Source organism: Aquila chrysaetos, chromosome 2 (assembly GCF_900496995.4).
Source record: "Aquila chrysaetos chrysaetos chromosome 2, bAquChr1.4, whole genome shotgun sequence".
Lineage (NCBI taxonomy): Eukaryota > Metazoa > Chordata > Aves > Accipitriformes > Accipitridae > Aquila > Aquila chrysaetos.
The window spans coordinates 59642244-59786422 of record NC_044005.1 but is presented as its reverse complement, the minus strand read 5'-3'; positions in this window follow the sequence as shown (position 1 = coordinate 59786422).

Genomic DNA, 144179 nt, shown 5'->3' with positions numbered 1-144179 from the left:
GCTGGTAGCTGGAGGAGGACACGGTTGCCCCGTCAGTGGCTGCTACGAGGGGGTTTCCAGCCTGACCCCCCACCCCAGCGCCTCTCCCGCCCCTTTCTCATGCCCTGTGGTTCAGCTTAAAGAAGGGATACTCCAGCAGTCCCGCAGCCTTTGCAGGTTATATCAATCTTTTTTTCTTCTTTTTGGGGGTGGGTGGGGGGAGGCGTGTGGTTTTTGTATGTGTGCTTTTGCTTTGCTTTATTTTGTTTTGGTTTTAAATTTGCTTCAGCAAAGGCATAAATGGTTTAAGTTACAGAACAGCTTGGGAGGCAATGTAAGACCCTGGGGGGAGACCCCTGCATGGTCAAACTCCCTCTTTACCCCATATTTCACTATCACATCATTCACATATCACATCATTGACAAGCAGGTGTTTGCTCAACCTGATTTTACCTACTGTGATCCTTGTAGCTGTTACTGGCGAGCCCTGCTAATCTTGAACTTGAATTCAACCTTTAACATTCCTGAGGGAAGAATTTCCCTTCCCATCTGAGGGGGACGATGGAGGACAAATGCTGAATGTAGAGGCAGATACTTGCTAGCGTTTGCTTATTTGATTTGTCCTCCCTCTCCTTCATGGAAGCTTACTGAAGTCCAGGAAAAAAGTAGAGCAGAAACACACTGGTATAAATTATTCAAGGATGCAGCTGTTTCTAAGAAGAAGCCAGGAGGATTCTGCCTATAAAACATTAACATGACATTTTTGAATTGTGATGGGTGGGTTGGGAGAAGAAAGCTTAAAAATGAGCAGAACACTGTTCTAAGGAAAGAGAGACATTTTTTTAAACTACAAACAAGCCTGCTTTATCACCAAGTTGCATGCGGGCTTCCAGTGATTGTGAATTTGGGAAAAAGGGAGATGGGGTGGAGGAGGAGATATTAAAATCTGAGAGAGTCTTGTCAATAGGCTGCAAAAGATCTGTTCAGTGCTGCTATGGGAAATCAGAAAAGTCCAGCTGGGTTTCCTTGCTATTCCACTCCTTTGGTTAAAATTGGGGAGCGATCCACTCGCCCTGCTTAAAATGTTGAAAACCCCTTTTCCTTCCGATTGACAGTTTGGAATCTTAACTCAGTTGTGATCTGCCTGATTTCCCTGGAGACTCCGAAGTACAAAAGGTGCAATGAAGGTATAATTTTTTATTTAACTTCAGTAGATAGTAACAATAGAAAGATGCCAAATTCCCTCATCTGATAGAGCATTTTTTCAATTGGGAAACCCTACGGCAATGTCAGATGCCCTCTATTTAATGACATCCCTGTATCTTAGAACAAAAATACTATTTCGGACAGACTGAAGACAGGTTTCTAGGTGAATAAAATATCTCCCCGGACTAGAGATGGTGAACAATGTCTTATGTTGAATGGAACAACTATGTAGAATTTATGAATTTGTCACTGTATTTTTTGGTTTTGTACCTTTAGTTCAATGTTTCAAATCTTTGACTCTTATGATTTAGCCCTATGGCCTTTTTCTTTTTCCCCATAGGTGATTCAAGTTTTCTTTTCCTAATGCACAGTTCTCTGCAAAAGCAAGGTCTGCTACCTGTATAGAAACTAGGGATAAAAGTGATGCTTACAAAAGGCTAGCCTACAGAAGTAGATTTCCTTCTTCTCTTTTTCTTTCTATATATAATTTGTATATAGTACTATTTCATTTCCCAGCTGAATTTCTTTCTTTACTGTTTTTTTCCCTCTTGGGATGATTTTTTTGCTCCTCTCTGTCCCGCAGTGTATGATTTTCTTTTTGTCTGCTCACTGTTCCTTTTTCCCCAGATATACAATGCCAATAATATTTGAGTCAAATTTTTAACAGATAAATACATTTGAAATTACGCAAACTGATCCTGTGACTTTTGCCCAGGCGGCACAGGACACCGCTGCATAGTTAGCCAAAGGTAAGAATCAGAACTATGTCTTTGAGTTTTCATCAAATAGAGGCCCCTAAAATGGAAATACCGTGTGTGGTGTAATCTGTTTCATCTCCCTCTCGTTATCGAATGCGTGGCAGAAAGGCCTGGGTTAATGCTTTAAAAAAAATCCCCCAAAAGGAGACTTTTGACTTCCAGGCCTGCTCACAGTACGAAGGGGCAGACCTGGGGCACTGAATGTCATTCCTGAGAACGGCGGTCAGGCGTTCCTCTGCAGACAGGTCCCTGTGCCCGCTTAGGCAGGGCCATGAGCTGCTGTAAAAGCCAACGTCCTTCTTCGGGGGCGGGGGGGTCATTAGTTCAAAGGAAACCAAGGGCTATATCTGCCAGCCTACGTAATTCTGAGCGGAGGAGTATTCTCTGGTGTTTACTGCTTGTGCTTGTAACAGATTAGAAGATGCTACTCAGGCTATGTGTTTGTTTTCCACGCAGTTTTGTTTCTTTCATATCCTCCGAAGGTATCGGCTTCTGCAGCCGTCCACACGTGCAGGTGACGGCTGAGAGCACCGCTCAGCAGGTCGCACTGGCACGACGTAGCATTTGCTGTGCAGCTTCGTGCCAAAACTCTGCTGCCAGAGTGCTCCAACTGTTCGCTCTCCATTTTTGTCTTGGCTCAAGGAACAGCCACCTCCTGCCACGTCTGCTACTACAGAGCTACTACAGAGCAGAAACTGGATTCTCACTGTTGTCACAGTTCACCAGCCAACTCCTACTACTTCCACCAACTGCAGAACGGGCATGAGCAATCACATTTATTCAGTGTCCTTGCTTCCCACATGTTAACCCAGACGTGCCTTTGGCTTGCCAATCACTTGCTCCTGTGCCATTAGAATAATACGTGTAACGCTCCTCTGTCTTTTGGATGGAGGCGAGACTGACTACATCTCACCTGTAAACCACATGCTTGGCTTGACAAGCCAGAAAGCTTCGTTCCCTGAGTTAAAAACACCGAGTCAAAGCGCTAAGACAAAATCCCCTTCGTAGACTAAGTTTGGCATGACGCTGGGAGGTGGCCGGCTGAGTAGCCAGGTGGGAAATCCGTGAGAGGCTTCAGGCTTTTCCTTCCCCAAGGACTGGATGAGAAGGCAAGCGCAGCCCTAATGTGCTGAGTCTTTGGCACGAGCGAGCCAGGCATAGCAGCGAATGATTCTTCACTCCCAGCTGCTGGTTGATTGATGGGAACTGAATTGGTGATAACTCTGGAGGGAGATGTTTGCCCTGTCTTCCATCTGGAGCTGCTGTGTTGTGACTCACGGAGATGGCTAGTGAACAGGCTGGGCTGGCAGACCTTCTCCGGCAAGTGAGACTGGAGGCTGGGGAAATAAGCAAGTAATCCAGGGGTGCTTGGAGTGAATGGAGTTTGATGTATCGAATGCTGATAGCTTTCATAAAAACACAAAGTGCTGGGAAATTGTGGAGAGTAAAGGGAAAACAGAGTGTCTCTCTGTCTTTAAGACAAGGAAACAATTGCAGATGGCATCTTCCATCTCTCAAAACTGTTGCTTCCTCAGGGCCACATTCTGCCCTTGGATCTGCTGCTTGATGCATCACTGTAAAGTGCTTTAATTTAGCATGTAAGGGGGGGCCAGCTGCCAGACTTTAAATTACAGCCAGAGACTATCTTGCCTTTACTTGAGCCCAGTGTCCTGTGCCTGAGACTAATGTTCTGAACCAAATGGGTCACTGCAACACAACGTGTAAGACAAATGGAGATGTGCTGCTATCTAAACATGAAATTCTTTAAACAGCATTTGTTAATGGGTATAAAGTAGTGTTTCTTCATCTGCAGCAGGTGTAATATTAATAACTTCATTTTTTGTAGCTCAGGAAAAACATAAAGCTCACAAGAGAATTCAGGAGAAAAGAAAGTATAGACATAAATCGTGCTATATGGTACAATAAAAAGGGATACCACATGCCAAGAATCACAACTGAGGGGTGATATCTGGGGCAAATACGCATGTTGCAAAGTATTTGGAAAACACCATTCAGTTTCTATGGCTTTCTAACTATACTGAGAAAAAAGGTGTTTCCAAATCATAATATTGAAGAAAATACTAGGAGAGTTGCCCAGAGCATGGCACCTTCATGCTTAAAATATACTGAAACTGGTCTATGTACAGAATTTCTACTGCAGTCCTGGGTAGAAAAGTGGAGAAAAATAATCTTTTAACTCTATTCACAGAGACATATCCCCACAGGCAGACCGCTGGGGATGCGAGGTCAGACGATGATAGCTGTTCAGTTGCTTCAGTTCTGAGCAAATTATTCATCCATATAATACTAAAAGAGAAAAATAATTCAATGCCTGGTTTTGATTATTTTAGCCAAAGGTGGGGTTTGTTGGTTTGTTTGTGGGGGTTTGTTTTGATGGGGGGGGGGGGGGGGGGGATGTTTAGGTTTTTTTACTTCGTAACCTACAAACAAATGGCTGAAAGAATAACAATTTTCACAAGGTTTTCTATGTGCTAAAGAAATTTCGCTTTCTGTAATGATTGCTTTTACTGTTCAATAGGTTCAATAGGTACCTTTTTAAACTTTCTATAAACCTTTAATTATTTCTTCTTTTTTACTCAATCTTTAATTTAAACCTCTCATTTTACTGCCTGTGATTTTTTTCTTTTTTTTTTTACCTATAATTTAGAATATGGTTTAAATATGTAACTGTATGTAGTCATTCAGACCAGAAAAATAAGGTGCGAGTTCACTCTTTTTGTATCTAATTTTCTTTGTAACATTTTGTATGAGTTGTTACCTTTTTGTGAAGAAAAGATATCTTCCTGAAAAAACACTTGCACTGTAACTAATTTTCATTTCATAGAATAGAATGGCCCTTAAAAATAAAAATAAAGGATAGGCCACATATTGGAGGCAACGGAAGTGCTTAACTGAAAGCTCCTCTAATTGAAAGGTTTATAACCTTTGGTATCTATCCAGAAGTCCCACCTCTAAGCTCTTTTGCATTCAGAGCTAAGTGCCTAGCATACAGAGAAGAAACATGCTGAGGGAAATGATTGCTGCTCATTTCTCGTCTCTTTAATGTTGTTGGAATTCCTCAACTGGCTGTGCAGTATTCTGTCCTTCATGGTGCCCTTGAATAAGCATAAATGGCATTTTCTCATCTCTGGTAGGCACCAGTTTGCTGAGCAGGTTGTAGATAAACCTGAAGAGTTTAGTAGGCTTCTCAAGTTGACAATCTTTCAAGTGGCTTCTTCCTTCCTCCAGTTGTAGCTACTGGGCTGGCAAACCTGTAACACCAATAGGATTTTAAATATTTTAATTACCCCGTGTTAAACTTTGAAGACATTTTCTGTACAATCTGAAGAAGAGAGCTGTGCAATTTTTTAACAGATATATTAGGGTAAAGAGGAATTCTAAATATCCTTCTGCTCCAAATGGTTAAGGTAGAAGAGCTATCACCACTGAAAAGGCTATCTATGCAAAGCAGTGGTTGCCCTTGTCCAGTGTAAAAAGATGATGTTAGATGCTCTTTGTACCTAATACTTAGGTAACAAAGCTAGTCAAAATTTGTTCACACACGCACACGCACACACATACACACATAAATTGGAAATATATGTTACTGTGAAAAAAGACACAAGAAAATGTCAGTTCTGATATTTTTCCAATTTTTTATTAGTCTAATCAGAGGAATTTTAAAAATGTGCATCCAAATAAAATATTTTGTCTTAAAATGTCAATATGATTTGTTAACGATATAGTGAAATACTGAGTCTAAATTCTCTTCAGATGTTATAAAGCTTTCTTTCACTAGAAATAGAAACATCTTTCACTTCTTTTTATGCTAACAATTTTGGAATTTGCTCTGAACAAAGAGAGCACTTCTGCTTTTCATTTTAATTATAGGCCAACTAGAAAATCTTAAAATCTCTATAGAAAGAGAATACCATTTTCCTTTAAACAACTTGATTCACACAGCTGGTCTCTAAGAGATTTTCTGACTCCCCTAAAGAAACTAGAACAGTGAAGAGCATGTTTAGACACCTAAAAATTACATTTTTATATTATTGGGATCCCAACCCTGTTTGATATTGCGGTCAAATGAATTAACTCTAACCTATACAAACCCTGAACTACCAAATATTATATTATTTTAGGTCCATGAATAATCTCTGGGTTTATGGAACCTAAGATGGCATTCCAATTAAGTCTCTTTTTAAAAAATAATGCTATTGGAACTACAAGTAAAGATTTAGGAATTGCTCTACGAAACTGGATAGTTAACATGAAAATACAGCAACGATAACAGATAAATTCCACATTAACTTGCAGTGAAAACCCATTGAAGCTTTCATTTAAGTAAAACAAAAAAGAAACTGAGTGTTGTGTCTCACTTATCCCAAAACAAGATATGTCTTATTTGTCAACTTTTAAAGACTGTAAAAGAAATATACTGAAATCAATGTTGAAACGAAGCGTTGTGCAACATAAAAAAGAAGAATACGATTTTTGACAGAAAGTGTGAAATGTATTGACTTTTTACCATAATTTGTTTTCTATTTAAAAAAAAAACAAATCAAGCAATTAACTGAAATGGGCACACATTTAGAAAATATGTTGCTGAACACGTATTTATAATTCGCTCCTTACTTCTCAGCCAGGAATACTTACGAACAAGTCGAGATATCACTTGGATTTAACCACATCTTTAGTTAGTCATCTAGTTTGGAAGGAGAATTCACTGTTTATAAGTTGTTTGTAGTCATACTTTCAATGTATCATGTTTGGAAAATAAAATTATTTTGTCCAGCCTCTGTGGGTATTTTGGCAGCAATGCACCCAAAGTAGTGAATTTGGTACCTCCTTAACTGTTTGGCTTTGAAATACTGTGGGAACCTTTTCAAGCAGTTTTACAAGGATATAAAGATGCACCTACAGTTTGGTTTAGGGTTTTGTTATTAGATGTAGCTCAAAGTGCATATGCAAAGTGGGATAAAATCTGTGGATGCAGACAATGCTTTTTATTATGCCAGCTAAAATACTGTGAAAAGTTAGACAGAGTTTGGATTTAGAGACCTTGTAATGGCTTGAGAGAGGGCTTCGGTGCTTGGTTTATTTTTCTACAGCTGTAGTAATTCTAATTACTCCATCGATAAACCTTTATTTGCGTATGTCTAGACACTGTTTGTTCCAAAGTGGTCAAAACCCACCACAGCTGGACTAGCACTAAACAACCCCAAATCTTATGATACACAACATTATAGCCGCATTTACATTGCATGTCACCTCCAGACTCAAACCCTGGGTTTAAACGTTAGATAACTTCTCACTTACTTGTTTCAGAGCTATCCTAGGCTTTCGCATCTCTTGGTCCCTTTTGGACGAGTAGAAAGGAGCTCAGGTTTGGCCATCTATTGCTAATCAGTTGACCCCAGAGCCGGGAGCGGAGATGAACCCTTCTGTCAGCTCCAAACCGCAGCTGGGCATTGAGCCACCCTTCCCCAGCTGGGCTGCGTGCCTGTCCTCGTTAAACCACGACGGTGCCTAACTATGCTTGCAATCCACCAGGCCAAAGCATGGAGTTCAGATCCCGGCTGAACACACAGTGTTTTGCCAATTCAAGTTTTCTTACCAAGGAAAAAGTATGCAAAAGAAAGTGGTGAAGAGGCAAGCGATGAAAGGGCTTGTCTCCCCCATTCCCTTTCCAAAGGACCAGGCTGTCCAGGCTGAAGTCAGTGGCAATCTTTCTACTGTCTGTAAATTGAAAACTGTCCAATTTGCCTCAAAAACTGCAGGAAGAATGTCGTTGCCTTCTTTGGGGACTGGCTCATCCCTTAATACATCTTTGACAATGAGGCACAGAGCTGCTCTTTATGGAAGAAATGTGAATTCCTGCAGATTGTTGTATAGTCACTGCCCAGCTCTCATTACCAGGTGAAATAATTTGGCCTGGACTTACTATTTAAAAGTCACAAAATTCATGAGAGGCAGAAAAATAAATGCTGAGCTCCCAATGCATGTACTTAGGCCATGCTCACCATTTCATTTCTGTGATACACAAGCTGTGATATTTGTGTTCTGCAACTGCCTGGTTAGCCCCTTATTGCTCTTAATGCTTTAATGGCCTTTTATGTATGGATGTTAAGTGCTGCGCATCTCCTGAAACATCTAATAGAAACCAGTCTATGTAAGCACAGACATGATGAAGGGCTCTCAGAGGAGCATATTGTGAAAATGGAATGTGGTTTACTGTTTGCATGCCTGGATAAAATGTGGCTGTTTTCCTGCTTCATTCTTCTGTATTTTTCCCTTGGTGGGGGAGTTCTAATTTTATTTCTATTGTGAGTGCAGATAAAATCTATTCAGCAATAATAATAATAATGATAATAAACCACAGATTTGCATAAGTCTCCCTATTATTTAGCCACTCTTCAAAACACATTTAAAAAGCTAACTGTGGAAACAAAGGAACCTGGGACAGACTTACTGTTTACTCTAATGAAGTGAGGCTGATACACCCCCAAAAAGATTTGCCCATTAGGACACATAAAGAAGGAAGTCTGGTTTTCATCTGTTACACTTGTCAGACAGGTTTTTTTTCTTAAAAAGTTTCACTAATTGCTCAATATGTAATTTTAGTTCTATGCAGAAAGGAAGAATTGCACCCAATCACTAAAGGCAAGAAATAAATCACAGTGAGGTCTGTTAATCAAACTGAATTAAGAGGATTAAACACAATTTTTTGTCAAGATGCAACACAATATAATTAATATCCTTCCAAATTATATTAATTACAAGATGAGAAGGTGAAAGTGTCCATATAAAAGTTGAGAACTTGTGAGGTTGGGGATCCCATAGGATGCAAAAAGGTGGCAGTTCTTTAACTGTTCCTTACCTCTGGGGAAAGGGTGGAAATTACCCTGGGACTAAGCAATCTATGATAGAAAATAATACTAATGGGATGATCTGATTCTGAAAGAGACACACATACACGTTCCTCACCTCAATGCAATGCCTCCATGTCCCAGGATCTATCAGGATTAATATTTTTTAGCCCAAATAAGTGAGTGTGCTGGTAGTTCTGACAGGGGAAAGAGCAGAGGTTTTGACTTCTATATGAAAGTTTGTGCATGCAGTGGACTCAGTGAAGACTTGATCTTGCTGTCTTGTCATGGTAGGATTATTGTTGCTTGGTGAAACAAGAGTCAGAAATGCTTTTCCTACAGATTACTGAGACTGTCCCTATTTTTCACAGCTACCTTCCGCTCAGTCAAAAACCCTGTAAAACTCAAGCGGTCAGGTCATCTAACTGGATTGAAGAAGATTTGTTTTTCTTCAAAAAGAGTAGAATGGGAGACTTGAGTCTTGCATATTTAAAGGGAGTGCCTTAGTTCACCAGTGACTATTTTTCTGCTAGATTCTCTTCCTCCTTCCCTCCCTCTGGTTTTGACCAGAATTACATCATGCAAAAACCTGTTCTATCAAGAACTAAAGTAAAAGTGATATATTTCTATTGGAAGTTTTTATTTCCAAAGTAGATGTTTTCCAATTAAAAAAACAAAATTGGAAATTTCCTATCCTCTGCAGTCTGGACTTTTCTACTCAGTGTAGGTTCCATCTGGATCAGCTCTCAGCTCAGTGTGATTTTTTTTTTCTTCCTTGCACACTAATCCATCTCCTCAAGCCATTGCAACTTTTTTTTTTCTTCTTTCCTCCTCTGATGTTCCTTCCACAGGCTCATTGATTAGATGAAACCCAGTTAATCTTCTCTTGAAGTTTGGGAGTGATAACTGGCTGCTCCCGTGTTATGTAATTTATTAGCAACCAAACCTTTGTGTTGTCTTAAGAATGATGCTGTTGCTCTTCAGTGCAATGTTTGTATAATGTGTCTTCTGAGACAGTCCTGTTGCCAAAACAGAGAATATTCTAGAGTCTCCCCCCTCTCAGATACAGCCAGTCCTAGATTTTTGGTGGTAGCTTATACCATCTGAAATGAGTAATGCTGTTTACTGTGAGCAGCCATAGAAACTGTATTGTCAGAAGCAGGAATACATGTTACTGGGATCGTAATGGATTATAATAGAGTTATAAAAAAATCTCTATAAAATAAAAAAAATCTATAATACCTATTTAAGTATTCTCTTGTACTTATGTTAAGCAGTGACAAACTAATTACTGACATTCAAATCACATAGTGCTCCGATTACTACATATTCTAAAGTTCATGCTTTGATTTCCACACTCAGATCACAGGATACCTGTAGGCCTGGCTCAAGGCCAGGTAGGAAGCTCTACCTCCCCTTCTCCCATTCTTGCTGTACTTTATTGTGTTACTCAGTGAATATATAATTAGGAGGTTTTGATGGAAGGGGATAAAAATGGATAAAACCCTCCATTAACATTTATGGACTGCCTTCAGATCCAGCCTTTTATTCGTTATGCCTGTGTTATGCTGAAAGGAGGCATGCTATGGAAAAGCAATACCTACCTGGTACAGAAATACAGTGGTGCCAAACCAAAATAAGTAATTTTGATGATTAATACCACATTATGTGGGTAATGATTTTTAATATTTTCAAAGGAAGTGTAATTGGTATGATTGGACTGGAAATGTTCAGTGAAGAAAGTTAAACTGATAAGAAGTGAGTGCAGTGAGTATTTCATCTTTGGCACCTGGCTGAGACCAAACCAGACATTTTCAGAGGAGAAATGAAAATGGCACTCCCCTTGGCGAGTCACCTGCAATACTAATAATAACATTATTACTTGAGATTAAATATTTCCCCTCACTTGAGTACTGCAAAGGCCTTCATAATGAACAAATCTCATGATCACCTTCATGCAAAATGTGGAAATGGGAGCACAACAGAGTGAGTGAATTATTAAAGTTCACCTGATACTTTCCCAGTAAAACTGTGAATTAAGTTTCTATGTGTATATACTCCAATGTATGGAGATTGCAGTTCACCTGTCTTTAGATAACTACAGTCTCAATGTCTGCACTTTGACTAGTCATTGCAGCTCCTTTTGTAGTTATTGGAGAGAAATGGGAAGGAAGTTTTAGACTGTACTTTGTGTGATACAGTTTGGTTGGTTGTCTCAAAATAGGATGGACTGCTCCCTAAAGAGGCTTTCTTTCCCATGACTACAAACAGAGCCTGGGAGGACTAACCCGGATGTATACACCTACATTTGTTGACATCTGCATTTATTCAGATGAATCCCACACTTAATTAGTTGCATCCGCACATTAATTACTAAATGTGCTGCCTGTAGGATGCTACATTAACCATGTTATGCCAAGCAGAAATGACAGCTAATGTACCTTCTGAACAACATTTTCCAAGTACCATAATTGCCTCCTGTACTTTCATCAAAGTACATAGTGCTGAAGGATGTCTCACAAAAAGAATCAGTGATTCTACTTCTCTTGCATAAAAACCTGCAAGAAATATTAATTAATGTTTAATTGAGTACATGATATTTTAATGATACTCTCTATTTATTATTGACATTATTCAGAGGTTTTATTGGGGAGCATTGTGACAAGACATGTAGTGATTTCCTTCCAAAGCTTCCAAATCTCTATTACGACCTGCATGAATATACCTTCAGACTTGATTCTCATGTAACAAAGTGCTAACAGCAGATAAACTGAGGCAGAAAATTATGTGACTTGCACAAAACCATAGCAAGCTAATGAAAAAGAACCAGAGTCAGGCTTGATGCTGAATCTAGCAGCCACGTTTCAATTTGTTAACTACAATCATCATTATTCTAAAACACTGGCAAGTTAAAAAAATTCTAGTTCAGATTTGACAGCATAAAACAAAACAAAAGATAGTCTGTTTACTCTGGTTGATTTTCTTATCATAAAGAACAGGTGTGCCTTTTCATTCACAGCCAGGCAGTGCAGGTGTATTCATTAGAGGCATTACACAGTCTTTTGTAACTCAAAGTGTTTGTTTTAAAACAGACGTGTGTTCATTTCTAAGCTTAGAAACGTGAAAAATCCGAGGAGCGTTTTCCCCCTTGCAGTGTTCTCTGGAGGACACATGATGGAGCCAGCAAGTTCACAAATATTAGTTTCTTTCTGCAGAGGATCTGCAGTGCAAACCGGATAACGGATGCTGGCTTCTCTGAAATGTGTCCAGGGACAGAGGTGTCAAAGTGCTTCGTCACCAGTGGCCATTAATGAATCTCAACAAGCTCACACAGCAAACACAAGCAACTCGCACCTGAAGAGTATCAGATGGAGTCTAATGTTTCAGTGCATATCTTTGGCAGAAGTACCTACACTTGCAAGATCCTAGCCCTTCCCTGGTTCCTCCATTATTCTCACTTTGGGGACACCCAGCTTCAACGAAGGTGGATTTGAGCCTATGTCCTCAAAGCATAGGCTTCTGTTAGATATATGTTTTGAAGCTTTGAAATACCTTCTTCATGAGGTTTTCATGGGGAGAATTTGAAGAAGATGTAAAGATGCCGGGTAAATTCAGGGTTGTCAAGGAAGGAGACAAAAGCTGGGATTGTTTCTCTATGAGTCTGTAATAGTAAGAATGTCCTGGAGAAGTTAAGAAACTTTTCTTCTCTCCTTCTCAGCCCTTGGGCTTCTTCATGCTTACAGCAACTTGTATGGCAGATGCAGAAGCAAAGCAGCTGGGGACTGAAACAGACCTTTAACCGTTGCCTCTACTCCCCTCAAGCTATTGACTTACACAATCAGTACAAGTGGTTAAGCACTGCTGCATTTGCCTGGGTCAGTTCTCACTTTTTCACAAACTTGGGTGTAACTTTCCCTTTCAAGTTTACACTGCAGTGAATCTATAATAGCATTCTGTATTTGCCATGAAATGACCAAAAAAAGTTTGAAATATGTTTACACAAAAAATGCCCTTGAGCTATAGAATAAAACTTCCACTCTCCCTTTCTTCTTCACGTCCAATCCACAAAGTGTGGAAATTCAAGCAACTGGTCTGGAAAGTAGATGGGACACTGCAGCCAGCAATGCTTTGCAGAGAAGACTTCTGAGTTGGTAGAAATTGTAACAAGTTGTCTTAACATCCTTTTTTTCACCTATAATTTTTGGAATTGCGTGATCCTTCTGAGGAGGTTTCAGTTTTTAACTTGAATCTTGATCTGACAAGTTAAATATCACTGCATCTTAAAAGTGGCTCCTGAAATACCTGCCTGTGTTCAAGGTCCGTCTGGGTATATTCAGAGTCAGTTCTGAACTTCCACACTAAAAAAAAAAAAAAAATCTTCATTTTTTTTCCCCAGAAGGTCTTTGCAGGTGCAAGATTTTCAGAGAAAGTGAACTGGTTCCTTTTATTTCTATTGCCCCATTAGCCAAATTGTTTCACAGGGGCAGATTCTACTCTAACCAGTAAGATAATTCCAGTCCTGCAGCCCTCACCTGCAGTGGATGATCTAAACCACTCAGAATTGGAAGGTTCAAAACCCTTTTGAATGATTTAAGAAGATAATGGCTCGCTCTCATTTGTAATCTTCAAGTTAAGAACATATATTTGGAACAAAACGCTAAAGCTTAAATAAAGCTATGTGTTGGATGCCAAGGTTATCCAACCAGTGGAACCCCGTATGGGCAGCAGGTCAGACAACGCTATTGCTACGGTTCCTTCTTCCTCAAAAGCTGTGAAAAGAAGGGAAAAAGCAGGAAAAAAAGACAAATGCAGAAGCCTAGGAGCCTGGGCAATAGGAGGTTTTTTTTCTTTTCTTTTTTTTTTTTGGTGTGTGTGTGTGTGTCTGCAATAGCTATTCTTGATAAGATGAATATACAAAGAGTGTTTCAAGCAAAGATAGCAAAAGAATGCACTGGCATATGCAGATAGTGCTCAGGTGTTTGCAGTGAGGGACATTCTTAATTAAGAGTCATGTGGAATGTGCAAATATCCAAAAGAACATAGGAATAAATTATGCTTATGAGATAATTTCTCTCGCAGTCCTAGTACTTCGCTGTTCCGCCTGGAAAACCTAAAAGCATGTACTGGTTGACTTCTAACCTGGGCACTTTCTTTCCCAGCAGGAACCCCTCCCAGTTTTCTTTCCCAAGGGAATCAGGGCATGAACATAGAAAGGATTGTGTTGGGACCCTGTTCCATCAGAATCTGTGAGCTGCAAAAAGACAATTTAGATGTGTAGTGGTACATTAACAGAATCTGGAGCTGGGGGATACTCCTCTGGCTAAAGAGAAATAAACCAGAGCGTATCTGCATCTCTTCATGATGCTTGATACAGAGCTGGTACTGCACAGGCTCACTCTGAACTGTGAACTGAATAAGCACAGCGCTGAACCTGGGTAAACGTTCACCGTTTTCAGGATCTGAGCTAATATTGCTGTGAGCATGGCACTCTGCTGTGCTCTGTTGAAAGATCAACACAGTCAGAGCTAGCTGAGGGACCAGGAGAAAAATGTTGCTTTTGAAGTATTCACCCTGGCTTTAGCTGCTGGAGGTTAGGATGATGTTGTAAGTTACTTGAGTCAATACAGGGAGATTGATGGGAGTTAGTAAAGGTATCTGAAGATATGTACAGCTGTGTGATAACTGAGGTGGAAAGTTAGCAATAAAATGAACAATAGCAAGAAGTTAGAACAAAATGATCAGGCCTAACATACTTTGCCAAAAAATAGTGTTTGTGAAGAAGAGATTTCAGGGGAGCCACTGCTAGACCAGTGTGGTGGTTTTGCCTGGGACAGAGTTAATTTTTTCCACAGTAGCTGGTATGGGCTATGTTTTGGATTTGTGCTGAAAACAGTGTTGATAACACAGGGATGTTTTAGTTGCTGCTGAGCAGTGCTTACACAGAGCCAAGGGCTTTGTTGCTTCTCACCCCACCCCACCAGTGAGCAGGCTGGGGAGGCACAAGGAGCTGGGAGGGGACACAGCCGGGACAGCTGACCCCGACTGACCCAAGGGATATCCCAGACCGTAGGACGTCATGCTCTGTAATATAGAGCTGGGGGAAGAAGAAGGAAGGGGGGGTGTTTGGAGTGATGGTGTTTGTCTTCCCAAGTCCCCGTTAGGTGTGATGGAGCCCTGCTGTCCTGGGGACGGCTGAACACCTGCCTGCCCAGGGGAAGCGGTGAACGAATTCCTTGTTTTGCTTTGCTTGTGTGTGCAGCTTTTGCTTTACCTATTAAACTGTCTTTGTCTCCACCCATGAGTTTTCTCATTTTTACTCTTCTGATTCTCTCCCCCATCCCACTGGAGGGGAGTGAGTGAGAGGCTGTGTGGGCCTAAGTTGCTGGCTGGGGTTAAGCCACAAAAACCATTCAATCCCCCCCCCCCCCCCCAAAAAAAAAAAAAATACTCCACATGGGCCTGGTTAACAAAGCAGGACTTTACTATCAAGGTATATTTCTGAGATCAATGATGTGAACAGAGTAGTCCTCTTGATCACTTTGTTTAAAGCAGCAAGGAATTACTTCATCAGTTGGAAGTGCAGCAAAATTAAAACCAAAAACAAACAGAGAAAAATTAGTTACGTCTAGCAACATGATAATTCAGTTGCTCAATTAATAAATACAGTTTTTGAGGGAAAAGAGTGATTGAGGTGATACTGCAGTGATACTGCGAAGGCAAAGGTTTAACACTGCCCTATTGAATAAGTATAATTACAAGTTCTGTTAATTTCCTTGCTCCTGCACTATGACAAACTGAGATTATGAGAGAATATACATTCCTATCGCATAGCAAGGGTCAGAATTCAAATGTGTGTTTTTCCAAGATGAAATTCACCCTGGTGAAATTAATCATCAGGGTCAGCAGGCGATAACGTGTTATCTGAAAGAATTTTAAAGTCTATAATAAGGAAACTAACCCTTCCAGAAGAAGCAGAGTATCAAAGCAGATCAGAATATAGTATGAACATAATAGCACTTCTATCCTATTTGGGGCAAAAATAGAATGATGTCCTTTTATGCACATTCCTGTGTTTAAACTCCCACTCACAGTGAGACTGAGTCGGCATTCTTGGATGAATTTCAATCTTCAAACACAGCAGGATTAGATCCAACGATACTTGCTATCAGAAGATGCTGAAGTCCAGATACTCATATTAATTTATTCACTAATTTCTGATCAAAATGTATGAGAACCTTCTGAGTCAAAGAGCTTGATCTAGCAAATCAAAGACCTATACCTTTATAGAGCTCAGACTTAGCTCTGCAGAGGTTTCTGTGTATTCTGTAATTGTAATTCTTCTCTGTGATTAAGAATTCAGTGAGAGAGATTGGAGGACAGAGCAAAAAGAGTAGATAAACCATGGCTGATGCAGAAAGACAGGAATATCTGGGATGGTTTAGTCAAGAGACGAAAAACCAGAAGGATATGTAAAAGATGGCTATGACATAGAAGGCAATAGTTTCTTCCTTGACTCATGCTTGTAGGACAAGGAGGGTTTCATTACAGCAGGGAAGACTTAGATTAACTATTGAGAAAAAAAAATCTAACGGTTAAGAATAGGAGCAGGCTGCTGAGAAATTGAGCAGTTCACATTCCTGGATGTTTTTGAAAACAGACAGGACAAGCTTTTGTGAGGAATGACATCAGTACAGCTGATCCCACCTTTGGGCAGGGGGTAAATGAAACAACCTTTGGATGTTGCTTTCTAGTCTTGCTGTCTATAATTGCAATGATTTATGAGGCATAGAGCAGACCAGGTCCTACATTCGTGCCAATTTGCATAACTGAGAAGCTGGCTTATTGTGTGCCTAATTCTTTACTGGCCATTAATTTGTAGTTAATTATCCTACTGTTCTAACATGTTAGATTGATTTGCTATATAGCATGGTCTGCATATCCATTCTGAACAGCATTAGTGGTGTGCTTGCAATCTCCTTCTTACTTATTTTCCTTGTACTTCAACATGATGTAGAATTTGTCAGACTAGGCTTAACTTTAGTCTTTGTGTGTATATGTGTCTGCTAAAATGAATTTGATTTATGTAAGTTCAGCGGTTTTTCTGTTACACTGTTTAAGAAGGGAAGAACATAATTGCTGGTTTGCATTTCTTTACCTTAATTAACTTCTCTAACAAAAGATTATATTAAAAAGAATGGATTTTTTTTTTTCAAGCTCTTAATAACCAGATTAACCCTTTTGGTGTAATGACAAAAATATTGTTAAAATTGCAGAATTTTTAATGTCCAAAGTGTGCTTTTTTGACACACACTATAGCTCTGTCATTTTCTGTAATGCTTTTGAATGTGGGCTGCATTCCATAATTTACATTGTTGAGGAACATTTGTCTGGAGATTTATATTAGAATTGGTTCTTTGAGGCTGCTATCACATCACTATTTCGCAAGGATGTAAGGAAGATTACCACATAATTTGTGGTATCCTTAAACCATACGTCTCAGTGGATACAGCACTGTCAATGAGTGATAAAATCCCAGCAGAGGTTGGTGTGAATGGAAGAAATGGGACAATTCAGATCAGGCCCCAGAAGGAATGAAAGTTAATAGTTCAGTTCAAATTGAGGTGGGTTTGAAGGATCCCTTGTCCTTTCATTTGACTGCAGGTTTTATTCTAGTTTTGGTACACCAATGCAATGCTCCAGAGTACTCTGTGTAATATTAAAGTAGTACAATTCTCTAGACCTCTGTTTCAGCTAGTAAGGCTTTTGTCAGAAAATTTTGAACTGAGCATTGAGGGCTTCCTTCATCCTTAACTTTTGGTACCTAAAAGTTAGAGACTATTCCAAGTTAGGTGCCAGAGGTCAATAGCCTGGAGGAAGGGCTTATTTCGCTGAACGCTGATTACTGAGGCAGCCTGGACACCTAAGTTAGGTTTGGCTTGTAATGTGAAGTTACCTAAAGTTGAATGGGATAAATCTAGGGGTCAGGATACTAATAGATAACTTCAGCTGGATGTCACCATCCCCACCTCCCATAGTACAATGTTTAAGAGGGAACTTGTAGCTGTGCTTCAGCTGTGCAAAATAATCTGGTACTGGAGAACACAAAGCTTTTCTTCCATATTATTATTGCTATGGATACAGTTTTGGGTTTTTAATGTATTTTGCTTTTTGGTTGTTTCTTTTTTCTTTCTTTTTTCTTAACATAGGCACACCTTGCATCTATAGGGCTGCACTGGAAGATCAGCAAGATTACCTTTGGATCTAGGAGCGAAGTTGAAAGAAGGTGAAAAAGACTGAAAAACACTTTCAGCTACTCAATGGGAGAAACTTCCACTTGGGAAGTATGTAAATGGCAAAGTGAAACCTCTGCGTATCAGTAGGCCTTTCATTCACTGAGATCTCCAGTTCCCTGGACTCTTTATCAGTTATAAACAGTTTGCTAGTCTAGCCAGGATAGTCAGAAAGGAGACCCCAGACCACCTATCACTAAGTGCACCTACATTATAGTCAGCCATCACCTACAGGTAAGCCTCCGTCCCCATCCACATGTCATAGAGCAGCCAGGTTTCCTTCCTTCATGGTGGCCCCTTGCAGGCTGCCAGTCCCTCTCGTGAGCCAGCAAGCTCCCACTGAGATACTTTCCGAAGTAGCCTGTATTGACTTACAGGCCCATCTCCTAAAAGAGTGGAACTGGCAGAATATTTGCCACCGCTCAGCCTGCAAGACAACACTACCTACCACTGCTGGAGACAGGTCAGTACCTCCTGAGAAGCATGGCTGTCTTATCCTGCAGATGGTGAAAAGAAAGCCTGGAAGGGCCCACAACGCACCGCAGCTCTTGAGCACTGCCTAGATGAGGGGAGGCAGAAATGTGACACACTCCTAGGGCCATGCCGCATCCTCAAATCCATACTAATATCCTCTCTATCTTCCCTGGGACTTGAATTTAAGAAGACATTTCAGGGACAAGGCATAGATGACTTAACATACCTTGAACATGAAGATGGCAGAAGTGGTTCGCCAACATAAAAAAGAGATTATAATGATGGCAGATTCTTCTTTACAATACTGGTATAATTGCAACTCTCTGCTATTTTGAGGGCTAAGGGAGGGTAATCCCTGTTTTTATGTTTCTTGCCTTCCTCTTCCAGAGAAGCCACAAGAAAGCCTGTATGTATATGATTTTAGATGGTTATGGGAATGGAGGCCCATCTCGTGCCTTTGAAAGGACTGTGGCTAAATTGAGTTTGCCCTATTAAAATAAGGTGGCCTTATTACATGAATGTATTCTCCAGATGTAGGGTCCAATTAATCTCAGTAGGCATGAAGGACGTATGGCCTTTTTCATTCTCAAGAGAAAAAAAAGTCTTGTAAGAAATAGGCTGCAAACAGGACTTCAATGCCTATTCCTTCCTAAAAGCCTTTTAATGTGAGGACACCATTTCTGCTTTCTCTTGATAACAGGAAAGTGTTTTCTTAGTAATGAAAAATAATACTTTTCTTTTACAGTGGATAATATGTATCTATTAGCTTAAATCGATACCTGTGAAAACCTGCAGAAATTATGTTCTCCCAACAGCACCATTAGATGGACCCAGCTGCAGCTTCTTGTGCGAGTAGAAGGTAGGGTTCACATGCTGGGAGAGAATGGAAGAAGGAGGTAAGACAGGGCAGGAATGCTTGACTCAGCAGGGGAGCAGGAAGGGAAGTGATACATGAAAATCTCTAGGCAGGCATTGGTCATGGCACAATTATTTTGTGTGCTATGAGATGATAGCAGAGTGGCAAACAGATGGCAGAAGAAGTATTATTAAGACCTTGGAGAGGTCCTTCCCCCTTCCCATTATGAAGAGATTCAGCTTCCATCAGGGTGAGGCAGAACTGTGTCTCGGGTAGAAATTGCTGGAAGGTGGAGGTAGAATGTGAAGAGAAAATACCTTTTTCTGGTACAGTTGTTAGATCCTCAAGTCTTTTGGACACATTAGAGTGCTCTGTGTTTTGTGGTAACAAGTTTTCTCTGTGTGGGTGCCAGCAGAAAGCAATTATCTTCCAGGGTCAAGCAAGCCTTTCCTCTAGTCAACAAGATGAAGCATGGGGTCTTCCTCACATTATCGGTATCCGTGCAGTGTAATGCAAGTGTAGTGCAGGGAAAGATATACCAGAACTCTGAAATATGAGGGTGTTCTGCCCTTGCCCCTGGGCTCTAAAGCTGGTCTAACCACGCATAAAAGACTTGTAATGTGATTTTTTAAGGTCAGAATACAATTGAAGAATACTTTCAAACTTCCCCAGCAGATACTGGATCAGAATAGCTTAACAGTACTCTGGTGCAATTGACTTTCCTGCTTGAGAGCTGTGCTGGTGTTTAGGATTTCACAGATGACAAACAGAAGTAGACCAAGCAGCAAATGGTTTTGTACACTCCACAGCAATGGACTTGCTGATACAACTGTTGCTCCACAGGTTCTGTTCATATCTGGTATAGCTGTCTTCCAAAAGCTAGTGCCTGATCATTTCTGAACTGTTTATATCTAGAAATATAACTGCCACGATAAATCCCCCTTTGTTTCAGAAGGCAGTGAAAGTGGCTTTTTGTCTCTGGACATTTGTAGCCTGCTGCAGCTGTGAGTCTGGATTTGTCAAGATACAATATCCCTAGATGTTGTGATTTCCTACAAGGGTGCTGTTGTGCAGGAATACAGATTAGTGTGCCTAGGACATGGCGCAAGGCTGGTGCTTGCACTGAAGAGATGAAGTGATCAGATAACTACATGGTTATCTGCACAGTGCCACGTGGTTGTGCGGGAACTAGCTTCTTGCTTATTTCTCCTACTCCATCTCATATCTTTCCCCTGTGTTGCTAATATTGCTAGGCTAGACGGGCTGATGCATCAGTGTCAGGGTGGACGACGGGGTGCAGTGGGCTCCTTAGACAATGAAGGATGTTGCAAAGTACAGCACGACATAGATGAGGTCAGATGTACATAATTATTGGAAGGGCTTAAATGTTAGATGTCTGTCATGTACCTGAGCTTGGGAGACTAGTGTTATACCTGAAATCTCTCATCTGTGTATGCAAATCCCACGATGGGGTTATGCATGGAGTATCCTAGAGCTACATTGTGAATGCAGACAACTGCTCCAAACTGAGTCTCCATCACACTGCTGTCTCAGGAGTGCTCTAAAAGATCAACAGGAATATGTCCATACAGGCTCTAACTTGTTAAAGTGCATGTGTGTGCCTGTTTCGCCTTAGAGAAGCACATGTTCAACTCCCATTGGCGTCAAAGGAATTAGACAGGTGCTTAAGCACTTAGTATAATCAGAACCTTAAGCTCTTTCTTACAGCTTATAAAATGTAAGTTCAAAAGTGAATTTACTAAGATTACCCTTAGCTCAGTGTTTAATATCCTTCCTTCTCATCTCTTTTCATTGCACCATTGGATTTTTTTTTTTTGAGCATCAGTGAGGACATTTCAGTTATGCCTTTCTTGTGCTTAACCACAATTTATTTAGGTCGTGAGCACCTGTTTAAAAGTGTTTTATTAAAAATAAAAAGTACTTACTCTAGTTTTGACATGCTTTTATGTATATCATACATATTTACATTATAGAGTTAATATAATTTATTGGAAATATTGCTAAACTATTCCCTTGGAAAAATAAAGATCAGATAATAGTATAAGGCTTATGTGGTTTTTTTTCATAATTCTTATTTTTGCACATATGGATCACTTAACATTCCCTCTACCAATACCTTCATTTTCTATATTGAATGCATCACATCCTAATTTAATACTGGTACTGGCCAAAAGAAGGATGCAGTACTTTTTATCTAAATATCAAGTTTTACTTGGGAAGGAGAATGTGTTGTTATTTACTTGAATTATCTGTGGAAAACCTATTGTTGTAGCAATGCAAGCAATTAAAATGGTTAATATTCATATCCTAACATGAGATCATCAGTCATTCTTTGCTTGTATGTAAGAGTGATAAATGACATATGTTGCTGTCGATAAAACCAATACGAATGAACCTGTGTTGTTATTAAAAATGATCAATTTTTATTCACTTTTTGGTTGATGATAAAATAAAGATTGATTTTATTTAAATTATTTGCTTTTTCCTCTGGAGAAAATATTGGTAGTATTATATTCTCTTAATTATAAACAGAAGAAAAGAGTTGCTATTAACATAATCCTTACTTAAACTTGAAATTTTTAATTACTGTGGCTGCTTTTGTCTTTGGGATATGCAATATGAGCTGCAATTCATGACACTGAGACATTCCAATTTCTTAGGCATCTCTGAAAATGTAAATAAATGCCTTTAATGAAAGCTTCATCAATACCATCTAATAAACTTTGTTGTAAGGAAAAAGGAAATCCATTTGTGGTGTTGGATTTTAAGCACCAGGACTGCTAGCCTTGAAAAGTATGGTAAGAAATCTAGATCCCTTTCTTGGTAAAGCTACTGATTATACTTAAGCTTTTTAAAGGCAGCTATACTCAGCTGTCCTTGGGCTGGAAAAATGATAAAGACTACTTCAAACCTGGGTGGAATACATTCTCAGCCTAGTCACTGGTGACCGACTGCTGAAGTAACCTCTGCTTTTGTGTCCACTGACACAGATGACTCACTGCACACACGACTTTCAGCATTTGTACATACAGTTGTCCTCCCTGAAGTGACTGGGCTCCATTGTTTATGGATGGTCAATCCCAGTGGGTGTTTCATTCCTTGCTGATGGTATCCCAAGTGAATGAGAATACTCACCTCCTACAGTTCTTTTTCTTCTTTGCATTCCTGATAAAGAACCAAATCCAGCATATGTTTTATATAGTTGGGTAAGATGTTACCCATTCAAAGAACATAAGCATGATTTTAGAGATGTCAGAGCAAAAGTCCTGCATCCTTTTCTGATAGAGACCAAAAGTGGTTGTTCACAGTATCACAGAAAGGTTGAGGTTGGGAGGGACCTCTGGAGTTTATCTGGTCCAACCCACTTGCTCAAGTATGGCCACTTAGAGCTAGTTGCCCAGGTTCAGCTTTTGAACATCTCCAAGGAGGGCCACAAATTCTGTGGGCAACTTGTGCCAGTGCTCAGTCACCCTCACAGTAAAAAAGTGTTTCCTGATGTTCAGACGGAACCTCTTGTGTTTCAGTTTGTGCCCATTGCCTCTGGTCCTGTCACTGGGCACCACTGAGAAGAGCCTGGCTCTGTCCTCTTTGCACCCTCCCTTCAGGTATTTGTATACATTGATAAGGTCCTGTCCGAGCCTCCTCTTCTCCAGGCTGAATGGTTCCAGCTCTTTCAGCCTGTCCTCATATGTGAGATGCTCCAGACCTTTCATCATCTTCTTGGCCCTTTGCTGGACTCTCTCCAGTAGCTCCATATCTCTTTTGTACTGGGCAGCCCAGAACTGGACCCAGCACTCTAGGTGTGGCCTCACCAGCACTGAATAGAGGGGAAGGGTCACCTCCCTCGAACTGTTGGTAATACTTTGTCTAATGCAAGCCAGGATATCATTATCTCTTTTTGCAGCAAGGACACTTTGCTGGCTCATGGTCAGCTTGGTGTCTGCCAGGATCCCCAGGTCATTTTCTGCCAAGCTGCTTTCCAGCAGGGTGATGCCCAGCATATACTGGTGCCTGGGGCTCTTTGTCCCCAGCTGCAGGATTTTACGCTTCTCCTTGTTGAACTGTATGAGGTTCCTGTCAGCCCATTTCTTCAAACAGTTGAGCTTCTTCTGGATGGCAGCAAGACACTCTGGCATGTCAGCCACTCTTCCCAGTTTTGTATCATCATCAGACTTGCTGAGCATACACTCTGCCATCATCCAGATCATGAATAAAGATGTTGAATGGTACTGAACCCAGTATTGGCAGCTGGGGTGCACGGCTTGTCACTGGCCTCCAATTGGAGGTGAGGCTGACCAGCTTGTACTTCCCTGGGTTCTCTTTCTTGCCCTTCTTGAAGATAGGAGTGACATTTGCTTTCGTCCAGTCCTCAGGCACCTCTCCCAATTGCCACGATCGATTTGATCAAAGATTATTGAGAGTGGTGTCACAGTGACATCAGACAGCTGCCTCAGCACTCATTGGTGCATCCTATCAGGGCCCATGGTATTGCATAGCATCCAGGGTTCTTAAAAGAAGTTACAAATATTATTTACCCATCTGTCTGTCTATCATGTCCTTTTAGTTTTAAAATGAAATGTTAAATTAATCGTCTTGTATCACTGTTTTATTTTGAACACCTATGTTATTGTCTCTATCCCAAAACCATAAAAGCTTCCTGGAACTATATTGTATGTTCACACACACCAAAGCTCACCATGAGTTGAGAAACGTAGTGAGAGCAGTGTAAACTGTAAAGTTCTGCTGCTTTATCAGCATTGGAAGCTACTACCAATTTCAAGTGCAACTTCAAAAAAAGACATATAAAGCAGTCTGCTTTGGTTGTCATGCTTTAAAATATCCTCCTTCCCCTTCCCCCATCTACTAAGAGTTTAGTATTTCATCTTAATGTCCCCATTGCTTACCATAAGTATGGATAATGCAGTTGACCTTACTAGAAGGTAATGTTGTGATTCATCAGCCTGTTTTAGTGATTAAATATATTTTTAATTATTACTATACAAAAATCTTTCATGGTAAAGGCCACTTTCCCTCTAGCTCTGAACTCTGCCTCTTTTAGCATTTTTCATATGTGGGCAAAAATTACAGGTACAGAAATATAGCTGTTTTCCACTTTAGATTCACTATACCATTATAAAAATGTCTGAGTTCAACCACAATCTCTTAATGTTATCAAATGATTTATAGTTTTTCTATTGCTGTGGCTCAACACGCTGTTCTTATTACCCAATACAGTAAACAGTGTAGGCTGGCAATCACAAAAGCTGAAAGATCAGAGAGAAAAATGTCAATTATTAAAAAGACAGAATCTACAGCTCTAATAGGTGACTCCCTTGCGTAACATCAGGAGAGCAAAGCAGCTGTGTGATGAACTCACTTAGATCCCTGTCCTCAAACAGTGAGATGGATGAATATTGGCTGTGAACTCATCAGCTCTCTCTCCTGCAGACATTTGGGTCCAATGGAGGTAGAGCCACCAGAAACATACTCTCCATGCTAATCAGTCCAGTAGCCACAGCTTCCAGAGGACTCTACACTCATGCACAAATGCATGACCAAACTGTCTGAGGCACCCAGTGTTAAGGCTATAGCTCTAGACAGAATCACAGAGTGGTTGAAGTTGGAAGGGGCCTCTGCAGGTCATCTTGTCCAAACCCCCAGCTCAAGCAGGGTAGACCCTGTGGATCCCTGCCTTAAATTGTCCATGAGCATTGTACACTTGAATGGGTGCGTGCTTCAGCATACAGGCAGTGCCTTCACAAAGGCTCAGCCATGGAAACAATACTCACAGTCAGAGGCACAGGATAACAGCTCATTCGAATCACCATACCAGCAAAGACAGAATTTCATAGGTACTAAGGTAATTGCTAAACAAAATCAAGAACTAAAAGCATGTGTCTATTTTCAGCTGTTTTCTCTTGACTATGTGTATTTGTGCTCTGTCACCTAACTTGCTACAGTACCCATAATATTGTTGTTATATTAACAATCATAAATTAATTGAGCTAAAAGTAAGCATGCAGTACTGATTTACTCATTATTAATAACGCACTGTCCCTGGAGAGCAATATTGCTTGTCTTCTACTTCTTTCTGTCTCTGCACTTCACAGCTGATTGTCATTCATGGGTCTAATTTAGACTGTAATTTCCCTGTAGCTAGTATCTTGCCTTTTTGTTTACCTGGAAAGTGTTGTAGCAATGATACTACACATGTGATAAATAATGATGCAACACTAAGGATAAGATGACGCAGCTCCTTTCATAACAAGACAAAGGTGCTTTATTTATGATCCTACATTGCTGTGCTCTTACTAGTGTGATTTTTCTTTTCTCTTTCTTCACATGAATCCAATGCGATTTGTCGATGACCAGTTGTACCAGAATCTTTGTGAAGCAAAGTCATAGGAACGTCTCAGAGTTACCTACAGGCTAGATTTCAGATGTAAAAGCATGGGTAGAGCCAACCGTAGCATTTTACTTTGTGTAGATTCTCAGGCATATCAGAAATTGATTTACCACTTATCCTGAAAGCTTAATGATGCAGTAAGATTCTGCTTATTTCTGGAAATAAAATAAAAAAAAATATCCTCCTTAAACTAGACTTTTTAAAAAATGAAATTTCAAAATACAAGGCCTTGGTCTTTGATTCTGTGGAAGAGAAACTTCTTTAAAAAGAGACCATTCTTCAGAAAACTACTCTTTCTCTTGCAACATTAATTACCGTTGTTTTTTTAATTATTTACCAAACTAACCCATTCATCAAAAAATAGTGAATAGGATGCGACAAAGGATGATCTTCACTTTTGTGTGTTTGTTCTCTATAGCAGTAAGTTCCTCAGGGAAGGAACTGGCTCTACTACATAGAGTTTAGCTCAGTATAAGGTATTGTGGCAAAAGTTAATAAAATGCTAGCACTTAGTAATTTCTCTGTCTTTGATATCACATGATATTTACCTTGTAGCCCAATGTATGCCCTGTACTGTGCTATACTATAAGTTAGGGATCAGACAGACACCACCCCCCCCCCCCCCCAAACCTGTATTTTTGCATTTTTTAAAGATTTGTCACTCCTGTTGCTGAGAAATGTCAATCTTTCCACTCTCCTCTAGGTCAGATGTATGTTTTGTCTATACTGACCTACAGATTTACCACCTGCACGACTATTAGTCAGAGCAGCAGTGAAGAACAACATCCACCACATCCCCTTTGCTGAGGGAGACCATTCATGTATGGGAGCATGTCTGCCTCCACACTCTCTCTTTGTAGGAGAACTTGCAATGGTGGCTCTCTGTACCTGTGAAAATAGATGGACCAGCATGACAGTAGTTCCCTGCTTCATCAGTGTGCTTCAAGGGAGGTGGGAGAACCTGGTAACTTCTCTAGTTAGTACGGAGGCAGGGAAATGCAATTCAAGGCTGGATGCTGACCAGTTCTTACTGGGCAAAGGGTTTGGGTGGTCCATATGATTGGGAGGATGGGTGCCATGCTAAGTGGTGCTGGTGAGGAAACCATTGCACTACAACCCATTGAGCCTTTGGGGTAAATTCATAGCTGTGCACAATGTCCTTGTGACAGTGGGGCACGTGCCCTGACTGTTACTGCAATGGTTACTAGGTAACTTGGCTACACTGCATAAAAACAGACTTTATGCTGTGCTGTTGCCACACAGGAATTATTTACGGTAGTTAGAAGGTCACCTGCAAATGTTTAATGTGCTTTTGAGTGTTTTTCTTAAAAAAAACCCAAAACGTAACCCAAAACACAACTAGCCAATCAACCAAAACAAACACTACGCCGCCTCAACCCTCCCCGCGGCCATGTTTCTCGTCGTTAAATTTAGTTCATGGATTTCTGGCTCTCAGGGGTAATCTCTAACAGCTGGGCATCTAGGCAGAATGAAAAAAAAAAGAGAAGAACAAGAAAGGGTGAGAGTAATGTTACTTGCAGATAGTTTTTCTTCAATAATTGATTATTTTCTGTAGTTTCTGCAGATGTGTTGGTTATTTGACCAGCATGGTGAGTCTGTTGCCATAATTGAGCGTTTGGATGGCAATGGCCCACGGCTATGCATAGTGTGGCAAGTTTCACCACCTGGTCTGCCTGCAGTTTTCATGATGCTCACATGGGAATTTTGAGGCTGCTCAAACTCCTTTCATCCGTGACCCTCCTTATAGATTTTCAGCGTGTGTGATACTTGCCCCAGGAGAGACAGTTCGCTTCAGAAACTTGTCCTGTAGGTAAAAGCAATAGGCCATCCATTACCCTCTTCCTTCCACTCTCAGGTTAATGACTACATTAAGTATTAAACGGGGTTCCATCTCCAGAGTGCCTGTATAAGTGATTTTACATTATCTCATTCAGCCCTTCTCTGATTTCTTATAAAGTGTGTTGCTTCTTTCTAGCATAACTCAATGAAAACCATGATTGATTTGACAACCATTAACATAATGTTTAATATTAACCTTCCTCATCTGTGAGTGAAGATTGTGAAAATGGAAGGAAGAAAACAGGGATATGATGTGATGTTGATTTCCCTTATTTAAAAATTTATTTCATATACAGCTTCTGCAAGTTATTATCTAGTAGACATGGGCTGCAGGCTTGCTGGAGGGATGACTGAGAAATAAATGGAACCTTTTGTACAGATTGGGATTAAATTCATAAACAAAGGATCAAGGTTAACAAGTGACATAGTTCCCATTACCACACATGCTGTTCCTCTAAACCACCAATGCATTTATTTGTTATTGCATGTTTTGCTGTGTGCTACACATCACGTTTGAACCAAGACAATTCTGGGCTGTGATGTCCACAGAATGTCCTCTGTTGCGTTTGTGAAGGTGAAATATAAAATGAGGTTGTAACAAAGAGAGCCAAGTCCACTAAGACATAGGGTTATCCTGGAAATACACTGTACAGCTTAAGAAAGCATTATACTAAGAAAGATATAAAATTATGTGAGGAGAAGAAGCAGTTACACGGTGGCAGAAAACACATAGCTTTATTCAGTACAGAATTGTTTGTGATGGTGCAAGGCACAAAGAAGAAAAAATAATCCTGAGAATTTGTGTTATATCCCTCATGTCCTGCAAATGGAAGCCCAGCTGGAGAAAGCAAGACAGGAGCAAGACAGACATGCAAATACAGGCAGAAAGACTACAATCTAATAAATACACATAGCAGTATTTATACCTTTATGACTATGATTTTGAGGGAGCATTGAAGTCCTTGGTTTAGGACTGGCTAAATTATCTTTCCTTTCTTATATAAAAGCCCAAAGAAATGGAATACAGAGACACATTGCTAGCATGAAGAAACATGAAAAGCCTGAAAAGAAGAAAATACAGACCTTGATCAGGAGATTTTTCTAGGCTGTTCTGTAAGGTATTTTGATGTCCTAGGGCAGTATATCAGTTTGTACCATGCTCTTACCCCTTATTTCCACTGGTGAGCAGTCTCACTCCAAGCTGAAGTCAGTTTTAGGGCATTGAAGACAGTAAGTAACAATCACACTCTGAAGTCTTCGGAAGGTTCCCACTTTTTCCATTTGACATATTCCTTGTACCTCACCATTGCTACAACTTTGTCTCTGCTTATATGACATGAGAAGTGGTGTGGGATGTTTATTCTAACTAGGGTTTCCTCATTCACATACTCATTACTATCTAGTTTGGACCAGACTGTAAATGGGAACAGTCTCAAATGCTATATCTGTTGTGCTGCTAATCTAGGATTTGACCAAATACTGGGAAAAGCTTCAGTATGGTATAGCCCTACCCCTGAGGAAGAGCCTTACAAACTCCCACCACAGAAACCAGGATTCATTTTGACCTAGGTTGGGAATTACTACATAACTAGTGGCAGTATAGAGGTATTATTATAAATGGGGATCCTGGTTTGGATATTAACAACCTTTTTATTTTGACATCCAGTCTGTGAAGAAGGGATCTCAGGTTCTGCTTTAAAAGATATCCTCTAAATCCTTCTTAAAGGATTCATTAAAGATAACAAAAAAAAAAAGCAAGCCTGCTATCAGTAGCTGTAAGGACACTGTAGAAGACCTCCACTTCCACTAGAAATATTTTACAGGGCTAACCAATCTGAAAATGATGACTTCAGTGGGGTTATTCTTGATTTATCATAATGTTAGGAAAGGCAAATCAAGAGGGCTGCATTAGAAGTGCACTAAAACTACGAGTTGGAGCAAATGCTCTGCTTACCAGAAACCAGTCACAACAATATAACCAGCCATATAGTTGTTAAATGAGACTTTTTCATCTTAGTCCCTGACGGAAACCAGAGAGTTCTGCTCTTCCTTCTGTGAGCAGAAGAATTTAATGAATCTTTTTGCTGTCTCCATCTTCTGTTCTGGTTTAAACAGGTGCAGTGAGCACAGCTCTAATGCATAGACCCAGCTTGCACAGCTGCAACCCCGATGAACGACTAGAAGTTGAAAAAACCCCTGACCTAAGACGCTAAAAAAAAGACAAGACTTCAGTCAGATAGCTGTGAGGGATCCAGTGTGAAACAAGCTCCTTTGATTTCATCACTGCACTCTGCTGCTGCCCACCAATTCCCGGTGTTGCCCTCAGCAGCAGGTTACCTCCGAGCTGGCTGAATCTGCAATCAGTGCAGGGCTTCTGGCATGCTTTGCTGTAGGCTGAGCTCCACAGGTCAGGAGTGAGGTGCACTGATGGGACTGCTGAACACAAAAAACTCTGTGATGGAGCTTCACTGCTTTAAACCTAATAAAACAATCACCACAGAGGAAACTTCGTTTTCAGTTTCCTTCCAGCTTTCACCATTTAATCGTAGTTAAGTCTTAATGTGTCACATGCAGTTTTTATTTGTAATCCAGCATTTAATCTCTGTGAATTTAATGTAATAATGTTTTTTTTTCCTACTGTTTATTCCTTTCATTTCACCTCTGGTTTGGTCTACCCACTATTACATCTGTAGTCAATCATCCTTACCAAACCAGCTTGCTAAATTATGCTCCAAATGTCAGAAGAAAGCAATCTGAAATGATGATTTAAAAGAAGGATGCTTACTTGGGTCAAGTAAAACACATAAAACCCAAGGAGGTATTTTCATATTTTCTTCAGGTCCACTTGAATTACATTGCTCTTTGTCACCTCCTTTGTCATCACTGTCACCCTTCACCGACAAATCACTGGCAATTAACACCGAGGTAAAATGGTGAGATAATATTTACCATGTCATTGTCGTTATTCTGTGGTTGATACATAGAAAATCACAAGCGAGTGACCAAATGGACTAGATGATTAGAATTTCATGGCCAATAAATAAATAAATAAATAAAGGATAATAAAATACCAGGTATTTGGTAACACCTTGTTACTAGGGCTGTTTGTTCTCTAGAAGGCCCAAACAGATTTTGCTCGGTATTTATCTTCATTTGTTGTTAACTGGAACAGGCTGTGAAAATCACAAAGGACACACACTGTCTATATAAATTTAAAAAGCCATTTTTCCCCTTAAAATCTAAACACCAGTTAAAAAGAGTAAATCGGAACAGATTTAATTGGTATTTACACACACCAACATCAGCAATTAGTAAAGCATCAGCAGCGGGAGAAGAACAATTACTGCACCCAGTCTAATTGGTCTTTTTGGATGAATTAAAAAAAAAAAGTCAAATTTAACCAGCTGTTTGCAGAAGGAATTTTTCTTTATTTTCATAAACATGTCTATTTGAATGAAATTAATCCCAATTGGCAATAGGGCAGGATTAGAGTTGTTTTCCTCCTATTAGTCTGTGTATATTGTTGGGGAATATCAGATATTGTAAACATTAACAGCTTGCCTGCTTGGCTTAATGATCATCCAAGTATGATAAAGGATGACAGATTAATAGTATTTTTACTAATGTGAAATAGCAATTGTCTACGGGTTTTCTCAGTATAGATTTCCACCTAGTTACTCAGAGACGTTAGGAGAAAGAGCTGATTTGCTGCCTCCCTCCTTTCCCTTTAAGACATTATTAGCAAAAGAGTAAAGGATATTTGAATATGGAGATCCCTTTGATCCTTACTTCTGAAAGTCAATACAACATACAGAGAGCTTATCTTGCAAACATGCAAATCTCTCCTAGTTGAGAAGGTGAAAAGTAGGAAACTTTGAACTAATTTTATTGCCTCTGCATCTCAACTGCTTTAACCAGGCAGTTGTTGTTGCATTTGTCCTTCAAAGTCTGTGACTGATGAGAGATGCTGGACGTATTTTGTGAGAATTTGACAAGCTGATGCCCATTCCTGAGTTTACAACTCTGGGTGCTGTAGTGATGGATAGCAGACCTGCTGCTGTAAGAGCCAATGCCATGCAATGTGATTTGGGCTTCATTCTGAGAAGTCTTTATGGAAAGAGCTGACACTGACTATTAGAGACAGAATTTAGAAGAGAAGCTTCATCTCTACCTCATTTTTGTACCTTGCATATTTTATTTGATTTTAATTAGGACATTTAGTTCAGGTTTTTTTTGCTGTAATATTTTTGTGTGTGAGAAGTTTCAATAAGGAAAGCTTAAATGTACACAGAACTAAGGAAACACTTATTCACACCAAAACATTACGTTATCTTCACAGAAAAGGTTGATTCATAGGAGTGATCTAAATGTAGACTTCATAGGCAGGCAGGGAGATAAGACATCCCTGAAATTAATGTTATGGCCTGTAATTTGGAAACAAAAGGATATGTTCAGCATCATTCTTTGAGCAAACTCTGATGGGTAACTCATAGGATAATTTTAATATCACTGGAGACTTTCTGCATTTTTTATCTTAGCAAATTTTAGAAAAGGGATGTGAAGCGTGTCTATGATATTATTTATTTTAGAAATAAAGCAATCACATGCCCAACCCATCATGTGCCAGAAACTCAGCCAACCAGGAGAGCACATGGGGCATCTGCTCAAGCATACTTAAGAACAGACAGCAGCCGCAAAGGGAGGAAGCATATGAGGAGGTAGATGAAGAGATACATTGGGAGAAATGTGAAGAGACACTCTTGGATACTCACAGAGAGGGGGGACTGCTGAGGAAACATGCAGCCAGGGGTGCACTCTTGGAAGGAGGCACATGTCCTGGTTTCAGGTGGGATAGAGTTAATTTTCTTTCTTTTAGCTGGTATAGTGTTATGTTTTGGATCCAGTATCAGAAGAATGTTGATAACACACTGATGTTTTCAGTTGTTGCTAAGTAGTGTTTAGACCAAGTCAAGGACTTTTCAGCTTCTGATGCCCAGCCAGCAAGAAGGCTGGAGGGGCACAAGAAGTTGGGAGGGGACACAGCCAGGGCAGCTGACCCAAACTGGCCAAAGGGGTATTCCATACCATGTGATGTCATGCCCAGTACATAAATTGGGGGGATTTGGCCTGGGGGGCGGATTGCTGCTCAGGAGCTAACTGGGCATCGGTCGGCGAGTAGTGAGCAATTGCATTTTACATCACTTGTTTTGTATATTCCAATCCTTTTATTATTATTATTGCCTTTTTATTATTGTTATTATTATCATTATTATTTTCTCCCTTTCTGTCTTATTAAACTGTTCTTATTTCAGCCCAGGAGTTTTACTTTTTTTCTTTCCTGATTCTCTCCCCCATCCCACTTTGGGGTGTGGGGGGGGAGTGAGTGAGCGGCTGCGTGGTGCTTAGTTGCTGGCTGGGATTAAAACATGACAGCACTCCAGCCTGAAGGGGTTTGGCCTGCTGGTGGACGACTGGTGCACCCAAACCAGGACAGGTACACCCCCAAAGGACTGCTGCCCATGGAGTGATACTAAAAAGCACAGAGGAGTGGCGGAAACCCAGGAAGAAGCATGGAGGAGCAGAGGAAATCCACTAGAAAATGAAAGGCAGCAGAAAGAAACCATTACACTCCACTCCAACCTCCTGTGCTGCCTGTCGCCTTACTGAAGCAATTGGGCAGGACTGACTGTAAAGTGTGGCCAAAACAATGGCTGTCGAGACTAGGAAGGTGCAAGAAGAGGTGATTGGCTTAAATTAAGCCTTGAGAAGGTGTTTGCCTAAGTGTTTATTTTTTTTATGCTTTCTTTTTCTTAATACTGAATCAGTGATTACAAGTCTGTGTTTATTGGAAATAAATTAAATTAAGTAAAAATTCTCTGAGTTGAGACTGTTTTGCCTGCTACTGTTTACAGGACTTGTGAAAAGGTGTGTGTGATAGTTGCCTTCTTGGCTCATGGCATGGGCCTGAACCAGAATATGCTCTAAGAATATGCCAGTTATAGTGACTTATACTTTTGCATTAGTTTTACCCATTTGTGGGCATCCTCCTGGAAAAGTTCCTCAGGTTCAGAATGGAACATGCAGTCAAAATGTTACAGAAATTTTCTGGAGAAAGTAAGAGAATACTACAAGAAGATATAAACCTCTTTGGAAGAGTACTGAACCATATATGCTATAGTGATACTCTTGCTTTGCAACTCAGGTTGATAACTGTTGAATTCATGCCTTGGGCAAGAGACCATTGGCTGCTCTGGAGTATGGTGCTATCTTTCACTTGGGTCTACAGAATGGCCTTCTGAACTAAAAGTACAAGCTGTTAACTAATCACTAAGGCTTTGTAGCAGGACCAGCAAATCACACCCTCCACAGTGCAGCGCAAACTTGGAGCTGTAGCACATACTCCAGAGTGCATCATACTTGCAACAGGTGACTTTGTCCTACTGTGGATGAATGACAGCAGATCAAAAGTGGTTATGTTCAGCCTGAATGGAATGGAAAGGACTATGGTGAGAGATGTTGAAAGAATGATAAAAACATCAGTATTTCTTTATTGAATACACCAAAAGAAAAGGCTGTGTTAAATGGATAGAGTGTATGTAAACAGAGTAAACAGCAAGGAATAAGGAAAAAAAAAGCAAAACAAAAAACAAATAGGAAGGAATAGATGTGATGTAGAGAAACAGGGAGAATGAGCATCTTGCAGAACTGTGGCAGGACCTGAAATATAATAAATGCCATGATATTCAGAGATGGTGAAGTGTGAGTATTTAGCATCTCTGAAAACCAAGTCAAAGGCTCCTGCTCAAGGGAGCTTTCTATTGTGTGTTTCTATTCTACAACAAAGCTAGCCAGAGAAACTGAAGGGAAGTGAAATACATGAAAGGAGATTTTCCAACATTAACACATTGAACATGTGTTTGATTCAAAATAGAGCAAAGTATGACAATAAAAGAGAAGAAATGAGGGTCATTGTGTAAAAGAAACATAAATAAGTAGCTAGGAAGAACTATTGCTGCTAGGTTCAAGTGAAGAAAAGATGAAAAGATGCTTTGAGCTTCATGGAATGTATTTTTCTTCCAGAAACCTGTTTCTCCTCTGTGGTCCTACCAGGAAGAATTGGGTCTCCTGTGCAGAATTATTCTGTTTGGAAAGCAGCTAGAACTCTGCTTTTTTTGGACTTTTCATTCCTTTTAATAAAATCCAGACCTTTCAGTGTGGTCATTCTTAATTTGCTTCTTTTTCTAAACATTTCTTTTCCATTCTGTTCAGCACCTCAAGCAGCTGTGTCACTTGGGTGAGATCTGAGGACTGCTGCCAGAATTGATTCATGGAGGCAGGGAACAAGGTGATGGTGTCAGCGTGTATTCAAGGAGAACTACAAACAGAGATGAGGGACTTCCGATGATTGATTATTAATACAATCAGTATCTCTGAGTTGATGTAGGACTGCTTCCTTTTCCAAACAGTTCAGTACAGTCTTCTCTTTATTATGAAGGCATAGGAGAGGAGAGATTTGCAGCCTGTGCTTCCCCTGTCCCTTGCCTCCGTTTTTGGAGACTGTCCTCTTTTTTACCACTCTCTGACTCTAGAATTTCATTTATTCAACAAGTTATTTCAGAACAGATCCCAGGCAGCCCTGGCTAGTAAGTTACATTAAACATGCCATGTCTGTACCAATGTGGACAGAAAGGAAATCTATATGATAAATGGTTAAGCCAGGTAAATTCTTTTGCTCTTGAGAAAGAAATCCAGTTCTCAGCAAGTCTGTAGTCTTTCTCTATCCCTTCCCACCCCTATTTTCTGGAATAGCAGACATAAGCCAAGACTGGGAGAGAAGTCCAATGTTTTTGAATTTCATGGTGGGAACCATGATGGCTTGGTTTGAAGTAAAAGGGACAGAGATTGATGTTTGTTTCTTGGCATGAAGATGACATTTTTAAGGCTGGGAGAAGCCATTAGGATTCTCAAAAAAGAACTTGTTTTATTTTCTTTAAGACTTTTTTTGCACCTTTCTGCAGATTCCAACTTTCGTACCATTTGTGAGTTAATATCAAAGCCAAACAATCCATTGAAAGAATTGATGTATTAGAGGAACAATGTAAAGCTTGCTCTTCCCTCCAATTATTATATTCAGTGTGAAGAATCTGCACTACCTCATTTAAATCTTTCCTGAAGTGGGTCACACAGGGAAGCTGATTGATAAGGTGTTGGAGAGTTGAACTTCACGGCTGAGCAGCAGACCTCTATCAACTGTGGGAAAGGAGGTGTGCCACAAATAGACCTGTCACTGCTGCAACCCCACTATTAAATCTTTAAAACTGGCAAATTTACAGCCTGGAAGAAGGGGCACGGGCTGATCCACTCATAGAGATTGAATATGGAAGGAGAATAATTTGAAACTGCAGTGAGTTGTTGGCAGGAGACTTGAACTCTAGTGAACAAACCTATCTGAGCTCAGTTGGGAAAAGCGTGTAGTTGTGCTGCCTTTCATCAGTTCAGTGACAAGCTGAAAAGCATGCTAAATCTTCTAGTACAGAAGCATTAAATTCAGTCTTTTTCTTTTTTTTTTTTTTGTTGAGAGCATGAAACCATGAGAACAAAAAGAACAGATGTAAGCTGCTTCTTTTGTGCCTAAAAAAGGAAAAAAGTAAAAAGAAGAAAAAAAATAAGAAAGGAAAAAACTGCACAGAGAAGAAAGACACATGCACATGCAAAGGAATAAAGAGGGCTGCCTTCATTCACATCTCATGGCCTCATATGCTGGCAAGTGGAGCAGGAACCTTCTGACATTTTGTCAAGGAAAACTGGAGAGGGTTGAGGTGTTGTGAAACTGTGGCCTACTGTGAAGAAACTGCTTAAATCTGCTGTACAGCAGAAGGATGAGGCAATTGTACAGGTATGACTAAGAGGTGTTGTGATTATCAACAGATATCATCAGTCCAGAATGAGTTTGAAGACATTAGTTTTTTGGGACAAAGCTATAGCATGATCTCTGCTGCCAATGCAGTTCAACTGAGCTGGCATAAATATAAAAGCCTACATCTAATCAAGGAAAAATTAGGTTACTATAAATTCTGGTAGTAAACAGTCTAATAGCATATAATATGCAAGCTAACACTTTAATAATAACACTTTGTAATATAACCTGTCTTGTGCATTTTACCTTTTTCAGCACTGTTTACTATATCATAAATATAGGAAAATTAGCTACGTTGTAGTACAAATCATTGTACAACCTTACTGAATCATATGCATCATTTCAACTGTGCTATCTATTTTTGCATCTGCTCAGTGATATAATATTGGCTACACCTGAACTGCTGAAGTCATCCTGTTCCCTGGCTCCCAAGACAACTGAAACTGTGTCTTTTTGAAGCAGAGTATCCATGTCCATACCTCAAAGATTTTACCAATGACCTCCCATAAAGTCCTTGTGTAACTCCTGTGATCAGAATCACACCCTTTTTTGTGCATCTTTTCTAAGCTAAAATATATTGATTGATGTCCTTAAGAAACTGGATATAGTTTACGTTTGCTTTAGGTGGTTTTTTTTCCTTTTTTTTTAGTATACCATTCTTGTCAATCACTTCTGATTATGAGCTATACTTAGATCCCATTGCAGGATCAGATAAAAGATCAAAATTATGTGCTTAACCCTCAAGTATTTATAAAAGAACATACAGATGGTTTGAGTTGATGTCAAATAAAAGAATGGGCAAAGATGGAGATATAATTTGTGGTTAGAACCTTGTGGGAAATAGTTAAAAAATCCTTTCCCCATGGATTGAAATCTAAACTTTACCAGGTAAAAAATAGAGAATGAAAAAATAACTGTACTTCGTCTCAGAGTAGCTATTAGTTCAAAATAGTTGTGTAGGCTGAATAAGAAGACAACACAAGTCTTTGTTCTAGCTGATTCAAAACAGGGACTTGAACTTCATTATCTCACATGCCAGGTAAATATCCTATCAGCTGTTGACCTTTCTGGTTGCTAATGTCATTCTTGTCTCTAACTTTGATTAGCTATTCCGTCTTTGCTGAAACTGATATGATCATTCCTGCAAAAGGTCTCAGTTTTAATGAACCAGAGCTTTCTAAAGAAAAAAATAAATTATTTTACTGGAAATTCCTGAAAAATTCTATTTATTAAGAGGTGTGTACTACTGGTGCAATTCTGTAGTAACATTTACATTCAGAAAAAAAAATCAAATGAGCCAGAGATTGTTCTCTGGCCCAGAGGCTGCCTGCCATGGCAGAGTTAACATTTATTCATTTATTCATTTACATGGCTAAACTCTCCTGCCCCTTTCCACAGTGGACAGGTTTGTTAGCAATGGTTCCCAGTCTGATCAACTCTAGAAATACCCTGGGAATTGCTAGGGAGAGTACTGATTGACTCAGGCCAAAACTGCACTAATCATTTAACAGTGTGGAAAACTACAGGATGGAACTCATCCTTGTGTTTTCAATTCACTAGCATAGATGTAGCCTGTATATAAAAACTGGGTCTTGTTCTGTGCTTAGTACTGCCAGTATTAGTTACTGGATTGTATTTTTACATCAGTGTGTGGGAGAGCAGGTGTGCGTCAAATTAAAAATTCATAGGCTCATTGAATCTCTTTGCTAAAATTGATTTTTTTGTTGTTGTTGTTGTTGAAAAAATCTGTCAAAATCACTGTGGGTCAGGACAACTATTCACTGTTCCTATCTGCCTAACCTGTAGACTGATGCAGTCTGAAATTTGAGCAAAAATTTCAGTGTTGGTGGCTTAAATTTTTGGAAAAGCAGTGAAGTATCAAGAAGAACAAGAAAAAAATCCTTCACAATATTGTAGAGTTTGACTAATGAGTAAGACAAACACATCTGAATTTCTACAGCATTTGGTGTATGCCACTGGTACAAACAGTTAGAACTGTAGGTCACATTTCTGATATACTAGAGGAGGTTTATGTAGTAACACTAATCTCTGAATTAAAGCTGCTTCACAGGAAGGTGCCAGTTAAAAAGGTAAGAAAGAGGGTGATTTGTATACAGATTGTCAGATAGTTAGGAAGGAAGCTGAGGGAGACATGTCCAGTTGGTTCTGTTAAAAAGACAACTAGAAAGACTGATTACAAGTGTTCTTCAATGTTATCTTACATAATATTTCTATTAAAGGCTTTGGCACACAAGTAGGTGTGTACTAATGAAATTTGATAATGACACATGGGTAGGTGGCTGGCATTTATTCTTTTAGTACTGAAGCTAGAATCCATGATTTTCATTTTATCCCTCTGGGCTACATGGGGGAGTATATGTGGGCCCCAGAGAAGGTTTTTCTTGTTCTTTTTATTTTTTTCTCTTTTTTATACAATTAAATTGGGAGACAGAACGATTGAGCTTGGCTGTTGCTCTTGTGAACCAAAGCTACCTAAAGAATATATTATTACCATAATGCAACATTTCTTAATTTATAGCGCTAATTCAGCTTCTCTGAGGGCTCATTATTTAAAGTAGCATAAAGGCTTTTTTTTTTTGGTTAGATTTTTATTGTGGTGGTACATTTAACTAATGGTGCGTTATGAGGGAACTCTTATTGGAGGCAGAAAGGAGCGTTACTTGAATACAAAATTAATTCATCATCCTCTGTGATAATAAAAAAACCTAGTAAATGAATTCATAATGGGACCACTTAATGTGCAACTTTTTCCTCCTTAATTGTCTTTAGAAGGTGAGAGAAGTGTTGCAAATCAAAGTAATATTGGAAATAGTCTGCTGTTAGTGCAGGAGAGCAGGCTTTACAGAGTGTGTAATGCCTGTGTGTATATCTTGTATCTCATCTGTATATATCTGTATATATCTGCACATATTTATAAACCTACACAAACGCGTGTCGTATTATGAAGATCTACAGAAATAGATATGCATATACCTAAACACAGTCATGTATATGGCTATGGGCCTGATTCTAGGCTAGTGTAAGCCAGCAACAACACTATTAACTTCTGCTCTGTGCTGAGGATCTATCTCTGAGGAAATTTTAGAAATCCATCAGAGCTGTACGAAGGGCACACCGCTCAGAGTGCGGTCTCATGGTCTGACACATACTGATCTAAGGCTATGTTCATATGGAAAGGGGAATCCTGCCTCATGTGATCCTGACCACATGTTTCCACGATTGAGTCTTCTCTTCATGGTGCTTGTCACAGTGTGATTCATACTCCTTGCTGATCTGAAAACAACCACCAAAAAATCCTTTTAAATTAGAGCAGACAATTTGCTGAATGCATCCCAAAGGTACACTGTCCAGAGGCAGCCCAAAAGGAGGAGTGGGAACCCACACCTGAGAATGGACAAATAAGCCAGACCATTTCTCCACTCCACAACTCACAGTTAGATCAGCTAAAGCTGTCTGTAAAATCTTAAAGTCTAAAGCACAGGTAGCATCTTTGTATATACCACAGCACTTAAGTGTGGGAGTTCTCTTTTAGGACTTTGTACTCCCATTGCCAACTCATTTTGTTTTTTTCTCCTGTCCCTTATTGCATCATTTACACCTTAATGAACTAAATCACAGTTATCTCCTTTCCTTAAAACTCACATTTTGCATGCTGCTTGCTCAAAATTGTAAGAATAGGGAACTGAATTAGTTGACTTTTAAATGAAATCATTAGCTAAGTCTCACTGAAAATGTGTCTGATCTCAAGCCAGTATAAGTGTAAATACACTCAGGTAACTAGGCATGATATAAGGGATGTCAGAATCTTTTCCGTTGTTGCTCAGTTTTTAGGTTTAAGTTTGGCTATAAGGGAAAAAGGAGACGTGAGAAAGATACTTTCAACTGGTTTTAATTTATATAGTGTATTTTTTAATTTACCATCTACCAGAAGGTCAATTTGTGATCAAAATTTTTATTTTCCAAAAATGAACAGGACTTGAGATGTTGGGCTATTTTGACATTTGTACACCAAACACTTCTCACCCAATGCAAAGAGGGAGGAACATGATCCTTACAGCATACTTTTCTCTGCTCAGCCACAGGGCTTTCATGCAAATCTCCACTTGACTATGGACCAGAATCAAGTCTGCTTTGACTCCATGCACCAAGTGAATCAGGAGCTTGGAAGAGCACCTCTTTTGTTTATCTCCTTACCTTTACTTGGTATTAAACTAACATTGGAAAGTAAATACAAATGAGATTAAATATTTGTCTCCTGCGATTATTTCTGTTTAGTAAAAAGCCCAGCTAAGTGTGTGGGAGTCTGAGTACATAGACTGTTCTTCTAGATAACTGTAATTCATGTTGAGACAGGTAGTAGGTATAAACAAGCTAGTATTCATCCTTTTTTCTGGTATGTGACCACCAACATGTCTGTTTCTGATGGACTCCCGCGGTGCATTACCCAAAGCGTTCTGACATGTGTCAGTTCTGCTGACGGGCCGCTGTCACGCAGGCTCTTGTCAGGCGAGGACCATGAGCTGGAGTACCGTAAAATGGCTGCAACTTTAAGGAGTCATTTCTCAGGATAATTGCAAGTGCTGAATGTTGCATCCAGTAAAAAAGTTCAAAACGTTTAATTCTGGTACCGTTTTTTCTTAAAGAAATCTCTCTGGGATCCAAGATCTTTCTGCCTTCTACTATAGGCTTTGCGGAGGAAAGGAGTAAGGGCTGCTGTGGCCTGTTTTCCTATCTTTTTTGTTCACAGAAGGGCCAGTCTTAGTTTCTTTCTCTGATGGAGACGAAGCATGGAGCAAACCTGGAACAGCTGGGGAGCAGCAGCAAAGTGCTTGTCCGACCTAGGAAACGGCCGTCTGACAAGGACAATTTTCATGGTTAAGCCCCGGTGTCAAAACACCAGAGTCCGAAAAGACCGGGGCTGGTAGCTCCTTAGGGGATAGGGTCAGTCCCTAAGGGACGGGGTCAGTCCGGTAACGTGGCTGTCAGGGGCCTCGCCAGCCCTGGCTGAGGCTGGGCCGGGGCCTTGGCCCCCGGCTGGGCCTGGCTCGGGGGGCTCACGGCGGGGCCAGGCAGGGCCGGGGGGAGCCGGAGACCGGCCCTGCCGCGGTGTTGCTGGGGCAGGGGCTGACGGCCCCGGCGGCTGACGTGGGGTCCTGGGCTGTGGGCAGGCCCAGGGATGCCCTCAGGGCCTGCGCACCTCAGGCTCTTTTTTTGTCGTGACTACGGACTCTATCTGGCATGGCTGTGTATTGAGCTCCGGGCTCTTTGCCTGCCCCCGTGCGAAGGATGAGTAACTAGTAAATTTACTAGCAGCTAACCAGTGCTACTACCATAGTAGAAATAGGATGATTTCTAATGGAGGGATGGTGGCCACCTAAGAGTGCCTGAAAATTCATTAAGAGGCTCAGGATGCAGCGCAAAATCCACAATAAGGATATGTTTTGCAAAGTGGTTAGTGATGCCTCAATTTTGGTGTGGGTTTTTCTTTTTCTTTTTTTTTTTTTTCAGATGACTTGATTTCAATCAGAGTGGAGTTAGGTTAAAGTTGCCTTTGGAAAATTCAATCCTAAGAGATTTGAGAGGGTTGGGGTCCTCAGTTTTTCCCCTTATACTGATGCTGTTTCTGTTCCGAAGTCCAGAATTTTCCAAAAGAAACTGGCTCTATGGCTCCTCAGTCTGCAGTCAGTCATCCCTGAAATTTTCTGTAGTTGTAGTAGTAGGTGAGTAGAAGTTTGGAAAGTTGCCTCACTGACTTTCTTTTTCAAACAGATGTTAAGGTAGTCTTTATTTTTGCTCTGGAAGCACAATGGGGCTTTATTTTGATTAGTTTTGTAGTTCTGAAGGGTTAGTTCTGAGGAGCTGTGGAGATCTGTGATACACCTTTTCTTGAGCCCTCTTGGAAGACAAGTCCAAGACTTTTGTCAGAATATTTATTTGAGAAAATGATATATACTACATATGAAGTTTATGGCTTCTAGAACTGATAGTTAAAACTTTTTAAAATGAAATTAAGAGAATCTGTATGTTAGCAAGCTCTGAAATCCAGCCTATGGAAAATACAAAAGTTAGGCTTTGAGAGGGCTTTAATTAATTAAATAATTAATGCACTTTTTTTGTGTATCGCCTGCATTCCACAATGTGCCTTATTTTCATTTTGTTTGTGTATCTTCAGCTAGCCATTTCTTCAGGACTCCTGTTGTCATTAATGGGATCTGGACCCAATGCCAGTTTACAATGTGTCCTGGACAGACGCCAGTGCAGACAGGGGGATGCAGTGTGTCCACAGGAGGAAGCTTTCAGCAGTGAGGAAAGGTGTTGCAGAGCTGAAGAGACCGACACTCTGCCTCTGAAGATTGCCTGAGCCTTGGCACGAAGGGTACTTCTGTGCTAGGATGCTATTTGCGAATGTCAAACTCAGAGCACTAGTGTCTACTGCAACACCAGAAAATGTTGACCAGCATTTTTAGTAGCATTTTATCCTTGTAGTTGTACCTCTAGATTTTTAAGCCATGTAATAATACTGCCAAATGATCATTAGTATTGAGTAAGCCTAATCACCATTTAAATGGAAACAAGTAGTGTGAGTAAACGAGGGATATGAAGTTCATTATTTCACTTTGCAAATCAGTAACTCTGGGGAAATTTCCATTTTAATATGCTGTTTGTTTTAACGTAATGACTAAAAGGTTAAGATCACATATATCCTGTGAATAATGTGAACAAGCATTTCTTTCAATCTCTTTTATTATCTGAACAGGGGCTCATATGCTGTAAGGTTTATTTATTTATTTACTTACTTACACACTTACTTTACCAAGCACTTTGATATTTGTCATCCTATTGCCCTTACTTCTACTGTCTGTATTCTTAATTCCTGCTGAAAATATTTGGTAATGATGGTGGTGTGTGTTAATAAGTTGTTTTAATGCAGAGAAAAGAGGTGGTAGAATATGACCTTACCCTTTAGCCCTGTATTTTATAGAAAACTATATTTTCTCTGGACATATGTTATTTATTACATTATTAGGTTTACATCAAAAGATCAGTGATCATGCTCAGGTATTAGGAAATAAATCATGCCCTGAATTTCAGAGGTGCTTTGTATGACATGCAAGAGTCCATTTTACCTTAACATCTTACCCTGCTATTTTGCCAATGGCTATTGCAGTGATGTTAAAGTCTTTAGAGAAAGCATATACTGGATCTTTTACAATTTGAAAACAGAATCTGTTCTTTATATTTTCCTACCTTTTTTCCCTTGTATTTTACTGCTCCCTGGTAGAATTACAGTAACTTAACAATGTTGGGGGGAATGGAGCTTGTACCAGTCCAGAAAACATCTTCCATGCTTATAAATAAATAAATAAACAAACAAACAAATAAATAAATAAATAAAGATAGTCAAAAGGTTATCTGGAGCCGTGGCAGACTGATTTAGCAGAGACACTGGGGTCAAAGATTTTTACTTGTCTTGATGGTCTTCATTAGGGAATTAGAGCATCCTGCTGAGAAAGACTGGCATGCTTTGGCTCTGCCAGCATCAGGCTGTACTATAACCATGCTAGTGCCTGAATTGTGAGTTGCTTACTACACAGATGAATGTTTGTCACAGTCTCTGGGAGACAGATGTCACAGCCTAGTGAAGGCCTGCTTATCATTCATGTGGTCACTTCTATTACCTCTGCATGGACTGTGCTGACCTGCTATTAGTGACTCTAATTTAATTTCCCCCACCAGTGTCATGGGTTATTTCTTCCATTACTTTAGAGATTTAATTTACAGGGTAAACTCCATCACATGAAAGAAAGAATTTTTCATGACATGAAGAACAAGTTCTTTTTGAAGATTAACATGGTGCTGGCTATTTATCTTGGTCGTCTCTAAGGCATGAGGCTTAAACGCCAGTGAATGACAATATATTCATATGTTGGTGCTATTTCTAAAAGACATGAAATATTGTATGTTTTCTCATTTCAGCTACACCACAATGTCTAAAAATGATTCTGTGTACAGTGTTATAAAAGACCAGTTACACTTTTGTTACAGATATGAAAAAGTTGTGCGGAGTTGAGCCTGGGCTCACATTGAAAAGACTGACGCATTGATATGACAGTGACTGTAACAGGCAAATATGTTAGCACTGTATCCTAGTTTTCCCACATATTATTCATTCCAAATATTGAAAAATGGGAGGAAACAATCCTAAATATCTGAATATTAATTTCATGTCATTAATATAATGATATGCATTTTCTAGAATAAAAAACCTTGTAGTCACTAATTGATTTCTCATTTAAATGTATGCACCTCCTAGAAAAGAGCAAATCTTGACTGCTTATTAAAAAAAAAAAATTTCCTTACATAACCATAAGTGTAACTACCAGACCTTAATATAATTTTATGTGTTAGTGAAATAGTTTTAACTGTTTGCCAGAGGCTTATTTTCCTGTGTGGCTAAGAACGTTCTCCAGGAAAATATTTGCCAGCCTTAGTGTTGCTTTTTCAGAAATGCTACCTGAATTAATTTCTGCTGCTACCTGAATTAATTTCTTCTGCCTTGGGGAATTTCTACCGCTTTATAGCCTCTAGTCTGAAGGTGCAACGAAGGCCCATGAAAACATGGCTTGGTCACTAAAAAGCAGTGGGCAGGGCTTTCCTGGTCCAAACCTAACAGAAGAAGGAAAGAATGAAGGGGAGAAAACTGCCGGCTAAGTTCTTCAAGGGCTACATGACTCTGTGGTCAACAGAGGAGGCAGCAAAGGGAAAAGACACCTGTGAATAACTTGGCTTCCAAGAAGAAGAGACAGCACAGGTAGGTATATGTGTGGTTGGAATGAAATTTATGCCAGATCATTTGGAAACTGGTCACAGTTTCAGCTGAATCAGCTCAAACTTTCCTGGCATAGTGGAACTGTCTGTAAGGAGTGAATTAAATCATCTTGTACTTGAATGCCTTCACCCACTCTTTGCCAGTCCATCTCACATTAGTTTTCATAAAACAGAGAAGCAGAAGCTGCAGTCTAGGTTTTCCCATTACTAAATTATAATTCAGTAAGACATTCATATATACTTTATATGCACACATATTCAAGTATATATGTAATGTATGTGTGTGTAAGTGTGTATGTGTTGTATTTGCTTTAAAGAAAGGCAAATCATTATTAATTTTTCAGATACTGACTGGCAATAGACTTATACATAGAGTATATGACACCCATGAAGAGTTCACTGGGAGTATTTGTTATTCAGACTGTTTAGACTAGCAAAGTAGGTCATCTTGCTATTTCCATTCACATGAAACTCAGAAAGAATCAGTTTTTCTCTGTGAAGACTTGTGATTATTAATTTATAATTTACTTTCTGCAACTGCTCTGCATTATTCAGTTAGAATTAAAGTTGTCTTACAAAGATCTTACTTGGAAGCTTTAAAAAGAATTTCAGAGTTTAACTGCCTCCTACATTTCTCATTTTGTTAGTGCCACCTCTTGAAATTTGGTCCTATTCAGTCAACAAGGGTGCAGACATTGATTAGAACAGTAGAAAACGCAACACAGAATCTTATTGCCGAATAATTTTTCTGTCAATGATCCTTGCTTACCTCTCAATAAGATGGTCTTCTGCTTGTGTCATCATACACTTGTCATATTTGAAGAGGAACATTTCAACAAGGAACATGCAATAGGACGATATCAAATTATAAAGAAAGAAAAGTTCCAAATTTTATGCAAATGAATTTGTTTACATAAAAGTGCAAGAAACAAAAGAGTAAGTATCTGGAGACAGACTCTGTTCAGTGTCATAGATCTACACACAGAAATACAAGTGAATTTTTCAGGAAGCTATTTTTATTTAGGATCAGGTTCTGCTGCTGCTTGCTTTAAGGCATATAAACCACTGGAGAGCAGGCAGAAAGGAAAGGAATAAATTCTCCATGTTCTGGGACTCCTCCCTTACCTCGACATGGGCAATGCAGCTTCTTTGGTTTCAGAAATGAAGGACCTGGTCTGGAAGGGTCTTCTGACTACTGAGTGGTATAAAGGATACAACTCCAATTACAGAATCTGGTCCATGACATATACTATGTTTAACTATTTAAAAAGTAGTTTTCAAACTCTTCAAGCAGTTCCTGCATCTATTCAATTGCCAAAATCTCTACTAGCCATACATTCACTTTAAAACAAACGTGTAATCCCTGTATTGAAATGTCCAGTGAAATGCTGCAGTGAACAGTTCTATTTTGAAGTCAATCTGCAAGTAATTTAGCACAACAAAATAGGTATTACTCTTTTTGGTTTTTTTACTGCAACAGTTCTGGGAGTGACATATTTCTTGGTAATAGTTCTCTTCCTTTCAAGTGCCTCTGAGAAGAGGTGTTACAGCAAAAGTGACATGTGTAAGGTAAAAGACAAACTAGCAAAACTAATATTTTCTTTTTTGAGTGCGCAGCATCTGAGCATCAAGTTGGTGTTTCCAGGTAGTCAGTGCCCCAGATTCAAAACATAAGTGAGAGCTTTTCTTTCAGTTTCCGCTGACAGAGCAGTCCAAAGGAAAGCTGACTGCAACAAGCCTCTGAGCCTTAGGCATGACTGAAGCTTATTTGACAAGATTCACTTACTAAACCCAATGTGCATGATGAGACCCTGTCACAGTGGAGTGTGGCAATAATACAGAGTGGTGGAGAAATAGGAAAGATGGCTGAGTCACTATATTTACAAGTCACTAATCCACTCTGGCTATAAGCACTTAAAAAGCCTATGGATTTGGACAAAATATTTGTGAGTGTTTTTTTTTTTTTTTTTTTTAAGTGTAGCTTTTTGGACTAATCTTCCTGACTTAATAGTGTCTGTAAAACAGAAATTGAGTTTTATAATCAAAAATGCCAGAGGAGGAAGGGAAGAGGTTTATTTTATGGTGTGGAAAAAATTTACACCGCTAACTGGGTTAGCTGTTATTGACAAAGATCTCAGAGGAATTTATAGCCGCATAGATGTATCCAGTAGTATTGCTCATACATGTGTCTTCTAGTACTGGCACAAAATACCTCAAAGAAACAGCAACTAAATCTAAGGTTTTGCTAAAAAAATAAAGACCATTTTCAAAGAAATATATTTTAAAGTACATGATTATATGAGTTTTTAATGTAAGATGAGATACAGTTACGTCTGGAGACCTTTAAGATGTTCCAAATTTGCATGAGTTTAAAATTACTATAGATCAGTTTGTGGTTTTTTTTGGACACATCATCTCTTTCAAATCCTGGAGTCCTGGCTGTGTGGGTTACTTGTAAGAAGTGTCTACTTGATATTCCTGCCAGAAACATTTGGTTTCTGCAAGAAGGGCTATGGACGAGCGTAGGCTTGGCTTCAGCTGTCACTAGGAGCTTGACATCAAACGCCAAGATCCTGGAGAATGTGGTGAGCGGGAGGTTAGAAGTGAATTGCTGGGGAGCAGAACCTAAACAAAGTAACAGTAGGAAGGAGGAAGTTCACCATACATATATGGGGGGAGTTATATAATTTTTTTAATAAAATATATAATTACCTCCCCATATTTTACTATTGTGAGTCGTAAGCTTTAGGTTACTTAGAAGGTTTTAAAGTAAAGGTATGAATAAGGGGCTTAATACAGTTGAGATGCGAGGAATCTGGGGAGGTGATGCGAAAAAAAAGACAGTTTACAGAGTGAAATGAGCGGGAGTTTTATGGTAGGCCAATGGTGGCTGCTCTGACTAGGCAAAATGGCAGATCTGAGGAAAGAGAAATGAGAATCTGGAGCTCTCCGTTTCAGATTAGGGATGTCAAGAACGGCCCTGCCCCAGCTTGTGTCCTCTTTGCTGTTAGAAATGCAGTAGCCCAACATGGACTGAAGATTAGAGGCTACATGAAGTTCAGTAATGACAACAGTTGAATGGAGAAGTCAGAATTGATAGAAGAGTGAGTTGCTGATAACCCAGTGGGCTGTGGTCAGAAAAAAAACCCCAAACAAACAAGGAAAAATATTCCCTTGAGTTCTGAAACAGAAACTAGAAACCATAACACAAATATTAATTCAAGAAAAATCCATAAGACTGATTCAGCCTCTAAAGAACATCTTGTTCCTAACTGGGATCATACTTGTTGACAGTGTGAGCTGCTAGACATAAAGCAGTCCCTGAGAACAGAGAAGGGCCAATCATATTTGTTTTAGTTTTAGCTCACCATTGTATTCCATAATAAATACATGCTTAAGGAAGATGTACATAGTTGAAACACAGCCTTACACAAAGAGGGAAACAATCTAGATATAAACATGTAGACGATAATTGCAAAATCAGCATTTTTTCTTTTAAATTACTATTAAAAGCAACTTAGTTTACATGTTTAATACTATCCTTCCTACTGGCATTGAATTCAGAGGACACTATTATAGGGAGAGCAAACAGAAAATTAAATTATAATGAGATAAGAAACCAAGGTACAATATTTGGAGACAGATCATAGCAGCTACACTGTTAACTTGGAAAATGCTATTTTCCAGGTGCAGGGCAGAGTTACACATTTACTTAGCCAAGGCTGAATAGACAGAGAAGAAAAGACCAACCCTTGCTTCAGGAAGTTCCCAATAGAAGGGAAGACACCATGGAGTGACTAGCAGGGGCATCTAGCGGGGAGTGTTTGGAAAAAGTAGTAAAGCAGTCTGCTTCTTCCAGCCAAAAGTTGGATGTAAGTGGGCTGAATGGGAATTACTGAGCATCCAAGGAAATAGTGGGCTTTAGCAGAAGGAAACTATACAGATAGCCTACATTTTACTTGATTCTCTGTGGATGCTACACACTTTTGGGTAAATTGCTACAAAGCACTTTGCTCTGAAGTGGTTGCTTTTGGTCACTTTCAATCAACCACTGTTCACAGTGGCAAGGGAGAAAAAGGGTCAGTTAGATTTATGGGCACGGGGGAGCTGCGACCTGGGGATCTAGTCCTTGTGCACCTGGTCTGTGACATTCAACTTTAAAAGAAGTGCTGAACATCAGGGCTTTCACTTCTCTGGACTGAAAGGGATTAAACTGCCTTCTTGACCCATAAATCTGAGAGAAGGTGTCTGGCATGCTGTGAGGCAAAGGCACAGGAACTGCCTGTGTGCCATAACTGATAAAGATTTTCTCTACCCCTCCTGGCAGGAGAGAAGTGGGAATGCAATGGCAATAGCACTGGGTATGTTTGTCATTGCCTCACTACAGAGAGGTAGGAATCTCCCTTCCGAACTTCCCCCCGGTATCAGATTCAAATAGAACACGTAGTTTGATCTTAAATATTGATAGAGAACTGTCCGACTGCGATGGTTTGTGCAATGGTTATCATTTCTGAACTCTGTCCTCTCAGGTTTTAGATCTACTCATGGAACAGAAACCCCATTGTTCGCACAGTGATCACTGGTCTTCTCTTTGGGGTAAACTGCCTACATTTATTTATTTCAGTCTATTTTTACTCATGCATTCTGCCAGGTGCATATAGACTTTTAAATGCATGGATATTTCTTTAACAAGGAGATTTGGGGTTGTTACGGAGTGTCCCTATCTCTTTGTCTTCTTGGGACAGTGTGAGAATGTTATTTTACACTGAGGTATTTAATTTCTCTGCAATACAGAGAAACTAGAGTTAATCTTGCTTTGATGCCAGAGACTGGACAAAACAATCAGAATTGTCACCTGTAACTAGACAATGTGATTGACAAATGTGACACAATGCAACTGTTGGGCATTATTAGCTCACAGGCTTCATGGTGCTGGAGGTAACAACTATGGCCAAAAGTGCCTGGTGCATTTGTTTAGAAGAGGTTGATGTTCTGTATTGGGTTTGTGTGGTGGGGTTTTGGTAGCGGGGAAGGGTCTGCAGGGCTGGCTCCTGTGAGAAGCTGCTAGAAGCTTCCCCGGCTCCAGGTCGGACCTGCCTCTGGCCCAGGCCAAGCCCACCCGTGGTGGTGGTAGCGCCTCTGGGAGAACAGATTTAAGAAGGAGAACCTGCAGTGGGGATGGAGATTGGAATGTGAGAGAAACCGCTGTGCAGACACCGAGGTCAGTGCAGAAGGAGGGGAGGAGGTGTGCTGGGGGAGGTTGATGCCCCCGCAGCCCGTGGTGAGACGGCAGGCTGTCCCCCCCAGCCCGTGGAGGGGAGCGGGGCAGCAGATGCCCACCTGCAGCCCAGGGAGAGAGGAGCCCACGCCGGAGCAGGGGGATGGATGTCCCCCAAGATGGCCGGGACTCCGTGGGAAAGCCCACGCTGGAGCAGTCTGTGCCTGAAGGACTGCAGCCCGTGGAAAGGACCCACGCTGGAGCAGTTCGTGAAGGATTGTCTCCCGTGGGAGGGACCCCAGGGGACGAGTGAGGAGTCCTCCCCCTGAGGAGGAAGGAGCAGCAGAGACAACGTGTGATGAACTGACCCCAACCTCCATTCCCCGTCCCCCTGCACTGCTGGCGGGGAGGAGGGAGAGAAAACTGGGAGTGGAGTTAAGCCGGGAAGGAGAGAGGGTGTGGGGAAGGTGATTTGAGATTTGGTTTTACTTCTCATTATCCTTGTTTTGATTGGATTGGTAAAAAATCCAATTGATTTTGTTTTTTCCCCAAGTCGAGTTTTGTTTTTGCCCGTGACCAGAATTGGTGAGTGATCCCCCCCGTCCTTGTCTCGACCAACAAATGTTTCTTTCTATTTTCTTCTCCCCATCCCACCACGGGGGGAAGAGTGAGCGAGTGGCCTTGTGGTGCCTTATTGCTGGCTGGGCCTAAACCACGACATGTTCCCTCTTACACTTGGACCTCACTACTGCTATCTGTGAATTTCATCATTAAGTTATTCTAATTTCTTCTCTAGGAGCTGCATAGTCAGACTATTTCTAAAGAAACCTAATCTTTACAACTGCTGTTTAATAGTATTAGCACATCTATCATTTACAGAGTATTTAGTAGTGGTGTCATGTAACCTATGCCTGCTACCCTTTTAGAAAGTACTTTCCTCTTAAATCAGATGTGTTAACTTTCTGTGGATGTTGTGTTTGAGGCCAATGAGTTGGACTGGGATCTCTGTTCTTATTAGCACTGATTTGTTAATCTGGATAGTGGTGAAGTTTATCATTGTATGACTGAGGATAAATGAATTGTGCAACTAAATATATTAATTTTAATATCATAAAGTGCTTGTAAACCAAATAACCTGTCATATTACGATTGAAAAATATAGATGGAAAAAAATTCAGTGGAAACAATTTTTATTTCATACAGCTTGATCTCCGCCATCCATTTTGACGGCCATCTAGGTACTTCCACCCAAATAATCATGACAAGACCTATCTGTGTGCTTAAATTTAAATATACATATATACAAATTACATTCTGACACAGAATTTCAGCATATTTTTAAATTTGGAGACTGAGAACAGTCCCATTGACTTCCAACTAGGTTCTTCCAGAGGCCAAAATTGAGCATATGCTTCAATCCTTGCACCTTCTTATACCTTCTATTGAATAATCTAGTAATATATTCTCAGATGGAATTTCAGATTAAAGCACTGAGCTGTGAGAACAGTCAGCTATTTCAGCTTGGCAACTTTTGTGCATATAAATTTATTTCATGCATCATCTATGCAAGAAAGAAGCTTGACAAGAAATAAAAAGATTAATTAGGAAAAGAAAGCTTTTAAGACTTTCTAGTAACAAGGGTGTCTCAAAGTATGCTATGCAGAGAGTTTGCATGATGCAAGAATGAAATGATTTTATCTCATATCATAGGGGAGAAAAAGAATTTAATACAGTAGCTAGGCAAAGAAAGAATGTCATGAAAAGGAGCAATTGCAGGTTGTGAATATAATGTAATCAGATATTATTACATAAAAAAGCTGTTATCTTTAAGGTTGCACATAAACTCTAAGCAAAAGAAAATTCTGAGGCCATCATTTTAATTTTCTTGACAACTAATTTGGTTTTGTATCATAAGCACAAAGCTCAGCGCTACAGCAAGAGTGGGATAACAAGGCCGGCAGGGCAGAGGCTTCACCGATGCGGGAGCAGTCAGGGGAGGTAAGTAGCTGAGCGGGGGGAGCAGGGCAGGTCTGCAGATGCTGACTGGGGCCACCCAAGAGTCCAGACCATGAGACAAGTCCACGGTGCCAAGGCAGGTCTCAGGTCAAGCTGGGAAGTTGTGTCACCAGGTCAGGGTCCAGATCAAGGGTACGAGGCCAGGCACAAGGGTGCCTGCAGTGCAGCTCGGGCAAGGACCAAGGGTGAGGGCTGGGGCTGAATTGCAGCCCCTGAGTGATGGGGGAGCCCACTGGGGCTGCTGGTAGATCTGTCCTTCCCAGCAGCCAGACCTTGCAGTGATACAGCAGCAGAGCTGGCTGTGGGCATGGGTGGCCAGACCGCCGGGGAAGGGGAGCAGCAGCCTCTCAGAGTGCTTGGGGCACTGGGTTAAACTGCCTCACACAGCAAAGCAGATTCAGTCTTTACTGAAAAAATTCTTAGAGTTTGCTTTTATGTGTAAATTCTTGCTGTCACACAATTTTCTAACTTTTTATTTTATGGCAATTACTTTGTTTATCTTGTGTTGAACTGGTCCAGTTATTAATTTATTTTACATGAACTAGTATTTCCCATAAAAGAAATTTATTTTAGATCAATAACTGAAGTTGTATTTAAATACTTCAAAGGTAGGTTAATGCTTGGATTAAATACTTGTGAAAACTTTCTCAGTTTATGTCTATGAACAACAGAAGCAAAGAAGAAGCATCACATTAGTCCTTAGCCAGTCAAGTCCTGAGAGTCTTTCAAAGATATTGTCACAGCAGTTGGCTTCTGATTGACCCACCACTTCAACCAAATATATCTCAAAAATTTCCCTGGAAGAGAAAAAGAAAGCAGCAGAAGTCCTTATTTGACACAATTGCTTCCTTTTTTCAGTTCATCAGCTAACAGATGTACAGAGTCTGAGGAAGAGTCCGGATCTGTGCCTCAGGTGAGCCCATTTGTCACAGAGCAGGTCTCCTTGTCTCCTGCTCCTTTCGCCCCAGAGAAGTTGAGGACTGAGGAAGGACACCCTGGCCGGTCCTCTCCCAGGGCTGTCCCCGAAAAGCCTCAGCCCCGGTGTTCAGGTGCAACACCTATCAGGATGACCATGATACAGGGGCAGCTACTGGGCAGATGGAGTGTCTGAGCCCAGCTATAGCAAGAATCCACATTTTACATCTCTCTCTAGAAATATATATATACATACATCCCACTAATTCTGATCAGTCAGAGAGAGGAATAGCATGAGTCTGTTGGTGCTGTTTGTGTTTGTGTGAGGGCTGAGTGCTGGCTGAAGGAAGGAAATGGAAATGACATAGTTGCCTTCCAGTGCTATGATAAACCAACATTTTCCATTTAGTAAAATCCTTTATTCACAAGCAGTTAAGGTGGCATTTGGAATTTTTGTGGAAGGGAAGCTTTTTGTTCTACACTCTTCTCTTATTGCTGAAAGCACATTCCCTTCTTGGTCTTTCTAATTTCACAAGAGAGGACAGTAAATCCATTAGGTAGGTTGGCATGAAAATGTAGGAAAACAATCTAATTCCTTGCCATAGGAGTTTAAAATTCCATGAGCATTTTTCCTTCAGTTTAACTCAAGTTTAATCACAAATTCAATACTGCAACTGGGCATTCAGTAACGTAGCTTGCCTACTGTGTAATGATTTTCAATTCAAGTCCCACTGACCTCATACCCATAGTGATATTCTTTATTTCCATATTAAAAAGAATAATCCTTGGATTTATTTGTATAATAGTGGAATTACAGCATATTTGAACTTGATTTTCAAAGGACTGCTATACAACTATATACAGCATTTGTCCTTCTGGTGACCCTTTCTTTTTGTGATTGCAATTTTGACAGGTGCTTTTGCTTCAGGCCACTCAGAGACTTTACACTATTAACTGTGGTGACATTTTTCTCTCTTGAATTGTTCCAGGGGAAAAAGCTGATGAGAAAGTTCGACTTTCCTTTTGTTTCTCTGTGTATCTTAAGGGCTTAATGTTAGTGCCATGGTGACAACCAAAAAGTTAACATTCACCCCTAATTTCTTCAGAATTATATCTGTTAGGGCACAGATATTTCAATGGGTTATGAAAAATTTGATAATCTGTGTCAACATATGTGGAAATTATCAATAGTAAACAGTGACCAACAGTGGAATGGAATCACTGTTAATATTAAGATCGTGACCTAGACCTACAGCCCTAAGAAATGAGCTATCTTCTTTTTGTTGGTTTCAAGGGACTCTGAATCAGACTTTTAGGCTATGATTAAAGAAACCTAGAGGATGTCATGGTTTAACCCCAGCCAGTAACTAAGCACCACGCAGCCACTCACTCACTCCCCTCCGACCCAGGGGCACTGGGGAGAGAATCGGGGAAAAAAAAGTAAAACTCGTGGGTTGAGATAAGAACAGTTTAATAGAACAGAAAAGAAGAAACTAATAAGGATAATAATGACAATAATAAAATGACAACAGTAATAATAAAAGGATTGGAATATACAAAACAAGTGATGCACAATGCAGTTGCTCACCACTTGCCAACCGATGCCCAGTTAGTTCCTAAGCAGTGATCCCCCCAGTTTATACACTGGGCATGACATCACATGGTATGGAATACCCCTTTGGCCAGTTTGGGTCAGCTGCCCTGGCTGTGTCCCCTCCCAACTTCTTGTGCCCCTCCAGCTTTTCTCGATGGATGGGCTTGAGAAGCTGAAAAATCCTTGACTTTTAGTCTAAACACTACTTAGCAACAACTGAAAACATCAGTGTTATCAACATTCTTCTCATACTGAACCCCAAACATAACACTGTACCAGCTACTAGGAAGAAAATTAACTTTATCCCAGCTGAAACCAGGACCTTAGGTAATGGTCTTACTGCAGTCTTAGGATTATTTGGAAAAGAAACCTTAAAAACCATTACCCATTTATTCAATCAGACATGACACTTGCTTTAGCAGCTTAGGCAACATTTCTTGGGAGACCTTTACTACATATAGAATTTTACCTTTATTTTCTTTTCTGATTTATTGTTTTCTCTTTTTTTTTTTTTTTTTGTCTTTGAGCAATCTCTTTTGTTATGATGAACAGGTTAACAGCACTGGAATTACTGTAAATCAAAATGTTTGTCTCTGCCACATTCAGTTACATCAAATGCCATAAAACTTTTTATAGTTGTTGGAAGGTGAGAAAGCAATTGCCCATTGAAACCTTGATACACTCTGGAGCTCAGAATCTAAAATTTAATTTTTTTTTTTTTTTTATGCTACTGGTTTGAGAGAGATTTCTCTCACATGAATAAATGAATTCACTGGTTATTAAAAAACAAAACAAATGAAACCCCAAGCATTCTTCTTCATTCAAGTTACAGATTTAAATCAACATACATGGAATTTATTAATATTTCCTGGCCTGATGTTATGGGTCTAAACCTTATTTTACATGTATCTTTATTGCATTAATATCACAAAAGCATTAGTTACTTCTCTATGTAACACTCTTTTCTTTAAATAAACACACCTTTGTCGTCTTCTGTGTGTGTGTATACATGTATGTGTGTATATATATGTATAGCTATATAAATATCTATATGTATCCAATTTGTCTTATTTGTATTATTATTAGGCATCCTAGTAAGACTGCTGGTGCTGAATGATTTTGTATTTTTATGCTAGAACAATTCTGGCACTGAAAATAAGTTGCTTGAAACTTCCCTATGGAAAATGGATAATGTGTAGAGAGGGTGTCTAGTCCAGTGTTTATCTTATTAATCTGGCTCCAAGGAGACCTGGATATGATTCTTTGCTCCACCACAGGTATCCTATTTGACCCTTGGCAAATTGCTGTGCCTCTCTATCGCCATTCTTCAAGCTGCCAAATGATTGAGGATGTGTGTTTATCTCTCTTGAGAGGGGGCAGCGTAGGTAGAGAATAGGAGCAAAGAGGAAGGTTTTGAGGATAAGTATTCAAACATGACAATAATGGGATTATGCAAGACACCTCCGCCAAAAAAAAAGAAAGAAAAAAAAAAAAAGAAGATAATCTTTGTGAAATTGTCTGGGCTGCTGTTTTTGCAGGCTAATGCTTCGGTGTTGTCTGCCTTGTACTGTTAGTGATGCTAGTGTAACTGTGAATAAAATGCCATCACTCCATTCATGCAGGAATAACATATTGGCAAAGGGAGTATAAAAAAGCAAATATTCATTCTTTGTTTGTTTTAGATACTATAACTTCATGAATTCAGGGTGAACCTCGTTAACAATTTTGGCTTTATCCTTCCTATGCCAGTGATGCAGTCAGTTGCCTTCCTCATATTTGTTTTGAGTGGGATGTCCTGTAGTGCTATGAATCACTCATCATTTCTGTGTTAAACTGCTATGTCTGGATATATTGAACCAACCTCCCCCGGAAACTGTAGGGGTTCGATAGCCTTGTTAAGCAGCCCTAAGGACAGAAGAAGCATGCTGCATATAGGTCACTGGCAGGAGGTTTATCATCATATTAAATTTATTTTCTATACCTTTTATATAGACACTGTTGAGAAACAATCTTCATCTATCAAAACCTACTAAGAAAGGGACAGGGGATGGTGTTTTAAATGAGTCTTCCTGTGACAATAAAGGTAGTTACTTCAAGCTCATATTACACTATATTGAAGCAGTATATCACTAGTTAATATATGTATAACCCATTATATCTTTCTTTATGTATTTCAGGTAGTGCTTTCCTCCATACTGAACAAAACTTCAACAGTATTACGAACTCATGATCCGAATGGTTCCATAATACCTCAGAGAATGTAGCCAGTCACCTACCATGACAGAACAATGTTTTATTTGAACCAATATTTTTAAAACTCTATGCCCAAAGAAAAGTTCCTAAATCTGTACTTAAGCAGTTCAATAAATACATCCTTGTTTACAGAGACACTAGTAACCTCTTCTATGCAACAGAGCTGTGCTGTTCACATACAAAGAGTGGTGCGTTATTCTCATTAAAGTGTTAGACAAAGACAAGGCTGAGAAGAAATCTAAGATGACAAGCATGTTTGAAAATTTTCTTTCTGATATTTTCTGTGGCTGGCTTTTCTTTCCAGATGTAATCTATGTCTAACAGATTTTTTTTTCCTTTTCATCTTGATAATTCTCATCAAAATAACAATTTATTTCCATCAAAACATATGAAGAAGGACATATGTTTCCATTCTATTCTAACGTCTGGAATTTATTTTAAAAAGTAAACTCATATAAGGCTGTTATTTTATATGAAGATCCTACATCAGAAGTGTAATGACAGAAATGTCATTTACAGCAAGAAGGAAAAAAGAATGCTGTAACTTAAGTAGACCTCAAATTAAAGATCAATAACTTCAAAAGGAAATTATTTAACTTATCTGTGTCACCCTTGCCTTTTTCACTGGAAAAACTGGCTTTATCTCAATGCAATCATAAAATTGGTATGTTAATAGCAAGAAAACTGGCAAGTTCTTATAACACAGCAAAAGGTAAAAATGATTAAGTTACTAGGCTCTTGGATATTAAAGAGATTAATAGGCTTTTTAATGGCTGTATGAATTAATTTGCATGAGTGATACCTGGAACCTAGAGAAGAATGAAAAGCTCTTAATGCCAGCATAAATGATCTGTATTCTCTTAAATGATCATACATTGAAAAACAAAAGGGAAAATCTCTGATGCAAATGTCACCTTTACCGAAATTCCCAGGTTCATAGAAAGTCTAATTAAGGTGCTGGCCAAGACAACATTGCTAATGATTTTCTGAAAGGTCTCATCATTCTTTGAGCGATCACAGGATGATTAAGCAAGGTTGTTTTAAAACAAATAGTCATTCTTCCTCTTTCGTACTTGATTCTGGTGCCACTGTGATTGCTAATTATAAAGACTCTGTTGCATCTTATTTGCAATCTTGAAAACATATAAGAGTTTTAACATCATAGCATTTAGCTTCTCCCAGATTATCTAGATATCTTATTCAGTTTGTGCTCAAAGCTCTCCCCATGTTTTTGTCACCGTAAGGTACCTACTTCATCAATTCACTCATAAAGAATATTGACCCCTTTGGAGTTTCAAGGATCTCTTTGTACTTTCAGTCATCTAGTAAGATGTTATGATAATATTGTGATACACAGGAGGTCTTATTTATCATCTTCTTCACTTGCCAGAAGAACAGAGACGGCTTGAAGACTGTGTCACCTGAATACAAAGGTCTCTCTCCTTGCTTCCCCTCCTTTTTGAGAAGAGGTTCATATCTCTGAGTCACTGGAGTGACCTACTTAGGATATGCCACATGATCTACACGTGAACGGTAAGAGGAGGACGGGAACTAATGTATATGTGCAAATAATCCAACATTACATGCATGCTGACTCTGTGATAGGTAAGTTGTATAGAACAGGGGAGAAAACTCCATAAGCAATGGGGGCCAAAAATAAGGAAAATATATCTCGACTAAATTATTTCTTTTCAGTAGCATTTTTCTTCAGGTTTACTTCTGGTTAATGGGTTTCATCTGCACAGATACACCAGAGTCAGGTAAGTTACAAAGTGGCTTTACTTTCCTTTTCTGCTGTCTTGATCACAGGGATGCAAGACTAATTCTATGTACAATAAGAGCAGTGCTGAGAGCCAGAAAGGGTCTTTTTGATATTAGCAGACCTCTTGCGTACAATGGCATCTTCGCCATTGCTCTTTCCTGTAAGTTGCACATGTGATACTAGCAGCCCTGAAGCTGGAAATTGTAAATAGGATCATCGTAGCACTAAATCCACCTGCAGATTTTCTTAAACTGCTGAACAACTCCAAGCTTGGCTAAGCTTTTCTGAGGCAGGTAGAGAGTCACAAAAATGTCTTAAAACCTACTATAAAGTTTAAGAACATTATTCCAGAACAGGATTTTGCAAGGTTTCAAAAAATGATTATAAGACAACTAGCTTACAACCTAGTCTCACAGAAGGACTGAGAAGTTGGAGCCCTTGAATACGAGTCTTGAGTTAGCACATAGTTTCCTAGGAAGAATAAGGTGGGAAGGGTATGCGGAGAGTGTTAAATGAGAGTCACTGCAATCAGCACTCTCAATGGAGGAGACGGTACCTGGCCTAAGAGAAAAGAGGTTGGGGAGAAGCAATTCATCATCTAGATGCAGGAGTCATCTCACCTAATGGGATTTGTTTAGAAGATAGGTAACCAGTCTGGTTTTACAGACTACAGTCTGTGGAGGAAGAAAACAAGTTCCAGAGGCAGGTTTGTCCCAACTCGAATTTAATGTTTAGAACAGGCGATTCCTCAAAATGGCACCCAGTCCCAGAGTCCCCTCTGAATCTCCAGCTTGACATGGATGTCCAGACTGAGCTACTTTACTGATTTGATTATTCCTGTAGGTTTCAGTGGGATAAACATATTGAAAGACCTGAAAGGAACCCCACTAGTGTCAACAGAAGTCATCAGATTATACATGCCCAGGTATAACATTATGCATTACAGAATGACAATTCTTTAATGAAGCAAAATTGTTACCAAGGGAATATGACAGAAATTAGTTTGGAATAGGACTAACTCAAAAGTGAGTCAAGACATCGGAAGTTAACGCCTTAATAACATTACTATTCAGACAGGTACGAGCTCTGTTTATCCAATAGTTGTTGTTTGGTGTTTTTTTTTTTCTGAATTTTACAGCAGGATCAGATTCCCAGCACACATCTCTGCTAAGATATAAAATCTGACAATAAATCTTGAGAACTACAGGCTAAAATTGCAATAGGCACTGCAAACTTTTACAACCACAAATATGCTTTGAGATAAAAGGTTTAGTTACAGTGAATATTACGTGCCTAAGCAAAGGGCTGGCATGGGTTGTCATGATGAAAACACTTTAAATTTTCATACTTCAATGTTTTGAACGAATATTAAATCAATAGGGGAAAGAGCTTTATGTTTTCTACTGCCAGTCTTGCTATCGTAAATGTTTTTTTCAAGTCCTTATTTGACAGTTTGTGTTTTGGGCCATTTTCTGTCTGCTGCTAGGTACAATAACAGAATTACATGGTTTATTTCACTTTCTGCTATAGGACCTTGAGAATCCCGTTCTTTTACCATCAAGTTTTTAATGCTATGGCTGGTTTATAGCTCTTCATTGAATGAGCTTATTTGCTTTTTTGTTTTTGAAATACGAGCTATCAGGAAAAAAGCATAGTTCTAATTTTTTGTTGAAAACACTTAACACATTTAAACTGAGTATTTTAATTTCTGCTGAAAATGAATAGGCAAAAAAGGACTGTTGCAGTTTTGAACATATTTGAATGATGCTTAATGGGAAATGCAGCTCAGTGACTTGTGTTGCCCTTCCTCTTTGCTGGCCAGACTTCCCAAATAGACTTCTTAATCACTGCTTCTTTCTGATGAAGACAGGAGCCAAGACCAGAGAATCTTAAAACAATGAGCAAGAACAATATTAATCTCAATCCCCAGAAAATCTGGTAGTAGCATTTGAAAAGAGCAATTTAAGATTTAGGTTGGATTATTGCAGTTTATTTTGGACCTAAAAACATTACATTTTCTGCAGAATTATGCCTGATATTCAGTGTTATTAATATTTCTGTGTTATGAAATACTACCACTTCTCAGGCAGATCTCACGTGAGCTTGTTTTAAACTTTGTTGCCAGTACTTACCTGCCTGTGACTTGGCAATTCATTTTTGCAAGTTAAGCTTTATCATTGAAATGGTGGAGAAAAACAACACAACTAGAGTATATGCCTTTTTCCAATGCTTTTTTTTCCTTATATTATTCTATGAATGCTCATAAAATACTCAATGATATTTTTTTCCAGTAGACAGATTACAGTATTAACTTTTTTGGTTTCACAAAATGTATAAATTTATGAATCTTAAAATTAAACTGATGAGTTTAAGAAGATTAAAAGTAGGCTTTAATTATAAAAAGGGTTGTTACAGATGAATAATTATACTTCTCTGCATTACCTCCTTACTTGGTGTTAAATTCAAGCATCTCTGACTCTGACTAGACGTCCTAGGCATATGTCTGACAATTCCCTAATTTACTTAGTGGCCTTCCCTTAGGATACTTTTCTAGGTCATAGGACTGAGAAAATAGCCTTTTTTTGCCAGTCTCTGCCCATCTCTTATTTTATTAGACTGTGTTCTGGCAGCAGATGTATTAATGGAATTTGAATACAGTGGACACATAGATTGAGCTAACAGGCTCATAAAAGGCACACTTACAATACACTGATATCTGACCCAGTGTTATATAAAGGTCAGGCAAACTAGATAGCTTTTATGGAGCTCATTATTTAATCTTAATATTAAAGAGAACCTAGCATAGAAGACCCTAATCAGGATTTGTAATTAAGTGAGAACATCATTCATAACCTGATTATAATTGCAGGGTTTTATAGCCCTTTTCCAGAAATCAGCCTCTTGCACAGTTGTTGTAATGCAAGGGGTTTTATACAAAGCATGTCTTAGACTGTTTGCAAATCAGTTATTAAATGCATTATATGAATTTTTAATCTATAGTGGTATTTATAAAATATTGCCTCACTGACAAAATATTGAGTACTTCCCAAATCATGGTTTAAAACAGTAAGAAAAAGAATAAAATAAAAGTCAAAATAGTAATTGAATTAAATTATAAAAGGTTCATACTCAGATTTCATCCTCCTGTCACATGTGATTTTAACTAAAAAATACAAAGTATGTAACTGTCCTCACCATGCTTACATACCTAAAGTCTCCTTTAATACACCTCCACAATATTCCAAATTAACTTTATGTAAAGGGAGTTTGAGTATCATATTAGCTCAAGTATAAGTCACTCTTTACAGTAGAATGGCCCTGAATCTGATTAATCTGAAGGCTCGTTTTAGCAAACTAGATCATAATAGCTCCCTTGGTACCATTAATATCTAACTTTTCCAAGATCGTGGTATCTCAAAGATATTTGGTTCATGGATTATACATCCATTAGGCTGAAACATTTATACTAATGTATTGTGGTCATGCATTTATCATGATTCCACCAAGCAGAATATGGTGCAGAGTTCATACTGAATCGACTGATTACAAAAGAAAAAAGTTACCTTACAAATCAGATGAAATTAGTTAATGATATAATGAAAGTTGTAATAGTTCTAGATTTTTTTATCGTGTTTTGCATGAACTACACTATCAGTGGCAGCTTTAGCTAAACTTGTTTACTTCATATTGCAATGCATTCAGCAGTATATATGCTAAGTTTATACTAAGTATAAGGCCAGTTCTTGTATTTCAGTGAAGGGTGTAATAATACCCAGGTGACAGAATAACAGCTTTTAAGATTGGACTATCTTGATAGCTTGCAATTGTTCCAACACAATTTAAAAACAAACCTGGTAGGATTTTCAGATTACTGAAAGCTAAACTTTGACTGAAATAGCCATCCCGTGAAGGGGAGCAGAAGAAGAAGATGGTTCCTCCGCATAACTCTGCTCTGGCAGCGAGGAGCGTGATTGCTGCAAAACAAGTGGGTGAATAATATGTGGGAATGAGAGAACATAATGTTCAGAGAAGATGAATAAGTGCATTGAAAATGAATATTAAACTATTACTAGTGCGGGCCACAGGGAATTATTACCTTTGTGAGGAAAGTAAGAAGCAGAGGGACCTCAAGAGTGGCAGCTTAGAGTATTCTTGTGATGTTGCTGGGATGATGCAGTTAAATAAGCATTTCCCCTTCATCAGTCCTTTGTGTCCCTGCTTGCTTTTTCTTTCCTGCTTTGGTGGTTCTGGATGGATGTCAGATAAAGTTACAATTCTCAAAAGTAATCTGTCACCTTTTCTTATTTTTTGCTCCACTTCAACCATGTATTTTTCTTCCTAAAAGATGTACATGCATACAAATCCAAATCCACACAGAGAATGTAGACTCCAAGGGAAATATGTACTGACTGAAAATCTAAAATACACTGATTTGTACATCTCAACAGTACTGTAAAAGGAATGGGCCTGCACTGTGCAAGTATCACAATATTTAAAATTACTAATATGTTCCCTGGATTATGAAAATGGAATTCTGAGGTCTGTAGCAATTTTCTGCATTAGGAAACTGGACATTTTTATTTAAAAGCATTAGATTTTGTGAATAAAGACTCATCTCTCAGAATCACAGAATTATTTAGGTTGAAAGGGACTTTTTGAGATCTAATTCAACCCCCTGCTCAAGATGGGTCAGCTAGAAAAGGTTGCCCATGACCATGTCCTGTTGGATTTTGAATATCTCCGTGGAGAGAGACTCCGTAACTTCTCTGGGCAACTGATTCCAGTGTTTGACTACTCTCACAGTAAAGAAGTGTTTTCTTGTGTGCAGATGGAGTATTTGTTTTTTTAATTTGTGCCCATTGCCTCTTGTGCTGTCAGCAGACACTGCTGAGAAGAGTCTGGCTCCTCTTCTTCATTCCCTCCCATGAAGTATTTATACACATTGATAAGATCCCCTCAGAATCTCCATGCCTCCAGGTTGAACAGTCCCAGCTCTCAGTCTCTCCTTCTATAAGAGATGTTCCAGCCCCTTAATCATCTTTGTGGTCTTTTGCTGGACTCACTCCAGTATGTCTATGTCTCTCTTGTATGGAGAAATCCAGAACTGGATCCAGCACTCCAGGTGTGGCCTCACCAGTGCTCAGGAGATGCGAAGGGTCACCTCCCCTCAACCTGCTGGCAACACTCTTCCTAACACAGCCCAGGATGATTTTGGCCACCTTTGACATGAGGCTGCATTGCTGGCTCATGGTTGACTTGGTGTCCACCAGGATGCCAAGGTCCTCTGTAGACTTTCTTTCCATCTGGTCAGCCCCAAATATGTACTGGTGCCTGGGATTATTGTTTCTCAGGTGAGCACTTTGCATTTCCCTTTGTTGAACTTCATGAGGTTCCCATCTGCCCAATTTTCCAGCCTGTGGATGTCCCTCTGAATGCCAGTGTCCTGGGGTTAAACCTTGACAGCCAGCACAACCCTCTGGTGTATCAGCCACTCCTCCTAGTTTTCTATCAGCTGCAAACTTGCTGTGAGTGTGCTCTGCCTGATAATCCAAATCATTAATGAAGAGTTTAAATAGTACTAGACCCAGTACTGATGCCTGTACAGCACTAGAGACTGGACTTTTTGCCTCTGATCACCATCTTCTGGGCCCAGCTGGTCAGCCAGTTTTCAATCCACCACACTGTCTACTAGCCAGACGTATTTTATTAGTTTGTCTATGAGGATGGTATGGGATATAGTGTTGAAAGCCTTAGTAAAATAGAGGTAAACAACATCCACTGCTCTCCCCTAATCCACCAAGCTCTTCACCTCATTATAGAAGGCCATCAAGTAGGTTAAGTAAGCTTTCCCATTCATATATCCACGTTGACTACTCCTGATCACCTTATTATCCTTCATGTGTTCTAGTTTCCAGAATTATTTGCTCCATCATGTTCCCAGGGACTGAGGTGAGGCTGACCAGCCTATAGTTTCCCAGATTTTTCTTCTTGCTCTTCTTGAAGACAGGAGTGACACTTGCCTTCTTCCAGTCTCTCCAGACACAAAGCAGCAGAGCAGCACAGTGCCAAGCAGTAGAACCCCAGTAACCCCGTCAGACACAAGCCCCTGCCCTGGTCCCCCAGGGCATCCCAGGAGGACATCAACCCCATTGGTCTGGAGTGACACCCACCACTGTGAGTCCCGGGGGGAGGCTGCCCTGAGATCACCTACAGACAGGGGGGGTACGGGCTCATTAAGGGAGAAGGAGCATTTGGGTATCGCACAAAACTTATGGTATGTTTAGGCAGAAACCAAAGGCAAGGAAAGGGAGGGATCAGGATTTACTGAGGAGGAACAAATGTGGGAATATACAGGGAACAGGACGTAACAGGGGTTTGTTGGGTGTAAACAGCCGACAGATCAGAACGTTAGTCTGGCCGTGCCCTGCGCCTGGTGCCTGCAGTTGGTCCTGGCTTCTCATTAAACTCCATTTCTACCTATTTGCCTGGATGAGGGATACTCTGTTCGTGTGTGCGCATGTGTGTGTGTGTATGGGGGTCTGAGTGCAGCCACTGGAGTGGGATCAGGTCACAGGGACCTGTGAGTGCTGGCTGGACTCAGGTCACAGGGACCCCAGCACCCAGGGTGCAGCACCCGGTGAGACTGGGGTGCGTGAACATTGCAGGGGTGCCGGGGCCGGTGTGTGATTGCTGACAAATATCACATAGGGGAGTAGGACAAGACATTTGGGAGCCAAATATTGGAGCAGCCATACAAGATCTGTCTACATGTATGTGTCGGTGCATGTGGCAACTTTCCACTAAAGCGTTTTCACTGGTTTTGACCTGAGAGGGGAACAAGATGAAGCCATTGGTGATGTTTGCATTTGTCTGAGTGCTGAACGCCTCTGGTTTTGTGTGAGGCTGGCCGTTCCTATGTGTATTTATGTACTGTGTGGATGTATACATCAGTGCCTGTTCGGAATGCATGTTCAGCCTTGCTACTGGCTGGCCCCGGGGGACATGGAGGTGTGGCAACCTCACCTCTGTCAGGATACTGGATTTGGCAATCCCTAGCAAAAAGAAAGAGAATAGTTATTCTCCTCTATTCTAACTTAACCTAACAAATCTGGAGAATGTTGAACTTTTTAAAGTTGCAATTTTTAGACTTCACAATACTAACACCATGGTAACGATTAGGTGGTACTTGTTGACATAACATTGGGTTCCCCAATGAAACTATAAAACATCTTGATGAGAATTTAGAAGGATGCTTAAAACATAATCCTACTGTGTCTTTGAAAGGTTAAATTGAAAGATTACAAGCATTCTGCTGGAACAGCCAAGATTTAGAGTTCCAGATATCCACAGTAACTTTGAAGCCTTTGTGACAATGACCTGAGAACTCAGGGCACTCTGCAAGCTTCCTGATCTTTCTCAACTATTATTTAATTAGAGAAGCAAGAAATTATACAAAAAAAAACCCCACACCAAACCAGGATAAGATAGTATACAATGTATGTAACATTTTTTAGACTTAATAGCATATCTTAGAAGCTTAACAGGTTAAAGTGGATTTGACTTACAGTGCTAACAAAGTGGAATATGGTTTGCACTTCCTCTGTCTTTTGTAGCAACAGCTTGAAGCATGTGTTCTGTTTCAGAAAAAACAAACAAACACAGCAGTTCTGCAAAAGAAGACAGAAAGGAAAGATGATGGCCAAGCCAGATTTTTTTTAAAGTGTTTACAAAATCAGTATCAAAATGTAATAAGTGACAGAGGACTATAACTAAGCTTAAAGAAAAAATAAAAATCAGAATCTACATCCTTCTTATGCTAAGTGTCATAAAATATTAACAGAAACATCTGTAAAGAGAGATGAATGAAGATTGTGGCTTTTAATTGAAGCAGTGAGTAAAAATTAAACCCTTAACACTAAAATTAAGTTCTTTTAACCTTGCAGATTGACAGTTGGGAGGAATCCTAAAAGTCTGTAGTGTCACGTAAAGATTTTATTAAAAGCTGTCTCAGAGGGTTGCCCAGTGCAACACTAATGTCTGTGATAGAGCTGAGCTTTGTCTTCAGAATTTCTGACAAGTCTGAATTTGAAATACTAGCCTGTATTAATGAAATCATACTACACAAGAAAAGTGAGTGCCATCACTTGCATATAGTTAAAATTTATGATTGCTGAAGAGCTGAAACAAAACAGCATCTGTAAGCCTCTCTAGATAACTATGCTAATCTTCTTAGGCTCTGTTGTATAACAGCCAATTTTTAAATCTAGTATCATTATTCAAAAATGTAAATGAAAAATAAAAAATGGTGATAATTTTATTTTACTTATAACAATAATGTTGTTCTTAACTAGTGATCCTAATGGCTTCTTTGCTGATGACTTTCCCTGGCCAGGCCCCACTCTGAGAGCTTCTTGCCAGATTTCAGCGGTGTATGCTTAGCCTTGCCATGTGGTTTCAAGCATCCAGGTTTCTAATTGCATGCAGAGCAATCGCAGAGGAAGAGAGAGCAGGAAAGTTGACGAGCATGCCTAAGGGAACATGCCCCATGTCTTTTGTCGCAGTGGTCATCACCGGTCCCAAGAGTCAAACACCAAAGCTGTGAGAGGAGGCTGTATCATGATCAGAGCTGTGTTCAACCTAAGAAAGAGAGGACACCTGGGGTGGGTGACTCTGCTGAAATCTGCTGGGCTCTTTCCTCTCCCAGAACTCACAAGTCACCCTGTGGGTGAGGAGCTGAGGGTACTGTAAGGGTACATGGAATGCGAGAGCGTCTGATTCATTAAGGTTTTCTAGTCAAGGTAAACCAATTAAACGTAAAGAGGATAATAAGAAAAGGGAGAAATGATAAACAAAAAAGTACAATGACGCAGGCAGGGGATAACAGGGACAATGCCAAAGATCAAGAGTCTCCAGACAATAGCTAATGGACCATTAAGAAACTGCAGGCACAGCTTCGGAGAGGGCCAACCTGAACTTTGTAACTCCAAATTTTCCTTTTGTAAAGGGGAAAGGAGAGCAACATGAGGATTTGGGCTATTCCTGGGTGCCCGTGGGAGGAGTGTGTCAGCGCTGCACGTTTGCAGCGAGCACTGAACTGGTCCAGCTGGTGAGCCGGGGACCTGTGGGGGGGGTAAGAGGGGCTGGCACCAGGACAGAGGTGCTGGGTGGACAGAGGGGCCATGCTGGTACTCGGGAATCCGTGAATATGTGCGTGCCCGTGAACCTGGTGAGTGCCTGCGCTAGTGACCTTTGGTCTCTGCCAGCTGAAGAGGAGGAGGACACTTGTCTGTGCTTGTGTTTGATGTTGGCCTTGTACGTGGGTGCTGCCAAAGGCAGCACCTTGTGCGGCAGTCTTTGTGACCGGCCATGTCAGCGTCCTCCGCATGTATGTCCTTGTGTCCTCCACGTGTGTGTGTCTCTGAGACAAGTGCTCAGCTTTGCTACTGGTTGAACCTTCCACCAACAGTCTGCAGCCGCTTGACTGGGAAAGAGCATATAAGTGAATTTCCAGGCTTCTATCCAAATCTAGTCAGGTTTGCAACATGGAAGAGACTATCTCCTGAGGGAGATAAAGTAGATGCCATTATTTAAAGTATCACTAGTTACTAAAAAGCCCTATCTAGACCCATGCCTTTGATGTCTCAAAACCCATGGTTGTTTTTTTCTCCAGACCATTCTTACCCTTTCCCCTTGCCCCATTATCATGTTCTTTGATTTTTCAAGTGACATTTACAACAACTAATCTTCAGGCCAGAAACTATGTCTACTTCATATGTTTGCATATGAAGTCCTAGGTGCACTTCTTAAATGCTGTCTAAAAACAAATAAATAAGATTTCATATACAATAATAGTTTAATAAATTTATTTTAAAATACATGTAACAAATTTTAAAAGATACATTCTAATTCTATATTATAACAATTATATAGTCTCACTGTTTACCTTTGGCCATTTGCTAGGTTTAAGGCATTTGAGCCAATCTGTCACAGAAATATTCTTCACAGCTTCATGGGAATCCCTCCAAGATATAGTAGCTCTTTGGGACCTCATGCATAAGAAAGACAAATATTATTCATAGCCCCTAAAACAGGTCCATAGGTTAGTTGTCAGAATAACCAAAAGTAACTAGAGATTGAACCAGATGTGCATAGACATGATCTCAGTACAAGGAAGTGATAAAGGCAAGCCTTTCCTTTTCAAATCCTTCTGATATAACACCAACTTTGTGGCTTATATATGAATCCTTTAGCCTTGAGAAATTCCACCTTTACTTCAGAGCAGCTAAGAATCACTTAGTCTTTACTGCTTTATTTACTCACAAAGTCTTTCAGCACTAAAATTGATTATTGTATTGTTTGTCCATCCTTGGAGAGAGAAAATAAGCAGGTGTGTGAAGATTTAGAAATAAATCTCTGTTATAATATTCATGATGTTGACCATTTCTTTTTACCAGACCAGTGGGGAGACCACAATGACTTATGGCTTTAGAGATTTGAATATCACATTTATTAAAAGCTGTATTTAAAGTCCTCTGTGGGACAGTCACTCCTACTGTCCGATTTTATGATTAGGATTTGCAGTTATAAGGATTTTAACACATGAAAGAGGTTTCACTTGATTGAACAGTTAATTGTTGTAGAAGCTTAGACTCACTGTTCAGCTGATAAAGGACCACCAACCAACTCTCTGTACCATCTGCATTCTCAACTTTCCTTTCCTGTGTTTTTCTCAAATGTAAATGAGCAGCACTGATCTAGAAAAGAACATGGCCTTTTAAAAGAAAGGCTACCCCAAGGGTTTTGATTTTGGACTGCATAGTTCATGAAAGGTATGAAGAGCTTACTATATGTATTTTTTGCTCTCTCCTTACAACACAGTTTTGTTCCATGTTCAGATGCTTTTTTTTCTCCTGTGGTCTCCTTTCTTTATAGAGTTTGAGATAAGATTCCTTTTCCATTTATATAGATTATTAGACATTTTGGGTCTAATATTATTTCATGAGTAAAACTCTTACTGAGCTCTGCATAGGGAGAAACAACTGCCTGGACCAGAAAGTGAAACTCAACTGCAACTTTTCACTTTTTTTCCCTACCATTTCATTTATTCTCCTCTTTTTCTTATCAAATACAGATGTGTAAATTTGAAAGCACTATGGAAACTGTACAGTGAGCTTTTTTCAGGTAGTACCTGTGTTTTTAAATTTAACAGTCAATATTAACCGTGTTGTTAGACAGCTAGACAAAAAAGGCTGTGTCTGCATTAGTAAGCTGGGTGGTGCAATACAAAAGGATCTGAAGGCAAACCCATTGCTGTTGAGAACCTGACATCCACATTACTTGGGAGCTTTACTGCAGATTTTCTCTAATCTGAGACTCTGCAGTAAGTATCTATTATTAACTGCACTCCTGGGAGTCATCTTCCAGGTTAGTTTCATCCAAAAGTAAATGAATTTGCAAACAGATGATTGAAAAAATTGCCTCAAAAGCTCAATCCCTGATCTGCTAGCTTGCTGTAAATTAAATTTGTTTATATTTATTAGAAAAGCCTACACTATTATGAAGTCTGAAATGTGTTTTGTACAAAATACTCTAAAATTTATGAGACCAGATCCTTGGTACAGGTTTTTGGTCTCTTTGTTTCACTACAATGTCTTCAAGGGACATCTAAGAAATACCACTCTCACCTCTCTGCCACCCATTCTCCCTGTTCCAAGGATAGTTTTAAAAAAAGGCAAATCGGAAACTGGAGGTGGTAAGGAACAGTAGAGGTGATTTCTCTTAATATTAAGATGGACTAATGCATCTGGACTATACCATAGAAAACTATGTCCTAGTTACATTGGTGAAGACCCACTAATCCAGAGGATATCTGCAAAGCTGGCCTCTGCCATCCACTGCACTATATCCCACAATAAGGTGATGTAATTGGAATCCCTTCACAGAATCAATGTGGAAAGGAAGAGCAATTAAGTAGAGTCATTTAGAAAAAAACCAAATGAGTCTGTTCTTGACCTTCATTTAACAAGAAAGGGACTGTGTCACAGCAGCAATTTAGTACAGTAGTTTCTTGCAGAATCTAACACAGATTATGGCAGAACATAATTCCAAATGAGAAAACACGTAACGGGACAAAATTATTCGGTGTTAGATGGCAATTGGTGCATGAATTGCAGGAAGGGAGAGAGCGCCAAGTTAATGAAGTACCCTGGAAGAATTTCAAAAAGTAAAAGCTCAGGAGGTAGTATTTTCTTAAAAGGTTGCTCTAGGATGGGCTGTTTAAGAAGATGCAGTAGAATTTCCATACATTCTAAGAGAAGAGAGTAATTTTCTCCCTGTAGACTGTGAGTTGACTAAGATTTTATATCTTCTATTATTATGTTTCTACTAATTCAAAAAGAAGTTACTTGGAGGGCTTGCAGGATATCCCTTCTTCCTCATTGCCTCTGGGGGAAAAAGGAATGAAGAAAAAGTTTAAAAGATTTTTTTTTCCTTTTTGTTCTAGGCATGAAGCATCTGTGTTGTAACTTCTATTCCTTCAGCTAATGGAAATATCTGAGACTAAAGCGGAGAAAGGGAATAAAACAGGGTGCCAGACAAATTGACTGACTTTGTCTTCCTTCAAAGAAACTATCAGATCCCAGCTGGAGTATGAATATCAGTCAGTCAAATACTTGCCAAGCAGTATTTAGCTCACATAATCATACCCTTTTTTGTGCTGTTCTACAAGATTTATTGCTTTTAGTCACCTCTCTCTAAGCTGCATAGATAAAATGTATAATTAAGGTTAAGTTGGATGAGCACCCAGAGTATGAAGACTGTCAGAATGGTTAATATCAGAGCAGTCCCCTGAAATACAACAGTGACGTGAAATGGTTTTCTTCTTCTGTCGTACAATGTTTGGAAAAAAGAAATGTTTTTCATGTTGCTTTTCCATGTTTGGAAAAGAAACGGTTTTCAGCTCTTCAGGAACAGTTCTGTTAGGTTGCTGGCAGACAGTTGCTTCACCCTTTTCTGTTGCTGTTGGGCGTTCTGGGCCGTTGGCGTGAAAAGAAGTTTCTTAATTTCAGCAGTTTTGTCATTTTCCCAAGAAAGAGGGGGAATTGTTCACCCTAGGTCCACTCCCCTGAGATGGCAGCAGAGGCTGTGGAAACTCCACGTAGCCTCATAGATGGGCTGAGCAAGATGATGTTGAAAAGGATGCTTACAGCATGGTGGTGTTCTTCCAGAGTTTTGGGCTACAACAAGGTACATGGATGAGGTGAGGAGCAGCTGAAGGCAAAGCTGACGTTTGGCAGCCCCTGCAGCACCCGGGTGTGCGGCAGTGGCTGTTGGGAGAGCTGTTCTGCAGACATCCGCAGCGCAAGTGCTTCTAGACAATGAAGCCCTTGCATAGGGAAAGCCAGCTACTAAATTTTTTTAACTGTGCAACAAAACAGAATCTAGGGCCTCACTCAGTTCACTCACCTCTTGTCCCTGACTAATCACACCCTTTTTTTCATATTTAGCATCTGCGGTAGCCTCTAACTTGCTTTGGCTTTGCATCTACTTCAGCGTTGGTTAATTCGGAAAATATCTTGGTCAGGTTTGATCTCAGCTTCTGCAGCTGACTGTGTTTCAGAAAACAATCTGGTTCTGCAGAGCATTTTGAAAAAGCTGTTGTCTGAGAATGACTGGTAATAAAAGTGCAGGGGATATAAGAAGGCACTATAAATCATAGATGTGCAAATAATAAATTGCTATACTGAGCAATCAGCTCCCTAAGATCTTAATATTCCCAGTTTACGCTGTGATAGTAAAATCAATGAAATATTAAGTCCTTGAAATATGAGTTTGTGTTTTCTTCTTTCCTACAATATATTTGAGACAAATCTAACAGCAGCTGACATGGGTTAACATGACTATTTCTTAGGATGGAAGATCAAACCACACTACAAGAAAAAAATGAAAGATGCTAAACCAAACACAATACAGAGGTTTTGATTGATAGGGAAACAGCCAAGTGGTGATGGTGAATGAAAGACATGATGGGAGAGAGAAAAGACTCTAAGAAAAAATTTTAAATATGAAATCCACACATGTATTTGTCATCAAACCTGTCATTGCTCTTGGTTTGTTCTACACTCCCTGCGTTACAAACACTGCTGTGATGACTCCATCAGGTTTTCATTGGACTCTCTCCCTGCCACCATCACCATCACTCCTTGGGTGAAGCCACACCTCATGGGGTCCAAAACTCAACCAGGGGTCACATGGGTGACAGGGTGTAGCACTTCTACTAGAAACAACTCTGTAAGAAACCAAAATTCTGAAATGTTATATTGTATTCCACAGTACAACCCTCAGTATAAAAAATATATTTCTGTATTGTTCATTTCAATATAGAAAAATACTAAAGGCTAGAATGCAGTGTAATTTAACTGTATTAAATGGAAGGGAGGGAAATGTGCAAGACACAATATACAAAATTACTAAAATACTATTTCAGAAATTATTTCAAGAAAGAATTTTGAGGTTCACAGAAAGATTACTCTGGATTTTCACAGAGCTGCATGTATAAATTACTCAGTTAATCTACCAAAAATTACATCTATTGTATAAATTACCCAGTGGATCTTTTATCTCTTTTTGCTGTTTTTCCATTTGGCTACTGCTGTTACTCCTATTTCTGATGAGTTACCTTTAAAATTTTCAGACGTCCTTGACCTTTTAGACATTGCTTAAAGAATTTGAAATCCTATCATATTATCCCCCAAAGGATTGAATTTCGTATTCCTTTATGTGAATGGTTTACATTTAACACACCCAGCAATGCCTTTATCGTCTGAAAATGTAAGAAAAATGAAACTGAACAACTCAAAGTGCACCTGCTGTACAGGATATTTCCCTTTAAAATGATATCTCATGCCAGCATGGCTACTATAGCAATAGCCTTTCTTCCAGTGAGAAGGCAGTACAAACAATTTGCTCAGCAGCAAAGGTGCTCGGGAGATGGGTGTGATAGATTCAGATCTACACTAATTAAATTGAAATAATGTTTAACATAGTGTTTGTAGATATTTTAAAGCCAGGGTACTGAATGCCATAACAATAGCCTGCCTACTTCTACTGTCCAGTACCCTTGTATGATGAAGAAGTTTAAGTAGGTGACATTAATAATTGTAGGATGTACATTAGAGTAAAGTCCAAATGTCTCTGTCATGATCAGAGCCATATATTGCAGAAGAGAACTTCTGAGAAGTATAAAAGTACTAAGATGCCTAATTCTCCTTGGTTTTTCCTTCTTGTTTCTTACCTTGACAGTATGTTTTTGACAGAAGAAACACAGATTCAGCCTGTCCAGGCTGCCTGATGTTTTTCAGTGTAAACCCCCATGTTTAGTTTACTTTAACTCTGTTAAACTTAGATTGAAATCTGGGTTGAAATCCTCCATGATTAGTGTCAGATCAGAACAGGGCTTTTTGGAAGCAGTTCCACAAAAACTCAGGGTTTTTTCAAAGTATGATTAGAAAAGAGTATGTTGCTTTGCTTGTTAAATTATTCTTACTTGTTCCATTGAAAATCTTTAGTGCCTCCAATGTATTTGGATCTGGCAGAGGAAATTGGATGCCTTGGACTCTTGGATGGGCTTTCTGCTGAGTTGGTGAAAATATGCCTGTATATGACTAAGTTATACGCTGCTTGGGCAAGACTTCTCAACAACTGTAAGTCAAGCTCTTTAGAGGCACCATCTGCGCGAAGCCCACATCATCTTGCCACCACATCTACCCGAGGGACAAGCTCTGTGTGCATGCGTGCCAGTGCCATTCCCCTCACAGCAGTACCTTGGTGCCTTTCTGCGGCTGAAAGGGGTCTTGCTGCTGGTGCTACCGCTGTGCCGGGCACAAGGATGGAGTGTTAGGAGGTGGTCTTACTCTTGGCATCCTCACCCTTCCTGCAGACTGAATAAGGTTAAAATCAGGCAAAGGATGTGTCTTTAGACTGTAAAGTTATAAACGGCATCATAAAGCTGGAATTTTGAACCAGGTAAACGGCAGCCTTACTTCTTCAGTTTATTACTTTTCCAGAGTTGCTTATAATTTTTTTACCTGTATTAATTTTGATGCAATATGTCTTTACACAATGGCCATGATAAGAGCTAGACTTCTGCTCTGACAGGACCTCTCTGGTATCAGGGAGGAAGCCTATATCTAATAGGTTATTATAGGATTTGGATTCAGATTTAAAAATGCAATAATGTTGCTGTGACAGACTTGAGAAATATTAAAACCAGGGCAGAGTACTCATCATGAGATCAGAAGCCATATAAGTTAAATGTAGGAGTTTCTTCTGACATTGTTCACACTTCTCTGTCTTCCAATGTCCATTTTATACCTTGGAGCATGTATGACTTTTATTAATTTTCAATAATTATGCCCATATCTGTTTAGTCCTGGTAACAATTCTACACTGGAATTATTTTTATATGTATGTCCTTTATTTTCCTGTCGGTGCTTATTTCTGTGTTTCAGAGGAATGAAGTCAGAAATGAGAAAGTTAACCTAAGCTGCTTAGTTTTTCCAGTTTAGCTAAATCATTTTGGATGGTGTGACCAGAAGTTAGAATATATCTCGATGTGTACAATGACATAATGCGGGCTTTTCTGATTTTTTCAAAAAATTCTTTTTTGTAGTAGTATTCTGCAAAATTCATAATAAAGTCTTTTGATCATTACTAGAATGAATTGTTAGAGAAATTCCTGTGCTGGCTCCAAGTTGTCTTTCTTGAGCTGCAATATCCACTCTGGATCCTTATAGGTCCTTCTGGAAACATGTTCCATATGTAATTGTGGCCTTAGACCAACCAAAAGCAGCATTTGTCCTTTTTCTTCTGGAAGGGTCACTTTTGTCATAAAAATAGTGGTTTGCGTTAACCTGGGTAGGTTAGAGTATTCAGAGTTCCATCTATATAAATAGCCCAGTCTTGGAGATGCAAGTATAACGTACCAATAATGTACTCTGGTTTCTGTAACATAATGTTTCTACCTGCATAACCACCTAATAAGTATTGAAACAGCTTTGTAGGACATGTCTGCTATGTGACATATGTTAGAGCATCCATAGGGCATGTTTATGCCATGCAACATATGTTAGAGCATGTAACCAGCAAGCTGTCTCCAGAGAAAAAGGGAGAAATGCCAGGTCTGTGTGGTATAGCAGCCATCGCTATCTCCCTTTTCTATTCTACTTCTCCAGGTGTTTTTCTCCAGTACCATCTAGAGAGTCTTGCTGTAGCCCTTGCCAGCAGCTATCAGCTCATCCTACCAGGTGAGCCACAGTGAAATCTCTATCCCGTTTCTGCAATGACATCTGTCCCTGCAACGGGCAACCGATTCCCTCCTGATGTGTATAGCAGAACTGAAAAGACTCCCTCATCAGCATTTATCACCCTGCTTATAGCTGATCAGGAGTGTGACAAGAGTAAGATGTCTCTCTCCTTTTTTTTTTTTTAATTATCATACTTTTTCTAATGCTTGGCAATTCCTCCTAGATATCTAAGCCAATAATTTCTTTGAAAGAAAATCTCTTCAGTCTCTCCTAAGTTTGTAAACCATTTCATATTGAGTTGTCAATAACTTTCACATAGAATATGCCCCTCGATTTCAAACAGTTTTTAGATAATTATCTTTTTAAGGTCAGGACTGGGAATTAATGAGAGTACCGAAAATTTGAAGAAGCCTTGCTTTCATTCTGCAGCACAATCTGCAACTGTTTCTCCTCTCTGCAGGACATGGAAGCAGACAGGACCAGCTCTTCTCAACAGAAGACTCTCAAAAGCATTATGTCTACTACAGAACGAAACATCCACCTTTGTTTACTGCTTTTCAAAAATGAGCTTCACATGAAGCCACACATTACCGAAGAAATGTTATATATATACATGGATATAGATGGATAGATATAGATAGATATATAGGTATAGATAATAGATAAATAAACTGACTCTAACCCCTGGTGCAGATTTGTAATTCAAACAGAGGCTTCAAATGTTTTATTTTCATTTCTTGAAAAGGACACAGTAAGACCCAAGTTACAATTGCAAAGTAAGGATATATTTTTACAGTAGGCCACTCCAGCTTGGTGAAGTCAGCTGCTACTTACCGTACAGGGCTTTTTAAAATTTTTATTGCAGTAGCAACAGCTCCATGCATAATGGTGGTTTACACTTGAATAAAGAATAATTGCAGATAATGGGTCTGTCAGCATGAATGGATTAGGGGTCTCAGCAGTGGTTCCATCATCGCAATGAAAATACTAATTTAAAATCCTGTTTCCTTTCCTTTGACCTTATGCCTCATTACTTTAATGGCATTAAGAGTTAATTTCTGGCAAAGTTATTTATTTATTTATCTATTTATCTATCTATTTATTTATTTATTTATTGTGTTACTTTCCTTGGTATGTAACATTGCAGTTTTCATAGAGTAGCTTTAAGTCTTTTACGGCATTTGGCATTTTACGGTTTAGTCTAGGAAAGCTGGCTGCTTTTTACCAGTTTGAGGGCTGGCAATGAGCAGATGGTGGAAGATTTGGGTAATCACTTGAAATACAAGGGGAATACAAAGACTGAGGTCAAAGCAGCCTCTTTGCAGGAAGGCAAAGAGGAGAGATTCCTACTCTCACCTTTTCATAGCTTGCCTTTTTGATAGGAACGCATTACGAAATGAGATTTTCTAATGACTATTCCACTATGTATTCAAATATACTAGTTATAAATACAGTGTGCATATTGTCTCATAGCAATTGCGCGGAATTATATTTTTTCACTTGCAGTCTCCTATTTAAAAATATGAACTACTAATCATACTTTTAGTTTCGTGTATTGTTGCTGTTTGAAAACTGTTTTGCATAAAAATTAAGGAATTAAAGTACATTCGCAGGAGGAATAGGATATTCCACAGCATGTCCTGTGGGTCCATATAATGAGTCTACGTAGAGGAGAGGAGAGGAGAGCCGAAGGGAAGTTTTTTACCCTCTGCTGAGAAAAACACGTAGCATTTCTTGTGTGGCCTCAGCTGTTGCTCTCTGTTTTACTTTCCCCGCAGATTCGCGAGACTGAGCACTGCTGGCGGAGGGGCTCTGCCGCCGAGTAGAGGAGCGGTGGGAGGAGGTCAGCACGCCGTGCGGTGTCAGAGACGGTGAGAAAGAGAGCGGCCGGGTCTCCCCTGAGACCTTGCAGCTTCAAGACTCTGAACCCCCAAACTGTACCGAAGGAGAAGAAGATTCTGTGCTTATCGGGTTGGGAAATGGAGACTCCCATGATGGGGAAGGCTGGGAGCTGGTGGCCCTGGGAGGGTGGCTCCCACTCCACCTGCAGATTTGCAACTGCAGAATAGGACCAGACAGGGACCTGTGTCCAGTGAAGCATCAAAGCCAGCTGAGACAGAGTCCTGCAGCAGTACCTTGATCCTGTTAGAAGATTTAGTCTGAGTTAACTCAAATAGATTGTTCATAAAAACAATTTTCTGACAGTTTTCTGACATACAGGAACTTCAGAAAAATTAATCAGAGATTAAAATAACTAAATGAATATTTGATCAAAAAGGAAGCTTTTTTTTAAATCTCAGTTCTCATCTTTAAATTTAGTTTTCTAATATTAAAATCTGATTTAAGCTTAGAAAGTTTTTTAGCTGAGTATGAACTAAAATGTACTGAATGAAATGAAGTCTAAACAGAGTCAAAGTGAATGCAGGTGCAACCCCCTCCTTGTAATATATAAGATATTGAGAAAAAACAAGCAAAGAAATTTAAAAATCCTTAAAAAAAAAAGCATTGAACATTGAACATTGTATTGAATATTTTAACGGCTGATCTACTTTTAAAGTTAGAAAGTAAGAAATTTCATTGAAATAAATTTCTCTATGGCTGTTAATTCTTCCCTGAGTCCAGGCAGTATTTGTCTCTGTCTCTTAGAGGTCCTACCCAAACAAAGGACTGGTTCCTAATTCACTACTCTTCTCTTACTCTGCCAGTAGGAGAGAAGAGAGACAGAAAAACAACGAAGAATAAAGGCAGCAGAAAAGAATTGCAGGAATGAAAGAACCCAGGCCAGAGCAGAAAAAATTGAATCAAATTTCCAGTCAATGAAATGAAATGGAAAAGATATGTAAGGAAAAGTGAATAACCACAGGCGAAATTGTGCTGCCCCTGGTGAAGTCAACCAAAGCTGCTTCTGAGAACATGATGAATGCTTAAGAATTGCAGGAATCAGTCCACAGATTGTCAGAACAGTTGAAACAAAGCTCATGGAGAGAAGAGAAAGAAAAAAAACTTAAGGAGATTGAAAAAAGCCTGAGGGGAACTTGACGAAAGATATGTCTGGAGAGAGAATCAGTAAGGGACAAAAATAGAAAGAGACAGGCCAGATTCTCAGCAGAGGCTGACAATTTAACCCATCTTATGGGCTGTTCCTGTCAGAGGTGTATGTAGAATAGTGGTAAATAAATGATAGAATCATGACAAATGGTAAAATATATTACATTTAGCATCAGTAGCAGGGTAAAAACTATACAACTGATCTGGAGTATTATTTCATGCCACATTTTATTAGGGGAATTACATTTAGTTTCTGGTATGAAAACATAACAGGTTGGTATTTTTAATTTTTTTCTTAGTATTAACTAAGAGATTTGCTGTAAAAGTGTCAGAAAAAATCAAATTAAATACTGGGTTTTTAAAATTTATTTCTGATTTACATGTATGGTTTCAGTGTTCTTTACCAGGAATTTCTATCGGTGACTTTTTCCACATTAGATCTTGTGCTATGTGATAATTTTCTAATTCCACGTACACTGATGTTCTTTTTGTAAATGTAATTGTATTTTTCATCAGTCATTTGTTAAGATTAGGTAGACATATGAATTACTGTTCAATGATGTAAACCAGTGTAATTCTACTAAAGCCAATAGATCCACATGGATCCATTTTACACCTATCATTGCAAGGATGATGTATGTAAGAGGTTATTTGGTTTGTAAGTTTTCTGGAGAGAAAACCATATAATAAAAACATTCTGTAATAGTAGCTGTGAAAGAGGAAAAATTATTTTAAATGAGCAAATATCTGTTACAAGCTTTAAAGGATTTATGAAAAAATAATTTAAAAGTCTTCTAAGTATCCTTACAGACAGGTTCAAATATGATTCTTGAATCTAAGTTAATTCTGGTTATGACACCAAATTTGAGGGTGATCTGAAGTCCATTGAAATAATTAATAAAACCATCAGCCAATCATTTAGATGCCTTGCATTAAGCATGTTTGCATAGGTGCTAATTAGTCATAACTTTTAGAATCCCAGAACCTCTGAAAGTCAGTCACTTATCTAGGCAAGAATAAATATGGATTATCACATCTAACTTCAGGCACTCAGATATGACAATGATGCTATCACTTACCATGTCAAAGGTCCACTGCTACTCATCTCTGCCTCCTATTAAGTATTCTTGGCTTTTGCCAGCAGCTTTGAACTGAATCCGGGAACTTATACTACCAATAGAACTAATTTTTGTTTTAGATACCAGGACTTATCTATCAGTTAGTTAGGGTAAATTATGAGCAAGTAACTCAAGTTCATGAAGAAATATTCCATGTTTTCTCTGTGTGTGTGTGTGTGTGTTATTCATGGAGAGGCTGTTGCATGATAAATGTTATTGTAGACTAGTAGCTTGGTTGTTAGGTTGGCATTCATGTGACAGTACTGAGGTTTCAATTATCTACTTGCATCAATCAATCTTTTAGTTTCCAACACTGTTGCCTGCAGTAATGTCACAGCTTTTCTGTCAGACAGGAGAACTTTGCGGGAAATGTTATTCATTACAGCTGCAAATCTGTCACTGCGCCTGGCATGGCTTGTTAATGACAACATTTATTTCAAAGAGCCATGTTTCGCTTTGTTGCTGGAGAGTTGACTTTGTGATCGTAAAATATAATGAAATGCCAAGAAGATGAAGTGAATGAAGTTTGCCAAAAATACAGCTAAAGTGATTCAGATCTACTAAAAAAATACACGCACACACAAATACACTCTTTATATTTTGTTGAAAACATTTAATCAGTAGGAGCATGAACATGCACAGACAAAAAATGTTGGTTGGAATACAGTACGTAGAGCAGCATGCACAAACAGCAAGTTAGAGCTTCATTTGGCTTCTTGGGAGGGGAAGACGTTTTGGTACATTTTTTCCCCATAGAAGCAGAAATTGTTCCTATTACACACATCCTAAGGATCCAGGTTTCTTGGAGTGGGAAGGACATTCAGGTTATGACGGGTTTTATGAACCCACCACATTCCTGCTACTGTTGTGAAATTGTGGCCGGTACCTGAGATATTGGAGCAGATATCTGTGCTTTTCACGGCAAGCGCTGTGCTGACTGCTCCATAGGTATATGCTTACACTGCAAACATCACAGGTCATCTTTCATTTGCCTTATAAAATGCTACTGCCTATTGGTGTGATACAAATAAAACATCACCAGCAATTATATTCTAATTCTTGAGAGATATGTTTTGTTAGCATCAAGGCAAAGCCAATCAAGGCAGGGAACACTAGACAGGGGCACAGTATCATCTTTGTCTTAGCGGAAATATATTCAGGCCAGATGCCAAGAAATACTCATGTTTCTCTTTTAGTTACTGATGTTGCTCCACTTCCCAAATGCTTGTTATCTTCTTTAGTCTAAGATGGTTTTTTTCCCTTGGACTGGCAGGTCCCTATGTTGGAAAGCCAAATGTCTCCCATGTTCTGGAAACCTCAGTTTCTCCATTGATTCAAAATGACAGCCACCTCCCTGTCCCTGTACTGGGTCTGGCTGAGATGGAGTTAACTTCCTTCACAGCAGCCCGTATGGTGCTGTGCTTTGAATGTGGCTAAAACAGTGTCGATAACACCAGCGTTTTGGCTATTGCTGAACAGTGCTTGCACAGCATCGAGTCAGTCTTTCTTACCTGCTGCTCCCCAAAGCAAGTGGGCTGTGGGTCGTCAAGAGGTTGGGAGGGCACATGACTGGGACAACTGACCTCAATTGATCAAAGGGATATTCCATACCACATGACACTGTGCTCAGCAATTAAAGCTCAGAGAAAGGAGGAGGAAGGTGGGACATTCATGGTTATGGCGTTTGCCTTTCCAAGCAACCATTATGTGTGCTGAGGCCATGCTTAGCACAAAGTGTCTTGACATCTGCCTGCCAATGGGAAGCAGTGAATGATTTTCTCTTTTTCCTTTGCTTGTGTGCACAGCTTTTGTTTTCCTTATTAAACTGTCATTATCTTGATCCACAAGTCTTCTTGCCTTCCTTCTGTTTTCTATCCATCCTGTGGGAGAGGGGAGTAAGCCTGGGGCTGGGTAGGTGTTTGGCTGCTGTCTGGGGTCAACCCACCAGTGAAAGAGTTTCCCTAACCAGAAAGAAGAACTGAAGTCTTTGTATCGTATCATTGTTCTTTAGAACTTAAATTGGCATTACACGTAATTAACTACTGTCCTTTGAGATCTTGTTTGCGGTCAAAACCAAGGCGGCCACTTACAATTTCATAATTCAGGACACTGGAGGGCATTTCTGTTCTGGACTATCTTTACTTTTAGTATCACAGCCGTTCCAGCTCCTCAGATGATCTGTTTGTGGCCAACTGGTTCTTTCTGAGCAGAAGCCCTGCAAATCCTAACTGAAACTGAAATGTTAAACTGGGTTTTTCTTTTTCAGGTCTATGGATCCACACTCAGGGAATTAACACCCTTATGTAGGAAAGTAACTTTCTAAAAATAAAATATAGTCCCACCATAGGGTTAAATTTCTATCAACGGTGGGCAGGAAAGCTTAAAATTAAAATTACATGAAAACACTAAAACATTTGCCCTATTTGCAGACACAAAATGGATGAACACACATCTAGTATTTGGACATCGTAGTTCAGTACTATTAGCAACGATTGTGGATGCAATAGTGGTCTAAAGTTATATGTGAATTTCAAGTATTTTTTTGAAATTTTCAAGTATCTTCTCTGACACCCTTTCAGGGACTTTCAGAAAGATATGATGTCCTCACTAGTAAAAATTGGAAGTGACTTAAAAAAAAGGTGGGAAAAAAAAAAAGAAAAAGAAAAGAAGTCTACCTCAGAAAACATATAAATCAGCCAGATTTAAAATACAATTGTTAGCTATTCACATACTGTGTTTTAGAACACAGATTAATGTAGGGTCAATACATGTTAGTTGTGAAACAGTACACCAGCAGAGCATGGAGATGGAGTGACTTATTAATAAATTGAATGAGGAAGAGGGAATTATCAGCAAATTGATGTTTATATAGGTTTTATGCATATCCCAGTGCTATAGCAAGGGCATACCACCTGCTATTCCTCACACTGCTCTCTTTATAATATTTCTGTTGGAATAGATGGAAGGACATTTCTCAGGACATGGAAGGCTGTTCAAGTGCTCTTGGTGTAAACTTCAGGCTTAAACACGCAACATGTGATCTTGCTCCTTGAGTTTATGTTTTGAGTTTATGTTTTGAATTTATGTCTGCTCATCTATTGCATATTCCCAAATTAGGAGAGAAAAATACACCACAGCACAAGTAAAAAATGAAAAAGAATGCTGTTTTGGGTTTGTGTGGTGGGGTTTTGGTAGCGGGGGAAGGATCTACAGGGCTGGCTCCTGTGAGAAGCTACTAGAAGCTTCCCCAGCTCCAGGTCGGACCTGCCTCTAGCCCAGGCCAAGCCCACCCGTGGTGGTGGTAGCGCCTCTGGGAGAACAGATTTAGGAAGGAGAACCTGCAGTGGGGATGGAGATTGGAATGTGAGAGAAACCGCTGTGCAGACACCGAGGTCAGTGCAGAAGGAGGGGAGGAGGTGTGCTGGGGGAGGTTGATGCCCCCGCAGCCTGTGGTGAGACAGCAGGCTGTCCCCCCCAGCCCGTGGAGGGGAGCGGGGCAGCAGATGCCCACCAGCAGCCCAGGGAGAAAGGAGCCCACGCTGGAGCAGGGGGATGCTCCCCAAGATGGCCGGGACTCCATGGGAAAGCCCACGCTGGAGCAGTCTGTGCCTGAAGGACTGCAGCCCGTGGAAAGGACCCACGCTGGAGCAGTTTGTGAAGAACTGCAGCCCGTGGGAGGGACCCCACGGTGGAGCAGGGGAAGAGTGAGGAGTCCTCCCCCTGAGGAGGGAGGAGCGGCAGAGACAACGTGTGATGAACTGACCCCAACCCCCATTCCCCGTCCCCCTGCACTGCTGGCGGGGAGGAGGGAGAGAAAACTGGGAGTGTAGTTGAGCCGGGAAGGAGAGAGGGATGGGCTAAAGGTGTTTTAAGACTTGGTTTTACTTCTCATTACCCTTATTTTGATTTGATTTGTAGTCAGTGAAATTGATTTTGTTTTTTCCCCAAGCTGAGTCTGTTTTTTGCCCGTGACCATAATTGGTGAGTGATCCCTCCCTGTCCTTGTCTCAACCCACGAGTGTTTCTTTCTATTTTCTCCTCCTCATCACACCGGGGCTGGGGGGAAAGAGTGAGCGAGTGGCTTCGTGGTGCTTTGCTGCTGGCTGGGCTTAAACCATGACAAATGGCCACAGATTTTAACTCAAAAAAAAAAAAAAAAAAACCCCAAACCCCACCAAGTGCATAGATTAACTATAGACATCTACAAATTGCTTTTGAATTTTTTTCTCAATATTGTAATGTTTGTGCAGTTCAATGAGAAATAAATGATCCAAAATTTACAATATAGCACAGTTAGTAAAATCTCAAGGTATGAGTAACTGCTAGAGGTTTTGCTTCTAATTCTTTGTCATAACCAGTAAAAGAAGACATTTGACTTTAGAAATAAACTTTCTGTTAGATTACAGTATATTAGACTCATTCTGTTTCTCTTTGCAAAGCTGTTGTGTGCAGAGCAATCAATATAACTGGAATTTATGCTAGGTCTTGCCCTATGCCTTTACAGAAAAGTGTAAGGGCATCATAGATAATAAATTTAATAAATACACGATTACAAGAAATATGGAAATATTTATACTCTTTGTAGATAGAATGGAATTCCTTAAATATTCTGTACATAGGATAAGAGAATCAAATGCAACCAAACCAAGAAAATTTCCTATTAATTACCTCACTGCTTGATTTCTTTCCTCTCCGGAATACTTCAAAGCAATTTAATGTGTAGTATTATTGATCTATTTGTCATCTGAGAATGCTGTCTTGTGAGCTTTTGAGCTCTCAAAGCATTCCTTGTAAAATAAATAAATAAATATTTATTAAAAACAGACAAGCTGAATAATTGTTGCTTGCTAGTTTTCCTAGGAGATAAACATGAACTTTGTCTAGACATGCTGATTGTAATCCATCAAGCAATGATTAAAGAGTAATACTCTTCATTATTCAGAGAGAATATGAAAGACATCCTTGAATTACAATTAGAATTCTTGAAACACAAATCATAGAGAGATGTAATTTTCTGCACCTTTTCACTGAAATAAAAGCTTTGTGGGAAGACTTAGGTGGGAGATGTACAAGTGGATGGCATTTTATATTCTACCTCAGAATTCAGCAAACACATAACTTAAAATAAAACAATACAGTTAGTATATTGCTCATTCCACAAATAAATATAGCCTACACTTAAAGGAAAAGTAATTATAATGTTAATCAAGGTATAAAGCAAAATTTTTGTGACTGAGGCAGCAAAAACATGCCCATGTTCCAGTAGAGGAAATAGAGAATGCTTCTACATGTGATACTGACTTTGAGTGGGTTTACATTTACATTGGGATGTATAGTTAATTTTGTAATGTCTATTTGAGAAGCACTCTTGCTTCTGATTCCTAAATACTTAAGGGTCAAATACACATCAGACTATACAGTACTTAATCTTAAATAAGAAACTGCATAATCAAGATGACTGAAATGTTAAGCAGACCAGCTGAAAACATTGGAACTGAATTTTATCTCAACTGTGATTTTGATTCCCTTGGAAAGCTCAATTTAATATCGAGTTATTTAAAGGGTTGTAAATAAGTATTACACAATCCTTATATTTCAGTAGCAACAGTGCTTCATACTCCCTGAAAAACTTTTTAATTGCATTTCTGAGTGGCAGCTGACTGGTGACCATAAGTTAAGCCACTGTCAAGCCAGTAACAAAGTCCTGTGCTTTAAGGTTCCTCTCATAAACATACAGAAGGGAACTTCTCGCGTAGTAAAGTCATATATTTACACAACTAACAAATACATCACTGACATTCGTGGATATGACTGAATTATGTGGTCTGTACATCAGGGAATGTGGAGAAGGAGCATGAGAGTAATAATAGCGTTGTTAAACACAGTCCAGCCAATCCTGTAATTTAATTGACTATCTGTAGGCCAGACTGCCAGCCAGCCTTCACGGAGGACAAAGGCAGACTATGACCATGCCAACCACCTTGGAAAACGTACATTCTTGTCCATCTTTTGCCAGCTTTAGATTCTGTTTCCTTACACTCAGAACAGCCAAACTACTTCAACATATTGGCTGCCTCCTCTGCTCCTGTTTCCTAGCGTCCTTGTACTACATGCCATTTCCTACAGAGCAGGCAGGATTGATCCCTCTTTGGGTTTTTCAAATGCGCTTCTTAACAAGTTAGTGTTTTGTGCCCTTTAGTAAATTGCCCATTTCTCTAGGAAATTTATTATGAATTGATTTCACATCTTGTGGCTGCGTTTGCCCCCTTGTTCAAAGCTGAATCACTGCTCAAATAAGCTCTCCTGTTTGCTACTAGAAAATGCTAAAGACATTCTGATAACTTCTTAGATGACTTAGACACTGCAGTATAAAGTGCTTTGCTAGCACCTAGGGTATCTTTGTAGATTTATTCTTTCTTTCTTTAAAATGGAAGAGATCCATTCTTGGAGAATTGTTTCTGTTCGCAGATCTATGAACCAATATGGATTTATTTCCCAGAAATTAAAAAAATAATCCAGCAAATCAGCTGCACTCTGACTTGCAGTGCTGCCAACCTAAGCTTCATTTCCTCTCTTCTAATGTGTTAAAATGCACATCAGAAAACTTAAACTTGTATTTCTTTCTGTGATTGCAATGAGCATATTTATTGAGCTGAGAAACAACTTTCCTGTTTCCAGCACAAATACATATGAATAAATAATCTGCTGGCCTGCTACCAATTTTTCTCAATTCCTAATGAACTTTGTGATTCTTATTTCTAAGAAATGTATCAAAATGACAAATTTATTTCTAGTTATTCTATTTCTAGTGCATGCAATTTTCTTTTTTGACGTATTAGCCCAAGAAAGGTCATCTTCTAAGGGGACACTTTGTGTCCCAACCTGATGTTGTGGATGGCATAAACATGACAGTATGGTTAATTTTCCACCATGAGGGAATGAGTTACTCAAGCCAATTGAAAGCCCAGGTAAAATGGAAATGAAAGAAAATGGCACACAGTTTACACACGTCACCTTGGTCTACCTGGGCTTGTTATCTCTGCAAAACGTGAGGAGGCTCTGTGAATGTGTTCAAGTATGTCTCTGTTTTAGAAGCTCTGCCCTTAGACTACTGTGGACTCCTCTCCAGACTACTGCAGGTGACCTGTATAGCTCACTCCTCAGTATGGTTTGTCATGCACTTTATTGTTCCTCAACCCCGTGATCACCCTTCTTCCCCACATAACATTTATACAGCCTGGAAGAGTCTCCAGACTAACTTTTTAGGATGTTGCCTGCCTGGCAAATAAAGCCTATGTCATCTTTTTACCTTGGTGACATACCCCTGTAGAAGAAAGATGTTGTTATTCACCTGTATGCAGAGCCTTCAGGTGTTAACTCCCTGCTGGGATGTCCTACCCAAGGATCGGCTGCTCCCCCCCAGCCTCCCTTCTCAACATAACTGAACCCTTGCTCAACCCAAGAGCCTACTTCTAGCCTACACACCTGTCCCAAAGACCCTCCCAGAGTTTTGCTCTAAATAGAGTGAACAAGCACACAGTCTTCGGGTGGTGCAAATAGTGGAGAGGTCCTCAAATCTGTGGCCACGTTCAGTGACACTACTTTTACCCTCACTACCCAGCCAACTGTACAGGCTGATTGGCTGGATGGTATTTCCAGGGTCACACACAACTGCATCATGGTTTTGTTTATAGATTATGTTATGCATGATCATGTTATATCATATGCTATATTATGCATGGGTTGTGTTATGGATCATGCATTTACCTTGTTATTAGCCACCTTTATCTAGACTAGCAAACATGATTGATGTGACAATATAATAGCTATGATCTTGTTTTCTGTGTATTGCAGCTTTCCATTTCTGAGAGTTTGTTGTCTTCACTATGTTCTGTACCACATTAAATACAGGAGAAAGTCTCAGAAACAAAAAAAATATGAGAGCTAAGTTAGAATAACTCAGGCGGAAAAGTATAACTGCTGCTTGCAAATGGAGAGTTTATTAAGAATTCTCATTACAAAAATGAGATCTAAATGGCCCTAGAATTAGCCATGGAAAGCAAAAGAAATGCTGTGTAGATCATAGGAGTGCAATGTGCTTTTTCCAGATGGTTAGATCATATCCTCATTCTCTAGAAAAATGGACTTGCTCTTAGAAAATGTTGTTTACTATAAGAAACAATCTTAGGTCTAGTGAGGTTTTTCATACCCTAAAACTGCTTATGCATAAGAAGCCCACTTAAATCACATAAGCATTACTAAAAGTACAAGGCAATGAAAGATCAATATGAATGAAGCCACCTTCCTGAGTTTTCTTTATGGAATTATAGATTTTAATGGTGAACCGTTAAGCTCCTTGACCATGATTTCATTAATATCGGCCAGATCACTGAAGTTTCTTGAATTAATGTCTCTGAAATACTTCATATATTTCATATTAAAAAAAAAATTTCTGAATCAAAAAAATGAAAACATTCATGAAAACATTGCTCTTTTCATCCCTTGCTTCCAACACTCATAAATTTCTTAATGTTTTAGAAAAAAAGAAATTTTCTCTTGTTTCGAGTCTGGGTGTCTCTTGTTTCAATTTGTGGATGTGAAATGTTTATATAGCAGATATGGTAAACAGAAGAAGAAGTAGTCAGTGATTTCCCTATATAGACAGTCATAAAATCAGCTGTTAACTTAGTATTTGAAAAATGAAATAATTATGACTAGTTTCTGGTTATTCTGTGATTTTCCTCTAAAACTCCAGTTTAGCAACGCACGTCTAGCTGTGGACACCAAATCTGAAGGTAATCAAAACACAAGACACGGTGTGAGAAATGGAAGTTGTATAACTTCATTTCCCTGGTTTATGATTCTATTTACGTGTTCAAGTGTTGCATTAATCTTTCAGATTTTATTCTTGGAGCTTTTTCATCTGTTGATGAGAAACATTGAAATTTCCCAGTCATTTTCAGAAACCTTTAAGTACAGTTAGCAATCTTAGTCCTAAGTATATAACCCTGCATTTTGTTATATTGATACATATGCTTAGCAAGAAATTTATTATGAAATTTATGTTGTTCAATAGCAGTGGCCTGGTTTTATTATTTACCATCATAAATCTTATTCTTTACCAACCTGACCACAAACAATTGTATAGTTTCTCTCATATGGTTGCCAAAAAAATTATAATTAAGAATTAATCTTTCCTTAAAAGTTATAAACTTCTTTTCCTTTACATTTATTTTTAGAGATGTGCTGGCCTGTTTTTAATTCATTTACCATTTAATCCATGCCCCATTAATTTTATATTATATTAATTTTGGGTAGCAAGTAAAATTACACAGTTGCTCTGGCATATTAAATTAAAACTAGTGCTTTTATCAGCCACTTAAAAAATATTTTAAAAAATCCCATATTATGTTATTTTGACAAGATCTGATTGATATCAATTAAATTATTATCCTACTTTAGTTTTTTAATTAATTGAGCTTCATACCAATTGTTCCATCCTTCTGCCTATAACTGATAGTATGATGACAGCATTATAATTACTTGAGTCACTATGCAGCCTTTTAAAATATTGGAAGAAAATTAGCTTCCTTCAACTCCTCTGGAATTTCCTCAGTATTCCAAGATTTATTATGAATTAACATTAACTTCCAAAGATCTTCTCTTTCAGCTTTTTGAAAATCTTATTTGTAAAAGTTTAAGTTAATTATCTGCTATTTGGGGGTGGGGAAGCACAGCTACCCTAGGGAGTCCTTAAACTTTCCAAGAGTTCTTGCATTTCAAAAAAACTGTGCATTAGTCATATATTTTTCCATTGGGGCTTTATTTTTAGAACTATTTCCATAATACTGGAGGTTAGCAAATGATTTCCTAATAAATTAGCTTTGCCTTTTAATTTCCGATTTTCTCCTTAATTTAGAATTTCTACTTAATTTAGTACAGATCTTAGCCATAAATCAGGGTGTTGGTGCATAATTTAGCTCTAATGTACCACATTGCTCACAAGGCCTCGACTGCTATAACGAGTGCCTCTACTGAGTGAATAGCAATAAGCTTACAAACTAAGGCTGAGAGTATTGTAGGGTCTGCTTGTCAAACTTCACTGACTGCCCCAGCAGTTCACTCTAACTCTTCCATTGCCTTCATGTCCCACATAGCTGAAAAATAAGTTGAACCTCTAAGGCTGCCGTTGGTTGTCTTGGTATGTCCATAGAAAAGGTATTTCCCACAAGAAGGAATCCATATTTTCATTGCCACTTTTTTCTAGTCTCTTCTTAGTCCTTTTCTCAATAGTGAGCATGCATGGCAGGGATGATTCCCCAAAACAGGAGCCATGGCATGCCTGGCTAAATATTCCATTGGGTGACTACATTGGCCGTACATCAGGAAAAGCAGGTGAGCTGTACAGAGTGATCTACACTGGCAGAAAAATTTTCGGTTGAACATCACTGATAATTATGGTGTTGGTCAAAAGTTGCCCAGGGTTTCATTTTAAGAACATGTAAAAAGAAACAAATTAGAAAACAAGAGTTTTCTTGTAAATGGAAGAGAACCATAACAAATGTGTTCTATAAAATTATACTGAGGAATAAAACAATGTAAAAAGAATTAGCAGTACCTTTTTGGTTAGGAAGTAGCTGCTAAGATTTTGATTTTCATTCTAGGCATCTGTTGTTATGTGCTTGTTAAAAATTAAATATTTGTTTTTCCTTTTTAATTTAGACAATGTGAAATATTTCCAGCAAATGTATAACTTAAAACAAATTTCATCAGCACATGGAATATTTCTTCTGTTTCATGCAGAATGACTTGGATTTGTAAGATTAATCACCATAAGTGTGGCCATGGTAGTATACAACCATGGCCTTAATAATAAGATTTTAAATTCCTCTATACTATCAGTTATAGAAAGCTTTCATTTCCACAGATGGTATTTTCAGAGCTATTTTAGATGTAAAATAAAATGATGGAAAATCCCAACAGATATACATATCTTTTGTTTTTCTTATTCCTGGTTATATATGTGCAAATCCTGAAATTTCTATTGTGCATGGCATATGCTATTACTGATTCCATTTTCAGTAGTAATATTTTATCTTTTGAGGTTGGAACATAGCAGAGAGCTCATCAGTCCAAAAAAGAGATTGTTTAACAAAGCTCTATCTGTATCTGTTGTGGCTCAGATAATGCTTTCTCTGTGGCGTGTCCATTTGCCACTGGATTTGATGATCTTTCAGGCAGACGGAGCACCTGATGCTGTGACTACAAGGTACACGTTCTCCCTCATGCATCACCTCAAATAGGCGGGGTGGGAAAAAATGGTGCTGCAAAAAAAAAAAAGGCTCCTAGTGCTGCGCTGCACTCTCAGCGGTGAAGTGCCTGCTAGATCAGCTGGCCTGTGATGCTGATGTCTCTGGTACAGTGGAATGGACTTGTAGATAACTTCACACTACCCTGGCTCCCTTCCCTCTCCCATCTTGCCCACTTAAAAACTTAGGTGTAAACTTTCATTTTAGGGAGTATCGGTCCCTATAGAACATGTTGCAAATTTCTCTGCTGGTTGCTTGAAACTAGATTCAGTTTCCTTAATTGTGTTTTTATCCAGTGGATATGAAACATTTATGATTTTCTTGAGACTGAAAATGATTGTATGACTCGTTTGGTACAGATATGAATAGTCTCTCAGGTATTTTCAATGTCTGAATTGAATTTTCTTGGAGATACAATAGATAGTAAGAAGACATTAATTTTTTATAACTACTGGGCAATAGCGAGAACAAATGTGACAAGACCTGACATTAAACATTTTGGTTGTGGGTAATGAGAAATGTTCCTTTGTAATACACTGGGAAGTGAGGAACGCATCAACAAGAGAGTAAAAAATGTACGTAAGGTTAGACTTTATTTTCTTGTTCCTATTTAAGACAACCACAAGCTCTCCAATTAATAAATCTTGCCTTGTTTTGAAAAAAAACTTTTCTCAGACTAAGGGAGATGTGGGCTTCTCTGTTGAATGTAGGCATCTGAGATGCATCACTAAGCTTAGAACTGGGGGCTCCCAAGGAGTATTAAATGTCCTATGCATTTGTGCATTGCCCCTGAAAAGGAGATAGGAATTGTCACCCCCAGCCCAAGGGCAGAATACAGCTTCCCCTCCCTAGTGGGGGGTCTCTGGGGGACAAACTCACTGTACACTGACGGGATTGCCTGGTGTCACGTTCTTTTTGGCTGGAGGTAGACGAAAGACCTGGGCCCTGATCCAAACAAAGCATACCAAGCTTGATGGAAAGACTCCCCATGGGCTTTAGATCAAACCTTTCATCTCCAGAATGATATGTAGGCTCCATTCAGCAGCACTAAATGCAATTTGAAAAAGAAAATAAATGTTTGTTTCCATCAGGTAAGGACAACATTCTGGTAGTGTCTTGACCTTGATAGCATCGGTGGTGCCAAATGGGGCTGTACTGATGTATCACATTCCCCTTGGCTTGAATTAGACACATGAGTGAAGTTAGTAAGTTGTGATTAGTAGTAGTGCCAGAAAAATCTGTTCTTGCAAACTACTGACCGGTGGATTTAGTTTGTTATTTTTTCCTCTTATTCTTTCTTTGTTTTTCTCCCCCTGCCTCCCCCCACCCCAATGCAGGAAAGTAACTAAGCTCATACCTTGATCTGATAATTTAATATATAATAAGGAAAGACAGGAATTTTCCTTGGACTATTCTATTTAGGTGTGTAGAATTAAAGAAACACCATTAAAACTGAAACAGCTGGAATCCTGTTATTTCTCTGAACTTGTGAGAGGCAATTTTCTTTGAAACCTTTAAATTAAATATTGTAATTTCTCAAATTGTCAGAAGAAAAAGAGAACAGGATCTCATTCATTGTGAAGTTGTCAATATGCTTGTTTTTCTCATTTTCATTTTTATTCTCATTATAGCAATTACATTCACAATATATAGTACTTGCTTTCTTGACATGCACTGAGGGAACTATTTGACTGCCTAACAGGTTTTGAGAAAAACTAAACATTTAAGGATTTTTTTTTCTATATGAGCTTTTATACTTTTATTACAGTCTCCCAGGTATAATTGTTTAACATAATGAGAAACCCTTCTAAAGATTATTTTTCTAAAGACAGTTGATCTACTTAGAGTAATATGCTGCTGTCACTCTGATTCTATTTATTTGTTTAATAATAATCATGCTTTTTATTGTACTTTTTGTGTGAGAAAGCAGAATCCAATTTGAAGAAAAAAGAACTTAAGGTTATTTTGGCAGGAGAATGGTGTATATAGATTTAATGATATACTTTACTGGTCAAGAAGCAATCTCTTAACAAGTCAGAAGTAATTATGGTGTTTCAGTGTAGCCACAGTTAGTCCTATCTGAGAGAAAAGGTTGACTCAATGAATGGATAATGAAGACAAGCAATAGACACAGAACCTTATGCTTTGACAACACGCATAGCTGCAGTGGTGAAAGGTGATGTAACATAAGAGGAAGAACAAGTTGCCATCCAAGCACAAGGCAAAATTGTCCCTCTGTAACTCCCAGTGAAGGATTAGGAGAGAAATAACGGAGTGCTGCTTATGGGTGAGTGCATTATGTACATGTAAGGGGAGAAGGTGGAATATAAATAAGCATATTCCTTCTCCCCATCATCTGCTGTCAGCAAAAAAGTTTTGGCAAAAGGGATGTTTACTGTGATATAGCGGCATCAGGAAGTAGGGATTGACCTGATTATAGCAGCAACTCTCAGGCCTCAGCACTTTTGTTAATCACGTAAAAGCCTAAAGATGACTTGGGAACTAACATTTAAGCTTCAGGGTTTGAAAACTCTGACCGGAGAGTATCTAAGCTGCAGGACTGGGACCGAGCATGCAAGCCGAGGAGAGACAAGCACCAGACCTACTCTTTGGAGCAAGGGCAGAATAAACAGACCTGGGAAAATGAGCTGTGGTGAGGTGGGTGTGCGATGCAGAGCTGAGATTTATATCTGGGCATGCAGTGCTGCAGGGGAGCCTGCTGAGCAGCCTTCCTGCTGGGGCTGGGATACCTACTGCTCCTGCCAACTGCCTCTCTGCCCAAGCCTCTTCCTCACCAAGGCAGTAGCACTGCCGTGCAAGCTCCGGTGCAAGTTTGCTGCTCAAATGAAGTAATTTCTAACAACTGGGTTTCCATTTTATCCATTTGTCTTTCTTTCAAGTTACACAGGCCAAAACTTGAATAATCATATATTTTTTTCAGGCTGATGTTCAGGTATACACTGGTATATCACCATATTTCCTCAACTGTTCCTCAGACATTTAGGTAATTATTGCATTCTCAGGGAGGTGTTAGTAGGGGGTGTAAACAGGGGAATATGTGCTGAGAAAAAGATCGCTTAAACACGGGTCTGCCTGTGCTGAGGCAGAACTGAGATAATCACTGCTCAACACTATTTTGTGCAGTGCTTGTACAATGAAGCATCAGCTTATCTTGGAGCTTAAGATGAGACTACAACATTAGTAATGTACAATTTCATTACTGTAATAGCGTCATTTTTATAATGGCTTTTAACCTATGATTTCATTTAAGAATTTCCAAGACTCTTATTTCATACTTTAGCTTGTTGAAGTATTTGTGCCTACAATCTCCACATTGAATTTTATGTACTGGGAACAAGGCATTTTCAGAGAGAGGCTCTTGGATTCATTTTCTCTGTATTCAGACAGGGAGAGAAATTTGTTAACCTCTTGAGCATTTAACCATTTATTATCATGGCATCAGATGAACTTGGAATATTTGTTACTTGCTTGAAAGAGAACTAATTTATTTTTCTACTAAAAGGAGCTTCCAGTTAGTCACTTCTGCTGATCTGCACCCCAATCTACCCAGACTTCTAACTTGTTTAGTCCTTTTGACCTGAGCAGAATATTGTACAAGTAATTATTGTCCACATAAGAATTGCCAATTTTAAGCATTTTTGAGCTATCGCATGGAGATGACAGTAATTCAGTACTGTGTGACTGCTGCCACCCGCCTGAGCTAAGAAGCCACTATTTCTGCCCTGTGCTCCCATAGTGGCTGGGGAAGGGGATGTGATATTTATCTGGCATCTGAGGCAAGTGATGTTTTTACAGGGAATACTCTGTAATGCTCAGGTTCGTAACATCCTTTTCATCAATTCAGATAGTGTTTTTCTGTTTCAGTGTATTCCAATTGAAGGGATAATCTTTCATTTGTTATCTGTAAGAGAATACACAAATGAATTATGGAAATCTAATGTTATATTATGAATGTATATAGAAAGTCTTGCAAAAAATATCATCTGGAAAAATCATTAGTGTGCCTAATTTTAAAAAAAAAGCATAATCACTGAATAATATTATTTTCATCCATTTGTATCTACGTATTGCAACTATGCATGTTTTTAAAGGCATGGAGAGACTAATTTTTCCACATGAGTGAATATGTGTAAATAATCTGGCAGCTTGCCATAGTTATGAAATGACTGCAGCCCTGACATTTTACTGTACCTGCGTTTAGCATTCTGCTTGTAGAAAACTATAAACTTGGACAAAAGAAAGGGGAAGCTGACAGAATACCCTCAGTTATAGCTCTAAAGAAAAAATTACTTCAGGAAAGCCATTTTGGAAAACTATTTCAAAGCAACAGAGGAGGCACAAAAAATGATAACTTTCTGCTTTGTGCTTCACAGTAAAACTGCCTACTATTTCATTCTGTCCAATTCTGTTCATTTGTTTGTGTATTTCTTAGACTGAACCTATTTTTTCAATATGAAGCGGCAAACAAGGAAAAATGGCAAAAGAATACATATAAATAAGTGAATATTCCACCTTTAAAGGGCTGCCTTCTTTATGGCAATTTGGTTGTAGTCTTTAACGGAGAACAGAGCTAAAGGACACAGCTCCATACTGGAGCTGAAATAAGAGCTGAAGTGAACCATTACTACTGAAAATTAACTTCCAGTAAGATATCTTCCCACATCACTCAAATTAGGTACTACAGCGTTCTCCCTTCTAATCACGAACTTTACCAGAAGACACGCTTATTGTTTTATTTTTCTTTTCCTAATGGCAGTTGCATTATTCTTCTCTCTTTTTTGTCTCTCGCTCTCTGTGTATATGCATGCACACACACTCACACGCAGAGCCTTCTGAAAGAATGCTAGAGCACTTAAGTAATGCATAAATGATGTTAATAATTATTACTTCTGCAATAATAGCATACAACAGGTCTACCCAAATACTGAACATATAGTGCCATACACTGTAGGATCAGAATAAAATGCCTTTCTGTACCTCCAAGACCTTACAATGTAAGGAAAAAATTTGTGAGTTAAATATACTGGTTTTTGCTGAAAACAGCTGAGTGTGACAGGACACTTTGGACAATGATCTTCCAGCTGAGACTTATATTTAAGGTAGGTTTTCAGACAAAAATTCCCAATCGTACAGATGGTAGGATTAAATTGAAGGAACAGATCATTTATGACCAGTTTAAATGGAATAGCTGGAAAACTTGAAAAGGAATTAAATATCAAGACAATACTAGGACATCTTCCATATGTTTGTAAGGAAGACATGGCTATTGACAGCTATTGAAACTATAGACAGGTAGTCTAGGTTTAGCTGAGAGTTAAAATGTGTATAAACCAGGCCAGGGAGAGCTGACCTGGGAAGCCTCAACTACATTCTGTAGTGCTACAGCTTGCACAGAATTCACCGGTGCTAATGAAGGATTAAGGACTACATACCCTCACTTGGAAACCAGTTCTTGCCTCCAATAAAATTAAAAGCAGCTGTTATTTAGGAAGTTAACTGTAATAGCAAGAGCAGTTAATGAAAAATATGATAGGATCTTGAATGGGTTATGGAGACCATTCAGAAGTTTCATATTAAGATGAAAAAGGGGGTACCAGAGGGTGGAACATTTCTAGTTCACTGTAATTTAGCTTCTGATGCATTTAAATAAGATTAGAAGAGGTGAAGTCAGATAAAAGAAGGAATTATTCATGGACTGCACTTCTTAGAAGAATGTATTTTTTTTTCCCAAATACATTCATACACAACATAAGTTGTTTCTGAGAGACAAATAAAACAAATGTAAAAGTGATTATACAAAAGAGCATGTGTTTTAAGTGACTTTTGTGAAAAGACACTGTTGTGGTTTAACCCCAGCTGGCAACTCAGCCCCATGCAGCCAGTCGCTCACTCCTTCACAGTGGGATGGGGGAGAGAATCGGAAGAGTAAAAGTGAGAAAACTCGTGGGCTGAGCTAAAAACAGTTTAACAGGTAAAGCAAAAGCCGCGCACACAAGCAAAGCAAAACAAGGAATTAATTCATCACTTCCCCTGGGCAGGCAGGTGTTCAGCCATCCCCAGGACAGCAGGGCTCCATCACGCCTAACGGGGACTTGGGAAGACAAACACCATCACTCCGAATGTCCCCCCTTCCTTCTTCTTCCCCCAGCTCTATACGCTGAGCATGACGTCATACGGTCTGGGATATCCCTTGGGTCAGTCGGGGTCAGCTGTCCCGGCTGTGTCCCCTCCCAACTCCTTGTGCCCCCCCAGCCTGCTCGCTGGTGGGGTGGGGTGAGAAGCAGCAAAGCCCTTGGCTCTGGGTAAGCACTGCTCAGCAGGAACGAAAACATCCCTGTGTTATCATCAACACTGTTTTCAGCACAAATCCAAACCATAGCATGGTACCAGTTACTGTGAAGAAAATTAACCCTATCCCAGCCAAAACCGGCACAGACACCCAATGTATATTTGCCTAACGCCATACCCCACACTACTGTTACAATTATACTTTCCTAGAAGATCATAGGTACTGAACGAACACTTATTTTCTGCAGTTGCGCGTTTAGAAATACACACTGTCTGACACTGCCTAAGACTTTTTGTTTTAACTACACATTCTTTTTCTCCCTCTGATCTGGAGACATCATACAAGAACAAAAGAAAAGATGAACTACCTGCTGGTAGCCTGTACCTCTGGATGTTTGACTCCCTTCCTGGCCTCCCTGGCAGCCCTCGGTGTTCGGAGCTCAGGGACCGCAGAGTGAGTGATGCAGAAGCGGGAGTGACTGATCCAGGAGCTAGGGAAGATGCTCATCACGTTATCAAGGTCTTAAGAAGAGACAGTGGCGGATTTGGCTCCAGTTAAGGTGCCTGAAGGTTTCCAACTAACTCAGCCTAAGTCACATCTTAAGGGAGAGGCTGTGAGACTGCATTTCTCTCATAACATCATTTTAGTCTCTACTCCATATTAAGTATAAGAGGCATCAGGTATTAGCCTATAATCTTTAAATAATTGCTCTGTAATACATCCCTGTTTTGAGACTTAGTTTTTTTAATATTAGTTTAAGCCCTTTTGGTATGTTTAATTAAAAATGTTGTTCTCCTTTTAGCTAAATGTTATTCAGAAAGAGGCACACTGAAAAGCAAAGAGCAGAATCCTTAGGAAATAAATTTCATCTTGAATACCTAATTTTTCACACTTATTTTTTTAAAGTGGTAAACACTTTGTATTGTGCTTCAGCAGTACATTAAAGCATTCCTTTTGCATTCAAGAACATACATACTACTCCAGAGCTAAACATGAATACAATTGGTAGCAAGGTCAAAGCTATCATTACAGCATGTTTTATTTCTAAATGCTTTTCAGATATCAAAATATTTAAAGTAAATATTTAAATTGTATAATTGATGTTTTGTATTCCAGGAAGCATTCTCCATGGAATCAAAATAAGAGCAGAAATGGCTAAACATTTGGTTTTGTTCAGTCACAAACGCAAAACTTTCCCAAATCTGGTGTGTCAGCAGTCTTCAAATCCTATTTCTATGCCTGCAAAGGCAAAAAAATGGAGACAATTAAATTTATGCTTTGTTTGTTTTCTCTCAAGGAATTGTATTTAAAATCATTAAATAGTTAAAGCATATATTTTTTTTTTTCAAATCTGGTCCCTTTTTGTTTATTTTCTAGACATTCATTAAAGGGAATTCATCAATGCAAGCAATCTCTCTCCACTTGTTGAATGTAGATACGTCTGAATGTTTTGCTTATACCTGTTGAATACAAATATGTCATATAAATACATTTTCTTGTAACGAAGGAACCCTGGTAGTAGTTAAATCTTCTTTGGTTATTCCCCACTCTATGCAATAACCCAATAATTTGAGTTATCAGACTTTTTAGATGAACAGAATGTATACTCTGGAGTCCATTGACTTCAAATAGAACCTTGCAAATTGAGCCTGAGACATAATGATGTATTCAGAAAGAATATAAATAGTAGGTTAGTCACTCCTCAGTGAATACCGTGAATAATTTAGCTTGCACTTATTACTATTCAATTTGACCCATATATTATCTCTCAGGTACCAATCAGAAAGAAAAATGTTGCTTTCATTAAATTTCATTATAGGCACTATCACTCTATTTCTTGCTTCACTTTAGAGGAGTAATCCAAAACAGACTAAGAGATTTTAAAAGTTGCCACTGATTTGTCAACATCACATTTTCACTTTTTTATCGGCTACAAACTGAATAGTCAGGAAAAATAGGGCATACTGGAAAAAAAATTCCAAGTGACATCCTGAACACACACATTATGATTATCATGTTTCTTCCTTCTTAAAAAAGTGACAACTTTTATAACGTTTTCGGATTATGCCACCCCCTTCACATTTGCATTTTCTTCAGGAACATTTCTCTTGGTTTTAACGAGATCTCAGCTCAAAACTCAATCCTAATTTTTGATTTATCCATTACACTTTTAATTCTGGACATTGTAAACATGCACCCATGAGATTTTGCTTGCCTGGAAACGAATATAGCATTCTGGAATGCAGAGCTGTTAACAGGAAAAGGAAAACAATTAATAATTTGATATATTGGTATTATAATTGTAGCAACAATATTGGGAAGAGCATCTTGAGTAGATTTGAATATAAAGTTAGATTTGTAGTTGTCCTGGTTTCAGCTGGGATAGAGTTAATTGTCTTCCTGGTAGCTGGTATAGTGCTATGTTTTTGAGTTCGGTATGCGAAGAATGTTGATAACACACTGATGTTTTCAGTTGTTGCTAAGTAGTGTTTAGACTAAAGTCAAGGACTTTTCAGCTTCTCAAGCCCATCCATCGAGAAAAGCTGGAGGGGCACAAGAAGTTGGGAGGGGACACAGCCAGGGCAGCTGACCCAAACTGGACAACAGGGTATTCCATACCGTGTGACGTCACATCCAGTATAGGAACTGGGGGGAGTGGGGGCGGGGAATCAGCGCTCGGGGACTAACTGAGCGTTGATCAGCGGGGTGGTGAGCAATTGCACTGCGCATCATTTGTACATTCCAATCCTTTTATCATTACTGTTGTCATTTTATTAGTGTTATCATTACCATTATTAGTTTCTTCTTTTCTGTTCTATTAAACCGTTCTTATCTCAACCCATGAGTTTTACTTCTTTTCCCAATTTTCTCCCCCATCCCACTGGGCGGGTGGGAAGTGAGTGAGCGGCTGCGTGGTGCTTAGTTGCTGGCTGAGGTTAAACAACTACAGCAGTAAAAATGAATATGGCATATTAACTATTAATCAGAACTTTAATCTTAAGAAATATACACTGGTGGGAAAACTAGGAAGATATTATTGCTTACTTTGAAGATTCAGAACTTATTCTGTGCTGTATTATGAATTAATACTGATAATACAATAGTGAAGTCAATGTATAATATGAGAGGATTTTCAATAATAATAATAATAACAACAACAATAACAATAATAATAAAGTAGTGTTCCTAGATGATTCCAGAAACCAAATTAATTCTAGGAAATCTTTCCAAGGATGTTTTAACAGTACCTTCACATATATATTTCACTATTTATGTGTTGGGTTCCTGTTTACATAGTATTTTTCTTTATTTAGGTCCTTTTCATGAACGAGGTCACAGGACCTTGTCTGCTCTTACTCAGAACAATAGTATAATAAAATTTTGAGGAACTAGAGCTTCTAAAACACTGTGGAAAAATAAACAAGTAGATAAATCTCCCAGCAAGTCCTAAAAGGCATTTTTTGAGAGGATCAGGACCTAAAAAATATTAAAACTACTCATTATATTTTGTTTTTTGTCAGGATACTTTCCCTTGCTCTTTTGTTCTCCTTGCAGGTTCCATTTCTGAGAGCTGGCTCTTATAGTGAGAAAGGGTGGTCAAAACTAAGAAAATATCACAGTTCAGTAAATGGGGAAATGTTTGCTAATGATATTAGAATGTTTCTAAAGCTGCTAACTTCAATCACCACAGAGGTTTTTTTTGGTTTTTATCCACAGAACGGGCAGATAGTTCAGAAGCATTTTAGTAAATTTGACATAGAAGTCCATGGTCCCAGCTTCTTCTTGGATGTCCCTTGATAGGATTAAATGCAATGAACACAAGTCGCAACATGGAAATTCTGATGGGGTATAAGGAAATGTCTTTCACTGTGAGTGTGGTCAAATACTAGAACAGATTGGCCAAAGATGCTGTGGAATCTGCAATGTCCCTCCCTGGATATACTCAAAACTTCAGTGGACCAGGTCCTGTTTTGAGCAGGGGATTGGACCAGCTGACCTCCAGAGATGATAAATTAGCCTATGTCTCTAAGAATCTGTGATTAACATTTAATTTAACTGATTGCTTAGATTTGTGCATGTTGCACATAAGTAGAAAATAGTTTGGCATATACCAGAATGAAGAGACTACAGCAGAGCTGGAATAATCCTCCTGATATTATGAAAGTTACATTGCTCAAGCACATGTTATAATATTGCAATCAATCACATATTTTCTATGTGTTGACAAACAAACAACCAGTTGTAAACCCGTGTCTTATTTTCATGAAGTTATATTTTTCTAATGTGGTTAGCTCTAAATAAGTCTTTCATTTTATAATTTATGACTATAAAGTTTTCATATTTGGCAATACTACATTTTTTGTGGTTATTTCTTTTGGTTATTTAGGACCTTTAAGGAATAATCCTAACTATCCTTCTTACAAGAAACAGCTCAGAACCTGAAGCAGAAGCCTAGAATACTGTATAAAATTTCCTGAGGCAGATTCTGAAAAAGATAAGAGCGAAAGAGGAAGAGCAACGTATTGCAACTTTTCTCCATCTGATAATAAAAATAGCTAGTAAGAGAGCAGAAACATGGAAAACAAACCCCCTTAGAAATACAGAGTAAACCAAACACATTCAGTGAACAGGGAGATATCTGCCTGGCAGGAACAGATGTACCTTTCTCAAATCAGAGAAGAGAGCAATGCGGGCTACATGAGTATCTTTACTGTAGATTAACAGCAGGGGCTGAATCGACAAATCATAACATGTGATCACCTACGTTGAAGGGGGAATTTTTATTACTCTGACTTTTATCCTCTGTGTAGAACAGGCACGAGGAAAGCTGTGCAGTGGAAAGAAAGGCCATCTTCCTCTTCTAACCCCTGAAATGGTAATGGTATGATAGATGAGAAATCTCCCAAAGAGGACAGTGAAGGCACTTACAGAGGAGTCTAGTGGGATGCTTCCAACGGAGTGGTTGTCACAATTCACTTTTCACTATTCAGCTGTTCTGGTTTTTTTCATTTGTAGCTGGACAGGGCAGATGATCTTGATCAAGGCTTTTGCCAGTGCGGTTTATTGACCACAGTAGGAAAAAAGGATCCATGTTCTCTGTTGGCTGGTAAGGAGAAAGACTAACTCCACATTCCCCTTTTTTTTCTCTCTTCTTGTAGCTCTAGTACATGCTCTTTTCCTCCCTTTTCACCCCATTCTTATTGTGAATAACCATCACAAGTGGAGCCAGAAGCATTTTGGAAAACAATCATAAAGCCCCAACACAATTCATACTACAATGACAGGCAAGGCTGCTACTTTATGCTGAGTATTAAGAGATTTTACTTCATATCTAGAGAAGAATCAGCCTGAATACAAGGACCTCCTGGGACCACAGATGATTGCATTGACCAAAGGAAATAGGGTCCAGGTCAGACCAGTGGAGAGATATTCAGAAGCATTCACCTGAAAGAATCAAGTATTCTTTCAGCTTTAGTAAACACTAGTTATTTCATAACAACTCAGGTTGTTTTCCTGAATGCTATGGTGTTAAAATAAGGAGGTAAAGAGAGAAAGATTAATCTGCCATAAACATATAAAGTCTTTGACCTGAAATTAAACTTGATGCTTATTACTAAACAACACAGCAGGAGAAAGAATTTCAAAGCTGGAGCTGAAATGTGGTGGCAGTGATGTTTCTTGAAATTTTCCACTGCTACTAGGTATTTCAAAGAATGGTTTAATTCACTGTTACAGAAACTATAGAATGGGTTAAAGCTTAATCTAGAAATGTTCTTGCATCTTTTCATATTAAGACACACCCTTGAAAGTCACATGAAGTGAGAAAACCAAAATTAGGAGATCAAAGTTCAAACTGGAGTACTTTAGAAGCCTGATTAAAGAATCCTTGGAGGTTTTATAAATCTGTTAGCAATATCCTACAGGGTCACTAACTTTCAATAAAAGACATAAAAGGTGTGCTGGGTCCTGGAGATTGGTAATGGAATGTATAGCATTAACCTCTAGCTTGTCAGCTCAAATCCAATCCACACTGACATGTCTTTCTGATGCTGATATCAAAGTTGGTCAAGTACAGTTCTTTTCTAACTGATACAACTTCAGTGACTGTTACCTAGGCCTCATGCCATAAGCAGTTTCGACACAGAATTATGTGATTCTCTTTAAACAGGTCATGAGAGTCTGCATTTACTGTGATTGCATCACTTGGCGTTGTACTTCTCCAGAGAGTGAGATGACTACTACCATTCAGCATGACACTTCCAAAACAGAATCTTATTGTATTTAGAAGTAAAAGGTTTTGCTAAAAAACAAACACCACCCCCAATTATTTAGCAAATATCTATTCATTGTTCTAAAAAGACTAGTGTTTGTTCAGATTTTCTATAGACCTCAGTTGGTTCAATTTATCACTTGACTTACACCCCCCTTTTCTCTGCTTTCTTGGGGAATATCTCATTTAAAAGCTCCTCACTCTTGATCACTATCTTTCCCAGGGCCAACTCACTCTTTACCTGTTTATAGCCTTTTGATTCGCTGTTTTCTCCTGTCGCCCTGTAATTACCCCATGAGTGTTTGTTTGGAGGCTATTATGGTCACTGTGTTACTTCGCTGCTTGCTTTCACCAGTATCACCCTATTAGCCAAGATCAATATATTAATAAAGAAAAAATCCAGCAATCCAATATAGGAATGAATTACTGTCTTATTGACCACCTCACTCATAGTGTTCAACAAAGTATTACACATTTGTATCCCTAGACCATTGCATAACATCTCCCCTTTATTTCCTGTAATGTGCCTGGTTGGCTTTAGGATAATTCCCAGAGAGTGAAAGATGTCTTCCTTACAAAGTACAACACCAGGCAGCCATCCTTGCTAATAATAGCAAAGAATGCTTCAGTAACACTTCTCACTTCTGAAGTGATTACATCTTAAATCCTAGTGGAAAAATGGAGGACAGATAAACTCAGTTACCACCCTCTGTGCTGTTAGTCATCAACGGACTTAGCGTTCAAGGGCTATGATCCGCAAACTGTTACTGTGCTAATCACTCACATAAATGTAATACACAACAGTAAAAAATAAACATAAAAGCTGTTTTTGAGCTTATAATGATAAGCACTCAAGAATTAAATAACATCAAGATTAAAAATGTCTGCACCTAATTTGCATCCAAACTCTTCTTTGTGCAAATGCATTATCATACTGTCTTTAATTACATGGTGGTACGCTGCTTCTTCTGCAAGACTTTCATTAAGTGGAAATCTGATAAGCTGAGGTATCTTGCTTGTTTAGCAAACATTCTTTAAGCAGAAAATCTCCACAAATGCAAGCAAACAAATTTTAAAGGTTTTCTATCATAATAATAGTTTAAGTCTACAGAGGTTCTAAGTCTATGAAGGCTTCAAGTGAAAGAAAGAAAAACAAAACAGTTAAAAATCAATATAATTACAGTTATCTTGATACCAGTCCAGAAGAAGGAGTTGTTTCAGTGTTTCAGAATGAATATTTATTTACAGGTGAGCCTGGCAAACATGGTCTCTAGTTGTTGAAAAGCTTATTTTTCTTGTAGAAAGATACTTCATAATTTTTTCCCAGTACTTAAATATGTAAACAATATTTTAATTCAGGTTTGCTCTTCTGGTGCTCTTGGAAAGAATGTCTGTTTCATATTTAAAGTGATACTATTTGCACTAAAAACCTGAAAGCCCAAATCAGGAGTTTCCCACTCACTCCATGGCACCTTTTGAAAGTTTCTAAAGAGCTACATGTTAGGCTTACAGCATGTTCATCAAGGACCATTTTCTCCACACTACAAACAGGACAATTTCTGTCAGCATTATTAAAGGGTGTAGTAGGAAACATAATCAGATTATTTGTAGTCTTTTGCTATGAGGTCCCAGTGGGGTATGCTCAGTTTGAGCAAGAAATTGTCTAGTTGTTCTATATCTAAACGTGTAACACTGTATTTTGCAGCTATTTGGTAGTCCCTTTACTTTTTAAAAAATAAATAGTTAACTGCCTTCCTTCAGAACCTGCTGCAGTGAGCTAACAGAAGAAAAAGTATTCAGTTACATGGTCACACAGGATCCATGGATTGCCTTTCATATGTAAGTGCACATGTATATGTATACCCATATTACAAACATACTTAGGCACCTCTATCACAAACTTAAGAACATGCATATAAGCAGACATGAGCCATGTGCACTTAGGCCATCCTCTTTAGCAGTTAAACTGGGTCTTGGGAGAATTTTTTTTTTTTTTTCATGGAGATACTCTAGTGTGTTTTATCCTTTCAGTTCTTTATAGGCAGCTGGAGCAATTAGTGTTACACTTTTATAGGAAAATTACCATCTTCAACAGTATGTTCTGAAACTCCATGAGCTTTTAAATGTCTTAACAATAAGTTTCAAAATGCCATAATATATTCTCTTCTTGTAAATGTTTATTTTGTTTCAAACATTGTGCAGATATGCCTTTGCTCAAAAAGGACCAAAAGTGAACCTAAACTCTCCTTAGGAGTTACTAGGGCAACAGATAAACTGGTGGGGTCCGATGCTGCAAAGTTCAGGTCTAAATCCTGCTGAATTAACTGACAGTGTTCAGATCAGGAAAGCTCAATTTTGTCAGAATTATTTGTATATTTCTGTGAGCAATAGCAATTTTAAAATGTGTTTAATATTTCAATTGGGGAATATAATAGATTTTTGTTATTTAATCAAAAGTGTGAATCAATATTACATTTAAAATATCAGTTCAAAATGAAAATTCCATTTTGACATCTAAAATCATTGTTTGAACTGAAATATCAAAATTTTACAGATTTTTTATGTCATAAAAGTATTTTTATACTGTATATAAAATTTTATATTCCAGCATATTGTTCCAATTCAGTCTGTTTTTTGAGACATGAAAATTTGACACAATAAGAAAATACTGTATCTTATTTATAACACAGATGCAAGACTTTTCTTCATCATTTTTCTATAAATAAGAAGTACCATGTTTTTTTTTCAGATGTCGCCAAATATAAGATAAATTTTAAGTAAGATTAATATGTCAGTGAATACGTGCAAAGAAAATTCTTACTCTGCTGTTGTGATTTCTCACCTTCAACTGACGTGACACCAGTACTGAGCTGTCAACATCTGATACTATATCAACACCTCTGGCACCAGAAACCCTGACAATTATTCTGACAGTTTCCACATGATTGTTATTCAGGCCATCTCATTGATCAAGGAAATTTTCCCCCTTGCTTGAGAAAACTAAATAAATTCTGGAGAAAGAGAAAGCTTTAAATGTTTGACAACATTTATTTGTCATTTCATAAACTGTTTCCAGAAAAGCTCTTACTTGTTGCTTGTATTTTATTGCTACTGATATATGGGATTCTCCCACCATGGAACAAGCTGGTAACACTACCAAAAAAAAACCTTCTCTGTGGGTTGTCATTGACATCAGGGGAAGAGCTCGCTCGGTTACTTATACTTAAGGAAAAAGAATCACTGCAGTTTAGTGAAATCATCTGCTGGAAACTCAGGCAGAGTAGAAGCTGTGATTTCCAGGTGCCCTGTCTATTATTCTTTGTGTGAGTCTGTCAGCAACCAGCAATTGAAAAGAAAGTGAATTGAAAAAATTTTGGAAGTTTTGATCCCACAGAGCTGTTCTTTTTGTCATGTTTTTAGATTTGATTGAGAAAAGGGATGTGCTTCATCATCTCCACTAATTTTGTATTGCAAAACCAGCGGTGCTCCCCCAAAGTTGTTAAATTCACCTTGCAAACCCTTTAAAGATGTTATAGATGCGTAACCAACTCTAAGGACAATTAGCAACCACGAGTGCAATTGCCCATGGAATCTGCATCTGGCAGCCTCCTGAGTACTGGCAATGCTGTGCCAACTCTGCGAGACTGACTTAGGCTGACAAATTTCAGGTTGTCTATGGCACCTGGGGGAAAAAAAGGAAAGGAAAAGGGGATTTTTTTTTTGTTTGCTTGTTTGGGTTTATTTGTGTGTGTCCTTTTTTTTTTTTCCTTAACTGGTAAACTAACTCTGAATGTCAAGAGGCAGTAATATTACTCGATCATAGCTTAAAGTTTAAAGTCTATTGAAGATTTGAGAATGGGAGCCTAGTGCTTAGGTATGCAGCTGGAGTGTTTTCCTTGTTTCCAGGCACAAAGCTGTCAAAACCCATTAAACTACAACAAAAAGGATGTTATTCGTTATTGCACTGAAAAGATTTGAGAGAGCCCAAAATGCAGAGCTGGACTGTAACAGGTGTCATGGATGGTCTGCTACTTTTGTTTCAGAGGTGTGTAGTCTCCGGGAACTTTCTTCCTCCCTTATCACCAAAGGTAGGAAGGAATTCTGAATGATTCGCAAATGAAATGGAAATGATGGCTTGCTGTATAGTCTGGAAAAACCTTTGATATAAGTTTATTTGCAACATTTAGAGATGGTATATAATTGCTTGCTTGCTTGCTTGCTTGCTCGTTTGTTTACTTTTGGTCAGCCCTCTTTAACATAATGGATGTTTCTACTCAATTTGCGTGATTTCTTCTTCCCAGACCTCACTGATACTTTTTTTTGTTTATTCTCACAGAACAGTCGAATAAATTTCTTCATTTTTCCACTCTTACTCTGTCTACTGAATAAAATACTAATAGCTCCATTCATCTTTATGCAGGCTGTTTTGTTTGACATCTGGAGAAGTCATTGTTGTGTATCTCTGTCTAGATATAAATAATGGCAATGTTTGTTAAATCTGCAAAGTTAAGCCCTCAAAAGTTAGAAGATGGTAAATTTACACTTGTCTGTTGAAATGGTAATTTGCTGTCTTGTGCATACATGTTACAAAAGAGTTTTACACTGATGCTGCTTTTTTAATAACACTCTGAATCAATTAACAAGTGAAATCAATACTTTTTTATTTATGTAGCATAAAGCTATTCATATTGATTCAAATCCATTCAATATAGAATTACTAATTTATCCCTGAATGGATTAATTGTGCTTTCATCAGAATGCAGAATATCTTGATCTGTCTTAGCCATTAAAGGATGTATTATCCTGACAGCACAATAAGATCAATCAGTATTGATTCTACACAGGTGCCTAGGCAGAAGTGGTACAGCACAAGGTACCCACTCGTTTTGTATGTCCTCCTTGAAATATCTGGGTCATGACTTTCCAGAACACTTGCTGAGCAAATTTTGTGACTATTATCTCCTGGTGACCATCAGAAAATGTGAAGAATAAAACTTCTACTAAGCAAGTGCAATGTGAAATATTTTGAAAGGCATAATCTAACTTAAAATGTCAGAACTGGGGGGCAGTTGTTTCATAGGAGTGGCTAAAGGCTCTGGCTGAATCCAAGACAGTGCACAAATGTACAATCATGCTGGCGTGCATAAGAAGAAAAAAAATTATTACATTATAAAAGTAAAATAAGGTTATCTTTCTTTAATTTTTCAAATGGCCAAACCATTTAAATTAAAAATTAAAACCAAACGGACTTGGATCTTTCAGTAACAACAGCACAACACTAGATGGTCCAGAAAGGGAAATGAAAAAAAAAGCAGCACAAAAGCAACATTGGAAGATACATGGCTTGGAAAATTACATCTAATCAATTGAAGTTTGGCAAAGTAATGAGTGACTAAAATCAGGATGTTATAAGGGGGAGTACTAGTTTAGCTTTGTTATTGCTTGGTACAAAAATAATCACAAAAAGAGAACATTTTGCTTTGTGTTGCCATACAAAATAATTTTTTGGTTTCCAAGTCAACTGATCCAGCTGCAATAAAGTGCTGATGCCTCTGTACTATGTGCCATTTGAAGAGGGGATAAAAAAGTTTTAATTCCTTCTAAGGATTAATTACAGATCGCAGCCTGGAAAAATCACTGTTGTGTGGCTTTCATTCTTGGTGAACTGTATACCTGAGAAGAGGGAGCACAGATAATACATAAAAAATTGTCATTCCAACTTAAATCCCACTGTGCACCTACTTAATGTCTGTAAAACTTTGTTATACTTCTGGTAATTGTGCTTTTCAGAGGGTGAATTCATTGTTTTCACTTGGAGGAGGGGCAGATATAGCAAATATCAGAGATATTTCTAATTTCTAACGGATTTAAATTCTCTTAATTTTTGTTTTCTGTTACAGTCCAGCTGACTTTCTGGTGCACAATGGGTCAACAATAATTTTCAGATTCATTCATTATTGACATTTGAATAGTTAAAAACTAGTAAGCCTGTTAACCCACAGAGATTTGCCCATCAATTTGGATTTCACATGAACATCTTGCTCTGGCTCTAGCTTCAGTGTAATTCTTCCATCTCCATTTTTTCCTGGTTTGTTTTTTTGTTGTTTTTTTTTTTTTTTTTTCTACAGCAGAACAATTTTGGAAAAGGCTTTCTACAGGCTTACTTCTTGAGGAAAGATTGCTTCTACACGCAGTGTCCATGAATTAGATTTAATGAAGACTCTAGCAGCAATGATTCAGTGCCAAGACTCAATACAGACACTGTGGCTGCTGTATGTTAGCTATTTTTCACTCTATTTATTTTACACATAACAGGTTTGGAAAACTGTGGGCAAACTCCTTCAGAGTAAAGAACACTGTTGTTGAACCGAGGCTAATACAAAATAATCTGAAAGCCTTTACAGTGTAATGGAATGGAGAACCACAGAAATAATTTCTTCAACGAGGGGGCCCATGTTTCTTTTTAAGGATTTTTTTCCCCCTTTGGGATTCAGATGGAAAGAAATCCATCTGGGCTTTGTTTGCCTTTAATTCCCATCACATTTCATAAGCTCAGGAAAAATGAGGTAAACATCCAGCTGGTGAGAAAAGGAGAGGAGAAATGGTAAAGCAGATCTCTGCTTGCTATAGAGGCATTACAGGCAGGTGAGAGAATTCCAGCACTACCTTTGAATGTTCAAATTCAGAATCACTCTGAATGTGTTGTCATTTTTGCTGTACATGCCTGTTCTGTGGAGAATGAAGAAAACAGTTGGTATGGAAGTAAATGTGCTGTGACATTGCCATGAAACGTGAAATACAAACATATTACTGTTAACGGCCATTTGTCTATCACACCTGGTTCCTTACCTTGTTGTCTTTAGTTCAGATATTTTAGGGTGTTCATGTCATATCCAGAAACAAATTTCTTCCTTTAGTTTTTAATTAATTATTAATCCTTAAAGTAGGCTTATTTCTGTGCATCCCTGAATAATTTACAGTGTGGATAAAAACATGCATGGTCAGGTGTGACTATTGATCTCCCAATAAGTCGAGCACTTGTGTGTGTCTCTCTCTCTTCTCCACTAAAATGCCTAGCTTCTACTTCCCTAGCAGGGAAGGAGAAATATCTCTAAACAAAGGCTTGGCCTTGTAAGAGGAAAAGAGCTAACATTGAGAAGAAAACAGTGTTATCACGAGAAGAAGGTAAGGAATGCTAGGAAGTCACTTAAGATATGATTTGTTGAGTTTAAAGGAAAAATAGAAACAACAAAACCCTGACTTTGCAAGGAGACCCTAGATCTATGTTTGCCAAGGCCCACATGTAAGGAAAACAGAACAGGTCAAGCAGTCACAGAGTAACAAATCCTTTGGCATGCATATGCCTCCGAGCTATATTTAATGTCTATGTATGTGTAGCACATGCAGCTCATTCTGAGTCAGATTTTAATCTTACTCTCATCGATTTAACAGCATGGTCTATAGGCAAACCTGATGTTTGACATAGGCTGTGTCTGTACCAGCAAAAGAAATAGTGCCAGGGAATGTTCTTGGCCGCAGGAAATTATCTTCTATACAGTTAAATTGTTAGTGTGATCTATGGCACATTTTTGGCTTCAGCAGCTAGCACTTTCACAAGCTGCTGCTGGACAGTATTAGGGAATCCGTGCAGGCCAAAGACCATTATCGATAAGCAGTTTGTGTGTGGCCACCATCTGTTGCTTGATATTATGAAAGTAGACCATTCTGTGCCAGCTCGCCTCTGTGCTGGAAAACAGACCCAGGCATATTGACAAATCTAATAGAATTAATAAAAAAAGTTATTGAGATACTGCTCAGAGTCTTGAAACAAAGCACGCAAGACAAGTGTGACTTGCACTCTTCCGTAACTTTGTGAAGGTCCAAGAAACTGCCTTTATTGTTCACCTTGTAATCTGACTTTCTCTGAAATTGTATCTATGAATTTAAATGCAAGGAAAAAACATCAGGAAGATGCTTTTCCTTACCTGTTCTTATATCAGGGTTTCAGCATGTCAGCATCATCATCTTCTAAGCAGAAGATCTTAAACTGTCAGAGAGGCTGCAAGATTGACTTTGTGGAGAACAGCTGGCAGACAACAATCACAGTACACAACTCTACTGCAGCTCAGTAATAAGTGTAGTTTTACTGTAGTTACTTAAAGCTATCAAAAAAGCTAGTATTGACTCTGCTATGGCACCCAGCCACATTCTTAATATTGAATCTATCTTCTGTACTTGAACTTCAAAGAAAGATCTCATCTAGTTTTTGAATTTTTTTTAATATTTATTTTAATGTGAAAAATATGCTTGTTCATTATGTGTTTAAAAACACAACAGGCCTTATCAATGCTGTCTAATCATAAATGGGAATATCCTGTCTTATTAGTGTAATAAGTATGACAGAAAGCCTTTCCTATTGCAAAGTAAAGGTTTCTTCATATAAAAACTCTACAGGCTTTGAGACAGGAACAGTTCCAATGATTTACCAGGACTATCCTACTCCTGAGGCATCCTGCAGTTCATCTCAAGAGCATTCCTGCCCATGTACACACAGAAGCTGATAGACAGACAAGTCCAGAAAAGATAACTCTGTACCATTTTGAATAATGAATGAGTTGGTTTGTTTGTTGTTTTTTTTTAATATGACCCTTTTCTTTACAGGACAAGGTGTTCATCTCCATGGTCTTCGTGAAAGACACATAATCTAAAAATCTTCTGAACTACTGGAGGTCATTCAACCCTTCATATTCTTGCAGGTCATCAGGATTACATTTGTGTCACATTTAGCTATATGAAAAACAGCTAAAATACAAAATATTAAGAAGGACTTCAGCAAGCTACTTCACTTCTTAAATTTCTGGGCTTTTACTGCAGCTTAAGAAAAAGTTTGGAAATTTTAAGAAGAGATGTGTCATGGAAAAGATCATCAGTTTCCATTGGGCAGAGGTAGAGACTGGGATGTAACCATCTGTTTAGCTACCATACCTTGCTCACCATCATAGGTTTTAAGCATAGCTGCAGATATGAATATAGCTCTCTTTTCTGTTCACATTAATTGATTTTCATTTTGGAGAATTATTAAAAATGTGTAATTTTCACAGAAACCTGAGACAAACAAACAGATGATCAAGACACAGATCAGCAAAAATGTTGATTAGTACATGAGGCATTCCTAGATGTTGCTGCAGTAAGTTTAAGAGACTAAAGAATGATCTCAATGTCTTTGTAATGTGTGCAATGTAATAATGGTTGATTGATTGCCTTCCCAAACGGGGCACGGGAAAGATGTGACATAGAGTCCTTTATCAGTTAGCTGATTCAGATTTCACGTCTAAAAATTAAGCCTGGTTTCATTAAACTGCAGTTCAGGTTGGAAAAGTGACAGCAGAGAGAACACCATGGGGATCCATGCTCACAGTCTCTCAGTTATTTCACAGGAGATCTGTTCTCTTTTTCCTAATTGCTAGTTCTACTGAACATCCCACTGAGAACTGAAATTCAAGCTCTTTCTATCCACCATCACCAGAAATACAGAAATTATCCACCCAGAAACTACTTAAACATGTATAAGAGGAACCTGCATATTTTACCAGTGTGGATTCTTGCTACAAAAAATGGTAGCTGCGCAGACTTATTAAGCAATAAAGAAATGCAGTAATGGATATCTTAATATCTAAATATACTTGGAAATCATCTTTTCTAAAACTCTGTCAATTGCAAAATTATCACAGATACAGAGCCTCCCTTCCAGTGTAGTTTACAGCGCAGTTAAGTTTTCATTTACTAATTACTTACATAGTCCTTTTAGTAAACTCAGCAGAATGTCTCCTGGGTGTAGTGGTGGAGCTGAGTATAGAGATGTCTACAGCACACAATGAAGCATGGGAAAGATGTCCTCAAGCTACCGTTAACTAAGCTGATAAATCCATACAGTGTATTACAGTACTCTGCAGATGTCCCTGCCACTTCAGCATAACCTGCCATCCTCTTCCCCCTCTCTGTGTTTGCTCTTTCCTCTTCCCCAACTTCATAAGTTACTTACTATTGAAATAGCAGCCAAAAGAGCAGCAAACCTGCTTTTCCTTGACTCTGGAAAAGTGGGACCGTTGCATCTTTGTTGTTCTGACAGTTAGCTGCTCTAGACAATTGCCTATTTCGCCTGTGGCTTTGTGTACATGTCAATAAGCTCTGCTGAGATGGTACCAGAGAGGCTTTTAGAGAACCACCTTTGGAGTCCCTCCATTGTCCTCCCTGACACTTTTGGTTGGTTAAGCACAAACTGTGTACATATGCTCAAGCCGAATATACTTGTGCTATGATACAGAGAAAGAGTTCAGAATCATTGATGGAGAAATTAATAGGAAGCAGCTGTGGAAAAAGTACAATTGTGGGGTTTGGTTCCTCTCTTCTCCTAGCCTGTCATCCTATTCCCACTTGTACAATACAACTTGCTATACTCAGAGGTAAGAAGCGTATTCATCAGAAGAGGAAACCATATTTATTCTTTTATGCTTGAAACCACCCTGTTCCTAAGAAAATGTTTATGGCATAAAATACCATACTTTTGCCAAAGCCCTATAAAAACTGCTATTCTCCTCTTCCCAAGAAGAAGAAAAAACTGGTTTTTTTTTTATAATCAGAAGTTTTTGAACTCCCAGACTTCAGAAATATCCTGATTCTAGCTCAGCCTGTAGGTAACTGGTTGTGTGAGGAAGACTAAGACAAAATCTCCCTCTAGGAATTTTAATAAAATAGCCATTTATTCTCCATTTACATTCCTCCTCTTTATTTTGCCTATAATTTCCATTATGACATAAGCATTTTCTGCTTGCTAAATGTATATTAAAGTGGCTCACACTTTGTGATGATTTTATATGCAGGAATTTTATAGGAGGAAGAGGAATAGGGAACTAGAGGCTGATCCATAATTCTATGTTGTTTGAAAGCCAGTTCTTTCCTGCTTAATAGCAAGCAGATGGTTAACTTCCCTTTTGCTATTTTATTTTTTTGTGCTTATGTCCTACTGTACATTATAAGACAATAGCTGGATGTTTACTCTCTCTGCGGAACAGAATGACAGAGTGGATATTTGTATGTGGCATCTCGCTTTATGCTAATATCATCTGACTTTTTTCTAATTTTATCCCATTTGATTATTTTTAATTAGTTTCTTTGCATTTAATTGCCAGTTCTGCTATGTTTCACTGCTCTGTGAACACAGAGCTAAGTCTTATGAATCCAGTGGTGAAATGATTCTTAACTTTAATAATGCAAGGTCAAGACATTGTTAGTGTCTGTTATTAGAATATTTAACGTACAATGAAATTCAGCAAAGATACTCTCCATACAGATTTTCTCACTTTCAGTTTCTTACTAGGTTTTTCAGTTTTTTAGGCAGCAAAACTAGCTAGCTAATTTTTGAAAAATGGTGATCCTATGTGGATTTTGATGATTGCAACATCTGCCTTACTGAGGACATCACAAAACTCTGACTCTTTTGTTTAGGACCCCACATAAAGGTCTTTGGAAAATTTGACTGCTGTTTAAAATTATATGTTTTCTTAACTGATCTCATAGCTGGCATAATTTTATGTATTTATTATTATTATATGATAAAGCTCTGGAAAACAGCATGTCAGCTACAGGTAGACATCCTACCTCTCAGTATCCCTTCACCTTCACTTTCTTGTCCCGGCTTAGAGTTTTCTTAAGGTTTCATGCAGGAAGATTTATTATCTGTTTCTTAAGAATACATGAACCATTATTTGCAAATTCTGTGATAATTTGTGATTCTAATTACTAATGAAGAGGTTCATTATAAAGAAGAAAAGACTCAGAAGAGCAAATTGATACAAACACGACTGCACATCTCTTAGCCTCATTACTGTGCTCTTTCAGTGTTCGAACTTAACATGCTGATAACCATTCTGACTTTACACAATTTTCTTTCATTGTCCTCACAATACCATGGAATCTCTTTCCCTTTAATGTGAATTGCTGCCGGTATTACCTTCTGTCTGCTTGCTGTCTGCACCTAGTATCTGTTTTACAGTGTCTGAAATGAGCTGTCTTTTTTACTGTCCTAACATCTTGAATTTTCTGGGTTCACCAAAAGTGTATTAAGATCTGCTTAGAACATTAAAGTTACTGTGATTGCTATCTGACTGCAAGACAGCTGGAAGACAGTACAGAATTTTCAAACACCCATATCTTTGATACACTAAAGTCTCTTATATATTCCCTCATTCTACGCCTTTTCTTGACCCTAGCATTTCCTAATCAGGCAAAGGTGGAAATTCTTGATGGAGATATTATCTAAGGGTTGCTGAATTGTTGTCAGGTGTTTAAGCAAATAAATAATGCTCTTTCAGATTGCCATGTTTTTGTGTGGGAAGCATTCATTCTGTTTATTTATAGCAAAATTAAAATATTTCTAGGATTCTATTCAAACTCTTTGGATTAATTTTTGTTTGAGTATAGACCATAAGGATAATTAAGCCAGCAAACACGTTTTCTAACATTACATGTCCGTATGGAAACAATGTGATTACTGGATCCGTGCTTACCACAAATAATGCCAAAGAATGATAATTTGTTACAGAATGTATTTAAATTGAACATACATTTTGTTATACTGAAGACTGATTAAAACTAATAATGGATTTCTTCCACTCCTTTGCAGGAGATTTAAAGTGAATACCCCCCAGCAACATCAGTCATAATTACATGCATAAATCCTCTCAGTACTGAATTAGCCTTTCATGAAAGTAAAGCAGTTTAATTTAATTTAGTTTAAGAATTTGTCTATGATAGTGGTTTGAGACAATTGTTTCCTGAATGTTATCACACAAAAATTATGGGTCATTTGAAGGTACTGCTAAGCAAAGGTGTCAACCTTCATGTTCCAAATCCACAACATTAAATTTTACATTATCGGGAAGAATATTTCTACCAAAATTCAAACAATTCTAGATGATGACTTTTCTTTTGTTTTGCTTTAAAAAAGGTGTCTCTCTGTTTCAGAATCTCTGCTATTGTACATTTTTTTTAAACCAGCATGTGATGAATAAGTATTTTTATAACACCAGATTTCTGGAGGAAATGATAGCTCTACTTTAACTGAGACAGATTTTCATGACAAAAGAAGAAAGATTGACATTTTAAAACCAAGCACTAACAATGTGAATTATAGGGGTGCAGTAAAAAAAAGTGTATGATAAAATAATTATTTAATTGGCTAACATGTTTAACAAACATCCATTCAACAGTTATTTCTTTCATCGAAAATGGAAGCAAACAATGGTATTTTACAGACCATGACTAGCAAATGTTGAATCTTAATGGCAGTCATCTGTAGTTCATTACCTACATCATTTATCAATTCTTGATGCTATAAAGCAGATCCACAGACCTCTTACATGGAAGAGAAAATATTTAGGTAAACAGTGTGGGGTGAAAGGTCAAGGATGTTCTGCATCATCCAGCACACGAAGCTCTTGCATATGGGCAGCTGAAAAACATTCAAAACAAGGAGAGGTTAAGGTTTCCATTATTGTAACTGGAGATTATTATTCTGAATTCCTTACCACCCTGTACCTCCCACACAAAGTATAAAACGCTGCTCTTTGTCTTCAGACTGACTTTGCAAGGAAGACCCACAGTTTGTGTGTTTCCCAAGTGAAGATGACTACAAATGGGGTCGGTCTGCGCAGCATGTCATGGAGAGTGTTGAGCACCCTGTGGCTGTGCTCTCAACTGACCAAAAGCTGCAGAGCCAAGCTTCCATGCTTCAAGATCCTTGTATGTCCTGATCACTGCAAAATTCACTAATGGAGGACCAGTGCCATACTAGCACTAGGTCATTTGGTAGAAACTAGGTCACAGTCAGCCAAGTCATAGCATGTGCACCCAGACTTGTCTGCTGAATTACGGCACCCATGGCAAGGTGAATTTTGCAAGGGGAACGTAGATTTTCTTACAGAAAATCAAATATGTTTTTTTTTTTTGAATGTGAGCTTTGTTAATAGGTTTAAAGGCAGCAATGATTATTGAGGAATCCCACACATTTTACATGGTAAACTCTCGGTGCTGAGACAATTTTGAAGTACTTATTTCTGTAATGCCTAGTATAACACAAGACAGCTTGGGTCATAGCCATAGGAAATGCCACCTTATTAATGAAACTAAATCGAATAGCAATATTAATGTTTGCTGCATTTAAGAGTAATAGCCATTTCCCTTGCAGAAGGATATGACTTTTCTTTCTGTTGTGCAAGAGGACAGTAACGTGTTTCTCTGCAAAAGCCAGAGTAAAAGTGTGTCTGTATCTGCATGAACATATTCACTGAAGCTTACTTCGAAACTGTATAGTTTTTAGAGAAGAAGTCAGTTAATAGCTGTCAAATGAGGTTGCACATGCATAAAATCACAATCAAGACTCTTCTCCAGTGCAGGGTGATGAGTTTTGGTAACATTACATTGAAAGACCACTTCATGAGAGAAAGTCCAGATGACTTTCTAGGTCACAAGGAAGAGCCAGACATATATTACAAGGAAAAGCCAGACATATATTCCTCTGAACTTTCAGACAAACCTTTTCTCTGCCTGAAAACCCTGTTAAAGAGCGCAATAGTCAAGCAGGTATATAATCCAGATAAAAGTGCAGCAGGCTTCAGAGGTAACATGTTTTCAAAATGCCATGTAAGTTGATTTTATAAGAAAATCTTCTGGTGCAGAAACACTTCTTTGCAAGAAATTGGCCTGAAAGAGAACACCTTCTGCTGTTTCTTTATTCATCTGTAAAATACTAACCGTGAATTCTGCTACTCTAGACAATGTTTCCCTATCTGTGAAAATTTCAAATGAAACTGTGAAACCTAATTTTCAAATACTTAAAACCCCACAGCTGGACACAGGGTGCCATGGTTGTACATGCAGCTGTTAGGTACTACCATATGAAAAAGCCAGGCAGGTGAATACCCATATTCTGAAATTGTCTAGGATTTATTTTGAAAACACAGAATAGATTACTTTTTATCTCTGAATCAAATACATATCTCTATACATATGTGTATTTGTATGTCTGCATTTATAGACATATATGTCCTTATATAATTTCAGCCTGAATATATCAAAATATGACACAGTAATTGGTGATTAGCCAGACCATGTTCTTCCTCTTTTCTTTCTCGCCCTTTCTCCCTGTTGTTGTTAATTAATCATTGTCCTATCCAGAGCACTAGGTTAAAAGCCAAACTGTTGTTTCTGGGAATGAGTGGTTATTTACAAACTGTAACTTAAGACACCTAACTGTTGGAGGAGCCACCACCTCCTGGCTCAGTTTAGTTTTCTGCATTGAATTGCTCTGCAGAGCAGCCTCTGTTTGTTTGTTGGTTTTCCCCCTCCTGTCTGTAGAGGAAATCTAATAAGCAGACTAAATTTTTGGGTTGGAAAACTAAGCATCTTACTGGATTTTTGTCCTACTCTGCTTCCTCCTGTGTAAAAAAAAAAAAAAAAAGTAGTTTGAGAGATTGATTCTGGTATTCATGTTTCTGATCAAGAAGCTCTAGGCTTCCTTTCTGCCTATTGGCCTGCAAATTCCAAATATGTATCTGGTAGTTACCTTGGGACTGTAGCAGCTCACAGCCAAATGACTATCATCCCAGCAAGCAATGAAACAGATTTGAATAGAGGAATATATGCTAACTTCAGCAGATTTTAGAAGAAAGTACTTGAGATTGTTGAGTGGCTACATTGGATAAGGTATGCATAGGGGAACAAAGATACACTTCGTGAGCTGTTGTGTTATTTGACATTTGTTGATATAAAATATAAGCAATAATAGAAAATTAAAGCTCTGAACATAGGAACTGGAAATAGATAAACTAAATGTTTTAATGGGAGTGGAGTCACGTGTGTGTGTGTGTGTCTGTGTCTATACAAATGATCAGTAGGTGACAAGGTAGCATGTGAGTAGTGGGGTGCCATTCCTCTTGCCTTCCCTGCTTGTCCTTTCCTTCACTCTCTGCTGATCATATTCATTTCATGTTGTTTGCAATACAAACTGTAAATACTTCAGCGCTACTACCATCTTTGTATGGCATTTATGTCCATGGCATCTCAGTCCTCCCTATGTCTGCAAATGCCACAGAATACAAACCAAAGCGAATTTTGCAATACTGTCCACATTTATTTATTTACATCCTTTCAGGTACAGGACAGCTCAATCTGTTCAGCTGCTTATTGTTTTGTGTTGGCTTTTTGTGTGCAAATATGGCCTACCTCATTCAAAGCACAACTTGAAAGGCGATTCTCTTATAGAATATCATTAGCATTGGCATATTATTTTTTCATGTTATGCCATGTGAAAATTTGCTGCAAGAAAAGTGGTTTGCTTGCCTATATTGTCTTTGTTGTGAACTGGGATGTATACTTTTCACAAACAGAGGTTTTGATGTTAAAATTAAAATTTGTAAGAATGAGAATCTACTGAAAACATCTGTCTCCTCTCTTGTTCCATAAATGTGAATGATAATTGACATTTTTAGGGATATGGAACTTTGTCTAGTGAAACTCATTTTCCATTATTCCTTTTTACAGGTCAGAAATAATTTGTTTCAAAAGGAATTTTGAACTTTTCACATATAAGATGGACAAATTTAGTGACAATTAACTATTTTTCTGAGATGTTGTTGTGGTTTAAACCCAGCCGGTAACAAAGCACCATGAAGCAGCTTGGTCACTCCTCCCCCCTGGCCCCAGTGTGATGAGGAGGAGAAAATAGAAAGGAACTTTCGTAGATCGAGACAAGGACAGGGAGGGATCACTCACCAATTATGGTCACGGGCAAAAACCAGACTCAACTTGGGGAAAAACCAAAATCAATTTGATTTACTACAAATCAAATCAAAATAAGGGTAATGAGAAGTAAAACCAAGTCTTAAAACACCTTTAGCCCATCCCTCTCTCCTTCCCGGCTCAACTCCACTCCCGGTTTTCTCTCCCTCCTTCCCCCAGCAGCGCAGGGGGACGGGGAATGGGGGTTGGGGTCAGTTCATCACACGTTGTCTCTGCCGCTCCTTCCTCCTCAGGGGCAGGACTCCTCACTCTTCCCCTGCTCCACCGTGGGGTCCCTCCCACGGGCTGCAGTTCTTCACAAACTGCTCCAGCGTGGGTCCTTTCCACGGGCTGCAGTCCTTCAGGCACAGACTGCTCCAGCACGGGCTTTCCCATGGAGTCCCGGCCATCTTGGGGGGCATCCCCCTGCTCCAGCGTGGGCTCCTCTCTCCCCGGGCTGCCGGTGGGCATCTGCTGCCCCGCTCCCCTCCACGGGCTGGGGGGGACAGCCTGCCATCTCACCACGGGCTGCGGGGGCATCAACCTCCCCCAGCACACCTCCTCCCCTCCTTCTGCACTGACCTCGGTGTCTGCACAGCGGTTTCTCTCACATTCCAATCTCCATTCCCACTGCAGGTTCTCCTTCCTAAATCTGTTCTCCCAGAGGCGCTACCACCACCACGGGTGGGCTTGGCCTGGGCCAGAGGCAGGTCCGACCTGGAGCTGGGGAAGCTTCTAGCAGCTTCTCACAGGAGCCAGCCCTGCAGACCCTTCCCCGCTACCAAAACCCCACCACAGAAATCCAAAACAGATGTAGATACATGTCAAAAGGGAGCTGGAAACACTGAAAATTGTCGAATATGACTAATCTTTGTTCCAGGAGATGACATAGAAGGGGACCCATGCCTTCAGTCCTGCCCATTCATCTTATCAGGTATTCATTTCTTGGTTTTTCACTACTCTGGCACTTAAAAAATATCCCTTTTATATTCAGAATTCTTTCCTGCATTGAGAGGACATGAGGTTTTATGAAAGGTTTCAGTGACTTTCTCAGCATGGCACGGTTCTCTAGAACTCTGTTCCAATGGCCATAAAATTTACCTGTGATCACTGACCAAAAGTGAAAAGAAAAACTACTAGTCCAGGCTGCTGATGGTATCAGATGAGCTATCTGAAGTTCTCAGTGTAACCGAATGCTTAGAAGAAACAGAAAGAGGGAAAAAATACGATTCTTATTTGTGCCTCAGAATGACTCGTTCAAAGAATTGTTCACTCCAGCATCTGTTTAGTGTTCAGTGAAAAACATTACCCAGAAATTTTTGAAATAACTTGAGGCCTTTGAAAAAGTAATCTCAGTGTGGTTAACTGCATAAAAACAAACCAGCAAAATCTCTAGATGAGAGAGGTAATACTTTAGCTTAATAAAACTTATATTAAAAATACTCCAGGTTTTCTAGTCCAGCATCTTTACCATCTGTGAATTCAGATATACCAGATGTTTGTACTTAATATATCATGTTATGCACAGTATTTGCTGCAGCAGAGAACAGTGATTCATTGATTTTTGTAAGAAATTTGTTAGTAACAAAGCTGTAGACTTTAGACTATTTTTGAATAAACTTCCCCCGTAAAGTATAAACTCTAAATGGTCCACAATTTAAATTACTCACCATGACAGCCATGTTTGAATAGGTCCTTACATTGAATCCTTACATTGACTGACAAAGTCCTGTTAGCAGGATGGTGACTCTGTCAGGTAATTTCTATAGTGCATAGTGCCTCCCTTGTTAGGGAAGCCATTTAGAGCTTTCTGAAAGGGACCTGCTGATATTCCGTGCAAGTATTGTGTGGAATATGAATGTGAACATATGGATGATGCCTGTTAAATTTCACTACAAGTCATCTGGAAGAGAAGACAACGTATGTTTGAGTAAACACAGAATTTGGTTGGCAGCCTACTGTCATTCCAAATCCTAGGCCGTCTGGTGTCTGGGAAGCAGAGAAAGAGGCACATCCTCTGCGCTCAGGAGAACACCTTCACCAAATAGCGCAGAATTGCACTCTGTATGTAGCTCCAGATTGGTGAAAGACAGCTTGTTTGACATGCAGGGGGATGAAATAGCACCAAGAAGAGCTTTCTTGAGCTGCTTTCATCTTTGCCAGCTTGCAATGTCATCATGTATTTCTGGCAACTAGAGTTTGCATCAGTTCAGTTGACAGGTCCTCATGAATTTTAATATCTAAGCTCCATATTCATGTTAGTAACATTAATGTTCCCCGAAGCCTTTTTATTCTCAGGAAGAATATGAATATTTCAGAAATTACTTTCCCTATATTTGTTCATGTATGTTTGTGTATGCATGTGCTTATGGACATGTATAACATTACTTATATATCAAATTATTACCAAAGTTTAAAATTATTTTTGTCCTGACAAAAGTAAAGCAGAGGCACTAACTTGGGTCTCATTTATTCCGAGTGGATGGTATGTCTGTTTTTTTTAAAAGTACTTGTTTTTTTCCTAGTGTGGAAAAGATCAAAAAGTTTCTGGATACACACACCATGTCATATTCGATTCATGTTACAAATCTGAGGGGTGATCCCCAACTGGGATGAAATGGCAAAGCTCCAGTGGAGCACAGAGAATGATCTTGGCCTAACACATACAGAGAATGAATCCTTTTCAAGAGGCAATGTTTTATACAGAGGCAGTGAAATACACAAACTCATGAAAGTGAAAGTTGTTTTCAATGAAATTTGAGGATAGAAGCACTGTGGAAGATTGAATAAAACATCTATACTCAGGAATAGAAAAGGCACTAAGAAGCGGTTACTTTTTTCCGATTTTTTTTTGTGTTTAAGGAATCTGGCATATATTAAGAGGAGCAGAATTAAAACTATGATCAGTTGTTCAACTAGCTTAATCATGAGGCTGCCAAAGCTCTCTTTTAAGATGCTTCTTAAGTACCTTCTAAATATATTGAAGAAAAAAAAAACCCAAACCAACAACCCACTAACTTTGGGAATTGCCTAGTCAGCTCTTTGTTTACTTAAGAATAATAATATAAGAATTGCTAATAAAGTCAATGATATGTGTAAAGGTGAGTATCAGCTGCTTATAATACTAAATAGAATGACACACAGTATCATAAATCTTCTGAGTGAAAGTTATGTATACAAGAAAAAAAAAGTCTAGGGTCAGGTGTGAGAACATTTTTGGTGAAAAGGTTCTTAGCCAGAAATGCAGTTGCTATAATCCTAAATTTGTTCATGAACTCAGGAATTCCTTCGCTGAGTAATTTTGAGTGGGAAAGACTCAGTTTCAGAATCCTGTCTGAAGGAGGTGGTTGCAGTCTCCTTTCACCCGACAGCAGACTGAAGGTACTCCTACGCTCCTCTCAACTCCCGCTGGTGCAATAGGCTCTGTTCTACGGGGAGGGAGGCGGCTATCAACCCCCGCTGCTTTTCCAGTCCACTCAGCACAGGCTGCTTAAATATGCAATAAAACAGAGAGCCAGACTCCGAGAAATGAATTTGTAGCATAGATGTTATGTCACTTACGCTGTCAGTGAGACATTCACGTTCCAGTCCCCACACCTGTGACTACCTATGTCTTTATATGATGATAGCTACTACTCCTGTAAGCTCTCACAGGGCTTGAAATCCAGTCAAAACTATGCATGGCTGTTGGACATCCTGGTTATGTCCATACACAGGTGATATGCAATAGATTCACTACTATTATTATTACTACTATTATTATTACTCCTCTTCTTAATCTGGCTATTCATTTTCTTGAAAATTATTTCAAGAACCTGAAGCCAAGTAATTCCATTTGAAGTGGTATGAAATGGTTTATTTCTATCATCAATTAAAATTGTGATTTATCAATCACATTTTCAGATTCTTGTTTTGGTGAAAACAGTAATAAATGCCATTCAGAATGTTGATTTGAGGCAACATGTTTGGGTTTTTTTTTAGTGTCATTTTGACTGTTGCACTAGAAAATTCTATATGTTAGAGGTGGGCATGGCTGTAACAGTGGATTAAAGAAATTATTGTCAGAGATAAAATAATGAAGGAATCTTAACATGAATTAGTAAAGTTTGTAGACAGCTGAATGCTAAAATCAGGTTCAGGATGTTGTTGTAAAACCAAGAAAATATCTTAAAGCCTTAAATGGAACCTATAAATCAGTTGCAAAGAATGAAATGGTATTTAGCTTTTATGCAGTAGCTCTGAAGGACTGAGTCTGTTTTCTAATTAAAACTATAGGTAAAGATTAAAAATAGCCTGCTTCTACTGTGTACTTCCAGAAGGAGTATAGAACACAGTGCTTCTTCATTCATGTCTTCTTTTGAAGGAAAAGCAGAGGTTTTTAATGAAACCATTCAGTAGAGAAGAAGTATCCAGTGGCTAGAGAGTGAGAAGAATTTAGTCAAAATAGTTAAAAGCTGGCTATTCCCCACCTGCCTAAGCCCCGGCCCATACAGCAGTCAGGCTTTCCTTTCCAGCCCTACAGAAATTACTGCGGGGAGTCTCTTGGGAGGGTGAGAGATGAGCAGCAGACTTTTAAATGCACCATAACCTGGACCCTTGCCCTCAGACCTGCTCTGCCTAAGTAAAACCTATGGAAACCTAAACCAATTGGAAAGGGATTTTCATATTTCACAGCTTGTTTTATGGCAGAAATATCTTTAGAACAAACCAGTCTGAAAAAAAATTGTAAAGACAAAATTCTATTGTCCCTGCCATGCAATCTGAGTGAACTGGATTCAGCTATCTTTTTGCAGTATTGCTGTAAAAAATAAAGATCTCAAAACCGTGTTCCTTACAAACCTATTTAGATATTCAAGTAAGAAGCTTAGCTCAAATACATTTATGAACAACTTGTGATTATGTCATATCTTCAATGAAAGCTGAGCTCTGAATATACAAGTCTTTAGGGGGAAAAAAAAGCAAAATCCATAGATACCCCTGTATCCTACCAACCTGGCTTTAAAATCTGAGCTGTAAACAAAAGAATAATTGAAAAATATAGCTGAGGAAATAAAAAGTTAAATACCTTCACAAATAGCTTTTTACGTTGTGGTGGGTTGACCTTGGGTGGCTGCCAGGCGTGTTATCAACACTGTTCTAGCTACAACTAAAAGGCACAGCACTAAAAGAGGGCTGCTATGAGGAAAGTTAACTCCATCCCAGCCAGATCCAATGCATACATAAATAACATAGGCTAACCTGAAATTCAAACATAGCCCAAGCTGGTTGCTGAGCTATAAGCTTAGTCCAAACATAAACTTTAAAAGTTACTTTTTCTCTGTTCCATTTTGTATTTTTTCAGCTGTCTCATTTATCTAAGTCTTCTTAAAGCTGATGCATTGTGCCCAGCTACTCAAACCTTTAATATAAAACCACTTAGAGCAAACATCTCGGTGACATGATATCTCTCTCAATGTTGCTGTGTTTATAGAAGTCTCCTATTTTACAATCAAAAGCTTAAAAAGAAGGTGTAATCTACTACGACAATATGTCAGAGAGTGTTGTAGATAGACCTCATTCAAAAACAGGTTTTGGTCTCCAAATTCCACAGTTTGCTTTAAACCAGTACTTTTAAATATGCAGTTTTCCCATTACGGTAGTTTTGGGAAAGACAAGGTGCTTCTTTGATATAACAGGGTATAGCTGTGGGCTTCCATATTTGGTAAGGTTCAACTATTGTATAGTATACTAACACATTTTTTTCCCTGCTTTAATCTTAATCCATATTTTATCGAGCTGTCAGTAATGGCAATCAAATGGACACGGGCATTAATGTAATAGATCCAAATCAATCCACCCAAATCAAACTGCACATGAATTTCAGGGGCGGTGGGGGCTGATCTAACCATTATAGTTCTCAGCTTCCTTTGCAACGTTGTGTGAATATCGGTCAGTATGTGTAGCAGTGGAACTCCCGGTTAGATACGAAAATGAAAAACAAGCACAATGTCCTGCAACAATAAATTCCCCACAATTTATTGATTAACAGTCTGTCAGGTTCAGCAGAATATACTGGAGAGGCACTAAAAATAAGGTACAAAGTGAAGATCCCATATCTACCTTCACTGCCTTTTACTTAACCATTGTTCCTCATTTATGACAATGTGTGAGTAGTCAGCACCTTTTAGTCCTTTATGTTACTGTTCAGTTGAAATAGTGATCTTTCTTAATAATGAGCAAGTTAAGACTGTAAAGACAGAAGGAAAAATGAGATAAAATCAGCACTGTTATAAGCCTATCATTCCTGGTATGTCAGGTATGACTAGTACTCAACAAAGGAAAAGATTAAGTGCAGTGAATCAGTTCATATTCCAACATGTACTATTAGTCATTTTGTAAGCATACTACAGTTAACAAAAATCAACCTTTTATTTTCAAATTTTTACAATTAGATTTGGCTTCTGAGATCACTACCTCCTTCTGCTCTGGAGGTACGGTGGAAGAAATAAATAACAGGTCTTAGGGTCTTTGGGAGCCATGCTCAGGGATCTGTCATTGATTGAGATGTTCTGGTACATTGGTAGCTTCGGGTAGTTAATATCCCACATTGACAGAGAATATAAGTTTCATCTCGGTCTTCTAAACTAAGTGTCTAGTCAAGTCAACTGGACTTTCTCAACAGTTACTTAGAGAATAATCGACACTTTTAGAAGATGATTTTTCCCTTATGCCTTAGCTAGCTTTGTTACAATGGGCTCAGCCAGGCCCTAGATGCTACCTGTCTTTGCTGACCAGATGAATAGGTTAGACTGGATATCTATGTATGGAGACATGTAGGATATACTATAGGAAATTATTTTCAAAGCACTCAATATTGTAATATTGTCATTAAATCAAGTAGGCGAGGATAATTATGAGACTCCGTTGCATAAGTCTCAAGCATACTGTTGTAAACCGCATACAGACACAGCATGTGTGAAAGGAGGCAAAAAGTAAGAGTTTTCGAGAAAAAAAAGTTCAAGTTGCATCTCTTTGAAGGAGAATAAAAGCACTAGCAGAGCATGAACTGCATAGAGGATATGAAGTACTATGGGCACAGTTAAGCATATTTTTGGACTGTCAACTTAGAAGCTGTATATACGCTATTGATTCGAAGCTGCACAGATGTACAATTCACTGTGATACCAGAAATATTACTATTATTAGTGAAAGAAAAAGTTGTGAATTGTAAAAGATCAGTAGTCATCATCTATGACATCACTATTCTACTACACTTGATGTTAAGGGGAGCTAGATCCAGTAGACTTCAAGAGGCAGGGGATTTCTTCTCTCACCTCTGTAGAGGCCAGCCAACAGTGGCCAGCCAACAGTGAGGCTGGATGTGAACACCAAAGTTGCAGATCCACCTGGACCCCTTCCTTTCCCTGCTTTTGGTCCTTTCCCTAGATATCTCACAGTACGTTTTGCACACACCCTAAGACTCCTTAAAATTTATATAATCCTATAAGTCCCGCTCAGATATCTCAAAATAAGTTTGCTCTTTCCCATGATACCTTGTTTCCCCCTTCTTATCAGGTCTAGCTGAACCTCAACAAGGCTTTGACGACCCATCAAACCCAGTGACATGAAAGTTCAAGTCTTCAGTATTTTCTCTGCTCTCTCTTGTTTGTTAGAATATGTCTGGGGATGGGTGTCTTTTTTTTCTTTTTTCCTTTTCTTTAATGTTGAATAACCATTTACTAGACATCTTCACAATCCAAAAGTTCTTATATTTGAGGTATCTTCTGTGCCTTCTGTACATTCCTGTACCTTCTACACCTCCTTTACCTTTCACATGTCCTTTACTTTTCATATATTCTTTACATTCCAACTTTACACTTTACAACTTTGCACCCATACTCTAAATAAGCAACCAGCCAGAAAATAAGCCATTGAAGGAGCCTACCTTCTGTTTCCCTCTCTTTTCCCTTGTACAGTACCAAGAAACAAGCACAATATTATATAATATAGTAGGTAGGACACAGTGTTTTAAAACACAGTGTAGCTGAATGTTTTACTCATGGAGATCTCTAAACACAGAATAATCATTTTAGTCCATTAAGCACATAAAACTTCACAGAAATTAATTCTCATGTTCTCATTGTTCAAAACCCTGCTGATGTTTATGCAATAGGATATATACCTATGGTTACCAGGGTCATGAAAGGAAATAAATTATAATGTAGAGCCATGGTACTCTAATAAGAGTCTTCTTGTTTGAGTATATTTTAATAATGCAAGAGTGAAAAGAATATTCATGACAGAGCTTCTAAAAGAAATTTTAAATGTCTTTTACAGTTTTTTCAGTAAAATCTTAGAAAATACCAAAGGACATTGGCATTTATTTTCCATCCAGTGTATCAAGATTATCTTTCATTATCTTGGTTTTTTTCCACTTTTTTTAAACTAAGAATTATCTGAGAACCTGCTTTTCTGTGCTTACTTAAGACATTTCCACTTGCCTTCCATCCTTCTACACTTAAGAAGAACTTTAGTTATTAATTCATTTATCAATCTGTTTTCTTCATAAGATGAATGGTAAAACTGTGTACATGTAATTTTATATACACAGTATAAGCTCAATGTGAAGGGAGAATTAAGCTACTTTTGTATAAGCTGAGACTTAAATGTCTTCAAACTATTTAACATTTTTACAGTTATTAAAAATTAATTTATGAAGATATTGCTGAAAGCTTTGCAATTGGTTACAATAATCTGCTTTCTCAGAAAATATTTTTGATGTGAGTCTCGGGTTCTAAAACACAGAGTAAAGAACTGCAAACTTCCCTGTTATTCTATTTTATTAGTTTCTTTGAGACCTAATTTTTAAAAAAATTAAATTCTCTTCCATATCTTCTTTTGTTATCCATTCATTAATATCTTCTTGTTGATACTCTCCTCTCTCATTCACTGTTTTCTTCTCTAAGCAAATGCATAATAATGGAATAATAAATGTAAATGGAATAATGTCTACATTTTAAAACTTGCGGTGTTATTTTTTGCTGTGTATTAAGACCAAGGAAAACAAGTGAATCTAAGATATTTCAGTAGGATTTCCCAGGAACTAAACCAAAATCTTAATCTTAAAAAAAAAAAAAAAAAAGCAGCTGCTCGGTATTACAGTCTTTTCATATTTTTTCTTGGGAATTGGTTGACAATTTGTTTTCTTTTACTTTATGTTTCTTTAACCAATGCTAATTTCTTTTTTTCTGAACTGAGTTCTATCACAGGTATTCTGCTTTTGGGTACAATCTTAGAAAAGAATAACAAGAGTTCAAGAATTATGGATGTGATAAAGAGTGGTTGCCTGTAGCAATAAAAATATCATTTTCACATGCCAATAATTGTATTTGCTCTACAAATTTGAGCATTGTTCTATGAAAACAAACCATGTATGCAACACTTTTCTTTTACAATTTATCTTTGAAAATTTGGAAAAATTGCTCAATTCGACATTTTTCTCTTTCTTCCTCATGAATCTAAGTTTGCATTACCCTACATATTTTCCATTTTTCATATACATTAGCCACTGTGGGAATTATCTGACTCAAACCTAGTGGCTGCTAATTAAATTGCTGCCATTTCCAACTTCAAGGGACTCCCTACAACAGGAAAGCACAGCTGTAGTTTATTTACAGGCAGAAAATTTGAATGCCCATTGTCAGTGAAGGAGGACTTCTGCTCGTATCTTTCTGAGTAAACAAGGAGTGAGTACTTTATCATTCCTTAATGGGATAGGACAAAAGCAGTACTAAGGAACAGAGGTAGTTAAATAAGCCTGTGGCAAATAAGAGCTCCACAGTGATGAATTCTATAATAATTTCCATCTACTGTAAACATGTGTGTTACAAGCCTGAAGTTTATGAATAATGGCTTCATTTTGAAGTAATTAGAATTCTGTGCCATTAACAGCAGGAAGTCTGGATAATTATATTTTAGAATGAAATGTCTGGGAAAAGACATTTCTGTTTCTATGACAATTATGTTTATGATTAATGATAGAAATGACAACATGCAATATAAATACAAAACAGCAAAAATTAACTGTATCCATCATGAATGACAGTACAAAAACTACAGCAAATCAGTAATCATAGGTAAAGAAGAGCTCGATAATCTTGTTTTGTTTCATATTGGAATATCTTCATCTCTTTCCCTTATTTTTGAGATGTAAGGCTTCCAACTGCTTCATACCAGACTCTCAGCATGAAATACTAGAGATGATTAGGTGCAAAATGAAGTTATATTGTGTAGGCCAGTCAAACGCTGTTTTGTGGGAGTACTAGAGCATTACCTTGATGGGGTCAGTGGTGTCATTCAAACACATCTGTAGAACAACACAACTAATTGTGTTTTATTAACACAATAGTTATTAAAGTAAATTCTCTTTTCTCTGGGCTAATAACTATTGGAATATCTTAGGTAATATAAAAATCCTTACAAAGCAGGTGAAACTCCTGTTGGAGTTGACCTAAATTTGCTTCTAGATACCTCCACACTCCCAGTTCCAGGAAGAATTACTTGCTCATGTATTGCTTCATGTGAACTGCTTCTATGCCCATGCAGCACCATGCCTCTGTGTCAGAGCTAAAACAAGTTCTACCAGCTGGCGATTTTGGAGTATTGCAGTGGAAAGTCAGTCCTGAATTGCACCATGAGGAGCCTGCTGGCAGGGCTAGCAGGACTGAAGCCATGCCGTAACTGATAAAGCACATTAGACCAGGCATGACTGAAAAATTCTGTCTTTTGACAAAAATCCATCCCATAGCAAACTGTAGACCATGTCACAGGAATTGAAGAGCAGTCACATTCCAGATGAGTAGCTTGTGCATTGCTCTCTCCTCCACCTGCCACATCGATAGATAATTAAGGTGGAGGCAGACATCATTCTCCTCCCTCCTGTTTATACCTTCATTGACAGCGTGGGGTATTTGCACACAAGTGTGGGTGCTGGAGTGAGTAGGCATGGGTCTGTTCAGCTAACTTCATCAGCATAATTAACGCTAAGCTGACTAACATAGTTAGGGGATTGTAAATGGAAGAAACCAATGTTCCCATCCATCAGAAATTGGAAGTTTTGAAACTGAAGTTTTAAAATATCTGAAGATGTTTTTTCAATCTTACAGCACAACAGACCTTTTCAAAGTAGAGGTTCTCGACAGGATGTCTTTAATGAATTGCTTTTCACAGTAAAGTTTCCGAGTGGTATTCATAATCTTATACTGCATTGATTTTATTTTTCTTCGTTTAACTGGTTGATGCCTTTCATTCATGACTTTACAGGAAGACTTTACATGTAGATACTGGGTACTTTGTGTCATGAAACAGGTGGAACTGGTATACCTGGTTCCTCTTGCAGCAACAGGTTTGCTTGTTTGGTTGGTTTTTTTGTTTGCTGAAGACTTTATTGAAAGATATAGTCTATCTCTCCTTTTGTTTTGCTCTCATTCTTAATATCTTCATAAACCTATCTATTATCACTTAGGCATTGCTCTGCTAGACTTGTGTATCTTTGTTAGTCAGTTTATCAATCTAAACATCTCAAGGAGAAGGAAAAAAACACAAGACCTACAACAAAAAGCAAAAGATCTCTGGAAAGCTGAAAACTATCCCATAGATTTTTCTTGACAGCTTCCAAATAAATATATGCATTTGGAAGCATGGGTATGTTATTCCCCAGTGCCTAAGACTAGAGAATGAGATTCAATTTTTAAAGTTCTTCCCTCTCTTGTGGAATTTATTAACAACAATTTCTTCAGATTTTTGGAGAAAATGTTTTGCAGTCAGCTTCAATCAAGAAGCCTGAGTTGTGCAGAACTGTCCTCGGAGGTCCCTTAGGTAACCTTATCATGATAGGTCTAGTCCTTCACTTTACTCTTTATAACTTTCCCTTTCCCTGAGGTTCCTTCCAACCAGTGTATTCTTTGACTCACCACCCTGTTGCAAAAATCTCAGTTCCTTCTTTTTCCCTCCCACTGCCATCGGAGCAAGAGGCATCATGCACTGTGGCAATACACACGCTGATTAATTGGCAGGCCGCTCAAACAGCATAGATGGCTGTTACATTTATACTGCAGTTTTGAAATCATACTGTAAACTAATACAGGACTAATTCATTTTGTATTCTTGAGGACTCCCAGCTGCAGATTTTTATGAAAACTGTGGAAACGTAGTATCTTTGATGCCTTAATCTCTTTGCAAACATGGCCATGGTCAGTCAGCTTGTGAAGTGGGGAACCGGCAAACAACAGAACAGCACATGAACTATGAAAATAAATTGAAAGTATTATGCACATGGGATTAAGTCCTCTTCTACACTTACAGTTTCTGACACTGTTGGGAGTGGCTCCAATTCCAACTAAGCCTTTTGTTTTCGAAAAAACAGCTAAGGAGATTGATTGCAGGAACAAAAAGGGTAAGCCCTCGTAGGCAATCAGAAAAAGCCTGCAGTTCAGTGAAGGTTTCTGCATTCTGAAGATGTTCAATAAACAATGAATAGCCTTAAGTGCCTACACTGTGACTGGGCACTGTAATAGGAAATAACTATTCATGAATATTTTGTAATTATTTTCTCTGGAAGAGTCCTGGCTTGTTCTGTTTGTCAGTCACAACACCTTTTGTAGCACCTATCACTCTAAGATCTCTGTACCCAGCTGGCTAGGAATATATTCTTTGCCTGTGGGGTTTCCCTTCAATCGTATATTGAAAAATAGCTGCACCTTCCATGAATACTCACATTCTGTTGTGCAAGAATGAATACAGGTTTCTGCTATTTGCCTTGAAACCATTCCCCTTTGTTCATGCCATAGAGATGCAGAAACAATGTTGTCTTCACTTTGCACACAGTATTGCCCCACTGTGTTTCAATTAAGCTTATCAGCAATAAAATAAAGAAAAGAAACAGTGTGGTGCCTAATGAGGCCATGTCTAAGAACCCAAACAAATAACTTGCTTAAAGAAAATCTTTAAAGGCAAATAGTACTCCTTGCTTTTAAAAAAATAAAAAACCCCAAACCCCAAGCAACCCCCCCCAAAAAAACTTAATTTTTTTTTTTTTGAAAAACAGCTTTTCTGCAAAACCAGGGATTCTGGCTGACATAAAAGGTGGTTGGGGGGGAAGGCATGTCAAGCCTCAGATCAGGGGATGTGAGAGACGGTCAGAAGATCACCTCAAAGCCAAATTATGTACTCTTGTTGTCAGAGAAAAAGTAAATCTACATGGCCACAGGCATCGCCTGCTGGAAACCCATGTGAGATCTTAATGAATTCTGCACATGGTATCTTTACTAGTAGGAATTCTGTTAGCAGTTTCTGCTTCTATTTCACACACACTAAATGATGCAACTGGTTTATATAATATCCTACTGAATGCAATTGAATATTTTTTGCTATTTTAATGTTTTACAGATTACTGAGCTTGTTTTAAATATGTACGACACCTAAATAATGGTTTTGTGCTTATTTTGTTTGCTTAAGCAGTATCTTCAAAAGAGACAGTAACTTTTGGGTTGATGGCACAGTTTTAGACCTAGATAAAAACTCTTATCTACATATCCAGTTAAGTGAATAGGATTATACATAGGACTAACAAATTCAGAGTTCATCATCATCACAGAAAGGATAAATAAGGAGTGTAAACCTGTGCTTACACTCACATGCCTCAATCACTGCTCTTTCTTAATAATTAAATTCAATGGAATTCTAGACATTGAGTACAGAAATAATCACCGGACCACCAATTTTTATGCGAAGATCTCGCATGCAAGATGTAATTACTTCCAGTTCAATTTTGTGAAAGTTTTCTAGCTTTTCAGGTTTCTAGGACAGTCATTGTGTTTGAATTTTTTGTTTCTATTTTCTGGTGATGACCTGCCTGTGACTGACAGTTGACCTGAAAAAATATCTCCCAGAACAGAAGGGTAAATAGTAAACAAACCAGGACAAAATCCTGTAAAAAAGTAAAGGTAAATCTGAACTCTCAGCAGGTCAATATTGCTATGTGGTATTCTGTTAACACAAGAAATCCTTTACAATTATAAGAATGTTACAGCAAACACTACCTTAATAAATTTATTGTCTCTTGAAAAAAAGATTATGGTAACAGTGAGGGGAAAACATCAAGTCCAAAAATCACACCATCAAGAGAAGAAAGTAATCTTGCAGTCTACACAAGGGTTTAAATTTTCACAGTTCAGTTTTGGCCCAATGCCTACATGCAATCCTGCTTCACTTCTGATTTTCACTTTAAAATCTGTAGCTTGCTGTCATGTAAAAATAGGACAAAAATTCCTTACTACATTCTCATATGCATACTGTATATTTTAATACTCTCTTTGGAGATATCTGTTCCTTGGGGTACATCATCAAAAGACTTTCAAGCTAATGTTGTTTAATACAGAGTGACTAATTTAAAAAAAAAAAAAAAAAGATAAAAGTGACCTAATGGAAACGACTGGGTATATCATCTTAGAAAAGAATATTTGTTATACAACAGAATGTGTTATTCTTTACACCCATAACTTCAGGACTTAGGGTTGTGGTCCTCCATTCAATTTCCCCAGACTCCTTTCTCTTTCCATTCTCTAACCAAAAAAGTTTCAGACGTAAAACATTTTTTTCATGAATAATGAAGAAGAATCAAACTATCAAGGAAAAAATCCCAAGAAGCCCACTTTGATGGAGCTAAAATTGTGATTTTTTTGAGTACAATTCTGTTTAGTATTCAGTACAGTCTAGAAAGTACATGTAAGGAATTAGAAAAGCCCAATAGTCTAGAAATGCAGTGAGAATATATAATTGGGACCTTGTGGCAACAGTAGTGTGAAAAACTTTCGCAAATAAATGTAAACATTTCAGATGCTATCTTTTGCAGAATTTTATGTACAGGGTAAGAAAAAATCTTTTTAGAATGTATGATGATGTTTAGAAGGATTGCATTACACCAAATATGGGCTTGTGAGGTGCTATAGAAATTGTAGCTGAATTCTATCTTCACATAGGTGTCTTTTGCCAAAATCTAGGAGAACTGTATATACATTACTAAGTACAAGATTGGCATTCTTTTTAAAAACTTCATGTCTCTTCATGTGTGTCTCTACATGTATCTGACTGTGCCTTACTTATTCTATTTTATGTGTGTATATATTTATATACATACAGGTATATATATTTTTATTCAATCTGTGTAAATATGTAAAAAGTAACAAAATGAAAAATTAAATGTGCTGATGTTATTCTGCAGTGAATGTATTTGTATCTATTCCTGGCTATTTCCTGTCTTTTTATTTCTAATTCTCTGTATCCACAAATTCACATAAGTCTACTTTTGTTACATTTACGCCCTTTGTGGACAACCTAAAACATAATTTAATCACACTATCACTTACTATCATTTAATCATAAGCCTTTCAGTGGGCTTACTTATCAATTTCAAAATTGTTAAGACATTTCTCTCTTTGGTTGGTCAATGACACTGAAAGTCTTTGCCTTCATGTTATGTTTTCAAGAAAGTATCTTCATGCAGTCCCAAATGCTCTCTTTCTCAGACTTAGAAGATACTTTCCTTATACAGATAGAAACTTCTCCACAATTCTACCTTTTTCTGGTTTTCCTTTTTCTAAAGAAATGAAAGGCACTGGTCAGGTACATCAACTGAGACCGTATCTTATTATGGGGACCAGCACTGTATCATTTCTATTTACATCTATGGACCTACTTACCTATTTATTTAATCTAAATATAATTTCCTGTCTTCACTTGTGAGAACACAAACAGGTTATGGTGAGGTAGCTAGCCTGTGGACTATAGCTCTTTTCAGCATCTGAAAGTGTGCATTCTTCTCATACAACTTTATTCAGAGTTTCCTGAAGAACCCTTGACACGCAATAAATCAGATTTTAGGCTGTCCTGAGGTATCTTGCTCATGTAGTCACGTGTGAAAACTGTGAACTCTTTAAGGTATGGAGTTTCTGTTTGCTCAATATTTTTCCATATGTGACAAGAGCCTGGTCCAGCTGGGCCCCTGAATGGTATGTCTAGCTATGCCTAGAGTAGCAATAACCAGTCCCACAGTCATTCAGACTGTTAGCATGTTCACATACTAATGGCCACTTCCAGCCAGTGGTTTGGACAAGGCCATGCCACTTTGAAGGAGGAGATACTAAAGTGGAAGTAATTTCTAAGTTAGAAAAAGGTGCATAGCCTGTTTCCTTTGTTAGTGTAAGTGTAACCTCTGATGCAGCTGCAATACTAGTAATAATCATGTAGGCCTGATTGATACCCAATAATTTTTATTTCTGTCTGTCTGTATGCAACACAGTAACCTGTGGATCCCATAACTTTCAAATCCAAAACAACAGGAAGTTGAGAGGAAGGACCACTGAGAACATTATTAATTTGAAGGAAAATGGGAATATTAGGATATTAATTTTGTAATGACCTGTAGAGGGAAAAATTAGTTCATAATCTACATTTGAACATTAGTTCATAATCTACCCTTGCAACAGTAGGTCATTCTCAGTTCTGCTGAACCTCCTTATACTAAGAGGGGAGGGAGGGACTGGAGGGAATGTGAATGGAGGCTGGTGAACCACGCAGAATCCATAATAGAAAGAATTATGACTGTGACCTAAGGAAAAGAAGAAAGGTACAAATGACAAGAGTGAATGGCAAGTGTAAATGGAAAGTGAGCATTATGATCTTAGCATACGCCATTAATGGCTGACTTATAGGTAAATGATTGTAGTTTGTCTGAGCTGAGTGCCAAGTCCTCCTTAGATGGTATTTGAGAGCCAAGTATTTGATTGTTTTATGTAAGGGTACAGAATCATCATTTTATATATATTTTAAGGTTATATATTTTCACAGGTGCTGCTTTCTGCCAGACAGACCCTTAGTACCTCATCCCAGTGGTGCAGGTTTCTGAAAGAAGAAAAACCTGATATATGTAAAAAAAAAAATCAACCAACTCCCAAAAAACCATGCCACTGGGTTACACTGTAATGGCTAGCTTAGACAGACTGTAGTGCATGACACATGCCTGAACCACCTTCCGAGTAGCTGGGAACCTCTCCACTCCAAAAGCCACTCATCCACTCAGAAAGCCACATGGCATCTCATGAACTAAAAACATATCCCTTGTTTTTAATGTTTCTATAATCTGGGCTTGAAGTCCTGATGAGTGGTCGCTCAGGAAGCAAAAGACCTACTGTGATCCCTGATCAGACTGTCTTGACTTTGCCCCGAGTGACCTCGAGAAGAGGAAGTCCATAACAGAAAGCTCTTCTGAACTTGCCTAGAGGTGTGGAGAGCTGCCTGCTGTCGTACTAGCACCACGCTCGGGTGCAGCTTGAGAGTCCTGTCTGTAAGAAAATAGTCTGCTGCTGTGCCTGAGACTCTGCTTGCAGATTTGTTGCCTTCGTGGAAAACAAGGCTAGGCCTGAAGCAGCTTCAGGGTACCCTCTGAGACACTGGTATGGAGACCTTTCAGCGCAGTGATGAATCTCCTGTTGTAAACCTACTGCTGCTCATACCGTACTCTGTATCTTCAAAATGTCATAAAAGCAGTTTTAAAGATTGTGAATTTGCCTTATCCAAGAAAAATACCATATGGATTGACAGTTCTCCATATTAATAGACATTTGCTCTAATTAGTTAATTCTTACAAAGTTCAATGACTGCCAGATGAACAAAGTAAAAAATACTGTATGTTTTCTTGTTTTAATTCTTTGTGAAAGTCCTTTGGTTTTTAGTTGTATAATTTTTAAAGATAGTTCTTGCTCCCCAATTCATTCTTGACCTCAGCTGCTCTGGGCAATGTTCCCCATACCCAAACCAATGCAATGAGATTCCTCCCCTTCCTCAAGATTATATTGGCGTTCTTCCAGTCCTTTTTCTTATTTTCTTTCAGTTTTCTGCCCTCACCTGTTCCATTCTTCCTTTCTGACTTTCACCTGGCATTCCTTCATGTTCTTACTTTCCTGATGACTGTTCACAGTCCGTTACACATAACCAATATACACGAGCACACTTTTGTCTCCCCCAGCACCTCCCACCACAGCCATGTTTTTTGTAGCCTCATTCCATTTTCATTTGTTTCTTAGCTGTTCCTTCAGATTTCCTTCTTCCCCCATCACAATCAATTCCACAGCTTCCCCTTTCCCTCCATGTTCTGTGATTAAAAACAATGTACTCTTATATAGGAAGAAAAATAAATACACACACACACACACACACACAAATTCAGTCACAACAGAAGCCATGGGCAAGTTAAAAATAAATGGAAGCATTCCTCTTGGCCAAAATGTTTGCTATATAGAGACATTTTAATTAAGATAATTTTTAAAATATATTAAGAAAATAATAGTTAAAGTAATCATTGCATGTCTTCACACTCTGTAACCAGTGAGCTAAAGGGCAAGATAAACTGAAGTATCTAAAGGTCTTCCAGCATCCTCAGTACCCAAAACACTTATTGGCTTTAATGAAAGTTCTTTTTCCTGAACTGTGCAATCAAAGGGATATAATATTGTGCTGTATATTGCCCTGCTTTTAATACTGATATTCATGTTTCCCAGTTCAGCAAAGTGCTTGCTCTTATCAACTTCCTGGGACTCGGGTAGATACTGCAGCTGCTCAGTCCCTTGCAAAATGGTATTTCAAATTGGCAGAGGAATTAATGAATATTCATAACCATTCGCCTATGATCCTGCTTGGATATCATGAGACAGCTACTTGCTGTGTATTCTTGTACAATAGAATGTCATCAGTTACTGAAACCTCTTGCACACACAAAGGGCATTTGTTGTAAATGAATTTAAATGTAAATTGTTACAGAGGAAATTGTTTCCCTGCCAGTTACTTTTTCAACTCAGGACTGGAATGATTGGAAGATGTAATAAAAAAAAAATATTTTTTCCCAAGTACTCATGGAGACATGTTATTAAAATGAAGCATACATGTACATGCATGAAGAAAATGAGAAAAACTTTTCTTAATCAGGAAAAAAGTTTGAGACAATTTTCTGTCATTTCAAAGAACTCTTTCTAAAGTACCTGTTCACAGTCAGATACCTCAGCCACTCACTTCCTTAACTTCTAGTTACTGCACCTAAGGTCTATGTTGGCTAAGTGCAAACCGTTTTCTGTCCTTGTAGATATCAAACTACTTTTAAGCTCAGGAAGTGCCACAGTCAAGACTTACACACACCACCTTAAGGCAACTGCATTATACAGAAAGCTGTCATCACAGATATTCACTCCCCTGTTCTGTGCTGCTATGTAATATCCGTTTGTGCTCACGCAAGGCACTCCAGTCCTTTCTGTAGGGAGCTGCACTGTAGTGATGGATGAAAACACTCTGCCTTATTTACAAGGACAGCCTTTCTCCTTTCATGCAAGCAAGTGCCTTTCCTAACCTTCTGAAACACACAGCACGGTACAAACTGATACTCTTCTTATTAACCCATTAATAAACATAGCACTACTGTGACTGAAACTTTGCTTCAAGCTGGTCTTTCCTATCCCAAAGCTGCTGAATCTTGGCTCACCCTTTTTAGTGAGTTCCAAAACCTGAGTAGATGAACCACCCATTTTCTGCTTAATACTTATTAAGGCTGGAGGAAAGCCTGCTGAAATGTACTGGCTGACTGTAAATACATATCATAACTTTTGACCTCTTAGTCTTCCTTTAACACTAAGGATATCACACCTTGCTGGTTGGTTCTAGTGTTTGGGTACAGCGTGTCAATGCAAAAATCCAAACAGAATACATTCACGTCAGTGCTAGTTAAGCTGAGAGCATCGTTTCATTTTGGGAAACATCTGAGGGCAGAGAACTCCGGCAGTCAAGATGTAACAGGGAGCAGTCCTTCCTAGAGTGAAGGGTAAATTTAATTGCAGCCATTATGAAGATTTCCATACCTTTCTCATGTCTTATTAATTATTGCTTTTATGTTTATTGATTTGTGAGTTCATATGGGAGTATTCAGTTTAACTTCTGTAGATGCATGTTAGGCAATATAGGACCATAACATGTTGTACCGTGGTTTTACAATAGGAAGCACAATTTTACAAGACTATGTTTCTGATCTGATGAGCGTAAACTTACATATTTTTAGGGTGCAGATAGAATAATAGGACAAGGAGAAAATGTTTGAGCTAAGAATTTTGACAGATAGCATTTTGGCAGAATTCAGTTGCCTAGCCATAGGTAGGCATCTATTACTGTTTGCGAGGAAGTCTTGCCTTTCTGTTGCTTCTGAAAGATGCGGGAACATACATATATCTATCATTAGGTCAGTCAATTACCTTCAGGTGTCTTGCATACCCTATGGTGTTTCAGTATACCTCTATATGTCTGTAGTCAGAAAACCAAGTCATGGTTTTCCTTTTTAAACTAGAACCAATTACTCTAGTAAAGCTTTGCCAAGTATTCTGGAGAATCCTCTCTTGAGATAGAATCATAGAATCATTTAGGTTGGAAAAGACCTTTAAGATCATTGAGTCCAACTGTAAACCTAACGCTGCCAAGTCCACCACTAAACCATGTCCCTAAGCAACATATCTACACATCTTTTAAATACCTCCAGAGATGGGGACTCAAACACTTCCCTGGGCAGCCTGTTCTAATGCTTGACAACCCTTTCAGTGAAGAAATTTTTCCTTATATCCAATCTAAACCTCCCCTGGTACAACTCGAGGCCATTTCCTCTTGCCCTACCACTTGTTACTTGGGAGAAGGACTGACCCCCACCTCACCACAACCTCCTTTCAGGTAGTTGCAGAGAGCGATAAGGTCTCCCCTCAGCCTCCTTTTCTCCAGGCTGAACAACCCCAGTTCCCTCGGCCGCTCCTCATGAGACTTGTGCTCCAGCCCCCTCGCCAACTTGGTTGCCCTTCTCTGGACACGCTCCAGCACCTCAATGTCTTTCTTGTAGTGAGGGGCCCAAAACTGAACACAGCACTCGAGGTGCGGCCTCAGCAGTGCCGAGTACAGGGGGACGATCACCTCCCTGCTCCTGCTGGCCACACTGTTTCTGATACAGGCCAGGATGCCGTTGGCCTTCTTGGCCACCTCGGCACACTGCTGGCTCATATTCAGTTGGCTGTCAATAAACACCCCCAGGTCTTTCTCTGCCGGGCAGCTTTCCAGCCCCTCTTCCCCAAGCCTGTAGCGCTGCGTGGGGTTGTTGTGACCCAAGAGCAGGACCCGGCACTTGGCCTTGTTGAACCTCATACAATTGGCCTCGGCCCATCGATCCAGCCTGTCCAGATCCCTCTGTAGAGCCTTCCTACCCTCGAGCAGATCAATACTCCTGCCCAACTTAGTGTCATCTGCAAACTTACCTTGGGTGCACTCAATCCCCTCATCCAGATAATTGATAAAGATAGTAAAAAGAACTGGCCCCAATGTATATGTTTAAATATGCAACCTGGAATACAAAAGTAGCTCCAAACCCACTTTTCTAGTTTTGAAATATCAGGTATTGAAATAATTTGGAAATAGAAAATTCTTTTCCCCTCATTTTCTACTGGAAAAGTGAGAAGAGAAAAGAAGTTAAGAAGTGTGAGAAAATAGCACATTAATTTGTGAGTGTTCATGTTGGAAGAGTAACACTTAAAAGGAACAGTAATGCTTTTTCTCATTTGCAGCTGCCCTTTTTAGTCAGAAATCAATATGAACTATCACTCTGAGGAGAGTGTCTATGCAAACCTTAAAGTTCTGCAGAAAGTATGAGCTAATTCAGCATTTAGTGATCTCACCCCCTCCAAGTCTGTTCTGAATTGTTTTGGCAGCAGGAGAGGTGCCCATTGCAACTCCCAGACAGTCAGACACTGGTCTAAAACAGCAAATGACCTGAATCACCAAGAGCTTCCTCTGAAAAACCACCATCTTTCCCCGTCATATCCCCAAGAAAAAGCTTAAAAGGTGCTCTGCAAGGGCAGTTTTACACTCTTTCCTATAAATTTGTGATTTTTAGGGCTACTTTATGCTAATTTCACATAACGAGACTATGATTTTAATTTTTTACTTAAGAACAACAAAAAACCCCAGTATTTTAGAAAATGTCCCCTGAAATGAAAGCCATTCAGAATAAAACTTGGACAGTTTTTTACTGAAGCAATTCTCAATATGCTTCTGATTTTCTCCATTCTCTGAAATCAAGATGTCTTTCTACCACTGACGTGGTAAGAAAATGGTATCACTTTCTGACAAGAAATCCAGAGTGTTTTTCTTCTTTCTTCATCCTGATTTGGGACAAAAAATAGCACTTTTGTAACGGAAAACCAGTATGGCAGCAACAACAAAAGTAGGATTCTCTTTGTGACACCATAAATTTTGACAGATTTTGTTTTGAGAGCAGCGAAATATTGATACTGTCCAGGCTGCCGAAACACTGGGAACATTTCTGTTTCCAAAATAAATATGCTCCCAGACCCCAGCCAGCACAGACTCCAGCAAGAGAACTTGATATCTGTGACACCAGGTAACCCCCATCCCAGCTGGAGAGCTTGTGGAGCAGCCAGTTGGAGAGCCTGGGAGGCCAGCAGCTCACCAGGTGAACAGCTGGGAAATCAGATGTCCTGGAAAGATTGGCAGCCTACTCATCAGGCAGCTAGCTGTCAGGGGAGCTGCCCAGGAGGCAGAGTAGTTTGTCTCGCCAACCTGTTTCCCTGTATGATTTCCATCAGCATTAACAAAAATAAATAACGGGGCTGACAG